General features: G+C 43.4%; 1 protein-coding gene and 1 long non-coding RNA gene across 3 annotated transcripts; one reads left to right on the forward strand and one right to left on the reverse strand.

The window, feature by feature from the left end:
- Nucleotides 1-12,089: 12,089 nt before the first annotated feature.
- On the reverse strand, nt 12,090-77,185 carry SPTLC3 (serine palmitoyltransferase long chain base subunit 3). Of its 2 annotated transcripts, none has more exons than XM_053380618.1 (12): nt 76,669-77,185; nt 47,096-47,287; nt 44,298-44,452; nt 42,192-42,340; nt 36,636-36,760; nt 35,734-35,827; nt 34,267-34,372; nt 30,744-30,963; nt 28,640-28,766; nt 17,455-17,590; nt 16,391-16,520; nt 12,090-14,090 (listed from the first exon to the last, which is right to left on the reverse strand). In XM_053380618.1, the coding sequence occupies exons 1-12, from the start codon at nt 76,909-76,911 to the stop codon at nt 13,977-13,979; spliced, it is 1,791 nt and encodes a 596-aa protein (XP_053236593.1). In that variant the 5' UTR covers nt 76,912-77,185; the 3' UTR covers nt 12,090-13,976. The 2 variants fall into 2 exon arrangements, with proteins under 2 accessions (XP_053236593.1, XP_053236592.1); XM_053380617.1 differs by lacking the exon at nt 76,669-77,185 and adding an exon at nt 55,494-56,223.
- Nucleotides 77,184-82,274, forward strand: LOC128410002 (uncharacterized). The gene is made up of 3 exons (XR_008329361.1): nt 77,184-77,671; nt 78,961-79,149; nt 80,591-82,274. It is a non-coding gene; the product is annotated as an uncharacterized LOC128410002 (long non-coding RNA).
- The last annotated feature ends 61,905 nt before the right edge of the window (nt 82,275-144,179 follow it).

Raw genomic sequence — 144,179 nt, forward strand, 5'->3', positions numbered from 1 at the left:
GGTCCATAAATTACCCTATAGCATATATCCAACACAAAAAACAGTGACAATTTGTTGTTGACAAAGGACAGCTGGACATATAAAGGGTCCCATTACCTTCAGTAGCTTAGGGCCTCATCAATCCTAAATCTGGCCCTGACCATGGGCAGTATGCAGGGTATTTGTTCTGTTACTGCAAGGATTTATTATTGTGCAGTAGAGGTTTGCCCCATTTCCTCTCCTTGTGCCCTCCCCAAATCTGCTCCAGAGGGCTGGGGGAACCCCAGAACAGATTTAGGGGGCCTGTATGGGGATGAGAGGCAGGGGGAGAGTTCTGTTGCACCATCGTAAATCCTTGCAGTAACAGATGCTTAGCCTTATATTGGATTCAATACAGTGAGAGAACTGGCACTGTTTAATTGCTGTGTATGTGAAACAACCCTTTAAATAGAACCCCCCAAGGTGCTACTTTCTGTGGAGAAATTACAAGTAACCAAAGTTGCTGCATAAATGTTTTTTTTAAATTATTATTATTTATTACAGTGAGTTGCTTCACCACAACATATAGCATGCAACAATAACGTTCAAGGCAAAGTGTATGTCTGCCAGCCTCTTGAAAATGGACTAAAATGCTTTCCTCTCAAGGAGCAGGTCCTGGCTGGGAGATTTTTGCAACAATAAAGCCTCTAATATTGTTTTAAAGTGCTTCATTTGTGCACCAGATGTTTGGAATGAAGAGATTCCGCTTCTTAAAATGAAGGAAAATGATGAAAGTGTTATAAGGAAAAAGAGAGCAATGGGTGTTAAGAGCATTCGAGGAAAGTGGTTTGGGAAGTTTTGAAGTGTGCAAAGTTCCAGTGTTGTTTTGTAAATATTTTCCTTTGCTTGTTTGAAGTCTTAACGATTTGTGGAATTCTTTCTGCCTAAAGATCAGAGGGTTTCGTAGTTGCATTGGTCCCACAGAATGAAAAACACACAGCAAGTGAGACGATACCTTTTATTAGACCAGTCTGGCTATTTCCTCCCATTCTGTTAAACTCCAGTCCTCTTTTGCTGCTTTTTGAGGACATGCATGGAGATAGTAAGTCTTGAGTTTATCTCACTAAGGTAGTAGATCTGTGCCTACATGATACCATGTTCAATTTCCAGTGGGGGCTCACGTAACTGAATGCCCAACCTTCCCCTGTTGTTGTTTAGTCGTTTAGTCGTGTCTGACTCTTTGTGACCCCATGGACCAGACCATCTCATCCTCTGTCGTCCCCTTCCCCTTGTGCCCTCCATCTTTCCCAGCATCAGGGTCTTTTCCAGGGAGTCTTCTCTTCTCATGAGGTGGCCAAAGTATTGGAGCCTCAGCTTCACGATCTGTCCTTCCAGTGAGCACTCAGGGCTGATTTCCTTCAGAATGGATAGGTTTGATCTTCTTGCAGTCCATGGGACTCTCAAGAGTCTCCTTCAGCAACATAATCCAAAAGCATCAATTCTTCGGCGATCAGCCTTCTTTATGGTCCAGCTCTCACTTCCATACATCACTACTGATACATCACAACCTTCCCCTACAGTAGTTCAATTGGTACAGCATCTTCTTTGCATGCAAAAGTTCCTAGGTTCATGGCTTCTCTAGGCGGGGCTAGTTGAGATCTTCCAACTCAAACCTTGCAGAACAGTCACTGTAGACCAGGTGTGGTCAACCTTTGGCCCATGAGATGGCCATTGGCCTTGCTTGCTGAATGGAAACTAGGCCTTGAATAGCCTATGGATCTGTAGGAGTGGCATCATGTAATCATTCCATGAGCATCCAAACCCCAGGGCTATGTCACTGCATTGTGGGCTAGGCATTCTTTTTACCCAGCGTTCAGCATCTTAGAAGCTATGGAGGTTAGTGGGGGAGATCAGTTTTCTTGACGTGTTGGGCAGAGGTGCATAGCTCTGTTTGACTTGCTGGCTCTAACCTGCAGCAAGGCCAAATCCACACAGCAAGGCTTTCGGGTTTCATTAGAGGCAAACACATGTTTAGTCCTCCTGGCTGAAGAACTCGATGGGGAAATGCCATGGCAACAGGTGCTTAGAAACCAGGAGGTGAGCAATACAATGTCCTAGACCACAAAAGCATGATCTTTATTACAAAATAAAAATGGCAAATTGGGTAGTGCTTGTCTACCCGCTGGGGCTTATAATCAAACATGTCTATGCAAAATGAAGTGATATGCCTATCATTCGTTTATGTTTTAATTTCCATTTACTCATAAGAGTTATATCCAGGCCTTCATCAAGAGACCTTGGAGCCGATAACGACATTCAAAATACATAAACCAAGGTATAAAAACAGGGCTGTTCAAGTCAATCTCGACAATTTCATAAAGATTTCAAGGTGATCCATCTCTCTGTATTTTACTGTACAGGTCTTAAAATAACCCAAAGGCTGGAGGGAAAGTCCAAAAGGTGCAAAATGTTGGTACCAACTAAACCTCAGGAGTGAGCTGTTCAAAAGGTGGAATGCTGCAGCTGAGGCAGCTTTCCTGTGAGCTACAAAACCAGGAATCTCACCTGCTGATGGTATTACTGATAAGGTCTCTGTGGATGATCACAAGGCCCAAGTGCATAGCTGTCAATGTTTCCCTTTTTTAAAGGGAAATCCCCTTATTCTGAATAGGATTCCTCGCAAGAACAGGGAAAAGTTGACAGCTATGCCCAAGTGTGACAGTATGAGGAGAGCTTCCCTTTTACGGCAAAGGCTTAAAAAGTCAAAGCAAAAATGTTGAATCGAACTAAGAAGTGCTTTTGACACCAGGCTTTCAAAATCACTTCCAGGATCCCTGATGAATGCCAAGTCCCTAGGTCTCTCAAAGACATCTGAAGTCAGTGGGAAAGGAGGTGAAAAAATATTTGTTTCTGGGTATGAGATGAAGTGCATCTTATTCTTTGCTGGTTCCCCACCCCCCGCCCCTGCCTTACTGACATGTCACCAAACTAGCTTCCACACACATAGCACAAGTCCAGTCTTTGAAAACTTATGCCGTAATGACTTGGTTAGTCTTTGAAGTGCTGCAAGACCCTTTGTCAGATATTCAGGAGATCATGTATACTTATAACAAACTCAGAGTGCCTTTTTGTTGTTGTTGTTGTTGTTTAGTCGTGTCCGACTCTTCGTGACCCTATGGACCAGAGCACGCCAGGCACTCCTGTCTTCCACTGCCTCCCGCAGTTTGGTCAAACTCATGCTGGTAGCTTCGAGAACACTATCCAACCATCTCGTCCTCTGTTGTCCCCTTCTCCTTGTGCCCTCCATCTTTCCCAACATCAGGGTCTTTTCCAGGGAGTCTTCTCTTCTCCTGAGGTGGACAAAGTATTGGAGCCTCAGCTTCAGGATCTGTCCTTCCAGTGAGCACTCAGGGCTGATTTCCTTAAGAATGGAGAGGTTTGATCTTCTTGCAGTCCATGGGACTCTCCTCCAGCACCATAATTCAAAAGCATCAATTCTTCGGCGATCAGCCTTCTTTATGGTCCAGCTCTCAGTTCCATACATCACTACTGGGAAACCATAGCTTTAAATTGCACCATCCATGCACCAGGGAGGTATCAGCAGGCTAGCAGGAGCCTCAAGTGGTGCAGAAGAATAAGAAAACATTAAAAGAAAATGGCAGAGGGGAGCTTTTCCCCCAAACAGCCAAAGGAGGACCAGGCATGCTTGGTAGGCATAGAATGCTGGCTGACTGGGTTTGTGAGGAAATGAAAACTAGGAAGGAGGGTGAATGGAATGGGCTATTCAGAGCAAGAGATCTCCATGCAGCAACATTTTGTTGCAGGTCCAACTTGTATACACATATTGTTCCTCCATACCATTCTCCAATTTTAGTTGGTGAATTAAATCACCAGTACTGAGTAGTACATTAATTTTTTTGTATGAAAATTCATCAATAACTTCTCCCTTTTCCTTCTCTAATTTGTACCCAAATCTTTCCACCATCCTCTTCATATTGACTTTTGATGAGTTCCTGTTTAAGAGTGCTTTTGACAACATGCAATCCTGCCAGGAACATACCAAAACACTCAGCTTGAACTGCTTAAATCGTTTTGTGGGCTGCCTTGGGATTATAGATGGCTCAAGAGGATGTTTGGTAACATATAAAGGGATTTCCCCTCCCTTTTGAATTCAGTGGTGGGTTTAAGAGTGGGAGAATATAAAATAGTGGAATGTTGAAAAGGTCTCTATTTGGCTGGATTTTTGAAGCTTAATGCCATTTAATAGGAAAGCACATGGAGGGTCATTCAGAAATATTTTAAAGCTTTATTGGAAACAGAACTCCTTCATCTGCTTGACCAAGTTTGACTGAAAACCCAGAGAACTCTTATAGCTAGCATGCCATACAATTGCCTGTCGTTTGATCCTTTTTTTATAAAACAGTCTCTGCAGGGACTTCCCCTAACACCCCAACATTTTGCACTACACATCTCTCATCCACTTGACCATGCTGGCTGCGGTAAAGAGTCCAAAAGGTTGGTAGGGCAACAAATTATTGCCTGTTTCACCCTTGAAAAGAACATTGGGCTGAAGGAGGAAGTTGGAAGACTGCCCTTCTTTCCCACTTCCTCTTCCATCTCTATACACTTTTTCAAGGCTCAGAACAGTTCTACTGTATATGACTTTTACACAGATCTCTTGGATAAATCAAAGTGTGTGCGTACACATGTTCAGACTTGCATGTGGCGGCAAAGAGGAGGCAGTACCCACAAAACTTGCTCAAAAATTCAAACATGCCCACGGGCTTAATAAGTTTGGTGACCCTTAACCTATGTGAAATCAAAAGGGCTTGCATGAAGGCCAGTTTGTGTCAATGTTAGACCCATCAGGTAGGTCTTTCCTCAGAAAAAATGGTCACAACCGACAGATCATGAAGGATAAGGTGCTGGCTGAAGAACGAAGCTCCAGGTATGGGATAACCCTAGTGTGATGGATTCTTAGAAGATTTTTGTCTTGCCAGTGAAGATTTGGGGTCTGCAATGTACCCATTCCCTGGATATTTAGCAGTCAGCAACACCCATCACATCTGGCGGTTCCTTCTCCTCTTATGATCATTTGATTTTCTTGTAGTCACATCCAAAAACTATTTATTTTCCACTCACAAGAGTGGGGCAAAGTGTAGCCATGAGCTGAGTGGAAAAAAAGTGTCATTTTGATAGGGTTTTGTGAACTTGGTTAATGGATGGCCTATAAAAATGTATAAATAAATAAATAAATAAATAAATAAATAAATATACCCTAAGCTATTGTTTGGAAAGAGTAAATGCCAAAAGATAAAGCATGGCTGAAGATTTTAAGTGGATTTAAAAAAAAAAAAAACACTTGAGAAAGATCAAGTGCAATACATTGGCTCTCAGATGCAGTTGTAACTTTGATTTTCAACGCGTTGGGATTAATTATTCAAGAAATCGAAAAGTTCCCACTTAGGAAAAGTGTTTGGAACCTTTGCAGTAGCATTTCAGCTCTGGCCAATTCTTTGACTATATAGATATATATATATAAAATGCCCTGCAAACAGACAATTGAATTGTGGAAGATTAAAATCTCACTTCTCAAGCAAGCCCCCTAATCATGTTACAATGAGAGGAGACTTGTCAGGGGGAAGAGGGGAGGGACAAACCAAAACCGGGTGGGATTTTATCCTAAATGAAAACTCTGTATCACAATTTGCGAGCTGGCTTGTTGGAGACTCATTCACATTGCCTTAAGAAGAAGATGCATTCATTGCAAATTATGACAATGTCACCTATCTAGAGCACAGTTTTTTGATTTTTAAAAAAATCTTTTTCCTAGAGGAAGCTCTGTCTGACCTCTGCGGAAGGTCAACAACTTAATTATCCTGCTCAAGACAAAGCTAGTCTGTGCACAGGAAACGAAAGCTAAGTAGAAGCACTTTGAAAAGAAAGACGTTTCCCTCTCTTGAAAGAAATGTAACTCGCACAATCCAATATTCTTTTCATCCCCAACAGACCTCCTGACTGGATGCTAACTGATGTGGATCCCACAATGAAAGGCGATGCAGAGTCCTTTCCTGCCTGGGGAACACAAGAACTGCAGCTGGGGGAGAAGCGCTTTGGGAGACAGACAGTCCCATAAAGGGCTTCCAACAAGAAAGCGCTCCGCTGGCAGAGCAGTCGCGGCGGTGTGTGCAAAACTAATTAAGAGGCCAAACGAGCTTGGCTGTTGTCATCTGCTTGTGTGAAAGGGACCGTGTCGTGAGGATAGCCTTGCGAAAATATGTGGAAAGGGAGCATTCCTTCATCTCCCCCATCACATCCCAGCAAAGGACATATCCATATGTGGAGGTACGGAAACAAGGACTGGCTTGGATTGCCAGGCTGCGGGGAAATGCACTCTGGACATGTTCAAAAGCAGCATTTCTCTTATTATTCCTTTATGTAAGATTGGGCAACAGCCCAACAGTTTGACACAGACGTTCTTTTTGGAGTGGAGTTACCCTTGTTCCTCCAGTCTGTTCTTCCCATTACTCACATGGTAGAAGTCACTGGTCCCTAAGTCTCCATTGTGGACCCCCAGACATCTGGTGTCAATGAAAATATTAATTTATAGGGAGCCAGAAGGGAAGGTTATCCAAGATCTTCAGAATGGGAAGTGGATTAGGAGAAAGTAGGGGCAATGTGTTTTGCAATGCCTGGCCTCCTTTAAAAACCCTTTAAAAAACTGAATGTTGCTTATAGAGTGTCTTTCTCTCTGAAAATCAATCTAAATCTGTGTCTACACACTTGCAAATTTGCATGTGCCCAAAGACTTTTAAAGGACCCACAGCAACACCCCTGGAAGAAGGTTCATTCTGGTTGGACCAGTTTTCCTAGTAAATCCACTCAAGTCAAACAGCAGTTTCTTATTTTCGCAACCAAAAGTCGCTTGGCCATACTTCCTTCCTGATTTGGCTTTTTTCCACTGGTGGAAATTTCTGGGCATGCTTGTCAGTGTCTGAAGCCAAGATGTGGACATCATAGCACTGACTAATAACACATCCAAGTTTTTGTAGGTTTTCTCCCCTGCCCCCTTTTGAAGAACACGGTTCTTTCCACTGTTTGTATCCATTATGCAACTTCAGCTGAACATGTGAGGACATAAACAGGGGCTACACCTGTCAGTCCTGACCCCATAATCTTGCACATCACCAACACCCTTCATTCCTGAAGTTTGCTCTTTCAGCAAAAAGGTCTGAAGGGAGATTCTAACCCTAAATGTATTTATTTATTTATTTGATTTATATACATCCCTTCAAAAGAGTCTCAGTATGTGCCTCTCCATCTTAGGAAGGTTCTAGAATTCAAAACGTCTCTCTCTAATTCCATATATTTCCCCCACAGCCTCCAGCCACGTGTGCTCATTTTCACCTATCGTATGCGTATGTCTTTCTTATTTTAGGAATTTATGCTCTGCCCTTCCAACAAGTTCCAAGGGCAGCTTACAAAAGAGGCATGATGACAGTAAATGCAAATTAAAATGTCAACAGTTTTCAAAAAGCAGCTTGGAAAAAGGTAATGAGATACACACACAATGCCGCAATAGAACCCTCAGTAGAAATAAAAAATAGTTCAATATAACAAGCTGGGGAAATTAAAAAACCCCCCATAATAACACTGAGCTGGAACGGAAATGACATTAAAGTAGATGCCTGATGAGTTTTTCTAGGGAGACTACTCTGCTGTTTGGGATGCGACCACCATGAATGCCCTGTTGCCAGGAGCTCCCTGTGGCAGACTATACTTTGAGCCAATATTGGTCAGGATTGTTGGGGAGAGCAGTGAGGAATGCTGGGAAAGTACCTTTTCCTTCACCTTTTACCTTTACCTGCTGACATGAGTTTAAGACCAGATCGTCAGGCTCTTTACTCAGCTTTGTTGCAATAAAACTGGAAGTGACAGTGATTGGCCATGATTGGCAGACACAAAGGATTACTGGGTTCAGACCTTTCCAAAGGCAAGTTCGTAATCTCTTGAAAGCAACTGGACTTAAATTTGTAAGTTGAGCCAGGTAACTGAAGCATTGCAATTATTTTAAAACAAGTTTCTGCTTCCCAAAGTGTGCACCCCACCATAAACTGGTACCTTCTTACTTTTTAAACCATTGTGCTTCAAGAACAGTTTTAGCCATTTAGGAAGGGTGTGTGTGTTTTATTTGTGGCTCTTTTAATTGGAGTGATTAACCAATGTAAAATGCTTTCGTGAATGTAAAAAGGTAAAGAACCCCTGACAGTTAAGTCCAGTCATGAACAACTCTGGGGTTGCGGAGCTCATTTCGCTTTACTGGCCAAGGGAGCCGACGTTTGTCTGCAGACAGTTTTTCCGGCTCATGTGGCCAGCATGAGTAAGCCGCTTCTGGCGAAACCAGAGCAGCGCACGGAAACGCCGTTTACCTTACTGCTGGAGCGGTACCTATTTATCTAGCTCCACCTGGTACGCAGGCTAAGACCCTACCTGCCCGCAGACTGTCTCACCAGAGTGGTGCATGCTCTAGTTATCTCCTGCTTGGACTACTGCAACGCGCTCTATGTGGGGCGACCTTTGAAGGTGACCCGGAAACTGCAATTAATCCAGAATGTGGCAGCTAGACTGGTGACTGGGAGTGGCCGCCGGGACCACATAACACCGGTTCTGAGAGATCTGCATTGGCTCCCAGTACGTTTCCGAGCACAATTCAAAGTGTTGGTGCTGACCTTTAAAGCCCTAAACGGCCTCAGTCCTGTATACCTGAAGGAGCGTCTCCACCCCCATCGTTCAGCCCGGACACTGAGATCCAGCGCCGAGGGCCTTCTGGCGGTTCCCTCATTGCGAGAAGTGAGGTTACAGGGAACCAGACAGAGGGCCTTCTCAGTAGTGGCGCCCACCCTGTGGAACACCCTCCCTTCAGATGTGAAGGAAATAAGCAGCTATCCTATCTTTAAAAAGCATCTGAAGGCAGCCCTGTTCAGGGAAGTTTTTAACATTTAACGCTGTATTGTTTTTAAGACTTGATTGGGAGCTGCCCAGAGTGGCTGGGGAAACTCAGCCAGATGGGCGGGGTATAAATAAATAAATAAATAAATAAATAAATTATTATTATTATTATTATCTACTATCTATTTTACTGTATCTTTGGTTTTTTATTTGTTTGTTACAAAAAGTGCATTGCATAAGCCTTTTTCCAATAAGCATTTCTGGGTCATGCAGCTTAGCCTGCAATTGTCTTAAAACTGTTATCTACCACCTGAATACAGTAGGACAGTTTCATTCCCAGCTGGTATGAATTGATGTAACTGGACAGAAATCAGAAGGTATTTGGCATCTTAACACTTGCAAAAGACCTGGCCAATCCTTCTGCAAAAATCCGTAAAGTAATCTTAGGGAATAAATGCTATTTGAGATCTATGTAACATTCATCATAAACCATCCAGAAAGCAACTGGACTTAAATTTGCCAGCAAGTTTGGAAAACTCAGCAGTGGCCAGAGGATTGGAGAAGATCAGCCTACATCCCAATCCCAAAGAAGGGCAGTGCCAAAGAATGCTCCAACTACCACACAATTGCACTCATTTCACACGCTAGCAAGGTTATGCTTAAAATTCTACAAGGAAGGCTCAAGCAGTATATGGACCGAGAACTCCCAGAAGTGCAAGCTGGATTTAGAAGAGGCAGAGGAACCAGAGACCAAATTGCAAACATGCGCTGGATTATGGAGAAAGCTAGAGAGTTCCAGAAAGACATCTACTTCTGCTTCATTGACTATGCCAAAGCCTTTGACTGTGTCGACCACAGCAAACTATGGCAAGTTCTTAAAGAAATGGGAGTGCCTGATCACCTCATCTGTCTCCTGAGAAATCTCTATGTGGGACAAGAAGCTACAGTTAGAACTGGATATGGAACAACTGATTGGTTCAAAATTGGGAAAGGAGTATGACAAGGCTGTATATTGTCTCCCTGTTTATTTAACTTACGTATATGCAGAATTCATCATGCGAAAGGCTGGGCTGGATGAATCCCTAGCCGGAATTAAGATTGCCGGAAGAAATATCAACAACCTCAGATATGCAGATGACACAACTTTGAAAACAGAAAGTGAGGAGGAATTAAAGAACCTTTTAATGAGGGTGAAAGAGGAGAGTGCAAAATATGGTCTGAAGCTCAACATCAAAAAAACGAAGATCATGGCCACTGGTCCCATCACCTCCTGGCAAATAGAAGGGGAAGAAATGGAGGCAGTGAGAGATTTTACTTTCTTGGGCTCCATGATCACTGCAGATGGTGACACCAGTCACAAAATTAAAAGACGCCTGCTTCTTGGGAGAAAAGCAATGACAAACCTAGACAGCATCTTAAAAAGCAGAGACATTACCTTGCAAACAAAGGTCCGTATAGTTAAAGCTATGGTTTACCCAGTAGTAATGTATGGAAGTAAGAGCTGGACCACAAAGAAGGCTGATCGCCGAAGAATTGATGCTTTTGAGTTATGGTGCTGGAGGAGACTCTTGAGAGTCCCCTGGACTGCAAGAAGATCAAACCTATCCATTCTTAAGGAAATCAGCCCTGAGTGCTCACCGGAAGGACAGATCGTGAAACTGAGGCTCCAGTACTTTGGCCACCTCATGAGAAGAGAATACTCCCTCGAAAAGATCCTGATGTTGGGAAAGATGGAGGGCACAAGGAGAAGGGGACGACAGAGGACGAGATGGTTGGATGGCGTTCTTGAAGCTACCAGCATGAGTTTGACCAAACTGCAGGAGGCAGTGGAAGACAGAAGTGCCTGGCGTGCTCTGGTCCATGGGGTCATGAAGAGTCGGACACGACTAAACAACAACAACAACAACAAGTTCTACATAGGGATTTGCTGCCCCTGTGGATTCTGCCGCCCGAGGCGGTTGCCTCAAGAGTAGGCAGGCCCTGCTTCCTTCAAGGTTCAATGGCTCCCAAAGTGTTTTTTGTTTTTTTTTAAAAAAGGCATGCCATTTTAACAATATAAAATCAGTCATTGTTTACTGCTGTTCCATTTCATGTAATTTGTTCCTCCCCAGGCTCTACAGCCCCTTCCTCAAGCATAGTATGCTGGAAATCAGAACTGCAACAAGACTTTAGTAAGAGAAAATATTCACTTCTTAAATAAAGTAAGTAGAGTTGTTCACAGCCCTTTTACAGACATTGCCTTACCAAAAGAAGGCAAAACTTTCAACTCACTGGCTAATGGCACAAACACACACCACAGTATTATTGAGACCTTCTCTGCTCTAAGCCCAGTCCTTACATATGGCTTACATTTCTGTATAGGTACAATGACAATCAGTAACATATGAAGTGCAAAGGTCGAATCATTCCTATGTCATAAACTCCAAAGTACTTTATAGGGTAAGGCCTTCTAGTCTCTTTTTGCTGATTATGCACTATAAGAAAATATTAACCTACCATACAGGATCCCCCCCCCCCCCAGATTACAAAACTAACCAAAACTGTGCATGGGAGATGTATGGGAGGAATAAAGAGGAATGCTTTGCCTGTGGACAGGGATGGTTTGGACTGGATACGATTTGGAAGATACCATTGAAACTATTATTCTATATGGATGTTATTAGCCACCAGCAGGGGATCTGTGATGCGGAATGGTAGCTTCGGTTCCAAAGACACTTATGTGTCTATTCCAATGAACAGACAAATGTGGGACCTGGATCCAGTGCTCTGCTACTAACAGGAATGCAGCTCTGCAGCAGAGGAAGCACACAGGATATGGTACCATTCCATACCATACTACCTAAACAATGCATCTGTTAAGGGAATGATGAAGGGGAGGAGATGGAGATGCGAGGAATTATTTTATTTGTAAGAGCAGAACTAGCAGCATCTTTAGAGAAAGCCCTTTCACCAGAGCATCAATCTGGCAGTGTGCCCCCGGGGGTATGAAGCCATATCTCCCCCCCCCCTTTAAAATGACCACTGAAACCAGGATGTTCTGTGGATCCTGTGAATTGTGGATCATGGTTTAAGATGCTTCCTCTATAACCCACCACCATTCTTCAATGGATGAATGCCCCTCCATGCAAATCTGTAAATGGAAATTAAAGTTATCTGAACAAGAAAGGAGTCAACTTCAAAAATTATAAAAACAAAAACATCCTTTAATCTTTATACAGTAGTTTTAGTATAATGCACAAACATGGCCCCTATAGTGTTTCTCAAGTTCATCTGCCAAAGTGAACAATCATACAACACTGTACAAATCACTCCCCTCCACAATATACTTCTGAAGCTGACATTTGATATTGTGGAATGCGTTGCGGTCCGTTCTTAACATTATAGCAGCATTGAATTTTATTAACTTGAACAACAAAAAGGGACCTCATAACTAATCAGCCTTGCTTCATCCTCAAAGCTGCTTTAACAAGCAGGGGAGTCATATACTGTAATTGCTATTCCACAATTTAATTGTTCTGTTCTTAAATCTAATTTTGCAGCTGTGGGTTAAGTGGATACCACAGCTTTCAAGAACATGAAAGCAAAGTACATCTGTGCAACAGAAAGCTAACCATCTCTTGATCGGATGTGTTTACAGTGCCATCAGATAGTCCAGAATGGTTTGCAGCTCCCTCAAAGCTACAGAAACAACTTTCAACCAGTTATTTTATTTTTATATAAAAAACTACATAAAACTACAAAGACCTTCCTTAACTGCTGAGACTGGAGAACTTCATTTCACATGCAGCCCAGTTGGAAGTGGATGATATCTTCCCATTAGTTCTGGCTTCATTCATTTGGTGCAATGCAAGTGGGACTATATCCACCTATTCTCCCATTATCCTTTCCAGATCATTGGTCATGTTCTAACACCAGTTAAAAACTGTAAACATGTAATAAAAAACACAGATCTGTAACTCTCACAGCAAAACCAAGAATGTTGACCAACTTATCTCCAACTGTGTTATACCTCATAGAAACAGCACTATAAAGAGGTTTCAGGAGTCTGAAACAGCAAGTTCCTGGTGCATCTTATTCTGTGAAACACACAACCAAAGTGTTCTTTACTCCCAAGTATGCTTATCAAGCCTGTAAGGCACTTCAAGAACAGAAAATAGGCTTCTGAATGTCAGTTATATTTTGTGCACCACAAGGGAAGGTATGTATGTGAAAGTATGCAAGAGTAACAGAAATGTTAGTTATGAAAATTGTGCATGAAAAACCTATAAACCTGCTTTCAGACCAAACAAGTAAAAAAAAGAAAGAAAGAAAGAAAAGAATTTCTACCATTAATTTTAAGTATTCAATGCATCAACAATGTAAGAATAAAAACAGACATTTTTGTGGCTTACCCTTTCTTGCCACGTTTGATGAAAAAACCTTAAAACTTTTTTTTTTTTTGCCAAAAAACCCAACTGGCAAACAGAAGTTGTAGCTTTCCCCTCCCCAAAAAACTTTTGGCAGTAACAGTTAATGTTAAGTAAGGCACTGAATGACCACTGTCTCCTACTAAGACACCTGTTAATCAACGAAACGTCTGCCTGTAATTTCCTCTGCCAAAATTCACATAAGTTGAAATGGAAGTATGCCGTTCTGCAAGTGAAAGCCAGTTTAACAAGTGAATTTTTTCCTTCAACCAACATACTACATTCCAATCCACTATTTTGAAAAGTTTATTGTAATCATAATTAAGAACTATGAAAAGCCTGCTCATAAAAAGGCTCAAAACAAAGGCTGCGCAGTTGCAATTGACTTAATGGGACAAAGTCTTTTGCATCAAATAATAATAATAATAATAATATTATTAATAATAATAATAATACTTGTATTTCTTGGTAGGGCTCTGTAGCAACCATATTTCAGTCTCTTGCACACAGATTCCAATCCGGTGAAACACACACAGTGCTTTTCTTGGTTCAATTAGCTGTGAAGCAAAAACTGTCCTTAGAAAAGAAGAAACACATTCCTATTGTTTAGGTTCCCTCCCCCCCTCTTGTAACATCGTAATGGTTTCTCCATGGGAGGGAAGCTTAATCTTCAAGTTCAAAGCATGTTTCATCATATAGTTCAGGACGAGATGACTTGGAGCGCTGGGAATATTTCAGCTGCAAAAAATCTCCCAGTTCATCTAGAGCATCAAGGACCTGTAAATACAATTGTACGATATCAGAAAGATATAAAACGCCGCTCACTTCTGCTTAGCATCAAGAACAAAGAGTCACACAAATATATGTTTTCACACTCAAACAAAAAAAGGAATTAAGACCACTGGTGAATCCAGGTGGAATCCATAGTGTTATTCCATATTCATAACACTATTACGAATGTAAAAGTCACAGACTCTACGTCTTGTATTACCTGGCGCCAACAATGAAGAAGTGAACATTGTTTCTGATGTTTTGTCCAAATAGTTAATCCAGTGTATACATTTCCACCAAATGCTTGTCAGAAGGAGGCAGGCTCTTTTATAGTTGAAGACCAACTGCTCTTTGCCACCTCCCAACTGAAGACAAATTTCCTCTCCCTGGTCATTTTAAAACATGAAGTCACTTGAACTCCAAATTTCATTTTCCTTTCCTGCTTCCATTGCTTTTCTAGTTTGTCATCATGACTGTTAGATTGCAAACCACCCTCCATTCTGGTGTGGCCCTGTCTATTTTATTTCTGGTCTGGATATATTTCAGTATAATTTTCCATTTTAGACTCCAGTTTTACAGTGGGTTTCATGCTAACTTTTTTTTTATCATTCCCCTGCTTGATGTGCATTTGTACAATGGCAATTGCCTGAACATATTTAAAGATGTTACCACCACCACCACTGAGTATATTTCAGTGGTGGTGGTGGTAACATCTTTAAATATGTGTGCTCTTTCTCCTCCACAAACAGCATTTAGTATTAGCAGAGTGGAAGTGTGAAGGTGAGATGATATTGCTATTAATTTTAAATTGAAATAGCATCTGCATAAGAACCAGATGGCTTTTGTTATCAAATAACTATGGGTTTTGTTTTTTTTACGAGAGGAAACAAGCCTGAAATGTCTCCAGCAACAGTAAAATTCTTAGTGCATTACTTATGTGGTCTTGTGGTGCATGACACTTGTTTATTTGCACTATTCTAGATTTGGGGTTATTATATATTACTATTATACAGAATATTATAATTATATATTATTATGCTTTCGTGTCTTACAAAAGTCATTGGGATTAAGGTAATGGGATGTCTTTCCATTTCAAGTATGGGTTGAAACAAATCAGGACATTCAACATATTGGTTTGTATGGTATTACAGCCCCTTCCTTCCTTCCTGATTGTTTTGTGTCAAACCATAACACCATATAGGAAAAAACTGGTTACAAGCAAACTTTCCTTTATGGATGCTGCAGATATTAGGTTATCAAAATACAGCTGCAATCAGCAAGCTTCACTCTCCTGTCTTAAAACCACATGGCCTTTACCTTGAGCAGGTATTGTAACTCTTTCCCACTGCTGTGTTAATTTGTCCAAAAATTAAATTAGGAAACTGTATAACTCCCCTTTATTTCTCAAGTCCACCAAATACCACAAGGGTGTGGTGCTTTGAGAAGCAAGCAGTATTCAAGAGGTGTGGCCGAACAGGAGAGTTCAACCAAGTATTTGAAGCCCATCATTCTATTTTGCACAGAACATGGGTTGCAGTGTTAGGACTCTAACACTGTCACAAGATCAAAGTCATACAAAATTAAAGCAAAACACAGATGCAATTTCTCACCCAGGTTTGCAACAGCATGGGGGATATAACTTGGCATACTGCTGTCTTACCATCCGGGTCAATTCTCTTGTTTGATTTCAGAATCAAAAGTCTAGATTTAGTTAGTGATCCTCTTGTGCCAACGTAGCCCTCAACCCGAAAATATGATTGCAACCAACATTTTGCTGCTTTTCCACTTTGTTCTATGAAACTCAAAAGTTTGCATACTTCTAAGTTGGCCCAGTAAAATATATTAATTTGCCTACATGTTTCTCACATAGACATAAGTACAGTCATACCTTGGGTTACAGACGCTTCAGGTTGCCTTTTTTTGGGTTATGGAGTGCCGAAACCCGGAAGTACCGGAACGGGTTACTTCTGGGTTTCGGCGATCACGCATGCGCAGAAGCGCTATATCGCGCTTTGCGCATGTGCAGAAGCACTGAATCGAAACCCAGATGCGCCGCTGCGGGTTGCGAACGTGCATCCCGCACGGATCACGTTCGCAACCTGAGCGTCCACTGTATTTACTTATTTTCAAAATCAAACCTTCTGCAATAATGTGAGGGCAATCAAGGAAGGCAAAGAGTTAATAATAATAATAATAATAATAATAATAATAATAATAATAATAATAGGAGAGGCAGTGTGAGGCTTCTTCTAGAACCTTCCCATTCAATGTCAAGTCGATATTGCAAGCAAGCTTGCTGTGCTTACCGCATCTAACATCTCCCGTGTATGAGCAGCTGACACACAAAACCGAGCTCTGGATTCTGCGATCGGAGTAGCTGGAAAGCCGACCACCACCACCCCGATATTTCTGGCTAGCATGCGCCTTGCAAAAGCCCTGGGTAAGAAAATGAGGCAAAACTGAAATTATTGCTGACACACTGCACAATGTTTAAATACAAAAGAAGTAAACACAAGACCCCATTGCAGAAGTGGAAGCTCATATTCAGTGCTTCTGCTGACAGGACTTTCGCTGAATCCTACCTTAAGCTGGTAGCAGTGATTTTGGCCAGAGTGGGGGGAGAATCCCCCCCCCAAACAACAAAACTGTTCCAGTGCTTCATTTTTCCATGGAAAACTTTCTACTTAATCAGTTCATTAGTAACAATGAATGGATGTGAATTGCAAATGCAGTATTAGGTAAGACTGGCAGTTTCAATTTTTTTTCTTTGTTGATTAAATACAAGAAAATTGAAACATGCTAAATTGGATCACTTTAGGGCTTGAAAAATTTTTCCAATACAGATTACTCTAATTTGCATGGGATTTCCCCCTCCCCCCAAAAAAACCCCCACATCACTGCTTGGGAGTAAGACCTACTGAAAAAACAGGACTTCCTCGTAAGCATGCATAGGACAGCACTGCTTGTCTTTTATACATGTCTGATAAAATTGAGAGGAGGGGGCTGCTTAAACCCAAGAGCCTCTTAAATTCAATTAAGCCCAGAAAAGTATTTTTTTTAAAAATAAACTAGTTAACAAGCACAATTTTTAAGTCTATTACACCATAGAGTGGAAGCATCCACCAGTTTGACACTCTTAAGTACTTATGGCCATACTTTTCCCTATAAACCCAGAGAACAGTTGTCAGTCAGAGTAGACAGCACTAGAAGGGAAGCTGCCATAGAAGGAAGCTGCCATATAAGACAAGTCAGAATATGTTCCCTAATGTAGAAATATAAAAAAGACATTTCTGAAATAAAATCTTTTGAGTTTACCAGCAAAATTCTGAAAACTTTGCATAGCTGCCTGGGGCAGAGGAGCTTAACTTACCCAATTTTGCCTGGTAAGTAAAGGAGCAAAGGGACAACAGGAGAATCTTCATTGCCATAAATAATGAAACCTAGTTTATGCAATCTTCGTCTGAAGTACCTTGTATTCTCTGCTAGCGCGCGGACTCTCTGAAGTCCTGGAATAAGAACCAGAAAACCAGTGAATGCAGGAACATCACACATCTGCTGCCTCAGGACCAAAACAAAGATCTAGAGCTTTAATGTTGCAGAGACTGATCAGCACGTAAAACAGCTAACTGAGATGGCTTCAGAAGCCAATACATCCTCAAACATACATTCAAACGTTAATGTGTCCCCAGCTGATTATTTCTGATACAGTGGTACCTTGGTTCTTGAATTTAATCTGTTCTGGGAGTCCATTTGACTCCCGGAACAGTTCAAAAACCAAGGCGTGGCTTCTGATTGGCTGCCAGAGCTTCCTGCACTCAATTGGAAGCCGCGGAAGCCGTGTTTGACGTTCGGCTTCTGAACAACGTTCGCAAACCGGAACACTCACATCTGGGTTTGCAGCGTTCGAGAGCCGATTTGTTCAGGAGCCAAGCCGTTCAACTACCAAGGTACCACTGTACATAATAGTATTATGAAGATAAAAGAGTACCCACAGGGCCAAATGAGACATGCATCCACATGGAGGAGGTTCTTACACCAGTGGTAAAAGGAGCACCACTAAACATTCCCCCAACCCACACATCTCAGGCCTTACCTCCCACTAGTCTATTGCTCAAGGCACTCTTCTTCATTCTGTACTTACTTCTGGTTTTGGTGTCAGAAGGGAATAAAAGTGCTTGGAGCAACAACTGGGGTGGGGAAGAGAGGGGCAAGGAGGTTCAGTACCCCCCCAATTTTTTTTAATACTGTTTTAAAACAGATGCCCCCCCCGAATATCTGAACAGGGAGGCTATGTGGATGATGCTTAGTTTGACCCATACACACTGTACTCCACTCTTTGCTTTCTAAGCAAAACACTCACAGCTTCTCAGTTACATTAACAAGGCATAAGTAAAGGTACCCCTGCCCGTACGGGCCAGTCTTGACAGACTCTAGGGTTGTGCGCTCATCTCACTCTATAGGCTGGGAGCCAGCGCTGTCCGCAGACACTTCCGGGTCACGTGGCCAGCGTGACGAAGCTACTCTGGCGAGCCAGAGCCGCACACGGAAACGCCGTTTACCTTCCCGCTAGTAAGCGGTCCCTATTTATCTACTTGCACCCGAGGGTGCTTTCGAACTGCTAGGTTGGCAGGCGCTGGGACCGAGCAACGGGAGCGCACCCCGCCGCGGGGATTCGAACCGCCGACCATACGATCGGCAAGTCCTAGGCGCTGAGGTTTTACTCACAGAGCCACCCGCGTCCCTATTAACAAGGCATAGCGGAGGTATTATGATGTCTGGGAGGAACAATAAGACACCATGATTGACTACAATACATCTGTTCTACCCTGCTTAGTATAATAAACAAACACAGTTATACAGTACAATGTTGTTCTCCCATGCAAACCCACCCGGACTCCATTCAATATGGGTTTAAAGAGAACAATATCCAGAACTGTTTTCTGGTGCAAGGACACACAAGTCCTCATTCCACTTGCCAAAAATTCCTCCTAAGTCAAGATAATGGGTTTGTATCTGGATCACAAACAACAATAAATCAGGTGATAATAGCCATGGGCTCATTATAATACTATTCTTTGGAGTGCTAGAGAGGAGTTTGAAGGCAAAGGGGAGATACATTTCACCCATTTCAGTATACAGTACTTTGCAATCTCCAAAGCCTTTGACCTTCTAGATGTTGTTGGACTCCAACTTCCATCATCCTTGACCATAGTTCATTTTGGTTGGAGCTAATGGGAATTGGAGTCCCGCATCTTCTGCAGCACTACAAGTTAACCACTTTTTAACTAAAAGTTAAAAACACAGTTCAGAATCTAGAACAAACTTAGAGCGGACAGAACAAAACAAAATTTAAACTGGTTGACCCAAAGCCATTTCTATATTTCACCGACTCAAGACTGTTACATCTTGTCTTTACTGATGATGCAATAACCTTGCGATCTCTTTAATCTCCCAATAGCCAAGGGAGTATTCGCTGGATTACTTCTAATGTTAGTTGGTAGGAGACAGACACAAAGCACATGTTTGCAAATCTTTGTACATCACAATGTAGCAGATCTTGTGGCGTCTCTGATCTTTTTAACAGCCTAACTGCTCCACCATATTTCTTTTTTAAGGAGGCCACCATCACAATTGTCATTACAGCATTTCACTCTTTCCAGAAATTCTATCTACGGCACATCCTGCTCCACCCCGCCGAGAATTATTATTATTTTACAATGTCTCTGGAGTTCTTTGTAATTAGCACTTCTCTTAGGCACCACTTCAAGCCGAACTATTTTGCATTTCCCTATATTCAAAAAAAATAAATCAGTAATTACCATAATCCTGAGATTCTTCCCTTCATCCCATTTGGTTTGAGAAATGAGGCATTTCAGTTCTTTGGAGTCCCAAAGAACACTATGTTGGCACACAGTTGGAACTTACAGGACTGCAAATAGATTTAACTCTTGGTGCTTATTTCTATCCTTTATGTTATGTTGACAATGTATCTCAAACAGATATATCCACACACACAGCTGTTAAGAAGAACCTCTTGTGCATGTAGCTGATGAAGCAATATGGTAGGGCAGAAGACTGTTTAAGGCCCCACTCAAAACATGAAACCCCGCTCAAAATATGAAGAGAGGGTCCTCATGCTGAAGTCTGCTCTCACAGATTGCCCCCGCTGGATCTCAGAGGACTGTCTCCTTCAGAGATGGCCGTACCATTAGGCAGAGTGAGGCAGCCACCTCAGAAGGCAGATGTTGGAAGGTGTGGGCAAACAGAGCAGTTTGCACAGTATGACCAGTATTCCTTAAGCAAATACTGTATGTTGCCCTCCAGTTTCCTGGTGCCAGTGTTAAGAAGCAACTGTCAATCCACAGAGCTTTGGGAGATGGAACACAGCAGTTGGGAAAGTGGACAGGCAACCTGTTTTGGGCTGACCCAGGTGTCCTTGCAGGATTTCTCTTCTGACCAGCTGTTTAGGAACTTTCCATATCATCAGTTTTGAAAGAACCACACAGGTGAATTTATTGGGTATGCTCTGTTATACCTGACATAGCTGACAAAGGATTTTGAAAAATTATTGGAAGGATTTCCAGGTGCTGGCTGTCCTATTTCTTCCACAGAAATAAAATACGATGTTTTCCTCAGATAGCACCTTAGTGATTAGTGTGATTGTCCTGAGAAATGTGATTGTGTGGAAATTACAGGAACTTAACTGTGACATCATGACAGACCAGCAGTTACATAAGCACCTCATTTGTGACACTCTAGATTTTAAAAAATACATCTAACCATTACTTTCTTCAGCGTCTGAGAACTAAGGCACCTTTAGCACACTTATCTAGTCATATCTTTCTTTTAAAAAGAGAGACAGCAAAGCTGCCTCCTTCTCTATCACCGTCTCATTTCTTAATTTTTTTAAAAAAATGAGCTATGTTTGATGGTATGCTCTCTGACAAATATGAGTGGGAAGTCAAAGCTATCAACACACATATTTATAGATACATATTATTTATTTAATTTCATTAAACTTATATACAGCTTGATTGTAAAAAGAACCTATATGAGAGGAAAGAGGGTGGTGAATAGCTCTGGACCTCTGTCCTCCTGTCCCCCAAATATGAAGAGAGAAGTACGGGTCTTCCTAAGACAGCAGATGAAAAAGCCTAATATACCGTATTTTTCGCTCTATAAGATGCATTTCCCCCTCCTAAAAAGTAAGGGGAAATGTGTGTGCGTCTTATGGAGTGAATGCAGGCGGGAGGCTCTGCTCAGCGCTCCCTTTAAAGAGCCGCGTGGAGCATGTGTGGGGCTCTTTGGGGCTTTTCCCTGAGGAAAAGCCCCCAAGAGCTCCTTGCCCAGGAGAGGCTGCGCGTGGCTAGCCCATAAGCCAGGACAAGCCATCCCCCTTAGCCATCACAGTTACACACTAGACCCATGTATCCTGCAGTACTATTATTATTATTGTTGTTGATGATGATCACCATCTGCCCTTCCCTCTCAGAAGTCAGTAGTCTTCCACTGAATTTGAAAGACAAAAAATTGCTATTCTTGACAAACAACAACAATCCTAAAACACACACAACGTGTTAGCAACAGTTCAAAATATACCATACTAGACTGAAGAATGCGAAGTGGCATGCAAGGTATTGTGTGGGGCTCTTGGTTCCAGAGGCCCTGAAAAGTGACAGAAATCTACCTTAACAAAATTTTAACAAGGGATTCTACAGAGGAAAAAAATTGAACAAAACTAGGAGTGGTGAATTGAACAAAACTAGGAGTGGTACAGGAGGCAGTACCAGAACAGTGACTGTCCTTCATAATAAAGGGTAATTTGGAGCTCATGGACTTCCCAAGTGAGAAATTTTCTTATACAAAAAAGATGCTTTGGAGATGACCTGTGCCCTGCTGAATGAATGGGAAGGGAACAAAAAGCCTAGTACAGTCTGTAAGTATCCTTTATACACAGATCTGCTCACACAGGCATTCTGGCTGTTATTCTTTGGGTTTGCCATTCAGTTTCCATTTGACAAATCCGTTGAGTTAGAGGGACGACAAATAGCTTAACCATCTCTCCAGTGGCACTAAAACAAAAACAGCTGTGCCAGAGTATCAAAAACACAAAAAAGCATCTTACTACAAAGCTTTCCAGTTGCTAATAAAAACAAGAGTCTGGGGGTACTTCCAAAAATATTTTTGGCACAACAGATTTTAAAAGAACTCGGAAGAAAATGAGGGAGGGGGGGCTTGAATAGCTTGCAGGAAATTTTTAGAGGCTTAATGCATTGTTTAGCATGATTAATATTAAACTGGGGACTATCCATTTTTAATGCACAGATTAAAAAAAAAGTTTTTTTCTGTAAAAAAAATAAATACCACCAGTTTTCTACCAGGATCCAAGAAAAGAAAAATTGTTAGTTCAAGCACAGATCCCTTTTCCTGGCTGTACAGTGGTACCTCGGGTTAAGTACTTAAATCGTTCCGGAGGTCCATACTTGACCTGAAACTGTTCTTATCCTGAAGCGCCACTTTAGCTAATGGGGCCTCCTGTTGCTGCCGGGCCGCTGGAGCACGATTTCTGTTCTCATCCAGAAGCAAAGTTCTTAACCTGAAGCACTATTTCTGGGTTAGCGGAGTCTGTAACCTGAAGCGTATGTAATCCGAGGTACCACTGTAATGGGAAAACCTCAAAAGCTGATTTGTGTACATGAACAGAACTCACAACCAGCCCATCATTTTGTCCCATGTGCTAGCTTACTTCCTATGTGCCAGAGTTTAGTAATGGGTTGCATTCTGACTTTTAAGATATAAAAATGTCCCATTACCCACATCTGCATGTCTTGGGCTGTATCAAACCTACTTTGAGTGGATGACAGAAAGGGTGTAAGCTGTTCTTTACCAAGCCTCAGCACTTTCCTGTCATTTCTGATGATGTGTTTTGTGGTCAGAGACCACACACTAGCATGACTGCCTCCCCAACCCTTGTGTACATGTTCTGCCAAGCTATTTTAACACACAAGGACAGATATTATGGTGATAGGTACTTTGGAGAAACCTCAGTGCTTGAACACAATTACAGACTCGCAGATTGATGTGGCTCCTCAACCATCAAATCAAGGTAACTTTCTAAAGGACAAAAATGGTTAAGACTGTTTTGTCTAAACCAAATTGTGAAAGTGTGACTTTCGGTAGTTAAGCAGGATGGCTTGTTTTAATTTCTTAGCTACAGAGTAACAAAGTTGTAGAGTCGGAAGGGACCCTGAGGGTCAATCTAGACCAACCCTCTACAATGTAGGAATCTCAACAAACAGGCTCCCATTCAACCTGAAATAATACCAGAGACTGCTTAGCTTTGCAAAGGTGCTAGCAGTTTTACTGCTGCAACACTAGGAGGAGATAGCTTTCTAAGGAATTTGTAGCACATGTAATTTAAGTCAGCACTCCAGATCAGGGTAGATGCCTTGGCAACTTTCATCCACTACAGATCTTTTGACCTTTCAACTCATTCTCATACTTTTTGCTGTTGCTGAAAAGCCTAAATAGATGCGCAAAAAAAAGCAGCATGGTGGTGGAGTGGATGACTGTTAAAATGAAAGATTCCCATTACTAAACACAATAATCCAGCCGCAGTAAGAGCCTTACACAGAGACTAGTAAAGGTAAAGGTAAAGGTAAAGGGACCCCTGACCATTAGGTCTAGTCGTGGCCGACTCTGGGGTTGCGGCCTCGCTTTATTGGCCGAGGGAGCCGGCGTGCAGCTTCTGGGTCATGTGGCCAGCATGACTAAGCCGCTTCTGGCAAACCAGAGCAGCGCACGGAAATGCCGTTCACCTTCCCGCCGGAGCGGTACCTATTTATCTACCTGCAGTTTGACATGCTTTCGAACTGCTAGGTTGGCAGGAGCAGGGATTGAGCAACGGGAGCTCACCCCGTCGCGGGGATTCGAACCGCCGACCTTCTGATTAGCAAGTCCTAGGCTCTGTGGTTTAACCCACAGTGCCACCCATGTCCCTCTTACACAGAGGCTAGATGGTGCTAAATTCTATGTTTAAGGTAAAGGTAAAGGGACCCCTGACCGTTAGGTCCAGTCGTGAATGACTCTGGGGTTGCAGCGCTCATCTCACTTTATTGGCCGAGGGAGCTGGCGTACAGCTTCCGGGTCATGTGGCCAGCATGAAATGCCGCTTACTACTGACCAAAGGTAGGGCAAGTATAATGATAGTCTGGAGAGGGGCACAGAGGGGATCAATGATTCCAGAGACCTACAATTACTGCCCCAGAATTGCGCTTAATTTTTATTTGAATATTTCTGAATATTGTAATATAGACTTAGCAATAATATAGCACTCTGGGTGGTTCTGAATAAGCTTTACAGCACCCATGGTATGTAGGTCAGCATAGGTCAGGGGTCTGCAACCCGCGGCTCCGGAGCCGCATGTGGCTCTTTTACACCTTTGTCGCGGCTCTGGGGCGGATACTAGCGAGGGGAGGAGGCGCATTGTCCGCCCCGACACTCCCCACTGTGGCAGGCGCTGTACTGGCTGTGACGTCACATGGGGGCGGTGCGTGCGTTAGTCACGCACCATCCCGATGTCACCTTCCCGTCCGCTGTCAGATCGGACATTAAGGTAAGAAACAATATATGCAGTGTTATATTTGTTTTAAATGTCGCAATGGTTTTGCGGCTCCCAGTTTTTTTTTCTTCGGAAACGGGTCCAAGTGGCTCTTTTTGTCTTAAAAGTTGCAGACCCCTGGCATAGGTAGATTTGCAATGGGGATTTCCTCATTGTTAGCACAGATTTTCACTAAAAATCTTAAGCATCTTTGTGGGACACAATTCTCACCCAGGTGGTGAAATCTGTGTTCGGGCATTATCCCTTTCGACTGTTGTTGTGTGTGCGCCTGTATGTGCACACATGATGGAAAGGTCCTCAATATTAAAAAAATAGGTAAAAGGTAAAAGGTACCCCTGCCCGTACGGGCCAGTCATGTCCGAATCTAGGGTTGTGCGCTCATCTCACTCTAGAGGCCGGGAGCCAGCGCTGTCCGCAGACACTTCTGGGTCACGTGGCCAGCGTGACAAGCTGCATCTGGCGAGCCAGCGCAGCACACGGAACGCCGTTTACCTTCCCGCTGGTAAGCGGTCCCTATTTATCTACTTGCACCTGGGGGTGCTTTCGAACTGCTAGGTTGGCAGGCGCTGGGACCGAACGACGGGAGCGCACCCCGCCATGGGGATTCGAACTGCCGACCATGTGATCGGCAAGTCCTAGGTGCTGAGGTTTTACCCACAGCGCCACCCGCGTCCCTTCATTAAAAAATAATGAAAAAATAATGTCCCTTTATTAAAAAATAAAGCACCTACAAAAGACTAGCTGGTCAGGGAGGAGGCGTCTGGCCTAGGCTTCTTACTCCTGAATATTCTTGTTTTCTATGTACAGAGAACCCTTTGTACATTAAACAATGTACAAAGAAAGATAGAAGGAAAAACGATTCAATAGAAATTTTAAAAAACTAGTACATTTAGCTAGGTAAATATCTAATATTCCAGGAAATTTGCCAAATTCATAAATCAAAATCTCACAATATTCCCAACAAATCATATGGATTTCTCTTTTCTTTGGCTTGTTACACCAATACATGATAAAAAGTCATATTTTTAGGAAAATGGTAATAACTCTATTTCCCCTCTCTGACTTGGATCATTTTGGCTAGTTTAACCATGGAAGCTAGAGCCCAAATGTTAGTGAACCAGCCACCCGGGGTTGGGAATTGGTTTTCCCGCCCAGTAAGCTAACTGATTATTTTGAAGCTTTAATGAATGATTATTTGTATTTAATCTTTGCCACTCTGTTGGTTGGGGTAAGAAGCAACCCAAGTGAGTTTGGCTCTTCCCTGTGTTCCATTCACAACAGCTTATGAACTTTACATAAAATCTGGAAGCAAAGGCACACAGCTCATCATTCCCTGTCTAAAAGTCTTCTCTTTCTGTAAACTGAAGGAAGACAAAGTCCAATAACTCATTCCATTGACACAGATGGAAGAAGCCCACTTTCCAGCTCATTTCTGAACCTACTAGATATTGCAGAATTCAGCACACTAAGAAGTTAAATCTTTCCCAGCCAGAGGCTTTGAAACAGCCTGCTGCATCCAGGTTTTGTTTTAGCACGCTAAAACAGAATAATTTGCAATGGACTAACAACAGAGGTTCTATTGATTTATAAAAAACAGGATCCTGCTCACATTGTTCCCTTTTCAAGGCTTCAAAGAGGAATTCTACTGAAACTCCAGCATGGACATGGAACTTTTGCAAAACAGGCTTCTCCATTCACTTATATGGAAGGGGCAATTCTATTCTAGTGAAGTGGGAAGTCATCTTTATTGCTTTCTGAGCAGATCAGAAAGAAGCTGCTGAATCAGCTTTAGGTGCGTAGGCTTAGATGAAGAGTTTTATCCTATTTCCTTATCTCAGATACTTATCAATTGCCTGCAGATTATCCTCAAAGGCCTTTAATGCTATTGAGCATGATGCCCTTTCAGATCATTTAGCTTTGGGGCTGGGTGGGAGGGAATGCCACAGCTGCCACCTTCCTGCTTAAAGGAGAAGCACAATTTCCTCACTCCTTTAAAAGGGTCCCTTGAAGCTCATTTGGATATACCGTAATTGTCCTAGCCTAGTCTTCTCTCCAATATACTAGTTTGTCATGTTTGTATCTCTTCCACCACTTCCACCCTTATGAGAAGTACCGGTAGTATATTCAAGACTGACGTTTTCTACCTTACTGAGAAATAGGCCTGTCACTATGCTACACCAGGTGCAAGTGCTAAAGAAGGCAGTTTTTAAACAATCACTCCTTAAAAATGCTTTTGACGCGATCCTTTTAAGAGGCAGGGATGGAAACAAAAGCACGCTCTATAGCTAACTCAGTTCAACTGAAAGTACAGTGGTACCTCTGGTTACATACTTAATTCGTTCCGGAGGTCCGTTCTTAACCTGAAACTGTTCTTAACCTGAAGCACCACTTTAGCTAATGGGGCCTCCTGCCGCTGCCACGCTGTTCTCATCCTGAAGCAAAGTTCTTAACCTGAAGCACTACTTCTGGGTTAGCAGAGTCTGTAACCTGAAGCATATGTAACCTGAAGCGTATGTAACCTGAGGTACCACTGTAGAAGCTTGTACCTTGAGTGGATGCCCAATGTGCTAGTGTGCATCAAAGCCACTGCAGTTAGTTTCCCCTTACTATACTCCTTGCAATGCAACAACCCTTGAACCTGCAGGTTCTGAGAACTTCTGTATCTGTGGATCTGTACTAGCTCAAAAAGGTAAGAAGAAAAAAAGTGCAGATGGAACCTTTTATGTTTCTTTCTTACAGCCAGAAAGAATACTATCATTTTGGGAAACTACAGTGCAATGTTGCCCTCCACTGGCAAGTATATTTGCAAAAAAGCAGTCCATAAATCGAATTTTACGTGTGTGCTCTTATTTATTGCTATAGATGAAGCATACCCTCTTTCACACCACTTTAGAAACTGTATAACAATTCTACACACTATGGCGTTAAAATGCTATAGAGACAAAGTACACCCATTCTGTGCTAGCATCTCATAGGCACTGTTCTTCAGTACTGGCCACTTGTGCCTGCTTCTCAGTATGCTGGTGTTGTGGTTGCTACTGGGAAGCTGATATGAATTATCTGGGCACCTCTTGATGCATTTATATGAAGCCCCACCAAACATGTCGGCCAAATTCAACCACATCAGAAAAAAACTTAATTTATTGTTGGCCCCAAACCACCTGGGCATCATTTCACATAAGCAGATAAGACCTTTGTCCCAACTGCCATTTTTTTCATCCAAGACAGGAAACAAACCCAAAATTCTGCAAGAATATTCCTTTTAACAGGGTTACTCATAAATATAACATTTAATTTTTAATCACTTGGACATTTGGGTCACTGCCACCCCATGGACTGCTGACCATGATTTGTTCTATGTTATATAGAAGTTTATGGGAAACAGTTCAGTGACTCTTTTATTCAGACTAACATTTCCACCATGTAAGGAGGTAATTATTATGCCTTACAAACAGCCCAACACAGTGAGACATGTTTTATGACGTGAGGAATAGGGTGTTGGACCTGTGTGCTTGTCTTCTTGCACACTGAAGTGTCAGCACTTCAGTTCTGATGAAATAAATCAGTTTCCCTTTACATCTAAAATGGGGAAATGTAACTCAGTGTCAGTTTAGGCTTACAACAAAGATCTTGAGACAGCAAGAGTGAAGAAGCACATGATCCCTGATGCTTGTTCCTGGCTTCATACACCTACCAAGTCAGAATCACTGCACCAATATTGGTCTAACAACATCCTCCAAGCAAAGTGTGATTGCAGGTGTATGAAGGCCAGGAATTAAGTCCCCCAAATGCTATGTTTTGCTCATACATTGACCACAAATGATCAGTTGCATTCATCCACAAGCATGCCTTTCTTAAGGTGAAATGCTGTTATCCCCCCTCCCATTTCAAACAACTATAAAAGGAAATCTTCTCAGTCACCACAATATCCTACCTTTTGTGGTTCCATCTATTCCCATGACACATTTCATGGCTCTTATGATTTGTTCCACTATTGGAGCAGCCATAGATGAAGCATATGCAGCACTATGGGAGTGAACCCGTAAGTAGTCTACTAGTTCCTGGAATAAAAACAGAATAAAGTTTTAGCGCAGACACCAAAACCTCCTTATGTCTGTTGGAACAGAAGTTTGCAGGTGGCAAGAGCAATCAGATCCAGAATTGGCTGCACACTCAACTGTAAGCCGAAATGCAAAACTTTTAGAAACATACCTCACTTTTGAACCAATGGCTAAATCAACTATTTGTTTCACTGATTACCTCAAGTACTCTTATAAAGGTAAAGGTACCCCTGCCCGTACGGGCCAGTCATGTTCGACTCTAGGGTTGTGCGCTCATCTCACTTAAGAGGCTGGGAGCCATCGCTGTCCAAAGACACTTCCGGGTCACGTGGCCAGCGTGACGAAGCTGTTCTGGCGAGCCAGCACCAGCGCAGCACATGGAAACGCTGTTTACCTTCCCGCTATAAAGTATTTATCTACTTGCACTTAGGGGTGCTTTCGAACTGCTAGGTGGGCAGGAGCTGGGACCGAAAGACGGGAGCTGACCCCGCCGCGGGGATTCGAACCGCCGACCATACGATCGCTAAGTCCTAGGCACTGAGGTTTTGCCCACAGCGCCAACCGCGTCCCCAAGTACTCTTATAGCAACTGTCAAAAGGGCATACTTTTAAAAAGTCAGTGCATGGCAAGAAGCATCATGCTTCCAAATTTCCCAGTAATGAGAGAACAGATAGACAGCAGAGGATGATATTTTAATGCACTATCTTTAGAGATAGTCCTTCCCATGGACTTGGACCCAGAAGAAATAAACTGCTATTCTATCTCTGTTTATGGGTTCAGTGTTTTGTTCTATTGCAATCCCTTAAAAGGAAGCACGGAGCTCTCTCATTCAGAAAAAGGTTATTCAGCCTAAACCCACAATATTTGAAGGGAAAAGTACATCAGGAAATTTATTTTTCAACAGTGTTTCAAATTAGTTTAATGCTAAATTAGTCCTGGCACAGTAGCAATGCCTAATTAAATGATCTGCAATTCAATACCTGAAACCTGGGTCTTTTTCAAAGGTGTGTCTGACTGAGCACACCTCTGGTCTCAGAGGTGAGGTTATTAGACAGTGCTAATAGGGATCTGATGCAAAGAGTAGCACAGAAGCCAATTTAAGCTGACTCAAGTGAAAAATCTGACTACAGTTTCCCCTGCAGACAAAAACAAAGCAAAACAAAACAGAGCATGCTCACAGTTTTACTTGTTTATACTCAAGCAACATAAGACTTGAAAGTTCACAACCCTAAGGAAACTATGCAGTCAATGTAAAATTCATTCATGTTTAGCTACAAGCCTTTGGCAGGACTTGAATATAAGCTGTATGCAACTGCACCTTTCCCCAATATTACCCAAGCAAAGAGCAATTTTTGCAGCAAGCACATGACTTCTGAAGACATGTAATGTGCCCAGTACAGAGAAATCATTAAAACTTTCTTAAGATCAAATAACAAAAGGAATTCAGAGGCATTCCAAAAAACCATTTGAGAACTCAGTTACCAGTGTGCAAATTGTTGCTGCATTTCCCCCTTACATCATCATATTCAATGACATTAATTAGAAAGTGCTTACTATGAACAACCTGCATGCAAATAGTGGGATGAAATATTGGCACAGTTATCAAATGCAGCAGAAACAATGTTTACTGTCAACAGGAGAATCCAAAGAGCTGTATATTTGTGACATGATATTCATTCAGAAATATGTGAACTCTGTAAAACCATGTAGAGAGGGACCTCAAAACTGGAATATTCTGTTCCGTGGATGCAGACGGAACCACATGAAGCCCTTCAAACCTAGGGCAAATATACACACAAGGGAGCAAAAACTCTTGCAAAAACATGAGCAGTGGCAGGATTTTCTAGGTACCAGAATAGGATATCTGCTTCCTGACTGCTATAGCAACCTAGGTCTTATTCCATTTTTGAAATGGTTAGCAATCACTGGCATTTGAGTTTTTACACACCTACAAATGCTGACAATTGATGCCAATACCTTTTTGCCTGCTATGTATCCCCCTGCTGCTCCAAAGCTTTTGGTGAATGTTCCCATCAGTACATCAACATCATTGGGATCCATTCCAAAGTATTCCACAACTCCTCTTCCTGTTGGGCCAACGGCACCTATGCTGTGAGCTTCGTCCAAGTAGACATAGGCTTTGTATTTTTTCTTCAAGGCAATTATCTCCGGCAAGCGTACAATGGAGCCTTCCATACTGTGGGAAACAAAAGAAAACAGCTGAGAAATGAGCACTTAATTGATTCAGCTGTAGCTATTGTTGCATAATATGGACATAATGCTATTGATTGCATCCAAGCAGCTCAAGCCACAGTGGAGAAAAACCTAAGTATACTCGTTTGTCCTCGCGAGCAGCTACCAGCAAGAGACAAAGAAGCACTAGAGTTCAACAAACCAAAAGTAGCTTAGCTGTGGACTCTTGTTTATTCCTTAGGTGTCAACAAAGGAGTGTCCCAAAAGGGAAGTGGAGACGGTGGTGTCTTTAGGATATATAGTTTATCTACACACATACAGGGTGGTCCAAAAGTAGATATACGTTTGAAAACAAACAAACAAAGAAAGAACCAATTATTTTTCTTTACCGATATTGTGAATGATGAGAACTTCTTGAGTCAAAGAACAAAGAAAGTGGATTCTAAAGCAGTATACCTACTTTTGGGCCACCCTGTATATAACCTGAGCCTGTGATGGAAAGGTTCACTGCGTCAACACCCCAAAAGGGTTTTGTTTCTCCCATAGCCACAGCCCTGGATTCAGCCGGAGATCCAGCATGGCGCTCTCTCTCTCTGCTTTTCCAGCCTGCTGTTTTTGCATCATATCACTCCCTAACCTCTCTACTCTAAACTCTGGCTTTATCTGTTGAGGGAGGGGGGTCTCCACTCATTTTTCATCTTGCACAGACTCCTTGATCCAGTCAAAAACAATTAAAATAATTAGTTAAAACATGTCAACATTACATATAGGCTGGTCTAAAACACGTTTTTAGTAGGAACTGAAAAGAGTACAGTGAAGACACCTTCCAGATGCCATTAAGCAGGAAGTGTGGGTGTACTCATGATTTCATTGCTCTATTATTTCCCATCCACCCTTCTACTTGCTAAATTCAGATAACATGATTGCTTTGATGAAGAGATCCAACACCTTGCAGAAATATTACAACACTGACCAGTTTGGTATGCAACACAACATTCAGACCAAGTGCAATTCATTATGCAAACAAAAGATCTCTAGAGATTTTCATCCATGACATGTTATGAAAAAGAAAAGCCTTCCAAAAATACCAAAAGCAATCTGTGTCTTTCTCACAGATATATATCCTTTATTGTTTTAAGAATCATGCTACATGATCCCTATTCATATGCATATTATTATTATTATTAATATACCATCTGTTATCCAAATGATAGTGTAGTGTGTTGGGATACTGCCAGGGAGACATGGGCAATCAGGCAGCCACGTCGTCTCCAGACGATCTCCGGTCTCCCGTTGGAACAGCATCAGTCAATTAGTGACATGAGCCTCAGACACATTCCAATACTCGTGCACACCCTTTCTGCAGAGTTTCCACAACGGAAGATTCACCCAGGAGAGCATATTTACAGCTTTATTCAACATCGATCAGAACAAAGGAAAAAACATGACTGCTTGCATCCGTGTCGAGGAAAACAGCCAGAAACAAAAGCTATATACAAAACGGAAACTCCCAGTGAGCAGGAAGTAAACAGGCATGTGACACACAACAGCCTGTTTCCTTTTTAAGGAGGAACGGAAATATCCTAACATAATGATGTAATAATGACACCAGGCACGCATTAGGCCAACAAAGGCTGAATGAATGAATGAATGAATGAACCATGCACACCTGGGGAGAGCATTCCACAGATGGGAAGCCACCACAGAACAGGCCTGTTCTTGTGTTGTCATCCTCCAAACCTCTTAGGGAGGGGGGACAAAGAGAAGGGCCTCAGATGACAAGCACAGGGTCCAGGTTGGATCGAATGGGGGAAGGCAGCCCTTAAGATCCTGAGCTGTATTGCCATAATCTGGAACCAGAATGCACGAGTAGGAAGAAAGGTGCCAGCTCAGCTCTCCCATGTCTGCAGTGGGGAGCCTTTCACGTTCATGGAGGTCTCTTGTGAGATGGGGGTTCTACACAATGCAAGGAGCCTATGGAATTAGAAGCTACAGACCCATTGTCTTCCAAATCATGGCAGGGAGTGAAAGAGAATGGGGACAAGGAGGCAGAGTCAGGGTTCTAGTCCTCATTTCCACATTCCGCTTCCAAATTACTTTTAACAGCTGAATAAGGCTTTGGAGTTATGGTGACCAGCCACTAACCAAAGAAAAAACAGAAGGTAATGACTCATTAAAGGTAAAGGGACCCCTGACCATTAGGTCTAGTTGTGGCCGACTCTGGGGTTGCGACGCTCATCTCGCTTTATTGGCCGAGGGAGCCGGCGTACAGGTTCTGGGTCATGTGGCCAGCACGACTAAGCCGCTTCTGGCAAACCAGAGCAGCGCACGGAAACGCCGTTTACCTTCCTGCCGGAGCGGTACCTATTTATCTACTTGCACTTTGACGTGCTTTTCAACTGCTACGTTGGCAGGAGCAGAGACCGAGCAACGGGAACTCACCCCGTTGCTGGGATTCAAACTGCCGACCTTCTGATTGGCAAGTCCTAGGCTCTGGGGTTTAACCCACCGCGCCACCCACGTCCCATCAAATTCTCTCTTTTTTTAAAACAAGCAATCCACAAAGCAAGCTGGGGCAGACTGCACTTGTGCAGCAGAATGTTGGTTGGGAAGAGGCTTCTTAAGTCTCCCTATCGTTCTGCCCAGACACTGAGGTCCAGCTCCGAGGGCCTTCTGGCGGTTCCCTCACTGCGAGAGGCCAAGTTACAGGGAACAAGGCAGAGGGCCTTCTCGGTAGTGGCGCCCGCCCTGTGGAACGCCCTCCCATCAGATGTCAAAGCGATAAACATCTACCTGACATTCAGAAGACATCTGAAGGCAGCCCTGTTCAGGGAAGTTTTTAATATGTGACATTTTAGTGTATCTGTCATCTTTGTTGGAAGCCGCCCAGAGTGGCTGGGAAAACCCAGCCAGATGGGTGGGGTACAAATAATAAATAATAATAATTTTTTATTATTATTATTATTATTATTATTATTATTATTATTATTATTATGTCTTCCTCCTTAAATTTTACAGATCAAAATTGCCCCCGCCCCCACAATTGATTTTTGGCCTGTAGGGAGAATATAAGCACCACGTTCCTTGTGCACCCAAACTGATAAAAAAGCTGCTTCGGGATACCAAATATGATCTGAAAAATGACGGTGGGAGGCAGAACCTTACACAGCTTCGTTGCTTACCATTCTTCCACTCAGATACAGTATTCTCTTGGCTGCTTGAACTGTTAAACAGTGGTCAGCATCACCTATGGTTTGTTGGAAGAAAACCAACTTGTGCTTGCATTGGATTTGCAATTTCTGCATACCTGTAAATGCCTTCCACAAGAATCAGAATCTTTTTCCAGGCTCTCCGACTTCGAGGTTGTCCATGTATTACTGCTTCCTTCAAAAGCTTTTCTAAGCTTTGTATATCTGGTTACAAAAACACAAGAAAGCAGTGCATCAGATATTTATTCATGTAATTTCTTTGCAGAACATTTATATCCCTCCTTCCAATAAGGAAGACCGTAATCCTGTCATGCTCTGGGGAACAAAAGTCTGTGCTTTTCAAAAATTGGAGACCAGCAGCGGATTCATCCTTTTAAATATTTGAACAATTTAATTGTTCAAGGACACATCTGAGTGACTTCTTTCCTGAACAAGAATGTCATCATTTAGAATACTGTTCATGGTGGGGTGTGTTTTTATGGGTGTCTTCTTGCAACACACAGTCAGCTCTCAATTTATGTGGGGGATAGTGAATAAAGCCAAAATTGGTTAAAACACTCTGCCTGCACCTCTGAATTCTCTCCCAAGCTGAGTGCAATGGCAGGTAAGACTGCTAATGTTTTCCCCCCAGACGCCCACCTTTAAAAAAAATAAATTCAGCCAAGCATGTACACATGAATTCGTACAAGTTAAGTTGTGAGTTGGTCTTACTACGTTTTACAAACTTCCAAGCTCTCTACTGCATAATAAGCCTGTTGCTTTACATGACCCTGAGAAGCAACCCCAGTCAACAACCAAAACACGTTGGATCCATTAGTGAGAGGTGCATTTTACCTTGAGTGAGCAGTGGGGTAGAAGATACTTTTAGTTTATAATACAACCATATTAAATTTTCAGTAAACCAACTATCTTAATGCTGATCTTTTATACTGAAGCTGGATTTTGTCTTCCCAACCATTCCATGTTTGATATAAAATGTTGAGATCAGTGCTTGCTCATAACACAAACACCCATGTATATTCTGCCAGATTGTGGTAGCATTCCATACATCTGATGGCAGGGATTCAAATCCACAAAAGCTTACACCATGCTAAAATTCATTATTCTTTAAAAAGGTGCCACAAGACTTTTTTTTTATCGCAACAGACTAATATGGGTAGTTTCTTTTTCCTAAACAATGTTAGCCAGGCACGTAATTTGCTATATAGTATATAGTGTGCTCATAAAAGTTTAACTGATGCACCAACTGAAGTATGGGCCATTTTTAGTTACTCATTTGTACAGTTTTTCTAATAACTTTGGAGCATGGGAATTGTTTCACAACAAAGAGAGTCAGTAAAGTTTCCTCCAAAAGTTTTGAATACCACAGATCAACCTGGGTAATTTAAGGGCTTTTGTGCAAAACAGCAAGCTGTGTTTCTTTTTAAATGGATGAGAAGTACAAACACCTTTTAACATGCTTTATCTCCAGTGAAATAGTGAAATAGTCTCATATGTCAATTGACAGAAGTTTCCTTGCGTGTACACAAGTCAGTTTACCCAACATACCCAGTATTAATACTTACTGTTGTGTCTGAAGACTCTAATTGTAGCACCTGAGAGCCTTGCACCGAGAACAAGTGAAGAATGGTTCAGTTCATCACTTAAAATAAGACTTCCCTGTGGAAGTAAATAACGAATCACAATATGTTATTTGGGCTTGGCAATTGTCATCAATGTCCAATTTTTTACTTTTATTGTAATGTTTATTGATTGAGAAATATTGTAAGAAGGGTCTTTAGTAGGTTCAAGGGAAGCCTGCTCTGAACATGAATCTTTATGGAAGCAACACTTTAATCTTCGGACCGTCGGGTGAATGAACTGAAACAGACAACTTTGGTTATGCCTTTTGTCTTTGTGGTCTAAGGTGTTTATTTTTCTTTTTGACAAATGGAACACAGAAACGTTTAGCCATCTTGTTCCAACCACTCATTCTTAAAAAGGGTGGGGGTTACTTTCTAAAAGGTTCTGAAATATTCAGGGTTACAATCTGCTGCTCAACTTGCCATAAATCACTATCACCACTAATGTTTCCTTCCTGAGCGAGTCATCCACCCCAAAATTATCTCTATCACTGTTAATCGCATTTGTTATTCATTTTGTAAAAAGTGTATTATAGCGAGTTAACAATATAAAAGACAGACAGGTAAAATAAACTAACAGTCAAATTAAAAACACCATACAGTAGAAAATTCCTAAAACGCCCACCCAACAATAAATTAAGAAGGATGGAGTCTACCTCAGCACACTGAAAGATGAGTAGCATAATAGCAGCTAACTTAACTATCAAAAGCCTGGATAAATTAAAATGTCTTAGCCTGGCACCTAAAACTGGCAAGGATGACTCAGGTACATTTTCCTGGGCATCACATTCCACAAGGTCCATAAGTTTCCTGTGATATGGACATTCCTAAAGTCGTTCACTCACCTTCCCAACCAATGCAGGGATGTTCATAGAATTTGTAGCAAAGCCCATACCAAATGCCATAGCCGCTTCAACGCCCAGGAATTCTGCCACCAGATTTTCTAACTCAACATGTTTGTCAAGGTTGCCTGTTGGAAACAATTAAAAATAGTTTTACAGATCACATTAGTACTTCCCAAGAAAATCAAAGCAGACAGTTTGCAAGAAGTGGATATACCCAGCAGATTACTCCGAATCTTACATGAGAATGGTTTTGAGCTTCTTATATCTTTCTGTTGTGTGGTTTTATTTCAACTGTTGCAGAGAGCTCTGATATGTTATTGTGATGTACCGGCATATAAATATTTCTAGAGAGAAATAAATGAATAAACGTACTGTCAGCGCTGCCCAAGGTCCCAGCTCACACAAGACCAACGCTGCTTCCTTCTTTAGTATAAAAGTCTTTATTGAAGTTCAGTTTCACTTCCACACGCGCAGCGTGCAACGCTACGTCTTTAACCTTAGACCGCCGAAGCTCCATCTGAATCTCCTCCCCCCTGACACCAGTTTAAGATTCTAGCCTTACTCCACCTCTTCCTCTGTTCCTTCCTTCTCTGGGTCCACCTGCTAGTCGGGGTCTCACCCTTCCTAGACTCCTCTGACGCTGAGTCCCCTGACTCTTCCCCCTCCCTCCTCCGGGCTTTAGGACCTGGCTCCCAATCTGGGTTTTCTGCTGTCCCGCGCTCCTGCACATTTGAACTTGGCGCGCGCGCGCAGCCTCCCACTTTCCTTCTGACCGTTACACTTGTGTCACTGCTCCCTCCTTCGGGGAGGCTAGCTGGACCTGACCTTCCCTCCGTTTCCCCACTTTCCGATGGGGGCGTGGTTATCCCTGACCCATCTTCTCTCCCCGCTGGAGGAGAGGCTGGTCCTGACTCATGTGACTCTTCCCCCCCACTGCGCTCTGGTGGGGGAGCTGGTCCTGATCCTCCGCTGCTCCCTTGGGAGTCCCCGCTGGCCCCTTGCTTCTGGTGCGTCTCCCCTGGGACCCACCTCGCCCTTACCTTAGGCGCCCCCTTCTGGGAATCTTCTGATTCGCTGGAGAAGCTCATGGAATCTCTCGGGTCACTGTCATATTCCCCTACGCTCCCCTCGGATTCCTCTCCTCCGCTCTCTATTTGCTCTCTCCCCTGTGCTTCTCCTCCTGAGCCTCTGACACACACGTAATGTTTTTATTTAAAAGATCCCATATGCTGACATATCCAAGTGTTCAATCTCAAGTGCGGTTTTCCCTTACTTAGGTGAAGTAGGAGCTGTAAAAGGCCAACAAAGCCAAAGATCTGATGATGGAGACGCACCAGCTCTGATTAACTAATCCATGGCTCCTTCCCCACTGCAAAAGTTCACTAAAAACATACAAAGGGACCAGAGGAGTCATGTGGCTCTGGGGGCGGGGCTAAATACATGCCCCTGCCCACAGCCCTACTCTACCCAGAAAGTCAGTAGATCTAACCATGTGCTGAGTGCAAATATCCACAAAAGGGTTTGGATGGTTTTAGGCCCTCCTCTTCCCACCTTCAGGAATCCCTCCTCAATTTTATTTATCTATTTATGGAAATTATTGGGAGTGGCTGGGAACTAACAGCAAAGACTTTTAGTTCATTCCTGTGGTTGATTTAGAAGGCATTGTGGATTTACCCTGAATGCCAGGCCTAATGTATCTACATAAAGCCTGTTGCAATACGTGGGGTGCTCCTCTTCCAGGTTTTTGAAAACCAGCCCCGTGCCCTTTGACAGGATACTCCATTTCATTCCCTTGCCTGGTTTTCAACTGGTTTCTCCCCTGCCCCCCCAACTGTCAGTCTGTATTCTAAACATGATTAGGCTTTGCTGGGCTGTTCCACCATGTCCAACACATACAAACACCCAAAAAATGCAAGTTTCTGAGATACCGCTGAGGTCACTCTCCTCTCACAATTTTAATCCTTCAGGTTTAAATATATTTTGATGATTTTTAGATTCTTGCACTGCTACTGGTTTCTGCTGTTGGTTTTATTCTGTGGCTGTCTTAACTGGTTTTTAGATTTTATGTTACGTTTATTGTTATGTTCTTGCATTTTATATTTTGAACCTCTGTTTTCTGAACTGTCTGGTGAGCTCTAGCTGCTAAGTGGCACAGCAGTATTGTAAAGTTAATTAAAAAAAAAAAATCTTCTCAACTGACAAAAGCCAAGGTATATGTGGGCTAACAGGTGTTTGCCAGCACCAAATATTGGTAATTATTGTTTGAATAAAAAGCAAACAAACAGTATTTCTACCTTTGTACTTTCATGAAATATAACACACACAGTTACTATGTTCAGTTGGATCCAGAGATCCCAGGTGCAAAGTTCTGCTCACAGGATGTGGTGTGTGTCAGTTTTTGCTGATTCCCCATTTCCCCTGTCTGACAATCTGCTCCAGAAGATTGAAGGACCCTCTGGAACAGCAAGCGGAAAATTCTGGGACTGCAGCCCATTTGCAGAAGTGCTACTCTAGATTCAGACCAATGAATTCTTAAAACAAGTAACACAAGTTTACTCTTAAGATTCCCGCCTCCCCACAATAGCTTCCAAATTTTTACAGATGACCACTATAAATTGGAAATTATGACATGGCTATTGGATTACTCTATGACAAATCATCAGATAATGGAACACTCCCGGCTGTTCAACTGAACTAACCAAATACAATTTCCTACAATTAGCAAGGTCACCTCCATGATGTTGCAAAAGCACCTTCGTCCATATTACGGGCAAAAACCAGTGTGACAGATATGTTTCAGGCTACATTAACATGCAGCTACATCTGCATGTCAATGGCTCTCAGAACATAATGAGAACTAATTCCTGATTCATCTTTGCATAAGTCAAACCTGACTGGCAAGGGTGTGCAAGACCAGCCCTTTGCTTTGCACATTTCTAATTAGAGTGGAACCTCTGTGGGTGGTAGGTGAGGTGTTCAAGAAAAACCATGAGGCACCTACCAGATCTTATCACCAGGAGGTTTGTGACAAGATACACAGGATGGGGATGAAATACCCAGTTCAGTTTCAACATGTTTCTAAGCCCAACTTTTAATGCAAAAAGGATAGAACTAACTCAATCTAGGCAGGGATTTACATGCTTAGGCTGGCAGGCACAAATATTGTTTGGAGAAACTCTGCCTCTTCCTTACTCCAAGCACAAAAATAAGGAACCCACTGTATAGGAAAATACACAAATAGAAAACACAGGGGTTCAGGCCAGCATACAAAGACACGATATATGGCAAGCAAAGTACCACGAATGTATTTCTCACAATGTACCCGCTATTACAAGGCATGCAGTACATGCAAGCAGTACTCCAGAATCGTCAAAATAAGTACAATATTACAATTAATGATATATTTTCATTATCTTTGATGCAAGGGAGTTATTGGGAGTGGTGGAGCAGCTGTAGCAAACAGGACTGGAGGCCGGTGATCCCAGTTTCGAAGAGAAACTCCTTCTTCAGCTGACAATATAGAAGAATATGGTAGCAACCCAAGCCAGACTATATGCAGTGGAACCTCGTTGTTGAACGTAATCCATTCCGGAAGACTGTTCAACTTCCAAAATGTTCAACAACCGAGGTGCAATTGCCGGCCGGCAAATTCGTTAAAAAAAATGGAGAAACGCGCCTAGGAAGCCGTTCGACTTCTGAGGCTCGTTCGAAAACTGAAGAATTCACTTCCGGGTTATCGGCGTTCAGCTTCCGAAGTGTTCGACAACCAAGGTTCCACTGTAGTGTAAACTATTCCAGGCCATGAGCAGGCTGACTCACCCTGTGAAGTTAATAAGGTCCCACATTGGGTACAAGTAGAGACAACTGCTGCTTGCTGGCTAGCAGAGCACAGAGGAAGCCCACCAGTAGACATTTATTAGTAGAGACTGAAACACTGAGGATTTCTTAAGGAGGTACTACAAGAAACAGCCCAAATCAAAAGATGTATTCAACCCATGCGGTGTGATTGTATTAAGAAGATGAATAAACTTAATTTCTTGTCTCAAGAGTACTTTCTTAGTATTGAGAAGGTGGTGCATGCTCTGGTTATCTCCAGCTTGGACTACTGAAATGTGCTCTATGTGGGGCTATCTTTGAAGGTGACCCGGAAACTACAACTAATCCAGAATGCAGCAGCTAGACTGGTGACTGGGAGTGGCTTCTGAGACCATGTAACACCAGTCCTGAAAGACCTACATTGGCTCCCAGTACGTTTTCTAGCACAATTCAAAGTGTTGGTGCTGACCTTTAAAGCCCTAAACGGCCTTGGCCCTGAAGTACAGCTCCAAGGGCCTTCTGGTGGTTCCCTCCCTGTGAGAAGTGAGGTTACAGGGAACCAGGCAGAGGGACTTCTCAGTAGTGGTACCCTCCCTGTGGAACACCCTCCCATCAGATGCCAAGGAAATAAACTTTCTGACTTTGAGAAGACATCTGAAGGCAGCCCTGTTTAGGGAAGTTTTGAATGTTTGATGTTTTATTGTGTTTTTAATATTCTGTTGGGAGCTGCCCAGAGTGGCTGGGGAAACCCAGCCAGATGGGCAGGGTATAAATATTATTATTATTAATTCTGATGTATGGGTCAGACTTCAGTCGCCAAATGGGAAAAAATTTTATGTCGGTGTCACTGTGCTTTTTCTTGAGATAATGTTCCAGGATAATGGTGCCCCTGCTAGTCTGTTTCGTGCCCGTTGCACTTTTATACCTCCAGTGAAGCATTTGCATATTATTCAAATACTCCTTAGAGATATTGAAAGACTTAAGCCTCAGCGTCACAGAAGGCATTATAACTGATCCAGAGCAGATAAACTAATCCTGGATACCGTTGCCCAATGTTGCGTGTGACTAATATAAAATACGTTATTATAATGGTTATGGGGTTGCTCGTGCGTAAGTTGCCGCCACTCCTGGCTAGGTGGCCTGGTTAAACCTTTCCTGACTGGACAGCCCCTCACTTCGTGGCTGTTCAGTCGCTGGCAGAATCCAACAGTGGGCGTTTCTTCAACCTTTTCCAACATAAAAGTTGTTTGACGCCCAGTCTCCTCCTAGCCTCCCTGCGCGGAAGCCTTCTGCGCAGGGTGGGTGTGGGTAGCGGAGGACCTGTGCTCTCCCCGCTGGTGTCCAGTGAAGAGTCTCTGAGCCTGCTCTCCGCTTCCCCCACTGGCCTCCCTCCATCCCTGGTGTCGCGCTGATTTTCTTCCCCAACAGGAGACCTGCTTCTCTCCCTACTTGGCCCCTCTCCAGCATCGTCGTGGAGCCCCTCCTCCTCCTCTCGTTCCGATGGCAGTTCCCTGACAGTTATGTTCTATACTGATCCTGTCAGCTGATATTATGAGAGAACAGAATGATTTTTTAAAGGAGCTTATAAGTACAATAAATTTGCATGACGGCTACTTTTAAAAATGGTTTTGTGGCTTGAAATGGAGCCAGAAATGTATTCTCAATAGGATTTTTAGCCATTTCCAAAAAAGGGCTTCCAACGCTAAAGATCGTGGTAGTAACTGAAAAACTGTTCCTTACCCATTTCCTGTCTGGTGCTACATACGCCTGTGCCGTATTTATGCAGCATAGTGCCCACAGTTTTCAAAGCGCTAGGATCAGTTTCTGCAAAGCCGAGGTAGTTATATGAACCCATGTTGATTACATTCTTTATTATCTTTCCAGTGAACCTACAGCCAAGGGGGAAAAAAACTTATTTCAATATTTAAATCACAATGTTGATGTAATAAAACATAAATGGCATTATTAAAACCTCCTGAATTGAAGATCTGAGTTAGGCCAACAGGAAAAAACTATATGATGGAAGTGACCCTATAAACCTTGCCCTTGTTTCCTTTTATTTAATAAATCTGGTCATTGGTAAAGCATATGTGCGAGTGGCAAACTCTGCACAAGGAACTACATTTCAGCCAACAAATGAAGTCCTTTTTCACCTGCATCAAACACACAAGCAGCTCCATGGGTGTTTTTCTCTCAGTCTATTTATTTGAATAATGTATTCTGGAAAGGATTTTGCAAAATTATATTTCCTTAAGCAGTGATAGTTCCTCAAATTTGAAAAGTAATCTATAAAAGTTACAATCTTTTTTCAAAAGCAATTCTTACTTCCCTTATTGTTGTTGTTATTTATTAGAATTATATGTTGCCCTTCGTCGTAAGATCTCAGGGTGGTTCACAAAACAAAATACAGGATAAAAACAAGTAAATAATTAAAACAAAACAGCAAACAACAACAACAAAAACCCCTCCCTTCCCACAGACACATTTAAAAGGTTGTAGAATATAAATCAGCCAAAGGCCTGTTTAAGAGGAACGTTTTTGCCTGTCACCTAAAAATATATAGGCGGACCTCTCTTGGGAGAATATTTCACAAATGGGGAGCCACTGCAGAAAAGGCCCGTTCTCATGTTGCCATCCTCCAGACCTCAAGTGGAGGAGGCACATGAAGAAGGGCCTCAGATGATGAACACAGAATCTGGGGCAGTTTATATGGGAAGAGACAGTCCTTGAGGTATTGCGGTCCTGAGCCATTTAAGGCTTTATAGGTGAAAAACAGCGCTTTGAATTGGGCCTGGAAGCTAATTGGCAGCCAGTGCAATTGGCCACCAGGATCAATACCCTTTGTACTCTGTTCCTTTCTCTGTTGCGATCAAAATAAAGAATTCGGATTAATTCCAGATTAACAACATGGATTTCCTATAGCATTTATGTTTGAAGTTTGTGGTAGCTCAGAGTTCAATCCTGATACTCTAATCTGGCTGGTATGGTGTTCAGCATATACATGATACATGCACTTGCTAATGAAATAGAAGCTCTCCCCCTCCAGCTTTTACATGTATCTGACTGTGCTCCCTGGAGAGTTCGGCGGGGTCAGCAGAAGGTTTGTTATTTGTTTTAAAACTCATGGTTTGTCCAGGAGATCTAATTGATTAGTCCTGGCTTGGACATCACAATTAGCAGCAGAACAAACGGGAAGCAGCAGCAAAATGATTGCAATCTTTTCTTTGGGAGCGTGTATGCTTACACTAAGGGCTTGTCCACTCTTCTGATTATCCCGTGCCTATAAAGAAAGGGTACAAGTGGTTTTCTGCTTGTCCCATGCTTTCTAGGCACAAGTCTGAGCAGTTTTGCCTTTGCCCTGCCGCTTTCCCCCTGAAAACCCACTCTTTAGTGCTAAATCGGAGCAAACAACAATCCGTGGAAAACTCAGTTGCAGTTTGTTCCAATTCAGAACTAAATGTCAGGTTTCCCCCAGACAAAAGTTGGGGGTCAAATGGAGGTGGGGATAAGCCCTGGGCCACGGTGTAATGTGCCAGCCAGGCTACCATCAAGGGCAGAAATGCAACCCTGCTTCAAGATGCAAGTTCTGTGCAAGTGAGTTAACACAGGAACAGGGCTTATGTTGAAACCATTAATAATTTTAGGTTTGAGTCACAATTCAAGCACACAATCTTTATAAAAAGACTTCCCAAACAGATCTGTCCAGACTCTACAATTCTGTGATTCTATGATTTCTGTGGTATCACAAAATAGGTAATTACAAAATTCCACTGATAGCTATGGAAAGAGAGTGAGAGACACATTTTTCTTCATCGATCATCACCTGTATTTACTAGCCTGACCCACCTAAATGTCCAGTTGTAATCATCTGAAACACGTTCCATCAGATCAAACTTTGGTCCAGGAACGCTGCAGATAGGGCGGTTCCAATTGTCTCTTATTCTCACGTAGAGGTTTCTTGTAAAAAAGTTTTCAAAATCTTGATAAAGTGGTACAAAATCCTAGGTTTTTTAAAGGGAAAAGAAGTGTGCAAAGTTACATCTCAAGGATATATGCATCATCTAAGGCTTTTTTATTATATATAAAAAAACAGCTGTACACATGACTGCATGTGGTCTGCTAGTTACAGTGTTAAGGTAAGATTAGGAAGTCTAGGTTGAAATCCCTACTCTGCCACAAAGCTTCCCAAATATTGTTGGGCCAGTTAGTCAGTCTCTTTGCCTAACCCACCCTACAGGGCTGCTGCACGGATAAAATGGGGATGGGGAAAACAATGATAAGAGAACAGTAGTTCTAAGTTCTTTAGATGAAAGGTGGGATTAAAAAAAAACAACCCTGCACAACTGATATTGTCCTCCAGTTATAGCATTCCATCCTGCTACAGAGTTAAAAATTTGACATCTCTGAAACATTCTAAGATCTACCTCCTTGGCCTTTGGGGTTGGAGATTAAAGATGGGCACATTTTAGTTGTTATATGGAGGGGTTTTAGGCCTGTCACCGACCCCCAAGTCTGCCACACTAGAGAAGGCTGTAAGTCTTAGTAAGATAAATATAGTGCGATCTAGACTGGCAAGAGGTAGACTTTCATTGGTGGTGTTCTGGTATGTATGTATGTATGTATGTATGTATGTATGCATGTATACCTCTATCAAAACAGGCAAGAATGAAAAGCACTTTGTAAAATTAAAAGGGGACTTAGCACACTAGCAGTGGCGCAATGGGTCAGTTTGTCTGGCTGTTAATCAGAAGGTTGGTGGTTTGAGACCACTCAGGGATGGCTGTGGGGAGGACTCCTCAATTGCAGGGGGCTGGACCAGATGGTCTTCATGGTCCCTTCTAATTCTACAATTCTGTGATTCTTGTGAGATTGTAACACCATACCTTAGGGACAGTCTACTTCTGTGTCTGCCAGCCAGCCAGCCAGCCAGCCATGTGGTACTTAAAAGGGAAGCTTTTGCACTGAAAAATAATCTATCTGTTAGATCAAATGGGTTGCCATTCCATCTACCTGACAAGTGATTTGAAGACTAATAAGCAAATTAACAATGAACTTCGAACCAGGCATTTGATGTTTGGTAAGAAGTCCGCTTCCTTGCATAATATACCTGCCCCCTGAAACCAAACTACTTCAACAATGCATTTCCCCCCTGTGCTGGAAGCATTCCCTGCCAGATCCACCAATTTGCAAAAGGAAAAACATAATGCTTCAGACAGTGATGCTAAGTTGCATTTTTCTTACATAAACAGAAGAAAATGCAACGTGCTCTGCCGTCTTTTAGAAGAGATCATCCTTACTATCTGTAACTGGAGGTGACAACACACAGTTTCTCAGGTTGAGGTAAGTGAGCGTAGGAAGGGTAAGAAGAGAAAAGAGCACATGCATAATAGGAATACACCCTATGCTTTTCAGACACATCTCCAGGACTGGTTCACACCTACATTTTCATCATGGTGAGAGGCGAGATTCTCGTAGAATGTGTCAACTATCCCTATCTCTTAAAAAGTTATTTGCTGAGAGATTCAGAACCTCTTGAAAACTGCATGTGAGACCATCCATCTGCAAGTCATGTAGCTATGAATATGCATTCATAGGGTGGCACTCAAAAGACAAGTCTGATCATTCATATTTATTTATGTCTATGTCTGAACAGCCTTTCCCCTAGAACTTGATATATGCAAATTAAGTCAATTTGCAGAATGGATACTGGGAAAAAGTTGCATATACCAGATCAGACTATTTGTCCAAGTCAGCAAGTATTATTTATTCTAACTGGAAGCAGCTCTCCAGGACCTTTGCCAGAGTTCTTTCCTATCACAGAGGAACATCATTGGTATCTGAAGAAGTATGCATGCACACGAAAGCTCATACCAATAACAAACTTAGTTGGTCCTTAAGGTGCTACTGGAATGATTTTTTTTATTTTGTTTTGACTATGGCAGACCAACACGGCTACCTACCTGTAAGAGGAACATCAGTAGCTGCTTTTACATAGACTCAGGACACTGGTTCATCCAACTCAGTACTGTCTGCGCTCACTTGGCAGAGGCCAAGGTATCGTTCCCCATCCCCCAGATTCCAAACACCTCTGAATGAACCTCACCAGAATTATCGACCAGTGCAAGAAAATATTTCACTTTGGTGCCACCTGATTCTTATGGAAACTTGCAAGCACACACCTGTATCCTTCATAAGATCCAATTTAAGGAAGATTTTATTTTAAAGAAAAAAGCATTATATTCACATCATATGTGCTAAATCTGAAATACTATTAAGGTTGTTGTTGTTTTGCAGGGGAGGGTGGAGAGCAGGCTGCACCCATTTATATCTTGCTCCACATTATTTAGTACACTAGTCAGATGACTTTGATATTTTAGATAGAAATTCCAAAATGAAAAAGGCAGGCATCTAAAACAGTACTGTCAGTAAGGGATCTCTCTCCAACTGTGGCCTGACACATGCAGACTTCTGCCACAGATGTGTCTTGAGACATCCTATGTCGGGGGATGGATGGAAAGCAGTATGGGAACCTGAGATCTGAAGGGCAAGTGACAGTCGAATCCTCCACCTACAACCCTGTTCTGGACATTCCCTTCCTGCTTGGGAAGGAACCAGAGCATTCACCAGTTTTTGATTCTATATACCTTTTGTTCTTCTCGCTCTACAGCAACAATAGTTTTTTGAAGTCCACAAGCTCTCAAGAAGTCTCGCAGGTAACCAAATGACGTCGCTACGACAAAACCCGCATACGTAAGGATAGACACATACATTGGTGCTTGTTCAAAGGACTCATTAAATGTTCGTTTGTAGATGCTTCCGTTTGAGACGCCATTTTCCTGAAAATGGAAATAAAGCAAGTTATAGCAATAATTATTTCACTTGGGCATAAAACTACAGCGTTCCTTAAACAAATCTTGCTCTAAACACAGTAATACATCAATTGTCTGAGTCTCAGCCACATCACTGGTTGTCCTATGTCTAACCATGCCTGCCCTCCATTTGAAATTAAGAGTCTTGGCTGGGATATTAGAAGATACTTAGATGGGACTGAGCGTGTTGGTATACTTCTTGAGTGAGCCATTTTTGCTATACCAAAAAACATGGGTGGAAATGCATGGAACAAAATTACTGCTTCCTAGAACCAACTTGATGCTTGCCTCTTCATTTGCGCTTGCGGTCTGAACCAGGAGGAACAATCTAGCAATCTGATTCTGTTGGTTTAAAATAGCATGTCTGTAGGAAAGAGCACACTGTTTTAAACATTTACTGACTCATCCTGGAGTGGGTTCCTTAGGAGTTGCTCCATCTCAGTGAAAACAAATATTCTAGTTCATGTGCCTTTATTTACTGTATGGAATCTGGTGAAACTTTACTCTATATTGCTCTCTCCCTCTCTGCCCCACTCTTCCTTTGCCTTCTATCAGCATTGTCTTTCCCCCCAAATACAAAGGGTCTATGAATATGCAAATATGTTAATCATGGATAGGCCAAAGTTCAGTGGTAGAACATCTGCTTAACACACAGAGGGGTCCCAGGTCTGATTCCCAGCATCTCAAAACAGTGCTGAGAAAGCCCTGCATCCAACTCTGAATAGCTACTGCCTGTTATATCAGAGAGGCAATGCTGAGGTCTCATCAAGACTTGTGTGCTTTCCAGGAACAAGTCCCATCGCTTTCCTCAACGAAAACCCACTGTTTACTGATGAATTGGAATAAATGCCAAACAAGTTTTCTGCAGATTGAGATTTGTACTGATTCAGCATTAAACACCAGGTTTTCCGAGGAAATTGACAGGATATATAAAAAAAGAACTGCCTGGACACTGATCTGGAAATCCCAATGCAAAAGGAAGTCTAGATGAGCCCGGAGTTGGATGCACCACTGGCCTGCCTCAGTATCAAATGTAAAGAGAAATTCAAGCACATTTTCATAATAATTAGCCAGGAAAACAGCTAGCATTACTATTTATGTTGATAGATATAATGTGAGAAAAAGCCTAATGGACACAGGAGAGCAGTATTGCCTTTAGCTAGCATTTACACTAAGGAGATAAGCGCAAAAGGGGAAGGGGTGGGAGATGAGGATTCTAAAGCTTTTGGAAATAATTATTAGCATGTTGTAATCTCAGAAATCAGATCTACCTTGAAGCATTATTATTGTACTGCTTCATGATTATAAATGAAGGCAGGATTTAATACATCAGCCCAAGGAAATGGTTCATTGACACTGGCATCCAATGACCAACGACAGCAGCTTGGGAACATTCTTCCTCTTCATATCAAACTGCAGAGCAGAGCTGTCACAGTATTCCAGTATTTGGAAACACATGCTTACAACCACCATTTGTACCTTGGGCAACAGCATTTGGTACTGAAATGACCAACTTCCATGAAAAACTCGCAATAGTAATGATAAATATTAATAAGTACTGCTTAATATTTATGCATTATTAGTGCAATTGACTACCAATAATCTAAAATTTATGTAAATTAATGCAGATAAATACACAAGTGCACTCTTTTCTGTTTTTTACAATAGGTTTTATTAATTTTCAGTGTATAAAAACAATTCCAAAGAATTCTCCCATCCCAATCTACCCCACTCCTTCCCTCAGGGTAAATCAGTCCATTAAGTTTTGGCAAAGTCCAGTTTGTGATTTGGGTGGATGCCATTCTTCAGGATTATCAATGGAATATTTTAAAAGAGGATGCCAAATTTCAATAACATCATCTGTGTCTCTTGTACTGTTCAGTGCTTGCAGTCTTTGTTTCCACCCCGATATAGCAACTGTCCACACATTCTGTTTCCAGTGAGATATTTGCAAATGTTCCAATCCTTTCCAGTTGGTATGTGCTACTAATATGTGTACTGCCAACAGAAGAAAAGTGGTTAATTCTTTGTTGCTTTTCTCTGAAATTGGTTAGCAGCCCCAAACTTGGGGTACATTCCACCTGTTGACCTGTCAGATAGCTTATTTCCATAAATGCACTTTGCCAGAAAGGCTATATATGTGGGGTGAGAGTGTTTTGTTGAGTGCACTCTGTTTTTGAGCAACATAGGTAATTTATAAATAATGCCATGTAGCTTAGGACAAAAACTAATTTATAGAAGAACTCCAATGAAAAGTAACAACTACAGGCGTGGCAGGAATCTTGCTTAACCAGGTAGATTACATATTCCCCCAAGCTGTATATTAGCACGAAGTTTGTAAGAACAAGGGGTCTCTTCAGGTGAACTTTAAGAGGCCTTTAGTGGTTGATCTTCAAGGTAAGTAATTGTGTTCAACATACATTAAAACGAGCTTGGTTTTGTGCTAATAATGAGACACAGAGATTTGGTATTTGGCTAGCTATTTTTAGACTTGCCCATTGGGCAAATGAGCCCATACACACCTAAACAAGTTTATGAAATTAACATGTATCTTCAATATTACACAAATCTTTCTGGAGTAAGCATTTTTCTAGTATTGTTTCAGTATTAAACTAAAATGATTTACGTGTGGTTTAAAACTTTCCACATGAAGCAATGGGCAAATTAATTGTGAGGGCTCTTGAGGTTTGTTCAGGAAGATCTAGATTCCTCCACATTTTTACAAATGGTTGCAGGTCACACACACCCATCTCCCTGAAGAGCAGCCAAGGGCCAAGACAAGATGAAATCACTGGCCAGTGTAGGATTCTTCTCTAGTTTTGTTCTCTTCCAAAGTTAACCAGAAACCCAAAAAATGCTTATGGAACAACCTTTCTCTCCCTTGTAAGAGAATTTGTATAACCCCAAGTCAGCAACTTGCCTTCCTCAAAAAATACAACAGGCCAGCAGCACCTTCAATTCAGTGAAGGAAACACTGGCAATTTATTAATTTGCTCTTGGTCTACTCTGTTCCAGTATCATTTAAAAATGAACCATTATTATACATGCACATGGAATTATTTGGCTGGATATGGTTGTATTAATCCCCTAATTAAGCACCTTCTTGCAAAAACTTGAGATTATCAGTAAACTAGTGGGCCCAGTATGCAACAAAATAGTCTTTGGTACAGGGCCTCCTGGTGGTCAGCTTTCAAGCTTGACTATATTTTAGGCATATTTAGGCCCCTTTATTTAAGTTCAAGGCTTTTGACTAGAAAAGGAGCTATAAACCTCTTTTTTCCTTTCCCTTTTTTTGCAACTTATAAGACTTGACCACATAGCTATAAAAGACAAATGGATGCTTTCAAACACAAGTTTCTATTCCTATTACATTTTGCAATTACGTTTCTCAATATTCCAGTCTGTAAAAGTATACTTTATTACTTGTTGACAGATGGCCGTGGCAAATGTAAACATGTCATACAAGTGTCTTATTTGGAAGAATAGATTAGCGCTTTTCACTGCTCTTGTTAGAACAGGTATCTGAAAAGTCATTTTGGATTTTGATGCAAAAGTGCCTGTTATGCAACACAATTTGTACCTATGTTTTATTACTCTGAAGTACGAATTTCTTTAGGGTGAAAAAAACCCAATGCAGGGGGATACCCCAAAACAACACAAGGAAGACTAAACATGGTCAGTAGTTTCAGAATATTGACCATCTATTGGGGAAGAAGGAAGGAAATAGAAAACTGAGGAAGCGAAGTAATAAGTGGTATAGAATACTGAGGAAAAGAGCAGAGATAGCCAGAAGGAATTCTGAATAGGAGCATTCCAAACACTACAACCATTTGTTGCTGGCCCAACTTGTCCACCAGAATTCAATTTCAAGAACAAACTAGACCAAGCACAAAATTAATAGTTTGTGCTATTAGTCCCACCTTCACTAGTCAAGTCTTGAGATACCCTGGGGATAAAACCTGGAATTTTTGAACTCAGAATCTGGCAACCCTAATCACAAATTGCACAAGCTTTGTCTAGTAAAAACCCCAGCTTTTACAGATTCAAAATCACCATGCACCCATCCACCTGGCATCCACTTTCATGTCATTGTCCTTCTCTATGAATTCCTACATCACAATGCTTTTCTCCTTTCACTTTCTTTCCAGGAAAGCACTTGTTAGATCATTAGGCCATACATGAAATTATTGAGAGCATAACAAAACAACTGCTTCAGATTATCTATCAAGGAGGGTTGAAACACTCTCTCTTGAAGGAGTACGCTAGGCTTGGCCCAAATACACCAATAGTCCTGGTGGTATCCTTTTTTCATACACTGTACATTGTTGGATGCTGCCCCCTTGTATACCAAAAAATAGACCCAGGGTATCCAGATATTGAAATCTTTCCAACGTTAGAGAAAAGTACTGCATTGCCGCCTGGTGTTTAGGAACAGCAAGATACCAGTTACTGACAATAAGATGGAATGGACTTTTAATTTAGCTTCACCATGACAAAAGGGAGACTCTGAATTTAGACAAGCTGATCTGCACAAAAATGTCTTCCCAACAATTCTTAAGCAAGAGCTAGGTTTGACAGCCTGCAACTTGGACCAGCGGGTCTTTTTCATTTAGCGCCATGAAAGTTGAGAACTAGATGCCCGAAAGAGATACCAGGAACAAGAAGAATAAAGAACATGAAGAAACAAGAACATTGCTGCATATATAAGTCTTGCGTATGTTATCCTTGTTGAACTCATGCGTTCGTGCTTCCCATCAGCACCTAGTTGGCCACTGTGAGAATGCTTTGGGCCAGCCCTGCATGCCAGGAGTTTCTGTGTTCAATTTAGCATTTGGAAACAATACCTGGTATCTAACAATACCTGGTATCTAAATAAAGTCTAAGGAGAAATGTACTGGATCAGGCTAATAACCCACCTGGTCCATCCTGTTTTCACTGCTCAAAGCTCAATGACAACACGGTGCACAAAAACGCGCTGGGCTGAACACTGGTGACAGGATAGTGTCCTTCACTGAATCTGAAGCAGCAGGCCAGAACAGGGCCCCAGAAAGGTTCAGGTGTTGCCCCAGCCCCACACAGAGGGAGTCACCTTACTTTGCCTTCAACTGGAAGTGCCAACATGTACTTTGCAATTGTCTGGTTTAGGTCATGAAAGATCGAACCCTCACCATCTATAAATAAATATCATGTTTTGATCCTAATCAGAAAGATTACAAGCGAAGAGCGGTTTAGTTTCCATTTCAAAATATATAAATACAATATCCCCTAGTCATAGAAATGTACCATATTAGCAAAGTTGTATCAAGGCTGGAATATACCTGAAGGAATATACCTAGTATACCTGAAGGAGCATCTTCACCCCCATGGTTCAGCCTGGACACTGAAGTCCAGCTCCAAGGACCTTCTGGCAGTTCCCTCGCTGTAAGAAGTGAAGCTACAGGGAACCAGGCAGAGGTCCTTCTCGGTAGTGGCACCCGCCCTGTGGTACGCCCTCCCATCAGATGCTAAGGAAATAAACAACTATCTGACTTTTAGAAGACACCTGAAGGCAGCCCTGTTTAGGGAGGTTTTAATGTTTGATGCTTTATCGTGCTTTTAATATTCTGCTGGGAGCTGCCCAGAGTGCCTGGGGAAACCCAGCCAGATAGGTGGGTTAGAAATAAATAAATAATAATAATTAAGTGGGCATTGATTATGACATGATCTCACTGGGTGAATGTCTCCTTTTTTTCAAGGGGACCTTCCATTTGTCTTACTTTTTGCCTATTGTACTCTACATCGTCCTCTCTGCTATCTTCATATTCAAATTCCTTATTATGCATTTTTTCCTTCCTTTGGAGGCCTCACCCTAGTACTGTGCTTTGAAGATTCTTCCATTATATAGAACACAAAAAATCATTGAACTGCCCTGAGGCACTTCCTTAATGTAACTGGGTTTACTAAGGTTACACAGGTATTACCAGTGTTTGCTGCAACAGGCACATTTCTCAACATACAGTTGCCATGCCAAGGGGAGTAACAGCGAAACATGATAAAGTACTGGGGTGGGGGAGTCCTCTCGGTGCTGGCAATACTAGCCATGAAAAGAGCGTCTCCCAAGAGGCTTGCCTAATGCCCTTTTGTTATCTTTTCAGTGCCAGGCAGATATCTTTCTTTAAAAACAGCCAACTTTAAAATAAAATTGTTCTATAAGATTCACTTTTGGTTTTATTTTATTGGGCTACCAATTGTATTTCTATCTGCCCAAAAATGGTGTTTTATGCTGCATTTTATTGCTCTTGTTGATGCTTTTAATTTCTGCCTTGTATTTAAATGTTGCATTTTATTCCCTGATGCCCAGGAACATGTGCTATTTTATTTATTTCATAAAGTTTATACACTGCTTGATTGTAAAATAAAGCTCCAAAACCTCAAAGCAGTTGACAAAGAGAATAAAACAACAAAAGTATCAGTAGAAACCAACTCTTTAAAACATCGAAAAAAAATTAGAACCAGCAATAAATTATAAACAGATTAAAGCAGGCATCTCCAACCTTCAGCCCTCCAGATGTTTTGGATTACAATTCCCATCACCCCTGACCACTGGTCCTGTTCGCTAGGGATCATGGGAGTTGTAGGCCAAAACATCTGGAGGGCAGCAGGTTGGGGATGCCTGGAGTAAAGCATACATCAACATGCTACATGTCTGGGTAAAGGTAAAGGGACCCCTGACCATTAGGTCCAGTCGTGGCCGACTCTGGGGTTGTGGCGCTCATCTCGCTTTATTGGCTGAGGGAGCCGGCGTACAGCTTCCGGGTCATGTGGCCAGCATGACTAAGCCGCTTCTGGCGAACCAGAGCAGAGCACGGAAACGTCGTTTACCTTCCCGCCGGAGAGGTACCTATTTATCTACTTGCACTTTGACGTGCTTTCGAACTGCTAGGTTGGCAGGAGCAGGGACCGAGCAACGGGAGCTCACCCCAGCACGGGGATTCGAACCACCAACCTTCTGATCAGCAAGTCCTAGGCTCTGTGGTTTAACCCACAGCGCCACCCACATCCCTACATGTCTGGGTAGGCTTGTCTAAATAAAAGCATTTCTAGAAGGCACCTGCCTGGTGTCAATAGGAAGGGAGTTCCGGAGAGTAGGGGCTGCCACAACTAAATATCAATTTCTTACAAATGTGCAACAGGTATTATGTGGCACCTTTAACGGGGCCAGTTCTACAGATCAAAGCTGTCAAAGTGGGCATATATGGGGTAAGGCAATCTGATAAAGAAACTGGCCCCAAGTTGTTAAGGGCTTTAAAAATACTAACACACTTGAACCTGGCCCAGTAGCAAATTGGCAACCAGTGCATATCTCTGAGCGCAGGTGTTATATGCTGACAAGGCCTCACTTTTGTCAGCAATCACACTGCAACAATCTGACTGAACGGCAGCTTCCGGATCAGGTGCCACATAAAGCACATTCCACTATTCCGTTCTTGAAATAACAAATGCATAAACTACTACGGTGAGACTTTGCTGGTCCAGGAATGGTTGTATTTGCCATACCAACTGCAGTTGGTAAAAGGCACTCCTAGCTACAGAAACTACCTGCACCTGCAGTGACAAGAGCACTTGCCAGACTGCAAACCTGCTCCTTCAAGGAGCAGTGCAGCCCTGCCCAGAGCAAGCAATTGACCAATTTTTTGGATGTGGGAACTGCTCACCCACAGTGCCTCTGTTCTGCCAGGATTTAAGCTCACCATGTTCTTCTTCATCCATATCACCACTGCGTCCAAGCAATGCCCCAGGGGCCGTGCAACCTTTCTCAATTAAGACGCTAAGGAGACATAGCATACTCATGGCAATGATCCCAATGATCCAGAGGTTTCATATAGATATTAGATAGCACTGGGGGTGGGGGGAGACAGTGCCCTGCAGCGTAACTTAGCTGTCAAGGCGCTGAAAGGCACTTTCCCCATACTACTCTCCAGATTTGGTGCCCCCAATGGCGCATTAAGAATGTGAGGAGAGCCTGGCCGGATCCGGCCCAAGGCCCACCTAGCCCAGCATCCTGTCCTCACAGGATGATGAAGCCTGCAAACAGGACGGCGTGCGATGGGAACATCATTCTGGGCACCACGGAAGCCTTTAACGTGGCACGTTGAGAAGGCCCCCGTTAAAACCCTTTGGGACCACGCGTTACCTCCGCGGATCCCTCCAAAGACAATGCTATTCCGCTCTGGCCGTTGGGTCGCCCCTCTCCCCCGTCTTGGGGCTGCTCCTTTTCGTTGCCTCTCCTCGGCGAGCTCGGCCCGCTCTTCTCTTTCAAAACGTTGATCACCAGCTCTGCCCCGTGCCGCCTGGGCGCCTCTTGGCGTTCTCCTCCCTGCCGCGAAGGCGTGTGCCCTCCTTCCATGTAGGCCATGATCTCCCTCCACGTCTCCCTGGGGAGATGGCCCATCCATTTTTCCAGTCCTCTCAACCCCATCGAGAAATGTGTTTTTTGAAGGAACTGGCGCCTTCGGGCTCTCTTCTGCACCTTCCCCAAGCCTTTCCTCCTTCACAGCCTTTCCTCCAAGCTCTTCCAGGATTCAAAGAAGCTCCTTCATTAGAAACAAAGGACCCTCACTAAAAATGGCTCATTTAAAGGAAAGGCGATGGCAAGAGGGGGGGAAGGCTCTTTTGAATCTTCTCACCCCTTCAGCCTTTTTTAAAAAATAATTTAGTTCTATACACAATATAAAGGGACGCTTAAGGCTCCCTTCATCTTCTGAGTGGTGTTAGAAGAACTGTCTCTTGGGAGGCGAGACGTCAAATTCACAGCACCCTTTTTTTTGGTGGGAAACCTACAAAAGCCTGTGCTAAACTCTGAGGAGTCCCTGAGGGGTAAATAGGAAGGCCCGCCTGTTCCCATAGTAACAGGCCTAGTGGCTTGTTGCGAACCGCCCTGAGCGCTACTATAGATGATGGGCCGTATGCAAATTTAATAAATAATAGTAATATTAAATAGTAGCTGCTAGTGGATACATTAACCCTTCAGAAAGACGGAACACTGCACTTACTTCAGATGAAATGTACGCTTGAAGTTTGCTCAGAAAAGATTCTACTAGCTTTGGCCCATCATGCAGCACTGTTCATTGTTAAATCAACCCTGATCACACATTTCCACAGAGAAATGCAGGAGTGTTGGTCAGGTGTACATATAGTGGTACCTCGGGTTAAGAACTTAATTTGTTCTGGAGGTCTGTTCTTAACCTGAAACTGTTCTTAACCTGAGGTACCACTTTAGCTAATGGGCCCTCCCGCTGCCACTGCACGATTTCTGTTCTCATCCTGAAGCAAAGTTCTTAACTCAAGGTACTATTTCTGGGTTAGCAGAGTCTGTAACCTGAAGTGTCTGTAACCCGAGGTACCACTGTACTTGGAAGGCGTTTTTAAATTGCTGGGCTATTAACATACATCCAATACGCCTATCTTTATATGATAATATATGCAGGCCTGATGTGAAACAGAGACATGTTTTAATTCAAAGACATATAAAAAACACACGATTAGAGACTTGCACACACATTTTTTTTAAAAAAGTTATGAACGCAGAGGCAATACATTCATGGACCAGCACTGTAGAGATAGTTTAGCCCATGCATGTTGACAAACTTTAAATAGACTTGGGTGGCGATTTCAGTTATACACATACTCGTATCTTTTATTTGTTTTCTGACTATGTTTAACATAATCCAGGTCTAGGGAAAGTCTTGAAATAAGTGTATGTGTGCATTAACTAGAAAAGGGACTGGAAAAAAGTTTGCATGCTATCTGGATATTCTGTATGGTCATGGAAAAGTGTTTTGCTGTCCTAGAAAGGTCCAAAGGATGATGTGTAGCAGAAAGTTTTCTACTATATGTGCTCCCACACAGGGCTTATCCACACTTCCTCTTAGTCCCGCTGCTTTTTTCTCAGTGAAAACTGCTCTTTAGCCCTCAATTGGAGCAAATGGCAATTCGTTAATTAAATCATGTTAGTAGTTCAGCTAGTTTTAGATATTGAGATGTTTAATCAACCATGTGGCATACTTGCATTACTCAATACGGTTGAAATCCATCATGTAAAAATGTCAAGTGACTGAAAATAATATTCTGAAATGCAACGTTTTTTCATGGAAAACCTACAACACTGATTGAAAGAGCACACGTTTCTCAGTATCCTGCTCTCACCTTTGAATGGGTCGGCAGAGTGTGATCAAACAGCATGTCTTATGAACAGGCTGCATTATGCATCTTGGCCCCATTCTACACAAACTTTAGAATGACATAAGGGTGATCATTTATTGTATTTGTTGGCAATGCCACCCTATTTATTTGCTATAGGATCCTAGAACTACACAGATTAGGGTTTAAGAAAAAAAAGCAAAGCAAAACAAAACAAAACAAAGCAGAGGCTCCTAAAAGGGTTCAAGACATACAAATGAACACAACACAGGAATACTGTTGTTGACAGAAAAAAAGCCATGGGAGAGAGACTGATGTAGTCACATAACGTGTAATCAGCTGACTAAAGACACAAATAGGACGTTAAACCGACATAAAACCAAATGAGGAAGCTAACCTATAGATGGTTACAGAAGCACAAGACAGATCTTTTTATTCTGTTTTTCCACAACCCAACCCACGAAACATTTAAAGTTCAATTGAACAAAACTAACAAAATAGATAAATAAAATCAGCACCAGCATCAATCTATATAATATTTTTTATAAGAAACAAAAACAAAAAAGACTTAACCTTTCTCCTGGAAGACATTCCTATTTCAAAAAGGAGTTTCAAAGGGAAGTTGCAAGTAAGGAAATGGTTCTGAGCATCTACAGAAAACCTCAAGCTGCCAGACCCCAACGCTGGGGGCGGTGGCGGTATACACATTAAGTGGTACTCCTTCAGACATTCTGACATCCAGTACCCAGATAATTTAAAGGCAAGTAAAGCTCAAAATAAAAGAGAAGGGCAGCACTCTGAAAACTCGAAGCCAAGTTTCAAAATAATGCTGAAAATAAAAAATGAGTCAGAAAATGCAATATACCCAACAATACAATATACGTTTTGGCATATCACCTCAATCAGGGCAAATGTATTTCTATGCCATTTAGTGGTACCACCCCATAACATGGAGCCTGTGCACCAATGCTGTTGAGTGTGCTGCTTGGATGTTGGGCCGTGAGGTGGAGCTGTCAGGGCACTTGCATTATGTTTTGTGCTTTCTATATGTCCCTAATAACATACTGAGCGCTACTTGTTAACGGGTGATGTAACTTTAACTCTGGATGTGCAATCAAGGAATTTTCACTGCTATTTCCTGCCTCCTCTCCCCTAACCAGCACAAGTTTCACTTACAAGCCCTGCTATATTCAGTAGGATTTTCAGAAGTGAATATGCACCACTTTGGAAACATGTTGGGAAGCAGTTTATAAATATCGGCTAGTAGCCATAAATTCAATGAGTAGAGATGTCTGTTATTTGCTTGGTATCTACAATTGGGTAGGCTTTCTGTGCTTCACATTTTTTGCTTCATCACAGGGTCAACACATTTTTGCTAACCACACTTGCCAACCAAAAATTCGTCATGGCCAGGATGGCTCCTCCTGCCCCCAGGTTTGTTCCTGATCTTGTACTTCAACTCTGAAACACAACAAGAGATGAAAGGAAGTTCTCCTGGTCTTTTCTTAGGCCCTAGGCTTGGGGCTAGAAAGGGGAGTGGGTCAGAAAAAAGCTCCCACCCCATAACATTTCAAAAGCTGTAGCAGGGTGGAGAACAGATGCTTTCTCTGCCTCTGCAGTCAAGGGAACTCCAACATGAGAATGCTTGGGTGCAGAGGTGAAGCAAATCCACACACCTCCACCTTAACTTGGAAGGGAGAACTAGAGAGACATCAGTTTCTTTTGCCCCTACATCCCTGGACACTCAAATCTAGGAGCAACTGAGAGACTCGGGGGCAAATCCACACACCTCTTCCTTTTCACTTGGAAATGGAAGGGGGAGGTGCACTGCCTTATTGTCTTGTCTCTGTGTCCAGTGGGCATTTCAGGTGTGGAGCACATGCCAGATCAAGTCAGCAAATGCCTTCCCTCCTCCATCTATCTCTGAAGCTTGAGATACGAGACAGACACTGTTATGGCTGTTAATAAACACAGAGCCAAGACCAATCCAGGCTTCAGTTGGATAGCTCAGTTGGTACAGCATGAGACTCTTAATCCCAGGGCCATAGGCTTGAGCTCCACATTGGGTAAAAGATTCCTGCATTCCCTCGTGGCATCTTCCAACTCTATGATCACAGAAATGAAGATGGAGTAGGGTTCATCTCCTTTCTGGCTCTAGGTTTGGAAGAAGCCTTTGCTACATCTTGATGGCCAAAGACTAACTCCCCTTTTCTCCATGGCCAGGGTGGGTTTATAGAAACTTGGTCAGTAAGCAGAATGCTGCAAGCAGTGGGTGCTCATAAAGAAGTCCAAGGCAGTATTATGGTGAAACCTGACACCAGGCTAGTAGAAAGTACTGGTTGTCTAACCAAATAACCCAAGTTATATAGTCTCCTGAGCAGATACCAGTTTAATAGCCTTGCCACTGCATTCCGCAGCACTGAGTTTCCAAACACTTTCCCCACAGAGTGCACTAAAGGAGTCTCCAACCTTGAGGTTACCAGAGCATATAAACTATGTACATGCATTGTAATAAATGAGCAAATGCCACAGATGCCATCTGCAAATTAACTAGTATGGCTGGTAATGTTGTAATGCATTGTGTTGCAAGATGAACATACACAAAACCCTTTCATCCTCGTATGTTTTATTAGTGGGTAATGAAGCGCATTCAAATCCTGTCTGGTCACAAGGGCGGTATAGGCCTTTGACAAGAATACCATGCACTAGCTTTTAGGTTATTGTTGTCATAAGTTTGAAATCCCAAAGCTGGTGCTTGTGGTCATTATGTCACCTTCACCCACCCACCAAGGCTCATCACCCATTTTTTATATTTACTTAATTCATATTATTATTTTTGCTGGGGAGATGGGTTGCCTACTTTTTTGTCTATTTTTTTTTTGGTGTGTCTGTGTGTTACCTTTTTTGGGGGGGGGTTGTTTCTGAGCATCACCAGTTGTTGTTGGTTTTCTGTGATAAAATGTGCATTTTGTAGTGCTCACCAGAGTTACTTGAATTTCAAAAGGTTCCCCTGGGCCTAAAAGTGCCAGGGAACTTTGCTTTACATAGGTGGTAATTATTTTAAAATTTTAAAATAAATGAGGCATGCAATTCCACCAAATTAAGAAGCACTCACAATACAGAACAAGCAAATAAATAAATAAAATCTTCTAACATTGAGATGGCACCGGCACAACACATCACATGTTCCAAGTGTGATCTTGCAACTATTGTTAGGTAGGTAACCTGCTATTCTTTGATAAATACAGCGAAATTATCACAAATCCTCAAAGTTGACAAGGCAGGGCTGTCCCCAGCTCTCACTGTTTGCTTTAACTGTGCAACCACTAGCCATATGCTTGAGGGAACTATAGCAGTCAAGATTGGAGCTTTATACTGATTTGGGGCTCTGCGCTCATGACATGCTAATTTTTGCAACTAGTCCCATGCAGTCGGCAGTGGTCCTGAAGAAAGAGTTACGGAAATTTTCACTGGTCTCTACCTTGAAGGTGAACTTCTTATTAAAGCCTCCTTTGGGGCCCGAGTCAAAAGTCAGGGTGGGACATACAGGGAGACGAGCAGTGGAATGTTCTGCAGGCCATGAACCCATACAAGTCTTTGTCAAGTCAAACTCAAGACCTCTCTCTAACGTTTGTACGTGGCTGGTACCTTACTCCACAACAGCCTTCCTTTGTGTATCCAGGTGCATCTTCACGGTGTTGGAGAGGCTGCCATGTAGTGGGTATGTATAAACACATGTGGCAGGACTGCTCAAAGATGGCTGTACAGTGGTGCCCCGCAAGACGAATGCCTCGCAAGACGGAAAACCCGCTAGACGAAAGCGTTTTCCGTTTTGGAGGTGCTTCGCAAAACGAATTTCCTATGGGCTTGCTTTGCAAGACGAAAATGTCTTGCGAGTTCCTGCGGGGTTTTTTTCCTCCCCCCCTTTTTCCCAAGCCGCTAAGCCGCTTATCAGCTGATCCGCTAAGCCGCTTAACAGCTGATCTGCTAAGCCGCTTATCAGCTGATCCACTAAGCCGCTAATAGCGCTAATCCGCTACGCCGCTAATGGGCTTGCTTCGCAAGACGAAAAAACCGCAAGACAAGAGACTCGCGGAACGGATTCTTTTCGTCTTGCGAGGCACCACTGTATTTTGGAATGTGTTCACTGAGATCTCTTGGATAACTTAAATAAACTATTATTTCTGCACGAAAAGCTAAGAGGCTTGGGGTTTTCCCCACATGCCCCAATAGCTGTAGGTTATGAGAAAGCTAGAGCAATAATCCACCAACGGATTTGGGATGTGGAACTGCAATGTCACATGAGTGAGATGAATAAACACCCAGCAATAACAGACAATGGGAGAGAGGGTTCACCTCAGCAAAATATCTGTCAAAATTACAAATACCTAAATACAGGCAGTCGTTTAGCCTCGCTAGATTCAACGTGCTGCCATCTGCCTTACTGCAGGGCAGATTCAAGGGTAAACCATACGTGGAACGAGTCTGCTCCTGTGTCTTGATGAAGGTAGAAACTGTCTCTCATGCCTTGTTACGCTGTCGTTTCTATGGGGATATACGCTCGGCATTTATCACCCGTGCTATACAAAAATCTCCAAATGGGTTCAAACTTCAATGTCTAAAATCCCTGGTAGAGGACAAGGTTCTAGAGATCACGCCAAAGGTGACCAAATTCTGTGCGACTGCCATAAAACTTGGGGAGCAAGCTGTGCTACCATAATGACTAAGACCTTAAATGAAAATTTTAGGTTATATTTTAGTGATTAAGATTTAACTTACATATTTTTAACTGCTGCTATATCTGTATTGCCCCTGTTATACCCAATTGCAAATTCAAATGTATCCCTATCGTGTTTTATGACTTCCCTGATATTGAATGTGAGCTGCAACTGGTCTGTGACCGAAATTAATAAATTCTATTCTATTCTAACTATTATTCCATCTTTCTACCTGGCAGTTTTGAATCTTTTTATGGAAACATAACAGGATTTGAAAAGTAAAGAACTTATTTCTCATTGTTTAACAACAGCCAAATCCTGGAAGACCTTTAGCCTTAATAATTTGAATTGCTGGTAATCTAGGGTTTGACAAACTGCTCTTCTTAAAAAGATATCTCATAAACTAAAAGTATTTGAAGGGTAGAAGTCAAATGACCTATCTATCTATCTATCTATCTATCTACACACACATACACGGCATGATTCTGTTTGTTATATGAATATTGAGTACCTTGTACCATGTTCAGAAACAAAGAATACAACTGCACAAACCTATATTGAGAATGTGATATGAGTTGTCACAAGCTTATTGAAGTACTACCTAGTATTGTTCAGTTCAGTGGATTTCAGTACAAAAAACATTAGGCGAAGGTGGGGAATATGACAAGGTAAGGGACAAACTGACAATACCATCTAATAAAAAATACAGCTGACAAATTATGCAAGCCACCCTTACCAGTTGCTCTACAAGTTTTATGGTTACCGAGCATAAAGAATTCCTGTTCCACTTAATTCAACTGGTGATCCTGTGTACCATGGAAACTGAATATGAAGAAGCAAAGTAGGCCATAAAAGAGACATGTAGTCAGATACATTAAGAAGTTTTCAATCGTCACAAGTGTAAAACTGCCTTGTGTGCATTTCACTAGACATATTTTAAGTGGAGGTAATCCCTTGAAGATGTGACATTGCAGTGCTCCATGTTTTGGGATAAAGCCCTACTGCCATCCAGTTTTGTCATACCTGCGAAAGGCAGTAAGCACCTAGAAAAACCCATTGTTTTAAGACGGTATTCTCCCTTTTGCTTCTCGTGAAAGGTCCCATGTCTTGGGGTTCAAAACTGCCTGGTTCCTTCAAAGCTCACAACACCCACACCAACTTACGGAAAAGTCAGCGGTGAAAGGGTGTTGCAACTCACATTTGTGTCAGTAAAAGCATGGACACAGATTCCTGATAGTACATCTAGTGCAGCAGGAAGTGTTTAAGAGATAGAGATAAAAATCTAACCGACTCATTCAAGTTTAATGACGAAGCTGGCTTGGCACACTAGGTACTGTAGTATACAAGTCTTTTGATACAAGCAGTCCCTAAACTCTAATTAAGTAAGAATTAATTAAGAAACTAATTAATTAGTAATTAATAATTTAAGAACACAAGGTGTACTCTTTATAAACTAATATAAAAAAAATCACAGGCAGAGGCTTACCCATGATGCAAAAAGAAGAAAAGATGCCTGAATCATGGGAAAATAGAGGCAATTTAGCTACTAATACAGTGGTACCTCGGGTTACAGATGCTTTAGGTTACAGACTCCTCTAACCCAAAAATAGTACCTTGGGTTAAGAACTTTGCTTCAGGATGAGAACAGAAATCGCGCGGCAGCAGCGGGAGGCCCCATTAGCTAAAGTGGTACCTCAGGTTAAGAACAGTTTCAGGTTAAGAACGGACTTCCAGAACGAATTAAGTTCTTAACCCGAGGTACCACTGTATTTAAATAATGTTACAGAAATTCTTATGGTGACCTGGTAGAATAGCCATGGGAAGAGAGAAGCCATATTCAAGCTGGTCCCAGGCAGGCCAATGGAAGGGGTCTCACTTCCTCCATAGCTGTCAACGTTTCCCTTTTCTTAAGGGAAATTCCCTTATTCTGAATAGGATTCCTCGCAAGAAAAGGGAAAAGTTGACAGCTATGACTTCCTCCCCTCTCCCACAACCCTTATTGTCATACAAATATCACTCCAATGAGAATGGTATAGGTGCAATCTGCTCAGAGCAAAAGGCCAAGCTAATTGTTAATAATGTAGTAACAGAAGAATTTAAAATTGAGAAAGGTACACAACAAGGATGCCCAATCTCCCCATTGCTTTTTGTATCTGTTCTGGAGGTCCTGTTAAATATAATAAGAAGGGATCAATTGGTTAAAGGTATTCAGGTGGGAGCAAAACAGTATAAATTGAAAGCATATGCAGATGATTTGGTATTGACACTGCAGGAACAAGAGTCCAGTACAAAAAGAGTACTGGAATTAATTCAAGAGTTTGGAATAGTAGCTGGTTTTAAACTAAATAAAATGAAAACTAAGGTGTTGGAGAAAAATTTAACAGACAGTGAGAAAGAGAAATTCCAGAGAGAGACAGGATTAACTTTGGTTAAGAAAGTGAAATATCTAGGGGTGAATTTGACAGCAAAGAATGTTAACCTATACAAAGACAATTATGAAAAATGTTGGTCGGAGGTGAAAAGGGATTTAGAGGTTTGGTCGAACTTGAAATTGTCATTGCTGGGCCGAATTGCTGTTATAAAGATGAATGTATTGCCTAGAATGCTATTTCTGTTTCAAGCATTGCAGATTATAGATAAGATGGAGTGTTTCAAGAAGTGGCAGAAAGATATTTCAAGATTTGTCTGGCAGGGCAAGAAACCCCGAATAAAATTTAAGATTTTAACTGATGCTAAAGAAAGGGGTGGGTTTGCCCTGCCGGACTTTAAATTGTACTATGAATCAGCTGCGTTTTGCTGGCTGAGGGAATGGCTACTTCTTGAAAATACGGATGTTTTGGATTTGGAAGGTTTTAATAATGCATTCGGATGGGATGGCATGCATATCTGTGGTATGATAAGGTCAAAGTACACAGAGCATTCAAGAATCATATTGTTAGAAAATCCCTCTTCAATGTCTGGATAAGATATAAGGACTTACTGGAAAACAAAACCCCAAGGTGGCTGTCTCCAACGGAAGCAAAAGCTTTGAAAAAACTCAATATGGAGGCCAATTGGCCGAAGTATTGGGAAATTTTAGAACACGAAGGAGGTAAGTTGAAATTACAGAGTTTTGAAAAGTTAAAGAGCAAGGTGCGTGATTGGCTCCATTATTATCAAATAATGGAGGTTTATAATTTGGATAAAAAAATTGGTTTTCAGATGGAAAAATCAAAATTGGAAACACAGCTATTAGATTCCAAAAGTAAAAATTTGTCAAAAATGTATAACTTGCTGTTGAAATGGAATACTCAAGATGAGACGGTGAAATCAGCTATGATTAAGTGGGCTCAGGATGTTGGACATCATATTATGGCGGCTGACTGGGAACAGTTATGGACCACTGGTATTAAATTTATGGCATGCAATGCCTTAAGAGAGAACATTATGAAAATGGTTTACAGATGGTACGTGACACCAGTCAAGCTAGCAAAAATTTACCACTTGTCTGATAATAAATGTTGGAAATGTAAAGAGGCTGAAGGTACATTCTTTCACCTTTGGTGGACATGCCCAAAGATCAAGGCCTTTTGGGAAATGATCTATAATGAAATTAAAAGGGTATTTAAGTATACCCTTCTGAAAAAACCAGAGGCCTTTCTCTTGGGCATGGTCGGCCAATTGGTGCCAAAGAAGGATAGAACTTTCTTTATGTATGCTATGACAGCAGCAAGAATACTTATTGCAAAACATTGGAAGACACAAGATTTACCCACCCGGGAAGATTGGCAGATGAAGGTGATTGACTACATGGAAATGGCAGAAATGACCAGCAGAATTCGAGACCAGGGAGAAGAGAAGGTGGAAGAAGATTGGAAGAAATTTAAAGACTATTTACAGAAATACGGCAAAATTAAAGAAGTTTAGAAAGAGACTGGTATTAAACAATTTGACTTTTGCAAAAGCTGTTTTTAAGATTTTGTGTAATATATTATTATGAAAAAGCAGGTAATGTTAAATCAGAAGGATTTGCTAAAATAACAAATTAAAATAGAATGCAAAAAGGGAGGCGAGAGGAAGTCAAAGGAACAAGTTAATGAAAGGACATTTTGGAAAGTTTAATTTTATGTGCTGTTTTTTTTTCTTTTACGTGTTTGATTGTTCATCTTTCTTTTTTGTTTCATATTTTTTCTTTTTTGTATTTGTGTAGTGTGTAGTGGTTTTTGTTGTTATTGTTATTGTTATCGTTGAGTTTATTGTTAAAACCTCAATAAATATAAATTAAAAAAAAAAATCACTCCAAACTCTAGTGCTTCGCCTTCTCATCTTCAATAGGCAGTGATTGACTATTCACTTATCTACTTGTTTCTAATATTTTTGATGGCGCGGTGTCTCTTCTCTTGAGCCATTTGAATACTTAGATACAGAAGCAAACGCTCTCAATGGACTTTATGACAAAGCCCTGCTATATAAAGGGGAAAGGCAAATATACAGACCTTCTGCAGCTCACAGTGAGCAAAGCAAGACAGATTATAACAACCCTCTCCGTTTTTTAAAATTAGGTTTCTATGCTGCCTTTTCTTCCAAGGATCTCAAAGTGGTGTACATGGTTTTTCTTCTCCCTGTTTCACCCCCACGACAGCCCTGTGAGGCAGGTTAGGCTAAGAGATGATGACTGGCCCAAGGTCACCCAGTGAGCTTCATGGCTGAGTGGGGGTTCAAACCCTGCTCTCTCAGGTCAGAGCCCATCACTCTAACCATTACGCCACAGAAATGGAAGGGAGCGGCTGATGCTGCACTGTTACTAACCTGCCTCTGTGCCTGACACGCAGCCCAAACTCAGAATGCCATAGGGCACGGTGGCAAGCCAATGTGCCTCTGCCACCTGGGTTTGCCTCTGTCCTTCACAACCCAAAAAAAGGTTGTTACCATGACCTTTTACTCCATAGGCCTCATGCTACATCTCTGAGATGTAACAGGAGGCTTTTTTTGTGGGGTGTGGATCTGCTCCTCTCTCAGGCTCTATAGCTGGTGTTATGTACTGAGTTGAATAGGATCCAAACTGCAGCAGTCTGATTGGTCCTAGAACAATAGGATCCAAAAGGCAGCAGTCTGATTGGTCCTAGAACAATAGGATTCAGAATGCAGCAGTCTGATTGGTCCTAGAACAATGCAGCAGTATGATTGGTTGGCAGGAACTACCCAATCATGCTCCAGATAGAAGTGAATCCACAACCTGATTGGCTTACAGTAGAATTCCGGAATTAGCCAATCATGTGCAGCCCATTGTATAAATAATGTATATAAAGCAGGTACTTTGAGGGGACTTTCATTCATTCCTCCTCACCACTATGAGCTGAATAAAGAGCATGAAATCACTTTGTGACTCTGAGTATATTTCAGCTGGGAAAGTGGATGGTGGGATCAGAGAAAAAGCTCTCATCCCATAATACTTCTAAGCCGGAGAGGGTGCAGAGAAACAGATGCTTTCTCTGCCTCTGCACTCAAAGGGCACTCCAGCGTAGGGAAGCTTGAGCTCAGGGGCACAGCAAGGCGGATTTAATAACACTACTGCGGTCTTGACTATGCTACCACTCAGTGGATTTGTAACTGGCTGACTGACCGAACCCAAAGGGTGCTCATCAATGGTTCCTCTTCATCCTGGAGAAGAGTGAGTAGTGGGGTGCCACAGGGTTCTGTCTTGGGCCTGGTCTTATTCAACATCTTTATCAACGACTTGGATGATGGACTCAAGGGCATCCTGATCAAATTTGCAGATGACACCAAACTGGGAGTGGTGGCTAACACCCCAGAGGGCAGGATCACACTTCAAAACGACCTTGACAGATTAGAGAACTGGGCCAAAACAAACAAGATGAATTTTAACAGGGAGAAATGTAAAGTATTGCACTTGGGCAAAAAAAATGAGAGGCACAAATACAAGATGGGTGACACTTGGCTTGAGAGCAGTACATGTGAAAAGGATCTAGGAGTCTTGGTTGACCACAAACTTGACATGAGCCAACAGTGTGACGCGGCAGCTAAAAAAGCCAATGCAATTCTGGGCTGCATCAATAGGAGTATAGCATCTAGATCAAGGGAAGTAATAGTGCCACTGTATTCTGCTCTGGTCAGACCTCACCTGGAGTACTGTGTCCAGTTCTGGGCACCACAGTTCAAGAAGGACACTGACAAACTGGAACGTGTCCAGAGGAGGGCAACCAAAATGGTCAAAGGCCTGGAAACGATGCCTTATGAGGAACAGCTAAGGGAGCTGGGCATGTTTAGCCTAGAGAAGAGGAGGTTAAGGGGTGATATGATAGCCATGTTCAAATATATAAAAGGATGTCACATAGAGGAGGGAGAAAGGTTGTTTTCTGCTGCTCCAGAGAAGCGGACACGGAGCAATGGATTCAAACTACAAGAAAGAAGATTCCACCTAAACATTAGGAAGAACTTCCTGACAGTAAGAGCTGTTCGACAGTGGAATTTGCTGCCAAGGAGTGTGGTGGAGTCTCCTTCTTTGGAGGTCTTTAAGCAGAGGCTTGACAACCATATGTCAGGAGTGCTCTGATGGTGTTTCCTGCTTGGCAGGGGGTTGGACTCGATGGCCCTTGTGGTCTCTTCCAACTCTATGATTCTATGATTCTATGACTGTTACCCACGAGTTCCCAAGAAAGCATGCAACACATGCTGAGCCCCGATGGTGGTGCCAGGAGCAGTGTTCAAAATTCGCCAGGTGCATTTTGCACTTGGCTATTGGCCACTTGCGACCAAATTAAGGTGCCTGGGCACCAGGATGATGCCTCACATCTCTACCATCTGGAGTGCATGCCTGGGGATCCTTGGATCTTGACTGTTTTCACACACTAATTCCACATCCTGTAGAATTCTATCTGTTATATTTTACCGAAACGAATTTCAGAAACCAAAAAGTCATATTGAAATACAGTCATACCTTGGTTCTCGAACGTAATCTGTTCCGGAAGTCCGTTTGACTTCCAAAACATTCGAAAACCAAGGCACAGCTTCCGTTTGGCTGCAGGAGCTTCCTGCATTGAAGCAGAAGCAGTGTTGGACGTCCGGCTTCCAAAAAATGTTCAAAAACCGAAACACTTTTGGGTTTTTGGCATTCACGAGCCAAAACATATGAGTACCAAGGCGTTCAAGAACTAAGGTACGACTGTATAAGGCTTTCGAGTCATCTGGCCCCAAAATAGCCACTAGGCATTCCATTTTGGTGACTGTAACCCTGGTTTAAGGAGCCATTTGGCACCTACCGGTAGCTTATATATCTGAGTTTCTAACACTGGGTCAAGGGAGAAAGTAGCAGCCTGTAGCTCAGTGAATGTGTGCTGGCGCCCTATGGCATTTGCCAGAGAGAAGTGACGGTGGTGGTGAACTTGGCAAATGGATTCATGTGTCCCTGCGTAAAGCCATCGAGGGAGCAGACAATGACAATTAGATTATGAAATCTAATTTCTCTGAGAGGCAGAGTATACCTGCACGAGAAGGCAGACCACCAAGAAGCCAATCAGGAAAAAAAAAAGGAAAAACAGGATGCATGGAGAAAAACAGTAGGCTCTGGCTCATTCCGTTAATCCATTTCAGTTTCCAGACACAGTCTGCTCCCCACAGGTAAGCACAGAGAACATCAATTAAAAACTATCACATGCATTTTAAACTCACCTTGTTACAACATTAAGATAATCCTTAACAAGAAGAGCCATAAACAGAGAGTTGGAAGGACTGGCTGTACATAAGGCAATTGCTGGGCCTCTTCATATCTTACGAAGGCTATCTGCCCTCTGGGCAGTGATCACGTTACACTTTTATTTTTGCACATAGCTCTTGCGAAAAGAAAACCAAGTGGTTGCGAAGGTTTCTTCAAACCTTCTTCCCCGCAGTTTGCGGAGTCATAAAAATTGGTTGTATAACTGTAGATGCCCTATATAAATAGCTAGTCCCTCCTTCTGCTTTGCCAAGCCCTCATGACAAAATGATCTCTTGTGGGGGCAGGTTCCACCTGTAATTGCATTAGGCAAAAAGGGAGACAAAGACACCTGTCGTATTTAAACAAGCCACCATCTGAACTGAACATGTCCATTGTTGCATGTGCACCAAAGGCAAAAAAAACAGCAACTAAAAATAATGGGAGGAGAAAAGGAGTACGGTGGGCCTGCCATGTGTGCAAGGGTTCGGCTCTGGGGGTTTCTGCACAAAGGCAACATTGCACAAGACAGGAACCCCAAAAACTGCCCTCCCCATGAGGCTGTTTACTGGGGTCTGGGAAAGTGGTGTGAGAGCTCTGGGACACTGTCAGAGCTCTTTACTCCCTTCCCAAAGCCTGGCAAGTGAGGGAAACCTGCTGGTCTCAAACAATATTTATGAAATCAAAATATGGCAACTCTTGTCTGCAAGAATGTCTTCTTCAGCAGGGGATCTCCAGGTCTCTTTCAACCAAGGTCCTAGCAGCACTTAATCCAGTGGTTCTCAAAGGGTGTGGCACTTTGAGGATTGCAAGTGTGGAAGGAAGATTCAAGGACAATCAATATTATATTTGGGGAATGATTCATGTCCTTACATAGCTGCACTTCCTGGGTGTCCCATGATCATATGATAAGCTCAGTTGTGTTCTACATTAAGAATCAAGCACTGCGAAGCACTGTTTATTTTTGATTTCCAGTGTCTTTCCTATCAATAAAAACTTTGGTGTGGCGCAAGCCTATTTTTATTCTGAAAGTATGGTTCAGAGGGAAAAAAGCTTGAGAACCAATGACTTAATCCAACAAAAACAAGTGCGACCTGCAACAAAAAGTTGCAGTGTACCACCCAGACATGGAACATGCCTGTGCTGTTCTATAAAGCATCAGATAGCAGGTAATGCTGGAGCTCTGTTTAGGACTCTGAAGTTGGACTAGAATCAATACTGGACTAGGTGGAACAATTTAACCTTAAGGCAGCTTCCTACTTTCCTATAGAACCAGCTGGTTTACAGTGGAACTGTCCACTCCAAACCACTGACAATTTGAAAGCTACATAAGTAAGTGATGTGTGCGTATTCTCCAGTGTGGGCAAAGGAGCAGAGGGGGGTGATGGGTGTCCTTTGGCTCTTTCCTCTTGAAACACCTGTGTCTACAGCAACCTTTTAGAAACACACACTCCTCACAGCCCACATTCCCCAAACCCTAATCCTCTCCTGGGGTGTATGGGGTTTTAGGGTAGGGTTAGTACCTCTGGTGGGAGGGGGGACCACACATCATGCTTCTTCTGGAGTAATTTGCCCACCTTTGGTCCCCATCCTGCATTCAGCTCTCACCTGTGGATCCTAGAAGCAGCCAGCATTTGACAGTGGCCACATCACAGGAAACAACTTCAACTGGCTGGCTAAACCATGTGAGGGTAGACGATAGGCCTCAAACCATCATTTAGTTAGGGACTTCCCCTGCATGAGTAGACGGGCCCCAGTGGATTGAGCACATGAGACCAATTATAGGTCCAATTGTCAAGAAGGTAGTTTCTGCAGTGCTGTAGAGGGAAGTGGGTGGCAGATGGGGCTCGTTGACCTGGGAAGATAACCCATTTTGGAGAAAGAAAACTCTGATCCTAAACCTCTGCTGCTTTGCGGCTATACAGTGGTACCTTGGGTTAAGAACTTAATTCGTTCTGGAGGTCCGTTCTTAACCTGAAACTGTTCTTAACCCAAGGTACCACTTTAGCTAATGGGCCTCCTGCTGCCGCTGCGCGATTTCTGTTCTCATCCTGAAGCAAAGTTCTTAACCCGAGGTACTATTTCTGGGTTAGCGGAGTCTGTAACCTGAAGCCATAGCTGTCAACTTTTCCCTTTTCTTGCGAGGAATTCTATTTGGAATAAGGGAATGTCCCTTTAAAAAAGGGAAACGTTGACAGCTATGCCTGAAGCATCTGTAACCTGACGTACCACTGTACACATTTGTGAGAAAGGCTTTTGGAGCAAATCCTGAATAATAGTATCTATCCGCTGCCTTGCGGGACATCTTTGGGAGAAGAAAAGGCTAAGGAGTAAACTCTATGCAGATCCAGAGTAGAATCCCTAAGACTGTTGGATGGTGCCATGTACGCCTAATTCTGGCAACTCCTGCAGCCAAGCTGGTGCCAAACATATTGCTCTGCTTCCCTCTGGACCACATCAGTGAGTCTGAGAGAGGAGTCTTGTTGTCTAGGCAGCCCAGGACCTCCATATACACTGCCCAGGCTTGCACCCCAGAAAGGTCACTTCGGTGCTGCTAACGCAGCAAAAGCAACGTGGGAGGCAGCCGGAACGAATTATAAGCTCTATCTGATTGGCATAAGGTACGAGTGCTATAGGTTGCTTTTGGCAGTGGGAGAGCTCATCATGTCTCAGCTTAAGCCAGGCAGCCTTAATGTTGACACGCCGCTATCTACCTGAAAAACTGCACGAGGCAATAAAGAAAGAAAAGAAACAACATACAGATGGCCATCATTGATTGTGAGTCGAAAATGTTCAACTCTTTCATCAACGCTTTACAGGAGATCAGACTTTCTTTGAATGGCAGCCTGTGAGAGGAGAGCTATACCTTTTTCTGGCAAGGAAGGCATCCTGAAGTACCACATATTCATGGCATATGATTAGCTGTAAGGAACTTCCTTCTGTCTGCAACAGAACTGCCAACTGAGGGTTCAGAATGCTTGCTTTCCATTCATCTCTCAATCACTTCCAGTCCAGTTAACATCTTGAGCATTTATGCTCCCAGTATGTGCTCTGACATACAGTCCAAAGACCTATTACACGAGGAACTAGACCAGGCTGGTCGCGCCTATTCCTGCTAGGAGTTTTCAGTGGCAGAGTTGAGGGCGATCATCACATATGAGACAACTCTGTAGGCCACTTTGGTATTGACAGCATGAACGAGAACAAAGGCTGTTTGAACTGTGCTGCTTTCACAGTCTTTGCATCACAAGCATGCTCTCCTCTATCAAGGCAAAACAGTGACTGTCCTGGAGACATCCCAGGTCACACCGTGGGCTGGACTTGTCACCAGGTGATTGGCACTGTTACATGGAACTACCATGATGCAGACTGTGACATGGATCATTCCCCAGTGATGAGTAAGATCCTTCTCCAGCCACAGAAGACCCATAGCCCAAAGCGAGGCCTCGAATCAACACTACCCATCAGTCATATCTGAACCTTGTGAACGCTTCTCTGATTCCGTCAAACAAGCACTATCGAACTGCCCCAGAGAGAGCGTTGAAGCAAGGTGGAACGACATCAAAGAGGCATCCTACAACACAGCCATGTCCTTTTTTGGCAAAAGAGAGCAGCAGATCCTTGACTGGTTTGAGGCTGGCATTCCAGTTGATGTGACTGCTGCATCACTTAAAATGGTCTTGGTTCAGTGTCTCAGAGCAAACAATGGGCAAAACCGTTGAGGACAGACTTTCAGTCTAGCCCAATACTATAAAAATGTCAGTTCAGTGCTATAAGGAATGCACCGTTACAACCTTCATCAAACCACCTGTGCTTTAACAACACATTTTCCTTTACGCAACGCTCTAGCAAGTGTCACTCAGACTTGAAGCATACACACAGAATTCTGATGGGAAGGGAGAATTTCATTGCGATTTGTAATCACCGCATACTGTACATCTAAAGCTCATGGCTTTTCAAAAATAATCCTGGGAACAACTGTTTACCCTTCTTCAAGCTACAATTCCCAGAACCCTTAACAAACTACAGTTCCCATGATTCTTTGGGGGAAAGCCATGTGCTTTAAAGGTATGGTCTGCAGGTGACCCTGCTCTCATCTGAAACCAAGCTTCGTAACAGGAAATGGGGACTACACAGACTCCAGAAACAATTGAGTCAAAAATTTGTTATCCTAAAGGCTCACAGAATAGCAAAGGGGCAAAGAAGAGTTCAGAAGGTGTTCTAGGCTTATCAGGAGGTAGATGAAGAGTTGTGCCACACATTACTAGTAAAAGGTTACAGGGAATATCCAAAGTTGTTTTTGCTACAACAGACGGAAACTTAAAGACCAACACATTGTGACATAAGCTTGAATGAACTACAGTCCACGTTGTCAAAAGCATGAAGTGTTATCCTGAGTTTCAGATAACACGCACGCACACCAAAGATGGGGAACCCAAAAACACCAACTCCTATCCTCATTGGTCACTGGCCATACTGGCTGGGGTTCATGAGAGTTCTAGTTTGGCAATATCTGGAGGACCACAGATTACTCACCCGCAATATACACAACTGGGGCAGGAGCAGCAAGCAATGAGGACAGAAGGAAATGAAATGCAGAAAGGTATAGGCAGTGATGATTATATTATACTGGAAATATCCAGTAACATCCCAACAAACTTCCATTAAGCCAAAAAAATAGCCAGGGGTGTATGTTAAATTTGATTGGCTGCCTGTATCTCCCTTAAGGCAGATCAATAGATTTGCTGAAGGATTTCTTTCCTTGCATAGAGTCCTCTCCCATTGTTCTGCTGTTGGCTGAGCCCAGTATCAAAATCCTGAACCTCTCAGACTGAATGGAAGTCACCCAGAACATCCCTCCACATAAGTTGCACAAGTATTCTTCCCTCCCATCTTCACACTAAGGTTTTATGCCAAGCAAGCAGGAGACACCCATAGACACTCCTTGGACAAGGCATTGGGTGCGTCTACTTAATAAGCATAGCCGTGTATGCAGTTCACAGTAGGAAGAGACTCTAGATAGGAAGTTTGTGTTTGGAAAGCCTCCAAGTTTGGAAAGCAATCCAATCAACAGCTGTTCTACCACCATGGTATTTTGCTTCTTCACAAGTAAGAAACAAGATACTATTCAACAAGCAACACTAGCGTATGAACCAACACCTTTTTTTTTACTTCACTGAACAAAACCACAGCACTTGAAGTCTCATATACAATCTATTTCTTACCTCTTGAAGCTTTGACTTATTATAAAGAAACTCGGTTTTCACCTTAGGCTCTCCAGATTTTGAACTGCAACTCCCATCATCCCTGACCATAGAGCAGTCTGGCTGGAGAGGCTGGGAGTTGTAGCCCAACAGCATCACAAGGGCTACATGTTCCCCACCTCCTGCCTTGGAGGAAAAAATGGCTGTAGTTCAGTGTTAAGAGCAAGTTTTTGCATGGAAAGGGCACGGAGTTCCCATCCAATTCCAGGTGGGAAAGACGTGTGTCTGAAGCTCTAAAGAGGTACTAACCATCATTGCAGCAGTAGTCTTCAGCCTTTTCAGATCCTGGGCCCACTGTTAACCCAAACATGCGTTTGGAGACCACACACACACAAATATGCACACACCATTTATTTGTATGGCAGTATGTCGCTGCCACGCATTAGTGACTCCAAACACACTGGTTGAAGACCAATCACTAAGCTTGATGCAGGGGCAAGTTCGGCCCTGTGCGATGTCAAAATTCGGCACACATGCCCCCAGCCTTCCATTTTGTTCAATTTGCTACGTCATAGTTGTGACGCCCCCTAGGCTCGGCCCCCAGTGTGGTGGAACCGGTCACACTGCTTTAAATCCGCCTCTGCTAGGTGGACCAGCGGTCAGACATGGGAAACTTCCCCATGTCCCACTTTCATCTTTACCACAACCACACAAGCATTGTGTTGTTTTTTCCTTCTTATATGGGGAAGAGCCCTCCCTCCCTCCAACCCACCCACACCTGCTTCTCAAACTTCAGCAAAGACCTGTTTTGCAAGCTGACACCCGGCAACCTGTTAGAAAACTTTGGAGGTGTGAGAGCTGAATCAGAGGAAGATAAAGCAAAGAAGGCAACTCAACGAGACATCAAATGAGGACAGTATAGTTGAACAAGAACCCTGACCTGGAGTCCAGCTGTGAAACAAACACTGGGACAAATACGTATCACATACAAGTTGCCCCTCATTTTTGCATGCAGCAATCAAAACATTAAGACCATCCTGCATTCATATGCTGGGGGCAGGAGAAGAGATGTTTCAGTTTTTTTGTTTTTTAATCAAAAGCAGTGTTTCAAACTACTAATAATCGTAGATTTGTAGAGTTGGAAGGGACCTCCAGAGTCATCTGCACTGCAGGAGTCTTTCGCCCAATGTGGGGGTCCGAACCCACAACTGAATCTCAGTCTCATGCGCTACCCCCATATGAGCTTCTAGGAGAATAACCATATATTTAAAACAGTATAACAGCTATATGCCATGCCAAAAACTAATCAGAAAGAGGAGGGCAGGGAAGGGGAGATGGGCCTAAAACAGATGCAAATCAAGCCTTTCTGACCTGAAGATGCTGGGGCGTTAGAAAAGATGAGTTGACCCCATTCCCATGTACAGTGTATTATTTTTTTTGGGGGGGGGGGGAGACAGCTAAATCGCCCCACTACACATAAGTAGAACGCTTAAAGGTATATGGCTTAGTTTGGTTAGCCAAGGGTTCCAGAGTTGGGACCGGAAATGCAAAGCTCACCTTGGTCTCCTTAACCACCCCGTTTTTCTTGCGAACCTCCCGTTTGGATAAGCTGTGCCCGTTCTGGCGGCAGTGCAGGTGTCCATTGGAGAGCGCGTTAGGGTTAGCCATTTGCTTGGCAGGAGAGCCGGCCGCCGAGCCGTGCGGAGGGTCCCGGGCGCTTTCGAAGTCGAGCAAGCCGGAGCGGGGATGAGCAGCAGGCGAAAGTTTCCGACGAGAGGGACCTGCAGCGCAAGAAGGCATCCAACTGGTCTGGCTGGCTTTTCGAGGAGATAGCTATCGCTTCAGCGAAGTCGCAGCGACCGAGAGGCAAGCGGTGGTGGTGCTTGTTACCTCGGATAGCGCGGGGCCGGAGCGGAGCGGAGCAGTTGCTGTTCCCGAAATCAGGGAGCAAGACGCAAATCCCATGCTGGGTCCTCCAGGGCACCTGAGTTGCGTGACTCAGTTGGAGTCGCCAAGATCGTACCAACGATTCAGAAAAGGAGGAGAAGGAGAAGAAAGAGAAGGAAAGGGGGTGGAGAAGAAGGCGGGAACGCTCCAAAGGCACACGCCCTGCTCCGCGTTGAGCAAAGCGCAACCTGTGCGCGCCTTTTGATCGCGCACCAGGAGGGCGTGCAAGACCCGAGTTTACTTATTTATTTTTTTAAAAGCAGGGGAGCACATCGATTGTTTCTCTCTCTCTTTTTTTTATCTGCGCGATCAGGATTATGCCGCTTCAGCGTCAGGTTTACGCGTTTGGAAACCAGCCCTTTATTTTGGGAAGAGACACCAAGGAGGTCACATCCAAAGGTGACACCCGAAATCCTTGGTTCCCCCCCACCTCTCTTGGCCCCTAATCTGCACAGTTGAGTTTCTTCGCTTTTCTGTCCCCCCACCAAAAGAGAGAGAGAGAAAGAAAGAGGGAAAAGGAGAAACCTACTTCGATAAGTTTATTTGCAAGAAGTAAACACCTCAAAAGCTTCCACTGAGCACCGCGCCCCCTTTTAAAGCCTAGGAATAGTAGGTCAGTTTCGGGTCATGGCAGAGCTGCTAAACAATAGGCTTAGCTCGATTTCGATGTACCGGTAATTCGGATGGCGGGGAGCGAAGTTGGGTTCGAGTTGCTTGCAAAGAGCCCGTTGTGCCTTTTTTTTTTTAACCAGGCTTGAACTCTCCAGGCGGCATTTCAGGCTTCCCTCGTAGGCCCAAGTTTGGCCTGGTGTGCCTAACTGCCTCACCTAACCTTAACTTACCTCACAGGGTTGTTGTGAAGATAAAATGTGTGTGTGTGTGTGTATGGAGGGGAACCATTTGCACCACCTTGAGCTCCCTGGAAGATAAAGGTGGCTGTAAATGCAATAAATAAGTACAAATAAACAGTGAGCAAATGCTGTTGAGGAGTGAGGCCTTTTCCTCACCCCTAAGCTGTCAATAGGCAACATTTTTATTTATTTCTTTGAAGCAAGCTATATCCCAGGGACATCATTTCCCTATGTTTCTTCAATGCTACCAGCCTGGCAATGGGGTGTTGCTGGGTCGAGATTCTGTCAAGCGCAATTTCAACCTCACCAGCACCTTAGGGAAAGCCTTCACAGAATGAAATTCCCCACTTCTGAGGAAAAGAACAGTTGCCCCAAGCTTTGGTATGTTAATTCAGCACTTAACGGTTATACGAACATTCTTACTCATTGGAACAAATGAGATGTGTGCCACGATCCTATACATGTGTCTCATATCCTTCCTGCTGATCCTAGTGGGATTTACCCTTAAGCTTAAGTATGCAAAGTTAAGTGCAGGGTTGCATCCTGTGTTTTCAGGAGAATGCCTTCTTGGTACTGGCACCCTCCCTGTGGAACGCCCTCCCTTCAGATGTCAAGGAGATAAAGAACTACATAACTTTCAGAAGACATCTGAAGGCAGCCCTGTATCAGGAAGTTTTAAATGTTTGATATTTTACTATGTTTTATGCATGCTATAAGCTGCCAAGAGTGGCTGGGGAAACGCAGCCAGATGGGCAGAGTATAAATATTATTATTATTATTCATGGGACAGACATATACTAAACTTGTATCCATCTAAATGAATTAACATAGAGAATAAATATAACAGAAGTCTGGATTTTTAATGGTTCCTCAGAAGTCCAAGGTCTTCAACAACGGAGACACAGTTTAATTATTGGAAACTCATGCACTTCCCAGTTGTTTTGTACTACGTAAAGGGACGATTTATCTGGGTCCCCACTCAAAATGTTTCAAGTTTTTCCTCTTGATTTTTGTTACTCTTCTTTCTGATTTCTATTATTATTTCTCATAGATCATCTTAAAAATCAACTATGAATACTAAGAAAATAATTATGCCTGGAGTTGCCATATTCAGAGAGATGTTACATGCCTTTGGAAATTCCTAATGGCTCCTGAAAATGCCGTTGTCGTTGTCATCATTGGCTGACAAAGGTTGCCTCCAGAAATGTAGGAGGAATTAAAGTGTGTACCAGAAATTGAGGTTTGCACAATTAAAGTATATTAAAGTGTTTTGGCATACTACCACAACAAAGACACTAAAAAACCTCCAAACTTTGTGGTAAGGAAAGTGACATAAATGTACTGAAAAGGTTTTGATGAGCAAATGAGTAACATATAAACACTATTCAAGCAAATTGGGATGAATGCTCATAATAACACAACCTCCACATAAATCAGAACAAATGCTCAATAAATACTAGACATAATCTAACCTCTATGTAAACTTGTGCAAGTAAACCAGGATGAATGCTCAACAGTGGAGGAATGCAACCATGCAGTTTGCCTGTGTTACTTCACTGGGTACATAGTGTCTTAAGGTTCACACATCTGCAGTGCCTACGTACATTAGGAAAGTAATATTTACATTAGAAATTAAATGCCTCATGTCTTTCTGTTGCTATGCTTCCGTTGCTATTATTAGGAAAGAAATGTCAAAAGTAAGTGCATTTCGAAAGTCAGGGTTGGGCAGATGTGAAGACATAAGATTCCAAGGTATATTACCTTTTTTCCTGAAGGTATTTAACAATGCAGATGACAAAAGCAAGAAGGCTCTGTGGAATGGGAATATTCATGGTCTTTTCCTGTAGCACAGTCACGCTTAATATCTGCTATTACAAATTAGGTGCCTAGAAACTTCTGGTGAGCACATAGAACACTCCTACCTAATCACTACCTTTTTTTGACGCGGGTTGCTTTGTTGCTAGTTTCCTAACCATGCTATATCGCATCCAGGCTAATGGGATGCTGATGACAGGGATTCTTCCTACGCACTATTGTATTTATTAGTTTATACTTTCAGATATTCACTTCCCAAATTAACTATGCCCAAGTTCCTATGAATTCCATGATCTTATTCCTAGAAAATTTTCTGGAAGTCTTTTCTCCAGAAGGTACGCAGTTGTGCAATTTTAATTTAATCCAACTGAATAGATTTTAATCCCCCTTTTCAAGAAAGTATCCTCACAAAGCACAATGTGTGAATGAAACAACACATAGCAACAATATAAAAATGACATAGTTTAAAACTTTAAAGCATTCAAGAAGAGCATGAGACACTTACTCCCAGGGACGTGGGTTCAAGCCCCACACTGGGCAAAAAGATCCCTGCATTGCAGAGGGTTGGACTAGAAGACCCTTGTGGTCCTTTCCAACTCTACAATTCTATGATTCTAATACTCATAAAATAGCCATAAAAGCATTCTGCTCTGTTCAGTCATAGAACAATACTGCTGAATAAAAGCAGATTCACCACCTCCACAGCCCAATTAAAATCATTCCACAAAAGTGGCAGAGAACAAGTGCATCTTCACATCAAAACTTCATTAGGAATTGGATGAGGGCCACCAGTGTAAAAGTCCTTTCCAAGATCCCTGCAAACCTGATAGTTCTCATAGGCTGGTATACAAATTGTATTTCCACAGACATAAAGTGATCCAGTTATAACCATAAACAGGAAAAGACGGGCCAATACCAACATCTGACACTGGCTAACTGGAGGAAACAGACAAAAGCCACCACTCAATGGCTGCTTTGGGTAATTGTAGGTTACCTCTGTGTTTACTTATGTATTTACATTGATTTGTTGGTGGAGCACTACGAGGACCTATGCCGTGGGTCAATATTTTTGTGGTCCTGGAATTCACCAAATCTGTGATTTTTACTGTGCAGTTTACCAATGTAAGTTTTAATTTGACAGTGGTTTTTTGTTTGTTTTTTTGTAAAATCATGCAGATTCAAAAGGATATATTTTAATTCTATTGGATCTGATATTCACACGGATCCCATGGAAAAGCAATTTGTGCCTGTGCTGTCTCTCTTTCTGTCTTAGGGGTGTGGAGAGTTTGCTAGGCGGGGAGAGAAGCAACCAGAGTAGGTGGTGCCCAAAGCATTCCCCCCACCCAATCCAGTTGTGCTCCTGGACCAAAAAGGTTGGCCAAGTGAAATATTTCCTTCTGAACTGGAGGATTGCAGACCCTTCCGCAGAAGTTACTAGTGGGTAGATATACATAAAAAACTTTAAACATGGTGGCTGTTAATGTGGAGATCCAGTCAAGCCTATGACAAATTATGTCCCATGCACTAACATTCAATGGATCCTTCAACCAAGGTTCAGATTTGCTCCGCCATGACCCAGTGGAACAGGGAAGAAAACTTAACCAGTAGAATCACAGACTCGGCACTGAAACTAATCACTCGGAGCAAAAGTCAGTGTGGATGAACCCTAAACCTCTCCTGAACTTCGCTGTCAGATAAAAGTGGGAGTTAGGGCAATCTCATACACAGAAGTGAAATGAATGTTTATCATGTATGCATTTAGCAACCAAGTCAGATTCGTTTTCGTATGCACGTTTATATGTGATAGCGTTATTATATTGTATTATTTTAATGGAAGCTGTGTTGGGAATCCTGCTGGATCCATAGGTGAGACAAACATCAAATAAATATGTTAATAAGAAACGCCTCTTTGTTGTGCATCAATGCAGGTTTCCCCAAACACCTTTTCTTGGTTCAAATTAGACACACACTCCACCCCACCTAAAAACATGCAGACAGAGACACATACCATAGTTTCAGTCATCCCTCTCCCTCTCTTTCTAATTAAAAAAATTAAAAAACCAGGCAGACATCCTACTTGCAAAAAGTTCTTTGCCTCCCAGCACCCCACTCTCCTGTTTTTGGATAGTCAGTCAGAGGTCAGGGGCAAGACTATGTTTTTTGGCAGTGGTGGTTTTTCTGCGTTCTCTCATCCCTGTTAGCTGTACGGCAGGCTGTGTTAAGGAATCTCAGTTCAACCTTTTGCAGTGATGGCACTGCCCTTATATTGGTAGTCGTGGAAAATCAAGGCTGCCTGGGCCTCCATTACTGTAATGGGTTTAGAGTGGTGAATGCATCAAACATTGCAGCTTAATTTCTGGACACTCATGTCAAGCCCTCCTGTATGTGCCCTGGCACAGAATTTCGGAACCACAAGCGCAAATGTCACATTTTTAGGGGTTGAAAGAAACATGTGTGAATAGCACATGTTAAAAATGTAATGTGAAACTCTTATTACAGTCCAGGTATAGGGTGATAATTATATTTTCTAATACCAATGGAGACAGGGAGAGACAAAGCTCCACATGTTCTGATCTTTCTGTTTTGAGCTTCAGGTAGTAAAATGGAGCTGTCTTTGACCCCAAATGATGAAACTAGCGGTGGAAAATGTTTACCTTCTGCTTGGGATTAATGGGAAGGCTTCCTCGTGCTACCACTTTCCCCCCAGTTAATATGCCTGGTATAACAATAAGCTCACTCTGTACCCTTAGGTGAAATTTAAAAAAAACCTGCTGGATTAGACCATCTAGTCTAGCATCTTTACAGTGATCTATGGGAAGTTAATTCTCAGCTTTACTTACCCAACAGTATTGTTGCCATAGAGGAGGATAAGCATGTAAATTTATTAGCCTGTTGTTGGGCAATTTATATAGAAATCTGAATGAATAATGTTGCAAGGCACTGTGACGAATATGAATCAATCACATATCCATGAAATGTAAGCTCAAAAGCAGCCATAAGGCCGGAGGAGGAAGCAAGGCAAGAGTCAGCAAGTGGAAGTCCTGCTTCTCTTCTTCCCCACTGAGGCCTACCTTCACAGTCTGCTTTTACCTCAAGTATTCTTACGGCTGAAACAGACTGCCTTTCAAGCCTTGGTGCTGGCTGTGAACAGCAAAGCGGCAGTGGTTTTCAAACTTTCTGCTCTGAGAAAAACCCTTTCAGCATCAGTTTTGTCTGCTGAAAACAATCCTTGCCACAGATTACCAGTGCTGCCCTGAAATGGCTAACACAGAATACTGTTTATTTATTTGATTTCTATACATAGCTGTCAACCTTCCCTTTCTTTGCAGGAAATTCCCTTATTCCAGCACCGTTTCCTGCTGCTATCCCGGATTGTTAGATATCCCGTAGACTGTCCCCTTATTTTCGAGGCTGCTGATCCCTTATTTTCAAATCTGAGACAGCTATGTTTCTATACCACCCCTTCATCCATAGATCTCAGAGTAGTTCATAACATAAAAATGCAAAATAAAAACAATAACGCAGAATGTCTAATAAAAACCAATGAACTGCATTTGAAACATTAACTATTTATGTATTATATATGTATTTATTGGCCTCCAACTACATGGGCAAAACCAATGGCCTTGTTCTTTCCCTCCAGTGTTTGTGTGATGCTCTATGGGAATAGATTTGATGAAGAAAATCAATGCACAACCAGGCCTGCCCATGGGGCTGTGGACCTTTAAATAGTACTGAAGCTCTATGGAATGAACCCAAAGAGAAGGCCACAATGAGCGTTCATGTTATGTTTAAAAGAAACTTGCGTTGTAGAGGATTCTGGGTCATGTCCTAGTGTGGACACCTAGTTTTGGTAGGATGTTGGTGTGGCCTGTTACAGTTCTTTTTCTCTCCCCACCCTACCCCCAATTAGTTTCTGGTATGCCACGTAGTCAACTAAGTTATGCATGTTTCAAATATAATAATAATAATAATAATAATAATAATAATAATAATAATAATAATAAATTTATTTATATCCCGCCCTCCCCAGCCAAAACCGGGCTCAGAGCGGCTAACAACAGTAAAATGATAAAACATTCTAAAATCATTTCATTATAAAATTAATTCCAATCAAATTAATGGCAACCATTGGGCTAGAAGTTCTATGAGGATTGCCAAAGGAGGGAGTCAGGCTGTGCCGTGGCCAAAGGCCTGGTGGAACAGCTCTGTCTTGCAGGCCCTGCGGAAAGATGTCAAGTCCTGCAGAGCCCTAGTCTCTTGTGACAGAGCGTTCCACCAGATCGGAGCCACAGCTGAAAAAGCCCTGGCTCTAGTTGAGGCCAGCCTAACCTCTCTGTGGCCTGGGACCTTCAAGATGTTTTTGTTTGAAGACCATAAGTTCCTCTGTGGGACATACCAGGAGAGGTGGTCCCATAGGTACGAGGGTCCTAGGCCGTATAGGGCTTTGAAGGTTAAAACCAGCAAATTAAAATATAATTTGTCTAGAAGGCTCCCTGTTAGCATTGCTCATATAGCAGCTTGAATCTCTGCTTTCCCTTTCCCTTTTCAAACCTGCCTCCCACACCTCAACCCCCACAGCCTGTTTGAACTCCCTGTTTCCCCATCACCCATGGCGACTGTGAGTGCCTTAACACTTGGGAAGATCAGTGTCAGTGGATGCAAGCTGTCTCTTTTGTATATACATACTGGGGGCGGTATGCACAAAACCTAAAAGCACCAATGTTAAATACAGCCACTACAGCAATCCACAATACAGTCAGATCAGAATATAAGTCTGCCGGATCAGGCCCATGGCCCATCTTGTCCGGCATCCTGTTCCCTCCCAGAGGCCTGTAGGAAACCTGCAAGCAGGATTCGAGCACAACCACTCTCTCCACTTGTTTCCAGCAAGTGACATTCAGAAGTGTTACTGCCTCTGATTGCGGAGGCAGAGCATAGCTGTCATGGCCAGTTGCCATCACCAGCCTTCTTTTAAAGCTACCGTATTTTTCGCTCTATAAGACGCACCCGACCATAAGACGCACTTAGTTTTAGAGGAGTACAAGAAAAGAAAATATTCTCTCCCTCTCTGCGCAGCGCCTCTCCAGCGAAGCGAAGTCAGAACATCAAGAGGGATCGTTGTGCAGTGAAAGCAGCGATCCCTCTTGCTATCCTGGCTTCTGTGATAGCCATGCCAAGCCTCTTCAGGGCAGGGGGAGTGTTCCTCCCATTGCCCTGAAGAGGCTTCGCGCGGCTATCCTAGAAGTCAGAACAGCAAGAGGGATCACTGCTTTCGTGATCCCTCTTGCTATTCTGGCTTCTGGGATAGCTGCGCAGCCTTCATTCGCTCCATAAGATGCACACACATTTCCCCTTACTTTTTAGGAGGGATAAAGTGCATCTTATAGAGCGAAAAATACGGTATTTCTCTCCATCAATCCTCTCTTAAAGCCAACCAGGTTGGTGGTCATCACTGCCTCCTGTGGGAGTTAAGTCCATAGTTTAACTGTGCACTGAATGGCAAAGTGTTTTCTTTTATCTTCCAACATTCAGCTTCAGTGGAGGTCCACAAATTCTAGTGTTTTTAAGAGGAGGTAGCGGGGGGCGGCGGCGGACTTTTCTTTCTCCAATTTCTCCATGCAATGCATACTTTTATAACTTCTATCGTGTCACCTCTCACTCATCTTTTCTCTAAACTACAAAGTCCCAAACACAGCAGGAAGCACGGAAAAGCCTAAGTGTTAAAAACCAGCAAATGTCTAATCAGGGTTTCCCAAACTTGGGTCTCCAGCTGTTTTTTGGACTACAACTCCCATCATCCTGACCACTGGTCCTGCCAACTAGGCATGATGGGAGTTGTAGTCCAAAAAACTAGCTGGAGACCCAAGTTTGGGAAACCCTGGTCTAGGTGTATTCTTACTAAACGGCATGGGGTTATCCGAAATGCAAAATGGAAAGCCCATGCCTTGGGAGCTGCTAGCTAGATGATGCCACAAAGTGCCTTCATGCCCTAACAAAGGGCTCATCCACACTTTTGCTTGTCTTGCCGCTTCCCCTGCCCCAGAAAACCCACGGGGGGGGGGGAGAATCAATTATTATTTTCAGCAGGTTTTCCTGGGAAAAGTTGTGGGACAAACAAAAAGCTGCTCACACCCATGACTAGAAAGCACCACGAGACAAGCGGAAAACAGTTCGGGAGCACGTGTTCCTCCTCCTCCATTTATTTATTTTAAACTATATAGCTGTCCTGGAATTTCCCAAGAAGCATTTTTAGGAAGGGCTGTAGCTGCATGCACCTGTTTCTCATGCAAAACATCCCAGGCTCAACAGCAGCGCATCTAGGTAGCGATGGGAGAGACTTCTGCCTGAAATTCTGGAGAGTGGCTGCCAGTCAGTGTGGACTGTATGAGATGGGTCTAAAAAACATTAAAAAAAACAGAACCCACCACCACTTACCACCATTTTAAAAGTAACAGTATGGATTTAGAATGCAATTTCACTCTTCTAGTGCCTGGCCCAATAAAAAAGCAAGGGAGAGATGGACATATAGGAAGTAAACCCCTTAGTTACATACTTAGGATCCGGACACCCCTAAGACTTCTGGGAACTGTAGTTTGTTAAGGATGCTGGGAATGGAAGTTCAGTGAGGGATAAACTACAGTTCTTAGGGTGTGTGTTTAAAAATACGGTGTGTACCTAGCGGCGTAGGGTGGGTTGTCAGCACCCGGGGCAAGGCAAGTAATTTGCGCCCCCTAACCCGGGGCAAGGCAAGTAATTTGCGCCCCCTAACCCCTAACCTGCCGCCGCTGCCAGCTTCTTCTTGCTGCTGCCTGGGCTGGGGTATTTACGGTAAGGTAGCCACGGCGGTGGGTCCGTGTCAGGTGATCTGAGGCAAGTTGCCGCTGGCGCTGCCGCCCAAACGACGCCGCTTGCCCGGAGGAGGAGGAGGGCAGAGAGGCGAGGAAAATGCAACAAGGCCCAGCAGCTGCAGCAGCAGCGGGCTGTGAGGAGGGGCTGCCTGGCGTGCCCTCCGCGGCCCTGACGCGCGGGGACCGCGGCGAGCGCTGAGAGCCGCTGCCTGCTGGACGCGCGCACAGCTCGTCGGTTCCGCGAGACATGGGGCTCTGCTACAGCCTGCGCCCGAGGCTCTTTGGCGACTCCGGAGGTGGCGAGCGCGCCCCCCCCCAGATGTTGCGGCCGGCCCCCCCTGCACCCCCCACGCTACGCCACTGTGTGTACCCAAGCACCAAGCTTGCACTGTTACTTGTTATTCAACTGTTCTTACTACCTATCCACTTTACAGCCCTCTTTGGTATTTCACAATTCTTTTCCTTCTATTTTTTCACAGTATGCTGAGGTACATTAGGTCCAAGTAGGCAAGGACTTGCTCAGCAAAAGCTGGCTTGCACCTCAGTTCCACCAGCTTTGTTTTCCCGGTGGGCTTTCTGTGCTGTTCACAGATATTTTCCAGTCAGGAAAGCTTGAACGGTTGGCAACTGTTAAAAAGGACAAGGACTTTGCCAGAGGTTGGGGGGGGGAGGGAGTTGGCAGCCTTATCTGAGACTGGAATGAGCTAGGCTGGAATCCACAGTGACATTCCTTCAGAAATGGATCCGGGAAAACAAAACGAAAACTTCAGGTCTGCCTGGTGAAGCACAGCATATATAAGTGTATCTCAGAATTGCATCACACACGCACTGCGATGAGTTTTAGCAGAAACTCTCGTTTGTCACCTTCGTGCTTACCTAACCTGATAATACGCACTCTTGCAGGGAGTCACACTTGTTTGTTCAGAGCCAGCCCCTTCCTTCTGGGCCAGAAAAAGTATGTCGACGTATCCCATTCCTTGCGTATTGAGACACTGCTGGTGTGGTGGAGCAAAAGCATATACTTGACATTCCTGCCAGGCTTGTTTCATTAAGAGAAAGCACCTGCAGGTTTTACATGAGAGGTAAGATCTCTGCTGAGTTCTGTGTGGGGTCACGCACATTGTTTACTTTGGACAAGTTGCAAGGAGAGCATTTGACTTCCTGACTTGTCACTTCTGTACCCTTCCTAGGTCCAGAGTTCCTCCACTTACCGTAGCAGCGCTGAACTAACCACAACTGTGTCCAGTGTGAACCGTATATTCAGACCTCCAAGTGCCTCTGTTTTCCAGGGACAGTCCCGGATTTACAGAAGCCATCCTAGTTTCTGATTTGATCCCAGAATGGCCCACTTTTCCTTAGGTAAAGGTAAAGGGACCCCTGACCATTAGGTCCAGTCGTGACCGACTCTGGGGTTGTGGCGCTCATCTCGCTTTATTGGCCGAGGGAGCCGGCGTACAGCTTCCGGGTCATGTGGCCAGCATGACTAAGCTGCTTCTGGCAAATCAGAGCAGCACACAGAAACGCCGTTTACCTTCCCGCCGGAGCGGTACCTATTTATCTACTTGCACTTTGACGCACTTTCGAACTCCTAGGTTGGCAGGAGCAGGGACCGAGCAACGGGAGCTCACCCCATTGCGGGGATTCGAACCGCCAACCTTTTGATCGGCAAGTCCTAGGCTCTGTGGTTTAACCCACAGCGCCATCCGCATCCCTCCACTTTTCCTTAGGACGTCCCTAAGGAAATAGAATCATAGAATTTTGGAAGGGATCTCAAGTGTTATCTAGTCCAACCCCCTGCAATGCAGGAATTTCAGCTAAAGCAGTGGCATGCAATGGGGGGTGGCGGCGGTATGCCCCGGGTTCCATGCCTGCGGGGGTGACAAGAAGTCACCCCACAGGGGCTTGTGGTGGTGTGAGCAGCCGTTGCGCCGCCATAGCCGCCTTTGGAGGATCCTCCATTCGTGGCTGCAGCCGTGAGCAGATGATCCCGGCGCCGGCAGCAAACCGCTAAGTACAGCGCATGTGCAGCGTCGCACGCATGCGCTGTATAGTGGTTTGCTGCTGGCGCCGCTCCAGCACCGTACGGATGGTGACAGGGATCTTCTGTTTGTGGCTGCAGCCGTGAAGGGAGGATCCTCCATTCGCCGCTGTAGGGGCATCGGAGGGATCCCGGCACTGTCCGTATAGTGCTGGAGCGGCACCAGTGGCAAACTGCTATACAGCACATGTGTGGCGCCGCTACATACAGCACATGCATCCTACATCGTTACACCCGCCCCAGGTGTCACGATGCCTCCCTTTGTCCCTGAGCTAAAGCATCCAACCTCTCTTTAAAAACCTCCAAGGAAGGAGAGTCCATCATCTCTCGAGGGAGTCTGTTCCACTGCTGAACAGCTCTTACTGTCTGAAAGTTTTTCTGAATGTTTAGTCGGAATCTTATTTCTTGCAACTTGAAGCCTTTGGTTTGAGTCCTACTCTCCAGAGCAGGAGAAAACAAGCATCTTCCCTCCTCCATGTGACAGCCCTTAAGATATTTGAAGATGGCTATCATATCTCCTCTCTTGTCTCCTCTTTTCCAGGCTAAACATACTCAGCTCCTTCAACCGCTCCTCATAAGGCTTCGTTTTCAGACCCTTGATCATCTTGGCTGCCCTCCTCTGCACACATTCCAGCTTGTCAACATCCTTCTTAAATTGTGGTGCCCAGAATTGGACACAGTATTCCAAGTGTGGTCTGACTAAGGCAGAATAGAGTGGTACTATCATTTCCCTATATTTGTGCATCTGGTTCTTCCTGCCTAAGTGCAAAACCATACATTTGTCCCTGCTGAAATTCATTTTTTTAGCTTGCGCCCAGTTCTCCAATCTGTTAAGGTCATTTTGAACTTTGATTCTGTCTTTTGTGGCATTAGCTACCCCTGCCAGTTTGCTGTCATCTGCAAATTTGATAAGCATCCCCTCAATTCCTTCATCCAAGTCATTTATAAAGATGTTGAACAACAACAGGCCCAGGACAGAACCTTGTGGCACCCCACTTGCCCCATTTTCCCAGGATGATGAGGAACCATTAATGAGTACTCTTTGGGGTTGGTCAGTCAACCAGCTACAAATCCACCTAACAGTTACCCCATTCACCCCACATTTTACCAGCTTCTTCACAAGAATATCATGGGGGACTTTATTAAAAGCCTTACTGAAATCAAGATACACTATGTCCACAGCATTTTCCTGATCCACCAAGTTTGCAGTTACATCAGAAAAAGAAATCAGATTGGTCTGGCATGACTTATTCTTGCGAAACCCATGCTGAGTCTTAGTAATCACACCATCCTTTTCTAAATGCTCACAGACCGACTGTGGAATTATCTGTTCTAGTACCTTCCCTGGTATCGATGTCAAGCTCACTGGTCGGGGCTTCCTTTCCCCCCTTTTTGAAGATGGGGACAACATTTGGCCGCCTCCAGTCTGTTTCATTTAATCCAGGCCATGTCAGCATGACTCAGTGCTGAAAATGTGCAATAATAATAATACCTGCCCATGTGCATCACACCAGAGTAATCATAATCAGCTTCTTATACCTGAGACTGGGGAGAATATCTTCCAGATTTGGGAAAGGATGTGGAGCCAGTCAATGCGGCAATGTGGCAAGGAGCTCAACTTTTTTGTTTAAAATATTCCTGACTAGCTCACGAACCAGCAAGCAAGCAATAATAGCAGCAACATTTCTCTCACCAGTCTACGTTCAAGATATTCTGAATTTATGCTAGGGGATGGCACTTGTTGGAAGCAGATCCACACACCTTTACTGGAAATTCTCTGGAGTTGCACATGGTTCAGCTCCAATTGCCCTGCCCCAACCAGAAGCTAAGTGAATGCAGGGAAATGGTTGGCATACAGTTGGCACCCCCCCGCTTTGTTTGTTCATTTTCCCTATTTGTGTCTTTCCCAGCTTTTTCCCAGCAGGTCTTCCCATTTCTAGCCATAGAAATGAAACAGACTGGAGGCAGCCAAATGTTGTCCCCATCTTCAAAAAGGGGGGACAGGAAGACCCGACCAGTGAGCTTGACATCGATACCAGGGAAGGTTTCTGAGTTAGGACTGGCTAAGTGGTGCAGAGAGATGGTTGGCAGAAATGCATTCACAAGCCTCTGCAACTTCACGGAAGTATAAAATTTACACTGAGCCAACTCCTAGGGGCTGAGGTCCCTTCGGCCCGCCCCATAAAATATTTGAGGAGGCTGTCCCCCCCAAAGTTGATGGGCATTGCCATTCAAATGATGTGTGAGCCACTGCATCATGTGGTCAGTTATGGGGGGCACGGCTTACCTGCCCCCAATATTTTATTCAAGTTGGCACCCTTGGTGTGTAGCCTTGAGATATTTGGGGTAGGAAAAGGGATGTTTTAAAAATTACTTGGTATTCCCATTAAGAGGGATCTGCCGTAGTAGAATCATAGAATCATAGAGTTGGAAGAGACCACAAGGGCCATCGAGTCCAACCCCCTGCCAAGCAGGAAACACCATCAGAGCACTCCTGACATATGGTTGTCAAGCCTCTGCTTAAAGACCTCCAAAGAAGGAGACTCCACCACACTCCTTGGCAGCAAATTCCACTGTCGAACAGCTCTTACTGTCAGGAAGTTCTTCCTAATGTTTAGGTGGAATCTTCTTTCTTGTAGTTTGGATCCATTGCTCCGTGTCCGCTTCTCTGGAGCAGCAGAAAACAACCTTTCTCCCTCCTCTATGTGACATCCTTTTATATATTTGAACATGGCTATCATATCACCCCTTAGCCTCCTCTTCTCCAGGCTAAACATGCCCAGCTCCTTTAGCCGTTCCTCATAAGGCATCGTTTCCAGGCCTTTGACCATTTGGGTTGCCCTCCTCTGGACACGTTCCAGTTTGTCAGTGTCCTTCTTGAACTGTGGTGCCCAGAACTGGACTCCAGGTGAGGTCTGACCAGAGCAGAATACAGTGGCACTATTACTTCCTTGATCTAGAAGCTATACTCCTATTGATGCAGCCCAGAATTGCATTGGCTTTTTTAGCTGCCGCGTCACACTGTTGGCTCATGTCTAGTTTGTGGTCAACCAAGACTCCTAGATCCTTTTCACATGTAGTGCTCTCTAGTGGAAGAGCCTGCACTGGTTGCAATATCCAGCTATTGTTTTTGGAAGGCCAGTTAGTTTGGTCTAATTAAATTGAAGCTCTGATAAACATACTAATTTCACAATATCACACTGATGCAGTTTACTAACCAACAGTAAAGATTAGCTAAAAATTATTGCCTTGTATTCAATGCAATGTTAAGGTGAATGTTCTTCCTTATGCACCTCCTAAATCCTCTGGATAAGATTTGAGGACGGCACAGGAAGAGGAGGGAATCGCCTTGCACTAGTGATAATCCTTGCACTAGTGCAAAAAAAATTAGTCGAATAACACCCATGAACAAAATCCAGACATTTAAAGATGATTTTCATATTAAACGAACTTTTTCCTTTTATTAAGTCAAAGATACCTGCCAGGGATTAATATAACTAACATTCACTGTTTATAATGGTTTTATTACCCACGTAATTACACGTGGGTAATTCTGATTTTGTGATGACTAAACAAACCCGCAAACGAACTGTCAAAAGTGTGAGGCTCATGCTGTTATAATGATTTTAAGCCGCACAGCATTGACAGCAACTGGTCTTGTGCTCCACCCCCAAGACCTTGCACCCAGTGTTGGGACATCGCTTGCACCATCCTAATTGCTCTCCTGGTACTTAGCTTTTTCGTTTTTGGGAGGAAAGGCCCATAGATCAGTGGTGGAGCATCTGCCTCGCAAGCAGAAGATCTCAGGTTCAATTCCTGACATCTCTAGGTTGGGTTGGGAGAAACTCTCGCCCGCCACTCTTGAGAGCTTCTGCCAGTCAGTTCAGACAATACTGAGATAGATGGACCCATCAGAATTCAGTATAAGGCCGCTTCCTCTGCTCCCATGCTATTTATTACTCATGATACAGGACTGGTGGACATTCCTGCTCATTGCAGCAGCCGCAAAAGCCCAGGGAAATGACGCTGATTTTTATCACAGAGGGAGAGCCTGTTCTAGGCCACATATCCAGCAAGGTGTGTCATAACTGTTGCGCTGAGCACCGCAGTGCCTAGACTGGAGAGAAACTGCTGCAGAGAAAATGGTGTTTCGCTTTTCTTTGGCCAGGCACAGGAAGGATCGTAAAAGGCTATTTGCTTTAGATAAGCTGGGAAATGCCAATAGCCCATTGCCATTCCATGTACCTGCAGACTTTTTATTAGTTTTGTGGGCTGCGGTTTGATGACTTGAAGATGGTTTGTTGAAAAACTGTGAAGCAAGCTCAGGCTTGAATGTTTACACTCCTTGCACAAGTTTCCACGCTGCTACTTTAGTTCACCAGTCCCTGACTGTGTGGGATTTCTCTGTTTTCCTACCTGTCTCAAAAGGTGACTTAGGTTACCCTACAGCTCTCTTCACTACACCTGTTGCCTTTGGCTTAGCTACAACCTTTATCAAAGAAATGACGTCTCAACCATTATTTAAAATTACTGGCGTCTACATTTCCACCGCTACAAGTTTTATTCCTTTTTTAAAAAAGAGAGAGAGATCGTGGGAAATCATGCATCATTCTGCAATATGAATTTATGCTGCAGTAAATGCATGTTTGTTTTTCAAATGTTGTGCATTTTGTGTAATTCCCACCTTAAAGCTGCATTTCCCAAGTACTGTGGTACCTTAGTTCCCAAACGCCTCCGTTGGCGTACGTTTTGGTTCCTGAATGCCGAAAACCCGGAAGTAAATGTTTCTGCTTTCGAACTTTTTTTGGAACCCGAACGTGCGACGCAGCTTCCACTAAGTGCAAGAAGGTCTTGCAACCAATGGGAAGCTGCACCTCGGTTTTTGAACATTTTGGAAGCTGAACGAGCTTCCAGAACGGATTCCGTCTGAGAACCGATGTACCAGTGTATACAATTTTATTAATAAATAAATAAATAAATAAATAAATAAATAAATAAATAAATAATAAATCAATCTTTTTTTAAAAAAAGCCTGCGCATACTCTCCCAAGATCTCACAGCACCCAAATATCTGAAAACAAAACCTCAGAGGAAAAATGAATACAGTATTTTCAGGCCTTCGATGTTCTATGAAGAAAGTAAAACCTTCCCAACAGAAATGTATCTAATGTTAACTTTTCTTTCAGATATCTCACCTCTTCCCCCAAATATACCCTTCACACTAATGGAATGTGGAACCTTTCCCAGTCCCACTATCCTTGCGTTCCAACGCCACTCTATTTGAGCCAGGGATACATAGCAAAGCTGTGGGATACATCCAGCATAGCACAAAGTCAGGGTCCTCTCATCACAAGGATTTCTGCATGCGCAATGGGACTCCCCCCATTCTCCTCCCAGCTCCCTAACCGTTCTAGGGGTTTTGCCAACCCTCCAGAGCAGGGGTAGGCCAAGTAAGGCCCGGGGGCTGGATCCGGCTCAATCGCCTTCTAAATCTGGCCCGCGAACGGTCCAGGAATCAGCGTGTTTTTACATGAGTAGAATGTGTGCTTTTATTTAAAATGCATCTCTGGGTTATTTGTGGGCCATAGGAATTTGTTCATTTCCCCCCCAAAATATAGTCCGGCCCCCCACAAGGTCTGAGGGACAGTGGACCGGCCCCCTGCTGAAAATGTTTACTGACCCCTGCTCCAGAGACTATCTCATGGGGGGGGGCTTGTCCCATTCTGCACATGGAAATTCTTGCATTGATGGGAGCCTCAACCCAATCCTATATACATGTTTACTGAGAAGCCCTGTGAATAATTGGGACTTACTCCCAGGTAAGCATTCATAAAAGCTGAAGCCATTAAACAGAACTCTATGCATGTTTACTTGGAAGTAAGTGTCCCTGTGGAGGGTTATTCCCAGTGTGCGTAGGCCGTAGGACTGTAACACAACAGCTCACGCCTGTGCATATTTGCTCAGTTACTCCCAGGTAAGTGTGTTAAAGTTTACCACCTTAGTTACTAATCTGAGTTGGGGCATGAAGAGAGAGTAGTGGTTTAAATATTAACTCTCTGTTGGCGTGGTAGTCTTAATTCCTCCCCAAGCTTTTGTTTCCTTAGCTGGTTTGCAAATATTTTGTGTCTCAAGCTTTCATCGAAATGGCATATTCTCTTCCACTAAACTTGTTACGCCAAAGGAGGATAGAACCGCTGCCTGTGACTCCTCTTGCAAGGCCATTTCCTGTGACACATTGGTTGCGCTGCACATTCCTTTATGCTCATGTCACTCTAAGCAACTTTGGGCATTGTGGATTAGTGACACAGTTGATAATTGCCCTGGACCAATATTTATTCTCTCATTAGCATGTTTAATAATATGCTTATGGGGTGATATGGAAAATTCATTTGTCGAAAGGTTACAAGAGGCCAACTGTGTCCAGGCCCAGCCCTTCTTGGGAAGATACCTTAGCTTGGCAGTAGTAAGTAGCTGTCAACTTACAGATTTGAAAATAAGGGACCAGAAGCCTTGAAAATAAGGGATCAGCAGCCAAAATAAGGGATTTTCAGAGCAGAGGTATGTTCAACTTCTGAGCCCCTCCGAGCCAAAGGCAGAAAGCCCAGCCAGCAGCCAAATGAAGCCTCAAGCAGTGGTTCCCACAACACAGCAACCCGGCAAAGGGGATGCAGCAAGGAAAACCACGTCACCTCTCCACTGGGAAGCGCTGAGCAAAAGTGAGTCCCTAGGCAACATGGCCGATTTGTTTGGCACAAGGCATGCAAGCTCCATCCCCCAGTCGTTCTTAGACTCCTTATTGGGTGAGCAACGCAGCCAAGCAACACAGTTGGAGCCTCCCTCCTCCCTGGCCGGCAGGGAGGGAGGGAGAGGAGCTGCTTCCCTTGAAACCTGGGAAATTTAAGGGACATCATCAATAAGGGACAACAGCGGGACCCAGTGCTGGGATAAGAGACTTTCTTGCCAAATAAGGGACGGTTGACAGCTATGCATCAGCCTCATGTGGAGAAAATTCAGGTTCAGTCCCTGGTGTCCTGAGGTGTGGCTGGGAGAGGCCTCAGTCTGAAACCCCAATACATAGCTAGATCATAGTATTGTAGAGTTGGAAAGGACCACAAGGGTCATTTAGTCCAACCCATAGCAGTGCAGGAATCTTTGGCGCAATGTGGGGCTCAAACCCACAACCCTGAGATTAAGAGTCTTATGCTCTACTCAGTTATCCAAGCTAACTAATGCTTGACCTAATGCTTTGACTTAGAGCTCGTCCACGCTTCCGCTTGTCCAGGAAAACGCGCTATTTGCTGTTGAATCGGAGCAAACATCTGGGTTTTCTGCAGATTCATGTTTGCTCTGATGCAGCAGCAAAGAGTTGGTTTTCCTGGGCAAAGCAGTGGGACAAGCGGAAAACCTCTCTGACCCGTGCTTTCTATGCGTGGGACAAGAGGCAGCTTCCTGGTCTCCAGGTTCCTCTGCTTCTTAGTGTTGATCAACGAAAAGCACAGGATTACAAACTGCATGACTATTTGGCTCCTGTGTGTGCACTAGCTGAGTGATTTCCGGTGAATTGATTTGTACAATTACTGATTTGTACCCATCAACACTTCAGGAAAAATGGGAGACGCATGTTTGTCTTTTAAATAATGGGTCCACCAGATAACAGGCAGCAATCCAAATGACTGAGTCATTTCTTCGTGTTCTAAAACAATGCTCCACTGAATAATTTTTGAAATATTAATTCCCAAATCTACATTTTCCTGTAGCCCATAATGTGTATTTATTTGCACATTTATTTAAAGTGTACACTAGACATACAGCTTCCTAGCGTGTTTTACTCGGCCTTTGTCAATTATGCTCAGTCCACAATGAAAAAGAAAGGGGGCAATTAAAATATGAGAATTCTTTTTAAATCTCTTTCTCCGCCCCCACTGATGCTTCCTTGCCCACTCCAGGCAAGGAGACCTGTCTCTGCCCCGGTTTGCACATCATGCTAAGCCAAACCACGACTTAGGGCAAACGGGCAGGCTTCCAGAGAGGAGTTTGCAATTGCTTTGTCCTCCCAAGTCTGCTTCTGCGATGCACTAAACCAAGGTTTGCTTAATTATGCCTGTTGTCTGAACCCAGGCTCATGGCTAAGAGCTCTCCAGTTTAACTTTGATGCAGCTCAGCTCAGTGGCAAAAAAGGACTAAGGACTGCTCCTCTGGCCTGTGGCCCTTTGATTATTCCGAAGCATAGTTTTTTAAATTATGTTATTTATCATTTTCAATATTACAACAAATTCACAAAATTCCCTTTCCCCCCTTCCATGGTTTAGTGTTGTTTTATCTTTTATTGCTATGTATTCTAGTAACTCCATATTTAATCTTTCCAATTTATAACTCATTTACCATTTCCCCCTGCAATTATTCTAATCCTTCTAACGTTTTTAGCTTTTGCAATAAATTTTCAAATACAGATTTCCCCCGTTCTTTCTTAAACACTTCTTCCTGATCTCGAAGTCTGATTGTTAAGTTAGTCATCTCGGCATATTCCAATAATTTAGTCTGCCAGTCCTCCATTGTAGGGGCTAGATCTTCCTTCCATTTCTGGGAATATACCATCCAGGCCGCTGTAGTTTCATACATAAATAAGTTTATCTGTTCTATAGCTATATCTGTAAACAATATTCCTAAAAGAAAGGCTTCTGGGTTTTTTCCCCTTAAAAGTTTGTTTAAACATTTTTTCCATTTCATTATAAATCATCTCCCAGAAGTCTTAAGCTACTTTGCACGTCCACCACATATGGTAAAAAAAAGGACCTTCCTGTTCTTTAGATTTCTAACAAATATCCATTTCTGACTTATACATCTTCGCCAGCTAGATACCACCTATAGAAAATTTTCATATAGTTTTCCTTTAAAATATAGCACAAAGCATAGAGTTGTAAGCACAGAAGATAGTCGGGAGAACAGCAACAGGAGGACTGACAACGGGAGGGTGGAGGTGCTGAATTCATGGAGTTGTAGAGTTGGAAGGGACCCCATGGGTCATCTAGTCCAACCTCCTACAATGCAGGAATCTCAACTAAAGCATCCATGACAGATGGCCATCTAACTTCTGCTTAAAAACCTCCAAGGAAGGAGAGCCCACCAACTTCCGAGGGAGTCCATTCCACTGTTGCCATCAGAAAGTTTGTCCTGCTAGGATGTTGTCAGCTGCACAGCCACATCTCTAGGCTTGTCTACTTATTCACTAACACAGGCCGTCAACCAGTATGCAGGATGAAGAAATAAGTGCTATAACTTTTGTATGTGCAGGAATGTAACAGGAGCAATAGGAGGATATGCTGATTCACTTCCTCACCCTTTCCTCCTCCTCATTTTGCTGGGCTTTTCATGGTAACTGGAGTTCTGCTTTAAGTGTTTTAAATGCAAGGAGAACAAAGTGAGGCAGGAACTCTGCCCTCTCATGTAGAAGGATGGCAATGAGCATGCCAAAAATCATCTACTGCCCTAGGAAAAAGTGCATTACCTTACAATGTATATTTTTAACTGTTGATTCTATTAATATTTCGATTTGTTAAAAATGTATTTAACTTCAAATTTTATTGACAGTTTTAAGGTACATTGGTACCTCGGGTTACATACGCTTCAGGTTACATATGCTTCAGGTTACAGACTCCACTAACCCAGAAATATTACCTTGGGTTCAGAACTTTGCTTCAGGATGAGAACAGAAATTGTGCAGCGGCAGCAGGAGGCCTCATTAGCTAAAGTGGTGCTTCAGGTTAAGAACAATTTCAGGTTAAGAGCGGACCTCCGGAACGAATTAAGTACTTAACCTGAGGTACCACTGTATAGTTTATGTTTTTTGTAAACTGCTTCAAGATTTTATTTGAAATTAAGTGGTATGCACATTTTGTAAATAAATAAATCTCTGCTGTAAATAGGGGTGTCTCCAGACTGTCAGTATTTTGTAATTCGAGTGCACACTGGAACCTTCAACCGCCAACCTTCTGATTGGCAAGCCCAAGAGGCTCAGTGGTTTAGACCACAGCGCCACCAGGAAGGAACTCTTGCACATGCTCATAAACATGCAACCCACGACAACAGAATTTTGAAATGCAATGGCAGTAAGCAACACATCTTACATGCTGTCCAGGAACTCTTGAATCTGGGGAGTAGCTCGGCCTACTATGAAGTGCAGTGATTGACAACCGCAGTTTTAAAGTGACAACATCAGTCTGGAGGTCAGTGTTTTTCTAGAAAAAGTGGTGCTGGGACTCACCATGAACACCTCCTTTGTGCTCTTATAACGGCGATGGCGCCCACCTGAGAGGGGCTGGAACTGAGTTCCGGCTGAAAAAAATCCCTGCGAAGGTTAATGCAAAAGCTTGACATAGCAAACAAACAAACAATTCAGCACAAAGCATTGTTTTGGGGACTGCAGCACAGTTTTCATACACTTTTTGGAACCCTTCCGCTTCAAATGATTGCAAAATTCTGCCTCCTCCAGAAACGCTAAACAAACTTTAGTACCGTATGAGGAAAGCCCACAAAATATCTATGCTGTCAGCTGCCTCAGGTCCTGGTCTCTAGAATCTTTGGAGTTTCTTGATCAGGAAAATGCCTTTAAAAAAACACCAAAAAAGAAAAGAAAAAAACCTTGGAGAAAGATCACAATTGAACCACAGTTAAAAAACACTTGTCTATGTCGATTATTTCAGCTTTCTAACAATTGAAATACCGGTACATGGGAGTGTAACTTGGGTTGGATGAGATGAATCATACTAATGGAGAGCGTCTGTGGAGCTTGAAAAGAAGCTGGTGTTTCCCATCATTAGCGGGCAATTGTGATGGTTTTAGTGCTGTTCAGTTTCAAAACACAACACTTAGGTTTTTGTCTTTTTCAATCGAGAAAGTGAGATCATCCCTAGTCTCCTGATCACGTGACTGTGACCTTCACATCTGGTATGTCAACACACAGACACGCCTTCTTGTCTTTCATCTCTGCTTCCAGTGCCTTTCTTTTTAAACGATATGTTTTATGCCGTTTTACATTTGACATGTTAAGTTGGTGTCCTGTGCGTTCCTTAGAGAAATCATTTTCTGAGCTCTGGTGAAGGAACTATTAATCCCAGTGTGCAAATACCTCTTTGGGGAAGCAGATAATCTTTTGATATCCAGGGGGTCTATTTTTTTCTTCTTTTTCTTTTAGCCAAAGTAAATATGGAAATGGAAAGGAACAGGAGAGGATAGCGCTTATAGGACAAAAATATAATGTAAAAGAGGTCCAGGGAGAAGGGACGAAAGAAACTAAGTTTTAGTAGGGTGTGGTGAACATGATACATGTTGCGTGTGAAAGGAGATTGGGAAAAGAAAGTGCAAGAGATAGATATATAGAAAGAAAGACATATGGAAACAGGAAGGGAAAATATAAAAGAAAAAGCCTCCAGTTAGTGCCCCTGGGCTGGCAAATTCTGCCTAAAATCAGGAGTCACGTTTTACCTCCAGAGCAAATGTCTGTACTTAGCTTGAGGAATGCTGAGCTACAGAACTCCTTGCTGGAAAATGCTGTGGCAAAGAATTTAGCAGAGATGGGGTAGATATCAGTAGAAAGTGATATTAATTGCTGGTTATTATTAATATTATTAAAATCTGCAAGCTGCTCTTTATCCGTAGATCTCAGGGTGGTTCACAACATAAAAATACAAGATAAAAACACAAAATATATAATAAAAACAGGAACAACCCCCCCAAACCAATACCCCCCCTCCCTACCTCCATCTGCCACCATTTTGTGACTGACTCTGCCCCTGTGCCGCCATTTTGTGACTGGTGGGCCTCAGCAATTTTCAGCTGTCTCAGGTGGGCATTGTGGGAAGAAAGCTTGAGAGCAACAGCCTCATGCAATGAGAGAAAGAGAGTGTGTGAGGCTGAGTATAGTAGCTCAGCCCTACCCCCCCACCCTAATTATTAGTAGTTTGATTTTTATCAAAGGTTATTTATATCTGCAGAGCTGACTTGGCTTTGCACGTCTCTGCACCTTTTCAAAGTCAGATATTTCAACACGATGACAAAGACAACATAGATCAGTGCAATTAGAAAGCTAGCTCAACAGGGGAAAGAACCTTTCTCCCTGATAGGTTACTTGCAGAAAAGAAAGATAAAAATGCAGAGCCTCATTAAAAAATGGCGCTCCCACCCCACCTCAAGATAGGGTGGTCAGGTAAAAATCAGAAAATAATAATCACATAACTGGGAAAAGGAACACCGGTAGGAAAAACATAGAGGAACTCTAGGTATTTGAAGAAGGATTTACTACAGGCATGATTCTGAATAATAAGGGGCACTATAAATATATGAATGCACACAGACAGAATGGGATAGGGAAATATGATACAATATAAAAATGATCAAATTAGTTATTGTGAAAAATAGATTTACAAAACTTTTATACATAAATATCGATATATAGGAGTGGCTTTCAACTAAACAAATTTGCCAGCAGAATGACCTCTGCTTGTGCAACAGGGCATTTTCACTCTCCCCTCCCCTCCTGTGCATCCATTGCCATCCTCAAATATGCTCCGGAGGGTTGGGGGAAACCCCAGAACAGATTTAGGGGTGGAGGTGGGGAGGAAGAGGGGGGTAGGTCCTGCGGTGCAAATGAAAGTTGCTTTCTTCCTCCAAAGTGCTACTTATTGCCATGTTGAATGTAAACCTATATCTGTGTCTCTAGAATGTCAAGAACAAGACTTTTATCTAACAAACCAAATTATAAACAGAATATCTAAAAATGCAAAATTGATTGATATCATAAAAGATTAATAATAGTAACCGATAGGGCTCAAGATGTAGTCTCAGAAGTGTTAATATTTTTTTTATAATGTAATATCTAAAATTTAGATAGCAAATTTCCATATGCCTGTGAAACCATTTAATATAGCAATTTGCATGACAGTACGCGGGTGGCGCTGTGATCTAAACCACAGAGCCTAGGGCTTGCCGATCGGAAGGTCAGCGGTTCGAATCCCTGTGACTGGGTGAGCTCCCGTTGCTCAGTCCCAGCTCCTGCCAACCTAGCAGTTTGAAAGCATGCCAAAATAGTGCAAGTAGATTAATAGGTATTGCTCTGGTGGGAAGGTAAACGGCGTTTCCGTGCGCTGCTCTGGTTTCACCAGAAGTGGCTTAGTCATGCTGGCCACATGACCCGGAAAAACTGTCTGCGGACAAACGCCGGCTCCCTCAGCCTGTAAAGCGAGATGAGCACCGCAACCCCAGAGTCGTTCGCAACTGGACTTAACTGTCAGGGGTCCCTTTACCTTTTTACTACTAATACTACTAATTAAAAAGGGACGCGGCACTGTGGGTTAAACCACAGAGCCTAGGGCTTGCCGATCAGAAGGTCGGTGGTTTGAATCCCCGCGACGGGGTGAGCTCCCATAGCTCGGTCCCTGCTCCTGCCAACCTAGCAGTTCGAAAGCATGTAGTGCAAGTAGATAAATAGGTACCGCTCTGGTGGGAAGGTAAACGGCGTTTCCATGTGCTGCTCTGGTTCGCCAGAAGTGGCTTAGTCATGCTGGCCACATGACCTGGAAAATGTATGCTGGCTCCCTCGGCCAGTAAAGCGAGATGAGGGCCGCAACCCCAGAGTCGTCCGCAACTGGTCCTAATGGTCAGGGGTCCCTTTACCTTTACCTTTACCTTTACTACTAATTAAAAGTGCAGGCACCCTGTCCAGTTTCGTGTTTGTCAACACAGCCTCATTATTCTATCATTTCATCCTGTTTCATGAGCAGATTCAGCCTCAGCTTAACTCCTTGCACACTGTGCAAACGCCATGCAGCATTCATCAGGATTTGTGCAAGCTACAGGTCTGCTGTCAACCTGTTCTTTGGCTTACGTAAAAAAGGGGCACCATTTTAGGCCCTAAAGATATTCTAGCCAGCGAGGCCAGAGGTTAGGGATCATGGGAGTCGATGCTTCAACAACATCTGGAGGAGAGTCACAGTTAAATTCGGTAGCAGAAAGTGTTTGCCTGATGGCTTCCTCGGCGCCATAAAAATTGTGTCGCACTAAGAGAAACAAGCAGCAATATATCTCTAGGCAGAAGTCTGGGTGAGCCAAGAGCCAGAAGCCAGGAGTTGCAATAGGGGATCAGAGTGGGAAGATAAAGTCAGGAGTTGGGGCCACAGAGTAAGTCAGAAGCAGCAGAGAAACCAGGAGGTAGGACTTGAGTCAAAGGCAGAAAGAAGTCAGGACCAAAGAGCAACCAGGCAATATAAGAGCATGCCAAAGCTTGGCAAGGCTGTGTTACTCAGGTAAGGCTCAACTGGAAGAAAAAGCCCTCTTCTGCTCTTTTGGAATGATCCAGGAGCCAGCCTGGGCGGGCAGTCCCAGCACCTGAGCGTATCTCACTGCTGCACCTTCCCGTTTGGTGGCTTAGCAATATGGAACAGCTGCAGCCAGAACCAAAGACTTGTGTTCCAGGAGCTGTAGACACCCAGGCAGGGGCCGCAGTAAACAATTTTTTCATTCTAAATTTGACCAGAAGAATGAGGAAGGTCCTTGAGGTTTGCAGATAGCAGTCAAGCAGCCTTGAAGAGATGTAAGTCCTGGTCACTGCTTTGGGGGAGAATGATCGTTTTTCAGGACATGAACTGCTTGGTGCTTATCAGACCCTCCTCTGCTCAAATGCCCTGTCTGTAAAGCAGGGGTCAGCAAACTTTTTCAGCAAGGGGCTGGTCCACTGTCCCTCATACCTTGTGGGGGGCCGGACTATATTTTGGGGGGAAAATGATGCAAGTGCACCATGAGTCCCGGTGGCTGCTTACCTGTGTCTTGCGAGTGCCAGGGTCTGGCGGTGGAGGGACAATGAGCAGCGCATGAAAGGGCTCCAGAGAGGAGCTGCTTAAAATGGCGGCCGCTCAAGCGCTGCTGCTGCTGGCACCAACAAAGCCCAGCCCCCTTCCTCCTCTAGGCAGGGCAGGGAGAAGCCAGGAGGAGGGAGGGAGGAGGCGCCACTGCTGCTGTGTGAGGGAGAGAGAGAGAAGGAAAGAACGCACGCACTGGCGATCCACGTGGTGATTCCTGGACCATCCGTGGGCCAGATCCAGAAGGCCATTGGGCCTGATCCAGCCTGCGGACCTTAATTTGCCGACCCATGCTGTAAAGGAACAGACAGTAGAAGTGACACCATAAATCTGCAGTGGTCTGTCCTTGCAGAGGAACCTCCCTGTGAAGTGCTGCTTGGGGATTTCCTACAGCTTGGGGATTTGAGAAATGCAAGAAATATGCTGCCTTGCACATAGGCCCCACTTTTCTGGGTGGTGAGAAGTTCTTGGGCAACTTTTCACCCAGGTTGTGGGGTTGATTGTCTTGTGAAGAGAGAAAAACTGGAAGCATGTCATCGTCTACATTATCATGATATATGTAAATATTGTTGCATTCCACCCCAATCTCTGTGAGGTGCCAGATCCCTAAGGTCTGTGTCTCCTTTTGGAATGAGGCACAGTGGAGACTATGGTGTCTGTATGATATATTGTTTATTTACTCATACTGTATTTACAACCTGAGCCTACAATGGAAAGGTTCACTGCATCAACACCCCAAAAGGGTCTTGTTTCTTGCACAGCCACAGCCTTGGATTCAAACAGAAATCAAACATTGCTCTTGTCTCTCTCGGTTCTCAAATTGCTGCTTTGCTTCTGGCTCACATCATGGCCACTCTCTGCTCTCAACTCTGGCTTTGTCTTTCTAACTACCAGGAGTTGAGAGAGGACCTCCCACCCATTTGCTGTCTCCTTTATTCTTCTTAATGTCCCAACACCCAGGCTATCACCTCACCTGGCTATTCCAAGAATTAGAAGCCTTATTTAAATTTTAACACTTGCTGGATACAGGGATTAGAAGAGTCTCGGCATACTGCCATGACACCCCCAAAATCATAACAATATATATATATATATATATATATATATATATATATATATATATATATATAGGAAACTGGCAAGAAACCAGGCAAAACACCTGTATTTAAAGTACCACCACTTCTCCCTCAAAGCAAACGGGACAAACCCCTCCAAGTTAGCAGCAAAGCTCCAGCTGCTGCCTTCTTTTTTGGCCCCTTTCCAAATCTCAAGTGTTTCTTTGCAAGGTATTTGGAGTGTGTGAAAGTGATGAATGCAACACTTCTTTAAAATAATCCTCTGCAATCATCACAAACCACGGCACGCCTTCAGGTAGTAGCTCCGAAGAAACATAAACCGACCACCAGTGTTCGTAACAAGGAATCAAATTATATCAAACATGGGCATCCCTTCACTTGACCCAACGCAATAAAATTTCTGGCACAATGTTGTCTGGCTGAAAGCATATCCAGAAAATGTACCAAATCATACCTTAAGCGTCTCACTATGGTAATTAGTGGCAAATGTTAAATTAACCTCTTGTGCAACAGGCACTTATCCTACAGCAGTAATGCTTCACCATTGCATTAATGTGTTTCTCTAAAAGTGAAGAAAGATGTAATTTTCAACCAGAGCAATTCTGTACTCATGTTTATGCCAGGCACACAGTCAAAAGATCCATCATCCTGTACAAGAAGGGGGGGGGATAATACAACTACCACACCTGACCAGTCGAGTATTGAATCATGTGCCCCAGGGATCACCTGAACCCTTATATTCCAGCTGGATCACTGACATCATCTACAGGAACATTCTTGAGCGTTCCTCAAGTTGGTGAGGCTCATTTGACAACAACGATGAGAAACTCAGCCTTTGGTGTCATTGGCCTAGTGGTTTGGATCGCTCTCCCTGCGCTTCCCCTGACTCGGCATGTATGGAATGAACCTCAGTTGTGCAACTGCATGACTCAAGCGCTATAGGGTTAGCCCCACTCATGCAAATGAATGGAGTAACATGGCTGGAGGGAGCAAGCTGTGCTTGGGCTTCAGCTTGCCAAGCTGGTTGGTTGAGTCTCGCCAGCACCCACGCCCATGACACCCAACACCTGAGGAGATATGCAAAAGACAAAACGATTTGGCAAAACCAAATTAATTGAGAAACTAAACTGTTTATTTCCTGGTCTCAAAGCATAGCACATCTCTTAGTCAAATGATGGCAAAACTAGACACAGTGATGTTTGTTTATTCACATGCCTGTGCATTCATGTATAAAATGGGGTGGAGGAGTGTCTGGAGGTCAGGGTGGTGGGGGGCTTCAAAGCCAGCCCACCCATCAGATGGGGTGGAGCAGCCACCTCAGGCAGGTTTGGCGCTCGTCTTCCCTGCCACTGGGGTGGAGAAGACAAGTACCAAGGCCTTGCAGAACACTACCTGAGTTTTGGAAGGGGCGCTGTGGCAGAAGTGGTGGGGCAGGCGGTGCAAGGGTAGGAGGCAGCACATTCTCATTTTGCTTCGGGTGGCAAAACGAAACAGGCCGCCCTGACTGGCTCGGTGTCCTGGTGCTGCCAGGCAAGGAAGGTCCCGAGGAAGGAATTTACTTTTTATTGTCAAAAGCACACTTACAAGTTAGGGAAAGGCATGCCCTTCAGTCCCATGTCTCTCAGCTACTTCCTGGGTGTGCATCTGATGAGGCAGTGGCCGCAACAGAAAGTCCCTGGCCCTGACCTTGGCTTATGTGTCTAGCCCATCTGAGCTGCTCACAAGCAGGTGAAGACTGCATCTGCATGTAACCTGGTTCTGCTCCTCCCACTTCAATTCTCACCTGGTCCTGGGAGAAAATGAAGCAGGAGAGGTGGAGACAGGAGAAGGTGTGGAAGCCCTTGTCTCTACACCAGCCTGACCTCTCTCTCCCTCCTCCTGCACCTTCACTCTCCAATCCTGCACCTTCTCTGGCCTCTGCCTCTTGTCTCCCAGGTTACAGGCTCCCCCAGGTCACCGATCCCTTTTTCCAAGTCAGTCTCCAACCCGCCTTCTTCCAGTGCCCATCCAGAACTCATTCATCAGAATCCAGAACCCAGCCACCGCTCCTCAGTGTCCAGCCATTCTCTGATACTCAGACATGAAGCTCATTGGGTCACCTCAGGCCCAGTTGCTATCTCTTAGCAACAGCATTGCCATTGCCGTCATAGGACCGGGGCATTGGCTAAAGGTATCACAGCTCTGGGGAAGAACCTGCCATATCTCCTGGTGCGGTGGTTTTGGGCTTAGTCCTGTTTTGGACTCACGGCTGTCCGTGGAGGCGCAGGTCAATTATGTGTCCAGGGCAGCTGTCTTATCAGCTCCATCTGGTAGGCAGGCTGAGACCCTACCTGCCTGCACTGTCTCGCCAGAGTGGTGCATGCTCTGGTTATCTCCCGCTTGGACTATTGCAATGCGCTCTACGTGGGGCTACCTTTGAAGGTGACCTGGAAACTACAACTAATCCAGAATATGGCAGCTAGACTGGTGACTGGGAGCAGCCACCAAGACCATATAACACCGGTCCTTAAATACCTACATTGGTTCCCTGTACGTTTCTGAGCACAATTCAAAGTGTTGGTGCTGACCTTTGAAGCCCTAAACGGCCTTGGCCCAGTATTCCTGAAGGAGCGTCTCCACCATCATCATCCAGCGCCGAGGGCCTTCTGGCGGTTCCCTCACTGCGAGAAGTGAGTTTACTGGGAACCAGGCAGAGGGCCTTCTCGGTAGTGACGCCCGCCCTGTGGAACGCCCTCCCACCAGATGTCAAGGAAATAAACAACTATCTGACTTTTAGAAGACATCTGAAGGCAACCCTGTTTAGCGAAGTTTTTATGCTGTATTATATTTTTAATATTCGGTTGGGAGCCGCCCAGAGTGCCTGGGGAATTCCGACCAGATGGGCGGGATATAACTTGTTATTGTTAAAGCCCTGACCTTTCGGTGCTGTCTCCTTTATTCTCTTTGCTTGGAGTGGAGCAGAAAGGAACCATATGGGGAAGCTGTGCCCCAAATTGCACCGCTCCGTCTCTGGCCCCATTCCTTCATGCTTACAGGCTAGATGACGTGCGTGTTGCACTGACAGTTGTCATCAGCAGGAAGCCCATCGGGGACAGTTGGCATTATTAGGTATAACTACTGCTGGACGCCCTGTATTTTAGATTCCACAGCTTTATAGGAAAACACATAGTTATTTTTTATTCATTTTGGAGTACTTATATACCCTGCAGATATAAGTCAGGTTGCAGTAAATTTAAAGAACAATAAAAATGTAACAAAGGACTGCAAATGTCTGTATTGTCTCATGTGGTTGTGTGACACACAAACATCTGTCTGCATCTGTATCAGATTTGAATTTTTTTATATAGATGAAATCATTTTGGCAGTGGAATGGTCTCCCGCAGGAAGTCATGGACTCTCCTTCCTTGGAGGTTTTACAAGCTGCGTCATTTTTCATGGAGAAAGACTTTTCCTTGCTCCAGATTCTAGAAGGATGTAGCATTTGAGGGTCTCCCCCCTATGTGAAAGTAGTACTTGCTGTTCCTCACATTGATTGAATGAGCAGGACTTTGCCATCCATTGCTGTTCTCTCCCTTTCAGCTGTCTGGTGGCATCTCTGCCACCTGCGATGGTGAAGCAACTCAACAGGAGGCAGGAAGGGATGATTTCAAGGCTAAGGAATAAACCCTACACAAATCCAGAGTGGAGTCCCTAAGACGGTTAGATGATGCCTTGTGTGCCTCCTCCTGGCAACTCCTGCAGCCCAGCTGGTGCCAGACATACTGCTTTCCTTTCCTTTGAACCACATCAGCGAGGCCGAGATGGGGGGTCTGGTTGCCCAGGACCTCCAGACACACTGCCCAGGCTTGCACCCCAGAGAGGTCACTTCCTGGGAGGCAGCAGTTATGAGTTCACAGTCACTGTAGCCAGAGCAGGCATTGTGATTCTCCAGTGGTTTGGCTTCATTCCTGGAGGTGCACTCCATTGTCTCTCAAGACAGATGCCAACAGCTTCTAGTTATGGCTATGAAAGATCACATTCATAACTTTATCTTCCTTTGGATAAATAAGAGACCCAGACTACCTCATCTTTCCATACAAGCTGATTATAATAAACACAAGAATCTTATGAAGACAACTGTCATGATAAGTCAATAAAAAATTGAGGATTGACCTTTCCCCTTGTTACTGATGATGCCCAATGACTGTAGCAGGAATGTCCTAGAGGACTGACCTTGTTCCACCCTACCCTACAATTGCAGCTGAAACTTCCTGTGGCAACCATCCCATCACAACTTTGGTAATCAGGACTGGATGCCTGATGCACAGTCATGGTTCTTCCTGAGGATGACTTATATTAATAGGTAACACAGTATTCTTCAGTCCAAAATCCTGGCTGCATACTTCACAGAGACAGGTGGAAGCACAGGTGATTAAAATTCATTACATCTTACCATCAAGTGGCGAAGTCACATTATTCCATTAGCCAAGATTTAAAATATTTCCCATAGCCTTTAAACCACAAGGACCCCAAAGTTTCAAATGATAACAAAAACCAACTGTCTGTCAGTGGTTTTCAACCAGTGTGCCATGACACCTTGGGGTGCCTTGAATGATGGTCAGGGGTGACGTGGGCAACACTGGCCTCTGTCCCCCTTTCATTCCCTCCCTCCCTCCCTCCAATGCCCTTGCGTCTCTACCTCCCAAAGGCTCTGCAGGCTAGGGGTGACATAACTGGGTTCCTGAGCCCCACAGGGGTGCCGTAAAAAGAATGTGGTTGGTCAAAGGAGCCATGGACCCAAAAAGGTTGAAATCCTCTGGTCTAAATAACAAGGATTTGTTGGGACTTCTTAAAAAGTGTCTGTTTTTAAAAAGTTTACAAGAAAAAAACGCACATTAATTCAGTGTTACTGGGTTGATGCTGACCTCTTCTGGTGAACATAATGCAAATGCCCAGTTTCGCTTTATTTTTACCTGCCAAGGAAACTTGCGTGTTTTGCCTAAGGAGATAGACATGGTAACAGCTGGAGTTTATATTTTCAAGAATGAGGAATCCGCTGTTTTTATGCTTCTTAATCCTTGCAGTCCTGGGTGCAACCTGAAACTTGCAAATAATCTCACTGGAGCCTCATTTAATTGTCTGCCACCTCCTCCCACATTCCATCCAGAGTCTGCATTTAGTCTGTGACCAAAGACAAGACGCCTTGGCTTCAGCACCAGCCAACTCCCTCTCCCCCTTCCCTGACTTGCTTTGTATACCATCTAGCTTGATGAAGAGTTATGGAGCACTCTAAAGCTCGCATTCTCTATTTTGTGGACATTTTGTTTGGCCCAGTGAAGATATGGATTTTGCCCCCCCCCCTTATGGTTAATATGGTTACCTTTGCTTCTTATATAATGGATATCACTGTTTTATACCAGTACAGACACAGAGAATCATACGTTCATACAGTAAAACACATCAGCCTGGATTCAGTTAACGAAAGCAAGTGCAAGAACTTCTGCTAGTGAAATGGGGCTTCCCCCTCACCTGTGTACCCCTAAATTGGCTAAGGTGTGTGTGTGTGTGGGGGGGGGAACTCCCAGAACAGCACATGGGGAGGAGAGGGGAGATAATTCCATCTCTCCATCTCGCAAGCTGAAATGGCTGCACTCATGATCTCCAAAACGCTAAACTGGATTCGTCCCATATGGAATACCTATCAGTTCTGCTGTGTTACGGAAAAATCTAGGTGTGAGGCTGCTCAGCCACCCAGCTCGTCGGGCAGAGCCCGCGGGTCCCTGCGGAATAAAGAAGGAGTCCAGCCACCAACCAGAGCAAATTGCTGAGGATCCAAGTTTATTGCGCAACAGGTTCAAAGGGAGATTGAACCCTGAGGATGGGGTGACAAGGACTTTTAAAACTTCCCCACCATACCCCAGAATACAGTTCGTACAGCATCATTGCTACATCATTGCTACATCACTGACATCTCACAGAGGGGAGGGTTACACATGATTAGCATAGACAGATGTGTTAGGGCAACACACAAGTATAAGATTAGCATAGACAAATATGTCTTAAGTACCCACCACCCAAAAGTACAATAGAACTTCCTTTGCATGTCTGGAGCCTGAGGCAAGTCAGGTGATGAGATTTGGCTTCCCTTGGCTAACAATGAGCCCAGCAATTGTCACCTCTGGGAACTTCCTAGAGTCCCTTTTCAAGGGGAAAATAGCTTTGGAATGGAGGAAATTGGCAAAGGAGTTGATTTTATTTTATTTTTAAAGCTAGGTAACTTCCCTGAGCTGTCAAGTTGAAAGTATACATTCAGGCATACTATTTGTAACATTTAACAACTTTTAAAATGTCCCCCCCACCCCCAATTTCTGTAACAGTTGGCTGAAACTGCGTTCAGGCACCAGGCTCCCTTAAAAAAAGAAATTGTCCGGGAATTGTGTGGCATTTGGAGCGAAAAATACGGTATTTTTGTTGCCTCTCAGTCGTATTTCTGTTTGAAGGATATTGCGTTGCTTTATTATATTGTGTTTTTATGAATTGACACTGCACCAGACTCTACTGGATGTGGGGTGGCCTGGCATTTTTTAAAAAAAGTAAATAAAAATAAACAAAACGGCTTAATCCACTGAAAGCTATAAAAAGCTAATATTAAGAAGAGCAACGCTGGTTGCTGAGCAAGGCTGAGCACGTCCCCCTGTTGAATGGCTTGCCAGAGGTCTTTGGTAAGAGCAGGTATCTGAGGGGAGTCAAACAGAGAGAGGGAGACAGTTATTATTATTACCATTATTATATTCATTTATATCCCACCTTTCCCCCCTAAAAGGGACTCAAGGCATCTTATAGCTAAAACAGAAACAGCTGAAAGCATATAAAACAGTTACAGAGCAAGTTAGAGAGTTACCCATTAGGGAGTTATTGTGTTATTTACAATTTATTATATTTATCTATGTATAGAAATATTTATATACCACAATTCATAAACAATAATAAAGTACTTTACAACCATTGTATGCAAAACCATAACGATAAAAACCACGTTGAAAAGCTAAAATCAGAAATCAGCTATTATGGAAAGATGTATTCTGATGTGTTAAGGAAAATTCTGGGTTGAGAGAATACTCAACAGCCCACCTCGTCAGGGTACAAGTCCTCCACAGGTCCATGTGGTCAGTAAAAGAAGGAAATTCCAGCCAAGTAATTTGGAGCAAAACAGCAGTCAGTAGACTTAGATCCTTTATTGTTGCGCAACAGGTTCAACAGCAGTAAGAACCCAGAGCATGGGGCGAATTGACTTTTAAAACTTCCCACAATATCCCAAAATACAGTTCGTCCAGTATCATTGATACATCATCTTTACATCACTGGCATGTCACAAAAGGGAAGGGGTAGACAGGGGTTACACTAGTTTAACCTTGGCAGACATGTCCAGACAAGTCCTTAGTACAAGATTAGCATAAGCAGACATGCCAGCACAAGACCCAGGTATAAGATTAGCATAGCAAACACCTCTGAAGTCCCACCACCCAAAGTACATTAGAACTTCCTTTCCATGTCTGGACCCCTAGGCAAGTGGTGGTGGGATTAGGCTTTCCTTGGCCAAGAATCAGTTCAGCAATGGTCACCTCTGGGCACTTCCTGGAGTCCTTTTTTCAAGGGCAAAATAGCGTTGGAATGGAGGAAACTGGCAAAGGAGTTGATTTTATGTTTTTCAAAGCTAGGTAACTTCTCTGAGCTGTCAAGTCGAAAGGATACATTCAGGCATAATATTTGTAACATTTAAGGACTTTAAAGATGTGCCCCCCCCTGTAATTTCCGTAACAGCTGGAAAAGAAATGTTTTCAGCATATCTGCAAGCATTGTGTTTACCCAAGATATAAAAGCAGACTCTCCAAGTGCCACTATTTCCCAGGAACAGCCCCAGAATTACGAAAGCCACCCCAGCTTCCGATTTGATCCCCTGCCAGCGCTGCTGCTTCTGAGGTTAGGGAGGAGGATGAGCTGGCGGTTGTCCTCAGTGGCAGCAGCAGTGGCGGCAGTGCTGGATTTATTTATAGGCTACTTAATTGAGAAGGGGATTGTAACAAAAACACTGGGGCCTAATTTGAATAGTAGGGTGCCTGGTATCTGGTGGCCAGACCAAAGTACTTGTCAGGAGAGCTGTGAGATTCAGGTGAGGGTCAGATGCCTTGACACTCCCAGCAGGTATATAACAGGAAGACCCGGCCTACCCAGGCCGCATCCAAACTGCCAGGGTCGCAGAAGTCAGTTCCCGCGCAGCGAGGCGTCCGCAGCACGCAGGGACTGACCGAGCAGGTGGCAGGGTCCGCAGGCCGGATTTATGAGCCTGGGGGGCCGCATCCAGCCCCCGGACCTTAGTTTGCCGACCCCTGCTCTAGCCCTAGGTTAGTGAGGCAGAAGGAAGTTCCCTCATTGGGTTTTCCATTCATTTAATTATTTTGTTTTGCTCACATGTACATACTGATATTCTCCACCCCTTTACCACTGACCCCACCCCCAGGGATGCAGGCTCCACCCTTAGTTCCCTTCGGACTCCACTGCTGACCCTCCTAGGAAGTGATGCTTGCCTTTTCCTTGGCCTGTTCCTTGGTTCTTCCCAAAGGAATGTCTTTCAGGAATCGGCTGGCTGCCAGACAGCAGCGAAGGGGCAAAGCTGGAGACTAGCTGGCCTTCCCTCGGCAATGGCATGCCAAGACTGAAGAAGTTAAGAATAAAAGAATCATTATTCTTTGGGTTTTCAGGCTAGCAGGAATATGGACCTGGATTGCTTGAATTTCCTGGCTAGAATTGTCTTCACTTTTGGCCAGCAGCCCCAGTGCTGCAGATTATCTGGGAGCTGATCTGCAGAGGCTGAATTTCAAGCCTGACATTAGCTAAATCCAATTTTAATTAGAAATAAGTATTCCGCTGAATGCGGAAGAACTTTGGGCCAGGGCCAGGAAATGGTACAAAGTGATTCCTATTGAGCCATGCACTGTGGATCTTAGTAAGTGCACATCCAAAATGTGTTGCCTGCCCTCCCCATTGCATTCTGTGTTTCTATTTCCTCTGGATCTCTAACCCTTACAAGCATATCAGAAAGACCAGTGAACAATGCTGAGTGCAATTCAGCTTTTCAAAAAACAACAACACCCCACTGACTTCTATGCTTTTTATATATATATAAATTTTTATTAGTTTTTTAGCATATCATTTTCAACAGTAATTAAACATACTTTTACATCTCATTCAATTTTTTTTTTACTTCCATCAATCCTGTCTGAAGATTTTCCAGTCTAATCTCTTAGTATGCATTTCTTATCTTCCCTATTACATTTCAAACTCATAACCAATATCTCTATCTTTTTCTACTTTGTAACACTTCGTATATTTCTCCTTACAAAACTTCTTGTAGTCCTACTAGCGTAATTTGTTGAGTACAGTTGCTCTTCAAATAATTCATATACTTCTTCCAATTTTCTGTAAATCTCTGGTCCCGCAGGTTTCAAATTCTTCCTGTCATTTTGTCCAAATCTGCATAGTCCATTAATTTTGTCTGCCGTTCTTCTTTCATCAGAATTTCTTCCTGTTTCTGTTTCTGGGCTAACTATACTCTTGCCGCAGTTGTTGCATATAAAAACAATTTAACATCTTGCCTAGTAATGTCCTGACCTATAATACCAAGTAAAAATGCTTCTGGTTTTTTTAAAAAATGTATATTTCAACATCTTTTTCATCTCATTATATATCATTTCCCAGAAGTTCTTTACTTTTTTACATTCCCACCACATATGATAAAATGTTCCTTCTTTTTCTTTACATTTACAACATTTATTATTTGTCTTATACATCTATACATCATTTTCATCATATTCTCTTTCAAAGCATTACAGGCTGTAAATTTTATCCTTTCATTCCACAACCTTTCCCATTCTTCAAGCTGTATATTATATCCAAAATCTTTTGCCTAATGTATCATTACCGATTTCACTTCCTCATCTTTCAAATGCCATTCCAACAGTATTTTATACATTTTGGACATTATTTTACATTCATTGTTTAATATTTCTATTTCAAATTTTGATTTTTTATCATCAAATCCTTTTTCCTTTAAATACTCTTTATACATTTCATTGACTTGGCGGTAGTGCAACCAGTCTTTTACATATTCTTTAACCTCCTCTGACTTCTATGCTAGCCTATTAGCAATTTAAGCTTTGCCTGAATGCCGCTGGCCTATGTCAGGTGGGCATCAACGAAAGTGACCTACCAGTATCAGTAGAATGTTTTAACTTGAGACATCTCTGAAATAATTTAAGACTCAAAGAACTTCACTGGGCTTAAGAGAGAGCTTCTGAAGGGCCCTTTAATGTTTTCTACTTTGTTTTCTCTTTAATAGCCTTGTGGGCTCAGGTGTCTGATATTCAGGTTCATTTCCCTCCCTCCAGGACAACCTGGGCTGGACTAGTTTTCTTAAGATTGTAGGGCTTGGCGCAGGGTCTGTGTTGTTATTGTTGTTGCTGATGATGATAAAATAAAAATATTAAATCATCTGCCTAAAGTTACCTAGGCACTTTACAAAAGATAAAGCATTAGGCATTTTTTACAATCAGTTTCACCATCATTATAGAAGTACTATTATTTATTAGTTACCTTTTTACAAACCTATTGTTATAGATTTGGGGAGGACAATTTTGATGATGGGTCCCTTTCAGGCTGGTGATTATGTATCCTGTAAGGTTTAGAATCTAGTAGAAGAAGCTGCTGGTTGTAGGATAGCAATGAAGGGGTTTCTGTATAGAAGCCAAGTGGAATTGCATGCCAGTTATGAGACTGCATATCTATCAATGTTCTCTTGTATGGACAGAGGAGAGGAAAGCAGGGAGGATCAAAGTGACTGCTTTATGGCTCAAGGACAATCCCCATTCACATTTCTTGGCGCAGCTACACAATGCTGCCGCCCCGGCTCTCATCACAACAATCAGACACACTCTGGCTTTGTTTTCTACCGTATAATAAATATTGGGGGGAACAATGGGGTTCTTTATCTCCCTTCTGCAGTGCCCTTAAACTTTCCTGATGAGCACCACCTGGTGGCTTGTTTGCCATTTCCATCTACCGCTGGTTAAAGATGTCTGGGATGCCTCGTAAAAAAGCTACTGCTTTCAAGAGCAAGTTGTGATGCTTCCTGCAATCCAGGGCTTTCAGCTGTGAGGTCGAGGGAAAGGAAACTTCCTATCCCTCAAATAGCATAATGAGAATTTTGCAGGATGGATCTACAGCTAGACATCTAGATGTGCACCTGTATAAGATGTGGGTGGCACAGAATCAACAGGTGAAACTCTGCGGCGGTTGAATTTCAGCCTGCCATTCTGCTGCTAAATAATTACAAACATTCTGCAGGGAGGGGGTTGGGTAATATTAGTTGCCATTGGGAATTCAGCCGGTGATTTCAGGGCTGCCAGGAACAGTATCCCTCAGGCTGAAAGTCACTAATGTGGGAGAGAGACACACCTCACCAGGGAGGGCATTCCACAAATGGGGAGCCACCACTTAGGAGGCCCTGTTATTGGTCAGCACTAACTGGGCAGCTCAGTGACAGCACCATGCTGGTTGTAGGATGGCTGAAATCTGGGAAGGCACTTTTTAAGGTACTTAGGTCCCTGAGCCATTTAGAACTTTGTGTGCTAGAACTAAAACCTTGAATTGGGCCCAGTAGCTCACTGGCAGTCTGTTCAGCACTTTCAGGACCAGGGACACATGGCCATCTCCTTTGCCAGCAGCACTCACTGCCACCCAAACCCTGAGCACCCTCCCATAACCATGTATGACCCTTCAGGCAAAAAAAGGTTTCCCACCTCTGGTATAGAGGATCTATAGAACTAGAAAGCAATGGACCATTTTATTTTACTTTTTGAGAAATGAGGCATCTGCCTGGTACCTTAGGTAAAGGTAAAGGGACCCCTGGCCATTAGGTCCAGTTGCGAACGACTCTGGGGTTATGGCGCTCATCTTGCTTTATTGGCCGAGGGAGCCGGCAAACAGCTTCCGGGTCATGTGGCCAGCATGACTAAGCCGCTTCTGGTGAACCAGAGCAGCACACGGAAACACCGTTTACCTTCCCGCCGGAGTGGTACCTATTTATCTACTTGCACTTTGACGTGCTTTCAAACTGCTAGGTTGGCAGGAGAAGGGACCAAGCAACGGGAGCTCACCCCATCGCGGGGATTCGAACCGCCGACCTTCTGATCGGCAAGCTCTAGGCTCTGTAGTTTAACACACAGTGCCACCCAGTCCACCTCTGGAATAGAGGATCTATAGAACTAGAAAGCATTGGACCATTTTATATTATTTTTTGAGAAATGAGGCATCTGCCTGGTACCTTAATGCATGCTTATTAGTATTTTTATAAGAGGCTCTCACCACAGTCTGCCTTGCAGAAGAGGCAAAAGGCAGATCTGCACTACCAACACACATTGCTTTTGAATCAGCATGTTTGTTGTGGCTTCCCAGAAATCATTTGCAAATTGTAGTTTGATGAGGGAGCTGAGAATAATCTCTCAAAGGTGATCCCCAATCCTCTTACCATGAACAAGTAGTAATTAGAAGTAATGCCCATGTGTTGCATTAATGCGTGAGCAGAACCTTTTGCGAAGCACACCACTCAAATTTATGCATACCAGCTCACCCTGTTTCCTGAAATCTGCACACCCAGGAGAACAAATGTTGGCAGGAGGGAGGCATTTGCATGTGCAGGTCCCCACTCCCATGTTCACCCAACCCTTCTGAACAGGACCAGTTTAAGTTAGTAGTATACACAGGGACCTCTTTGCCCAAGTGATTCAGCTGTCAGGGATACAAGGTTCACCCCTTGCTGTCACTTTTGATGGGTAGGTAGAAGCTGTCTGCGGACAAATGCCAGCTCCCTCGGCCTCAGTCAGGGGTACCTTTTACCTTTACCTTCAGCTTGGGATTCCCAGAAGTGGGTTATTCCATCTGTACTTGTGTATAAGGCTTGGAATATTGGAGGGGACAGGGGACCCACCATAAATCAAATGTCCAACATTTATGGACTGGTAGAGAAGGAAGAACCAATGGAAACGTCATTATTTTGCACCACAGAGAGTGGTTAACTCTCCCTCCCTCTCTGCTTTGCGTCACAGCAGCCAAAACAGATTGTAAAAGAATTGATGATAGGTGTTAAATATTCGGAAAAAGTCAGAAGCCCAAGGCAGTATAAATTCCTCAACTAAGTTTATTCAACATTTGTCAGTGACAACAGCTCACTCATAGGAACACAAGAACCAAACTGACTAGACAACACAATAATAAGCCCGAGCAATGGACTAACCGTTGACAGTTGAAAGTGCATGCACTTACTTGCCATTAGAATGTTTGTCTACCAACTCTTATATGATTGGTTAGAACGCGCCTTGTAACATAACAATAGGGTACAATGATGTTGTGAGAGGCAAAAGCTAACAATGTGCTTAGTAGGAGCAGGCCAGCCTGCAGTGAAAACATTTCCTCAGATGCTGTCTCTAAATGCCATTTAAAACATATGCAGCTTTCCACAGTCAGACACTGAGTCATCTGGGGTGGAGCTGAAACCAATATTTGTTCCACAGCTAAGTGCTTCACATATATTATTGGTTTCCTTATCATGTTGTTTCTTTGATTGTGGTATCCGCTTAAGCCGCTGCAAAGGACCATCGAATTGAAACAAATGGATGGCTATTTCTATACATGGACGTCAGACCGAAGAGGTGAAATTAATTTGCTCCTTCAAAATCCTTGTCTAAATTCTCCTTGGCCTAACCATAAGGCGTGGTCACCCATTATAAGTGGAGAGCATGTTCTGCAATACAGCTAACATTCCCACGTGGAAATAATGTGTGCAGCAGCTTTTAAGCATGCCTACATGCAGCAAAATAAAAACTTGTGAATTGGGCACACAATGGTGTCCCATTTTTTCCTTATGCAGTGGTACCTCGGGTTAAGAACTTAATTCATTCCGGAGGTCTGTTCTTAACCTGAAACTGTTCTTAACCTGAAGCACCACTTTAGCTAATGGGGCCTCCCGCTGCCGCCGTGCGATTTCTCTTCTCATCCTGAAGCAAAGTTCTTAACCCGAGGTACTATTTCTGGGTTAGCTGAGTCTGTAACCCGAAGTGTCTGTAACCTGAAGCATATGTAACCCGAGGTACCACTGTATGCATCTAGGAATAATGCCACAATCGCGATCCCAGAGGCAGAATGCCATTTGCTGGAAACTATAGATGGGACGCGGGTGGCACTGTGGGTTAAACCACAGAGCCTAGGACTTGCCGATCAGAACGTTGGCAGTTCGAATCCCCGCGATGGGGTGAGCTCCTGTTGCTCGGTCCCTGTTCCTGCCCACCTAGCAGTTCGAAAGCACGTCAAAGTGTAAGTAGATAAATAGGTACCGCTCCGGCGGGAAGGTAAATGGTGTTTCCGTGCGCTACTCTGGTTTGCCAGATGCGGCTTAGTCATGCTGGCCACATGACCCGGAAGCTGTACGCCGGCTCCCTTGGCCAATAAAGTGAGATGAGCGCCGCAACCCCAGAGTCGGTCACGACTGGACCTAATGGTCAGGGGTCCCTTTACCTTTACCTATAGATGGGGCAAATGCTGTTGCATTCAGATCTTGCTTGTGGGCTTCCTATGGGCATCTTTTTCAGCAGGGCTTTAATCCTCTCCTGCGTGAAGCATCCCTTTAGTAGGCTTACCAGCCTACTAAAGAGTCAATGGCATCTTTCTGCTATGTAGCATGTACCATACTGCAAACACTAAAGGCTGTATCTGTACTATTTTGTTTTTTTTAAGGGACTGGACATGCATGCACCTGATATCCAGCTGGGTCTCAGAGGACCTACTTTGCCAGGTTCTCAGTCCCTTCTTTTAACGTGATGATGGATGGAAGTGGAATCCAGTACAGGCTGGACCATGCAGACAGCATGGGATTTACTCCCTAGAATTTTTTTAAAGAACAGGTTGCAGTCTTTCAGCTTAGTACTAAAGCACTGAGTTGGGAAGAAACAATCATGCAGCTGTGTTAAATAACAATGCCATAGCTTGTTGGTGGTTGATTAATTGATTGGAGCTCAGTGATCCAAGGCATAACACCTTAATTTTGTTGGCATTCCTACCTGGACGCAATCTTGAACATCATTCCCAAATTGGAGGTGCAGCTACACTGAATTTCTTTTACTTTCCTTTTTTATTGCAGTTTGCCTGTAGCATGCTACAAAAGATATAGTTGCAGATGAAGGGCAGGGCCAACTTTTTACCAGGAAATACAGAACTAGCTAGTCCACACACTCATATATCAGCCATGGAAGCAAAAGCAAAAGTGGCCTTTGGTATACATGCAATGCAGTCCTGTGCATGTCTACTCAGAAGTCAGACCTGTCGAGTTTAACGAGACAGTTCCAGGAATTGTTTATAGGCTTGTAGTTTCAGTGACTCTGAAAGGCAGATTTCTGCTTGTTCCATTAGATGGCTCTGTTGCATTTCTTTCTACCAGCTGTCACGCTCCCCACTTTGAAATACAGCTGTTAACTTTGATCTGCAATCAGTTTCTAAATATAGTTGCAAAAGCAAGCACAGAGTTTTCACAACAGCCGTTCCAGACAGAATGCCATTTGTTGAAATATGACATTATCATTTTATTATTAACCATAGCATGACTGTATCATTGGTTACGGTGCTTAGGCTACAGCTCATTTTGCAGCTTAGCTTTTTCTTGGCTGCTGATATTGTTGTTGTTTTCACTTAATTGCAATTAAAGATGGCTTGGAATTGTCCGGCAAAATAAAAGGCATGACCCCCATCAGTTGGAAATACCTAAGGCTTCTATTAATGATTATTGCATACTTAACTGTTGAGGAGACATTTGGTGGTAATTGGTGATTCCAAATTAAGAGGAACAGAGGCAACTGTGTGCTCTCCTGATAGTTTTCCACGGGAAGTGTATTGTCTCCTTAGTGAGTGTACCCAGGATATGATCAAATGCTTGCCAAGACTCCTCCAGACCACTGTCCACAAGCCTTTCCTACTGTTCCACAAATGATACTGCCAAACCCAGTTTCTAAACGTATTTCAAGAGACGATGAAGGTGACAGACCTTGGCACTCATGTGGTGTTTTCATCACTGCTTCCAATTGAAAGTCATGGCCTAGGAAGAGAGGCAAGAAAGTTGGAAGTTAGTGACTGACCGTATTGTCATCAGAAAAAGTTTGGATTCTTCGATCATGGTCAGTGATGAAGGATGTCTGGTGAGAGATGGGTGTCGCCTCATGAGGACATGGAAAATTGTGTTTGGCAGGAGTTTCACGAAGTCCTACAAGGGAGAGCAGTGGGATCCTGGAAGACAACATCATATCATGTGTGGGGACAGCAATCTGTGTGAAACTGAGATGTAGACCTGGGTATGTACTAATATGCAATTAAAAACAGGAAGAGTGCAATGGTTTACAATGTCCCTATGCAAATACAGTGGTACCTTGATTTTCGAATGTCTCCATTGATGAACTTTTCGGTTTTCGAATGCCGTAAACCTGGAAGTACCGTATTTTTCGCTCTATAACACGCACCTGACCATAACACGCACATCGTTTTTAGAGGAGTAAAACAAGGGGGAAAAATTCTGAATGAAACAGTGGATGTATCATTTTTGTGCCTCATGCTGTGGCCACAGACATGTGATCTGATGGTGAGCTTGGGGTAGCCCAATGCAAAAATCCTGAGGATCCATGTGGATCCATGCTTTGTAACCACATTTTTGCTCCACTGCAGCCCCAGGCAACAGTGGGTGCGTGATTTGTTTGGTGCAGGCTGCAGCCATGGACATGCTATGTGATCTGATGGTGAATTTGGGGTGACCCAATGCAAAGATCCTGAGGATCCATGTGGATCCATGCTTTGTAACCACGTTTTTGCACCACTGCAGCCCCAGGCAACAGTGGGTGTGTGATTTGTTTGGTGCAGGCTGCAGCCATGGACATGCTATGTGATCTGTTGGTGAATTTGGGGTGACCCAATGCAAAGATCCTGAGGATCCATGTGGATCCATGCTTTGTAACCACGTTTTTGCACCACTGCAGCCCCAGGCAACAGTGGGTGTGTGATTTGTTTGGTGCAGGCTGCAGCCATGGACATGTAATGTGATCTGATGGTGAATTTGGGGTGACCCAATGCAAAGATCCTGGATCCATGCTTTGTAACCACGTTTTTGCACCAGTGTGCAGAGAAGCAGCTGGCTAAGAATGCAGGAGAGGGGTATAACGGGAGGGAGGAAAGGAAGGCAAAAGTCCCCCCCCCACACCCAAGCCAGCCCCCCCTCTCTCCCACCTCCATGTTTTCCCTAAAATGCTTCCCTGGACGCAGCACTACCGGAGGACGGAGATCCTTTCCTTTCCCCTCTGCTTGCCTGGAGGGAAGGGGTTGCCTGGAGGGGAGGGGATTTGCCTGCTCTTTGTTCCGTTTGAGCAAACAGCAACCGAAACAGAAGAGAGTGGGCAGTAAGACCCTGAGGCAGAATGCAGGAAAGCAACAGCTTCCTCTCTCACGGAGCTCCCTCCTCCCTTCTCCCTGACGCGTGCGATTGGATTTTTGTCTGATTTTTCCTCTGCGCTTGGGAGGGTCGGCTCCAGGGACCCCCCACATTCGCTCAATAACACGCACAGACATTTCCCCTTACTTTTTAGGAGAAAAAATCTGCGTGTTATAGAGAGAAAAGTACGGTAAATGCTTCGGTTTTCAAACACTTTTCGGAAGTTGAACATGCCATGCGGCTTCCGTATTGAGTTTACCGCATTGAGGCTTCTGTATTGAGTTTTTTGTTTTCGAATGTTTCAGAACTCAAACGGTCTTCCGGAACGGATTACGTTCGAAAACCGAGGTACCACTGTGTATGGATTATGGAAAATAAGCATAATGGATTATGGGAAATCAGAACAATGGATTATGTATGGGAAATAAGCACAATGAATTTACAATATTAAAGGAAGGCCAATATGATTTAATGGAATTACCAAAACCTGGTGGGGCGAAGTTCATGATTGGAATATAGGAGCTGAAGGTTTTAACTTACTCAAAAGCAAGAGGCGAAGCGGGAAGGGAGGAGGAGCTACATTATAAGTAAAGGATGCATACACTTGAGAAATCTCTCAATCTGAACATGGAAGGTTGGTTGATATAATAATAATAATGAAAGGAGTGGGAAATAATTGTGATGTCCTTGTGGGATTCTTGCTATGGGCTCCCCAACACTGCTTAAGAATAACGGGGTCTGCCCACTTCTACCTGTATCCTACTTGGTCAACATTTTGAAATTAGAACCAACCCTTTTGCTCTCCCCTCTGACTCATTCCGAACCAGCTGCAATTCAAGCAAAAAGTGGTCTAATGCTCTTCCCAGGTGCGCAACAGAAGCTTTGATAGAATCATCATCAAGTACAAAAGCAGCTGACTAGTCCTCTGTAGGCACCAAAGCACAGGCAGATGGGACTGAGAAGTTGAGATACATAAGAAATGGACTCTGTCATAGCCTGTATCACTGTAAGGGGAGGGATTAACAAGCTACTTGCCTTTATGGTGGACTGTGTCCTTGAAGCCTATCATAAGGAGGGGGTGATTTGCCAAGACTTCTGTTACTAGTCATACTGGAGAGGAAGAACTTAAAGATTTCCTCCTCTTTTACCTCACCTGTTACAAGACAAGGTGCCTGAGGTGTGTTAAGTGTTGGGAGAATTGGGATGAAGGCTTATTCTTGAACCCAGATGGGAATCCCATGGAGTATTGACCCCCAGCCTGCCTGTTGCTAATTCTCATACATTTTCTGAATTCTGGTGTTTTAACCATTAGTCATAAATAGGAATGGGGGAGAAATCTGATTCTGTTGACGTATAATGACAAAGATGAGAACCGAAACTCAGTTGTCTTTTGAAATTTGCACCTCCCCGAATTCTGCAGTTCTCCAGCCAAGTAATATATTTAAAAATGCATATACTGGGATGAAGTGGGCATAAAACTTTGTATATCAATGAAAATGACATGGATATTAGGGGGAATTGCTTTACAAAAAATGTGCAAACTAGGGGAAATTCATAATATTACAATGCTGATGAATTTTTTATAAGGACTTCTTTTAAAAAATAGCTAACTGATGCAGAAATGTTGGGAAATTAATTTAGGGTTGGAGAAATGAGAAACTGAGAGAAACCAAAATTGACAGATTTGCCCATCCTTAGTCATAATCAACAGATGGGCGAAGCGTACAGAACTTGATAGCCGCTGCTTGATGGCCAATCAAGCACAATTAACAAGAGATTCTCATGCAGGACTTATAGCGAATGATTCACAAGTAGCCTTTAATCCCTTTGAAAATATCAAGAGCTATCCAAAAATAGAAATTGAGGCCAAAGTTAATGAACAATTTATTCACGAAGGAAATAATTTGAACAACAGACGTCCCCAAGAGGCCAATAAGAAGTTCACTTGTGATGGATTAAGTTAACCTTTTACAATGAAATACAAATTAGGTTGTGTTTTTTAAAAGCTCCACTGTAGGTGGTCCAAAGGAGATGAGCCCTTGTCCTGAGAGCCTTGTGCAAAATGGGGTCATGGCAGGTAGGAAGTGGTGCTTCTGTCTTCTGTATTTTTCCAATACTGGCTGGTATGTGATTGCAATCTTACAGACTTTAAAGGGGACTCTTCCATCTTTGGCCACCTCATGAGAAGAGAAGACTCCCTGGAAAAGACTCTGATGCTGGGAAAGATTGAGGGCACAAGGAGAAGGGAACGACAGAGGACGAGATGGTTGGACAGTGTTCTCGAAGTTACCAGCATGAGTTTGACCAAAATGTGGGAGGCAGTGGAAGACAGGAGTGCTTGGCGTGCTCTGGTCCATGGGGTCACGAAGAGTCGGACACGACTAATCAACTAAACAACATTCCATCTTGCATTTATGATGGAGAGGCAAGAAGAATGTTTCATCCTCTCTACAGGGGTGGAAGAAGGGGGTGTGGTGGGGGTTGACCGCCCCAGGTGTCTTCGCTGGGGGGGGGGACATTTGGCACGCCGCCCCCCCCGCGACTCTCAAGCCTACCCCGAGCCGTTGGGGGAGCTGCGCCACTTTCCTGATGGCATTCCCCCCTTCCCCCTTTGTTTCGACAGCTGGGGAAGGCTTGGGAGTTGCGGGCGGGTGGTGCACCGAATGTCCACCATCAGTAGCTCGTTCCACCCCCAACTGCAGGGCACACGTGCCGCTCCGTGCACCCGAGTGGCTATCCCACCCCTGCTAGGGCACCCTCTGTGCCCCTGGGGAATGCGCCCGCCCTGGGCAGCACGGGCATAGGCTCTGCTGCTGCCTCTCTGACATGGGGAACAAATTGATCTATAATTGAAATATAATACTGAGCTATCCAGTCTTGTCCATTCGACTACTTTCCTATTGAGCAACAAATGGTGTAACTGGCAAGCAGCTGCTGAATCAGACCCTAACGGTCATTCTGGTTTCAGAGCAGTTAGTGTGGTCTGGATCTTAATCAACAGACCCAGAATAAAGATCATATCAATATGCTTTGCTGGTGATACTTTTTACCCTTCTTTGTGACCAGAACAGTTGGCAGTTACACATCACTACTAGGACTGTGGCAACGTTTTGCGGTGATTATTTTCAGCTGATTGGTAGAGCTGGCCCTTCATGTGATATTATGCAGCCAATATGCTTTCTTGCAGGAAATGATGTAATATTCTGTGTTGGTCGCACACACACACAACAATTTCATATCCAGCTCAGCCTTAATGGACACATAATACATTCACAAAACATTCACAACCACCATGAGCAGCTCAAAATTCAAAACATTCAAAACAAACAAACAAAATTCAAAACAAAACATTCACAACCACCATGAGCAGCTCAAAATTATACTTAGATTATAGGTCATTTCCCCTGATTCAACTAAAATACTGCAGACCATTTACAGGCATATTTTCATAAGAAGCATGTGAATATAAAATACACTTTTACCAGGGCTACATTTTTCTTGTATTTCTCTTATATTTGTATAGTTGGAAAGAGTTATGAGAACCTGCTTAAGGAAACCGCTAATGGGCCAAGACTTGGTATTCCATATTGTAGCCCAGGGTGAATGATATTTATGTGTAAAGTATGAATCTCAGAATAATGGGATTCAGAAATGAACTGCTGACATACTTTTAGCTGAAGCAAGCTGGCTTCCCCACCATCCTTTACTTACATTTGAAATTCTCCGAATCAGGGTCTTGAATACTGATGTTTCCCCCCTTTATTTTCTCCTCACATGGGCTGAAATGGTTCCCTAGATTTATGCTGGAGTCTTTTTCTGCTAATCATCTGATAAGCTGGCAGTGGCTCTGGGTCTCCGGGCAACATAAGGAATGCTTCTTAACTCTTTTCAACGACCCATCTCTGGTACAAGACCATTTGCTGCCCTCCCAGGAAATTGGCTATTATGACACACTTAGGAATAACTGCAAATCCAGAGCACCCCCTTGGCTGGCCTGTCCATCATCTTCAAAGTCATCTTGCCAATGGCTGATGGTTCATGAGGGAGAAAGGAAGATTGTTGACGCCAGAGGTTGTGCTGAGTTTAGGGATATGAAGATTTATTATATTGTGGCACCAAAGGTGCTTGAAAGGCCTAGAAGCTAGTAAAGCAGGACCCATATTTAATTACATATAATAAAATAGCACACCTTAACCCAAACCTCTTGGTAGTTCCACTGCTCTCAGAAGTTTCCAAGAGAGGGCATTCTCCATTGCAGCCCCTAAGTTGTGGAATTCCTTGCTTACCAGTGGTGTAACAAGGGGGGCAGTTTGCCCCGGGTGCCATGTCTGGAGGGGTGACAAGAAGGCACCCCATGGGGTGCTTCCCCCATCGCCCCCGGGTGTGGCGGCACAAGCAGCCATTGCACTGCCACATCCACATGTGGAGGATCCCCCGTTCGCGGCTGCAGCCGTGAGCAGATTATTCCGCCACCGTTCGTACGGCACTGCGGCGGTGCCGGCGGCAAACCGCTACGTACAACGCATGTGCGCTGTCACATGCATATGCTGTACATAGCGACGCCGCACATGCGCCCTATGTAGTGACGCCACACATGCATTGTACGTAGTGACACCACACATGTGTCATACGTAGCGGCGCAACATGTGCACAGTTGGCGGTTGGTTAGCCTTCATTCGCCACTGTTCTCCACAGAGCTGCATTGGGCACCTTCATTCTGCTGCTTTTGTCAGATGCTGAAGATGTATCTCACCTTTAAGATATGTTTTTAGCACCCACTCTAGCTGTGATTACGGGACACGGGTGGTGTTGTGGGTTAAACCACAGAGCCTAGGACTTGCCGATCAAAAGGTCGGCGGTTCGAATCCCCGCAATGGGGTGAGCTCCCGTTGTTCGGTCCCTGCTCCTGCCAACCTAGCAGTTCAAAAGCACGTTAAAGTTCAAGTAGATAAATATGTACTGCTCTGGCGGGAAGGTAAACGGCGTTTCTGTGCGCTGCTTTGGTTTGCCAGAAGCGGCTTAGTCATGATGGCCACATGATCCGGAAGCTGTATGCTGGCTCCCTCGGCCAATAAAGCGAGATGAGCGCCGCTACCCCAGAGTCGGTCATGACTGGACCTAATGGTCAGGGGTCCCTTCGCCTTTGCTAGCTGTGATTGTAATTTGTTTTAAACTGTTTTCAATGTTGCTGTATCACTCCCTGGGACCTTCTGGTGAAGGGCAGCTAATAATAATAATAATAATAATAATAATAATAATAATAATAATAAAATAAAATAAAATAGCTGTGCCGCCAGCCATATGGTTGGTATTATCACTAAGTCAGATCCATTTTTCTAACTTTTAACATGCAAAAGTAGTATTACATGGTCTCCAGTTTTCAAAGGGTTGAGAACTTTGTGGATGCCATCAGATTTAGTTTCCTTTGAGTGAAAGAGCACCTTCCTAATACTTGCTTTATTTGCAAATGCAGAGGCAGATTACACAGTGGAGGAAAACAGAGCTCGTAGCAGATCCCAATGAGCAACTGTGTTGGCCTTCCAAAGCCACACCTCCATTTTAGGTCCCTCCAACTAGGAATTCTCAGTGTCTCCCTCTTTCCTGTTTCCCTTTTTCTGCACCTTGGAATGTGCAAGTATAAGAGAAAATGGGCCTTTGTGGGACAGGAGCTGACAAGACCCTGGTACAAGGTGTATTTTGTTCTTGAGAATCAGTTAACATTACAGATATCACATATAAGGCAGTCCCTGTTCAATGTCAAAACAGTTAAAATGTCCTTATAGTCATTCATATACACTGAATGCCCTTTTAAATAAAAATCAAAGTAGCATGTTGAGAGCACTTAAATAAATGTTAAAAAATGAATCTAACAACCCAAAATAACAAATAAAATGCTCTGAAATAGAAGTATGTTTATACATTTTTTTAGTCCTACAGAAGCCCCCATAATAATAACAACACACTTAAGCTATTGAAACAATGGCTGTATTTGGGCATAATACTAAACCATGGTTTACTGCTATATTAAAAAAAGCATAGTCTCCTCCTGGATTGGAGACCTCCCCCACCTCTTTTGTTCTCTGGTGCAACAACAAGGAAATCTCCATTTTCATTTTTTACTAACCACGGTTTAAGATGGAATTTGAAACCTGAGCAGTGGTTAATCTTACCCATTGTAAGTGAAATCAAACCAGCTTTATAAAACACGATTTGAAGCTGGCTTCCTTCCAGTGACTATAGTCATGATTTAACAGTTTGTCCTGGTTTGGACAACATAGCAAGCAGCAGTTTATCTAAACCAGAAGCGAAAGCTTTCAACTTCTCCTTGTGACTAAATGGCAAGGGGAACTGGATGAGCCCAGAGGGTCCCACTCTTAACACTAAACTATGGCTTAGGACTGTATCTGAACTAGCCCAATGTTCTAGCCAATACCCTGTAATCACACAAGATGTATATAAAAGATTTGCTGTGCTAGAAGTCACCTCTAAAAAGAGGTTGCTGTTTATCTCTGCCTCTCTCTTTATGCAAGTGCCAATTCTGTTGGCACTTAAGACATGCTGACAAAGAAAGTTTATTCACTGGGCAACAATACTATCCATTGTCATTGATTCAATGAGATGGCAGTCATTTCAAGGGCAGCTTTATCCTACACATGATTCAGAGAATCTGGATTGTCAAAGTGGAACTAAGGGCTTAGAGCAGCTAACGTTGCTTTCAGCTTGAGGCTCTCTTTTTCCTTGTCCTTGAAAATTTGCCTCATAGCTAAATTCTGCTTATAGGTGGAGAATCTCTTTCCTCGTGGTGAAGGTCAAGCAGATAACCATCTTCTAAGAAGTCAAAAGTTGTTGTTTTTTTAAAAAAACATTTTTTATTAAGAATTTCAACACAATAATTTTAACAAAAGTACATCATCCACATTATTTCTCCCCCATTTCCCCCTCCCCCGAACATAAACCCACCCTTCCGTCCCCACCCCATGGACTTCCCTCAGCTCCTATCTCTGCTTTCTCAACATATATTTTTTATTTGCATGTTATAGAGTTGTAAAGATCCTCAATTTATCTGTCTATATATTACCAATAAAGATTTTGTGAATGTTTATTCAAAACCTGCCAAAGAGTCCAGTTTCTATTGTTGTTTCTTCAAATATTTCGTAAAAGGTTCCCATTCATCTTTAAAGTCAAAGTTATCCTTGTCACATCGTTTGTGTGTCAATTTTGCCAATTCCGCATAATCCACCAATTTTTCTTGCCACAGTTCTTTCGTCAGGGTTTCTTCATTCTTCCATCCTTGTGCTAGTAAGACTCTTGCCGCCGTTGCCGCATACATAAAAATGTTTTTAATTTTCTTTGGCAGGAGAAGTGAAAAGTTAAACTTGTGTGTGTGTGTGCATGTGTGTATGTGTGTGTGTGTGTGTGTGTGTGTGTGTATATATATATATTCCAAAACATGATCACTTAGTGCCAATTCACACAACACATTTCTCCATCTCCATGTGGAAGTTAGGTGGAGAAAGCTAATGTGTGAACTGGTAGACCTGTGTGAACTGCTGTAGATTAAGGCTTGCAAAGTGAACAGTAGTTTTGTGCAGTGAGTAGGGTGTTAGCTGCTGTTTCTGTTGTGGCTGTTTCTGTGCCCACAACTCATCACGTTAAGAGGTCAACAATCACATGACTGAGGCCCGTGGTGTTGTCACTTCCCGTTGCTCCAAAAGTGGGAGTTAGTGACCTTGGAATGGCATGTTAGTGACACTATCTTTCAGACATCAGGAGGGTGAGAAGAGCCACATTGCAGTGGCTTCTGTGTCCTTACAGATAACAGCCACGGTCTGCTGGCAGATGCATTGCATTTATTCATATAGGCGCATACTTGGGGGCCAGGGTACATGAGCCAGGGTAGCTCATGTTGATTATTTGGACCAGCTGTAATTTGAGACAATGCCAGGACAAAAATGCAAGTCTATAGAACAACTGGGACAAAAATAGGGTTTCCACGACTTGGGGTTTAGCCTGAAGTTTCAGTGTTTCAGCCTCATAATTTTTGGGAGGAGAACTAGAGAAAGGGCCCAGAACACTATTTTTTTTTTTGGCTTGAAAACTTTCACTACTATCAGGGAGTGCCTGGTGCTGCCTGGAAATTTGTAGGGAAAACATCTGTGATTTGAAAATGGATAGTGTAATTTGTGAGTTTGGACCTATCATTCCAAAAATCAGACAAAATCGTGTTTTGGTCTGCCATCTTGATTCAAAATGGTGCCTGGAATCCAAACATCGGCGAAGATTTCCACCCTTACCCCGGGAACCCTCATGACAAAAATGTTGACAATATTTCAAGAAGCATCTGAACTCTTAGAAAGCAGACAGAAAGATGGATGGATGGGCAGACTGACAGGTAAATCACCTTCCAAAATATATAGCAGATTAGCTCTGTTACCAGGTTCATCAGCTCCACTGTCCTTTAAGTTTCTTACTTCTCCAGCTAGGGGAGCGAGGGGCCACTATGGAAGCTCAGTTCCTCAAGTTTCTTCTCTCCTCCCTTCTGGGCAAGATGGTCCCAATTATCTCAGGGTAATTATCAATCATGCAAGGAGGTTGGGTAAATTTCTCTTTAGGAAAGCAAATCTTCCATTTATGGTTCTTGTGTGGTGAATCCTTCCAATGTAGTGGTTGGTGTAAATGATCCATTCAGTCCTTTATAAATCTGCGATTCTCCAGCTGCAATTTTAGCTTAAATCTCACAAGTGGCACTTCTGAGGATTAATCTATTTTCTTGCTTGACCTTCGTTGACTAAATTAAATGTAAGTATACATCATGAAAATCTGAAGGTTACGGAAGAGCTTGGTTTGCTTTGGGGGGATTCTAGATTGTTAGTGTTTTTGTGCCTTCCCACGCCCCCCTCCCCCAACAAAAAGGTTTTAAAAGTCTGGAAAAAGAGAGAAGATAAAACTAAATTAGATATCTATTAAAAATGAATTAGTCGTGACAGAAAATCAAATTAAGTCATAGATAATCAATCTAATTGTAAGGCTCTCTGGTGAACATTACTGCTTAATTTTTCTTGTGTTTGATGAAGGCGCCAATTAATTAAAAATATTTATACAAGGTAAAATCTTGACATAAGTACTTGGAGTGCTCCTTCTGAAAAGAACCTGCACCCATTAATCAGCCAATCTAGCAAAAGATGACCTGACTTTACAATGAAGGCAAGTTGTTGGTTCAATAAATCTTATTTAGAGCTCTCTCTCATTAAACATCCTTCAAAGCTGGTGCTAAAAATGAAAGTGTGAACTTTCTGGAGGATGATGGAATGCTTCACCATCACCCACAACTGCAGCAAACGAAAAGAGGACCATTCACCACCCCTGTTTTCCTGTTTTCCTTTGTTCTAAACTTCCCTTAAACTGCTGAACAACCCAGTATCCTAACCTGATGACAAAAAAGAAAGAAAGAAAAAGAAAGCAAACAAGAGAAGCATACCCAGCAAATGGATAAATGCCCTAATGTCCAAAGGACTTATAGCCATGTCTGCTGCCACAAATTGTGTCAAGTTGCTTCTGGGATTATTGACATATCTATGGCAGATTTACAAGAGATTGAAGTGATCCATTAGCTATATAGCCCTCCTGACAGGCCATAGGCAGCAACAGGGGTTGGATTTTTAATGGCCAGGGGTTATCGCCACTCCTTCAACACACCGTCAAAGTCTGGCTCTTTGGTTCCTAGGTTTTACAGCCTCCCAAGGTTTCTCCACTGTGAAAGGTTGTGCAGACACATCAGCAGAAACTTGTGTCCTAAGATGAAAATTAGTTAGGTCCTCTGATATATTTTTTTACTATCTGTGTAAAGGTAAAGGTAAAGGGACCCCTGACCATTAAGTCCAGTCGTGGCCGACTCTGGGGTTGCGGCACTCATCTCGTTTTATTGGCCAAGGGAGCCAGCGTACAGCTTCCGGATCATGTGGCCATCATGACTAAGCCGCTTCTGGCGAACCAGAGCAGCGCACGGAAATGCCGTTTACCTTCCCACCAGAGTGGTACCTATTTATCTACTTGCACTTTGACATGCTTTCGAACTGCTAGGTTGGCAGGAGCAAGGACTGAGGAACGGGAGCTCACCCCGTCGCGGGGATTCGAACCGCCGGCCTTCTGATCAGCAAGTCCTAGGCTCTGTGGTTTAACCCACAGCGCCACCTGTGTCCCTTTACTATCTGTCTAGAAGAATATAAATAATTGGCAGTCATTTGTGTTTCATGGTCTATGTGGGGCTCCCTTTGAAAACAGCTGTATGAACCAGGCAGCAAAAAGGTAAAGGTAAGGTTAAAGGACCCCTGGATGGTTAAGTCCAGTCAAAGGCGACTATGGTGTGCGGTGCACACCTCACTTTTCAGGCTGAGGGAGTTGGTGTTAGTCCAGACAACTTTCCGGGTCATGTGGCCAGCATGACTAAACCGCTTCTGGCCATGCCAGAAACCAGAGTGCACAGAAACGTTGTTTACCTTCCCGCCTCAGCGGTACCTATTTATTGACTTGCACTGGCGTGCTTTCGAACTGCTAGGTTGGCAGGTGCTGGGACAGAGCAACGGGAGCTCATTCCGTTGCGGGGATTTGAACCGCCAACCATCTGATCGGCAAGCCCAAGAGGCTCAGAGGTTCAGACCACAGCGCCACCCACGTCACCAGGCAGCAGGCAGCAGGGGCAATTCCAGAAGAAGACTGTCCTGAGGGACTGCAACTAATCTAAGCCCAGCTTTGCCTACACAGTTAGGTGAGGCAGCATCATGAGGGACGGTAGATCAAAGGCAGGGATTGGGGACTAGTGCTGCAAGACTTTTTAAACAATTGGCCCTTGGCCTTTGAGGGCAGTGGAAAGCACCTGGGCTGTGTTTGAGGCAGCAGAATGTTTCGAGGGGCAGGGAATGGACACTAAGTGATCCTGATATACACGGATTGTGGGGAAAAAAAGTAATTTAGGCAAGGGATAGCACGCCATGAGAACAAAGAGTTAGCTGTACCACGAGACAGTGTTCTGGCAATGTCATGCAGCAGATTTGGAAACTGTCAAAGAGAGGCAAATTGTTAGTTATTAAATGTGATTTCTCTGTTTTTGTACTTCCAGACACCAAAATGCCCTTGAAAATTCAGGCTCTAGAAGCAGGTCCTTTGGAGGTTTGGTGCTGTAATTCATTATTCCCACTTTATTTTATGAGGTGTCAGTTTGGTTGTTTGGGATGCTTCAAAGCTGGGCATTTTATGCTGGTTTTGAATAAGCAGCTTACTACTTGGAACAGGCCTTTGAGTCTGGTTTTGATAGTTTGAAGGGGGAGGTTTGGTGCAGTACCGCATCATTCTCACTCAGCCTGACATTGTGTGCCAGTTTTGTTGTGATGCCTCACAACTCGTTGAGAATAAATTCTGGCTTGGAATGAGTTGATAAAGGTGTTGATGCATTGTTCTCATTTTTTAAAACATTGTTTTCGGATTTTCCTTATTTGTTTGTCTCTTTGTACAACAGTTCAAATTCTAAATTCAAATTCTGCTATGTCTTACTCATTTTCACATTTTGCATTATTCCTGCTTATTTTTCATTGGTGAGAATACCTTATTGGCCCAAATATAAGCCACACCCACAAATAAGCTGCACCTTCATGGGGAATAAAGAAAAAAAGACAATACCCAAATATAAGCCGCCCCCTTAAAATTCCGCAGGCACTCACACCCGTAAATGGCAAATGTGGAAGAAAATCCTACAGCGATATCGTAAAAACCCGTTTTTGTAAGGTCGCAAATTTAAGCCGCACTTTAACTTTTCACTGTCGGAATTTGGAAGAAAAGTGCGGCTTATATTTGGGCCAATATGGTATACTGATTAATGGAGAATATTTGATATCCTGCCATTTTTCCTTCATAGAACTCAATGAAGTATTCCCAGTAGTGCTTAGCTTTGGAAAGGTGGCTGCAAAATGTGCCCTCCAACCATACCCGTAAGAGTTTCATTGAAGGGAAAATTCTGCCAAGTGCAATTTCTCCAATGCGCCCCCTCACTATGGTAGGAAAAGCCACACCTGGATTGGGCCTAAATAGATTAACTGTAGGTGTGGTTAGAGTTTTGAATTTTGCAGACTTACGGGCTACGCTGCCAAAGCTAGAGGGCAGGGGGAGGAGAGAGAAAGTGATGCAAACTCTGGGTTGGGCGAGTCAACGGAGAACGGGCCTCAGCAGCAACATTTTAGTTTAGTTTAGTTGTTTTATCATGGTCAATGACCAGTATTAGGATAAAATCACCAATTACAAAATTTAAGCTAAAATAAATAAATTTACATATACATAAAAAGCAGTTCTAATTGGTCATTTATCTATTAGAAGGGAACCCTTCTGATCTAGGAATGACCATCCGTCGATATACTACTCCTGTTGCTTTCATTCCATGGCGTCAGCAGCATTGGCTGGATCTACATTGATCTTTAGAACAATATTAGATATAATGTTCTATAATGTTTAACACACATTTTCCCTTGCTGCTCTGCAGCGCCTTCTAGTGTCACATTTTAATAAAGCATTATTAACGTTATAAACCTTGAGTGTAGATCTTCCCATTGTCTCCTGAAAAGCAGAGTCCTGTGGCACCTTAAAGACTAACGGGCCGATTATGGCCTGAGTTCTTGTGAACACTGCAGCAGACAAAGTGGGCTTGAGTCCACAGAAGCTTATGCCTGGAAAAAAACCTTAAGTCTTTAAGGAGCTGCAAGACACTTTATTGCTGCTCCTCTGAAAAGTTTGAAATGGAAAGGTATTTGAGTGAAGGAGAGAGGTGGACTCTACCTACCTACCTTCCCTCCCTCCCTCCCTCCCTCCCTCCTTCCTTCCTTCCTTCCTTCCTTCCTTCCTTCCTTCCTTCTGACGGCAGCCTATAGATGTAAGAACCTCAGGCCCTGAGTCTACTAGAGAGATGGGAGCCTGTGGCTCTTCAGAGGTTGTTGGAATCTATAACTCCTGCCAGCCCTAGACAGCATGTTCAATTGTAAGATATGTTGGAAACTGGAGTCCAACAACATTTGCGGTACCACATGCTTGCCCTCCCTGGCCAATTACCATTGAACTGCCCCTTTAAAGTGTTGGTGCCTAGTTTGAAATGAAAGGCAAGATCTGAATTTTCCAATTCAAATATTGCTATCTTAATTTAGACTTAATGTGAGAATTAAAGAGATTTTAACAAGGACCGCCTTATATACCAGAGTGGATTTTGAGACTTACATTTGCCCTATCCCTAGTTCAGATATTCCAGGCAACTGTTTTAGTACTGAGAGGGGAAGGTAGGCATCTTTTCCCACAAAGGAAGAAAAGGAGGTCAATAGAAAACATTTCATTAAACCTGTCTGTAGCTTGATGTGAAATGGACTGGATCTCAGAAGAGAGCTTAATTTTAAAACTATGCCACTTGCCTCAAAACCATCATCTTTGTGCTATATCATAGGGGCCGTTTCAATTGCTGTTATCAGTTAAACAAATCTACAGTTGTGTTTTGCGACCTAAATACTGCCTATTTATATCTGCAGGATAGGAAAGCGGCGTTTGGGGAAATGACAGATAGGTTCAGCTTGTCATGAAAGGATGTATGTTGCTTAGCGCAACGTGATGGATCTTGTAAGAGCGTGGAATGCAAAGTAACAGTGAGATTAATTGGGCAAACAGGAAGAGGATAAAAGGGAAGAGCAAGTTTTGAAAAAGCTGGTACAATGTCAATATCTTGCCTGGGTCAGCCATGTAGCCTTTGCAAAGATCCCAACAAAGGAGTAAACCACCAACGCTAACATATGAAATGTTGGTCTTCCTTCCAGTCATTTAGTGATAATTACTGTTGGCATAGCGGGACGCGGGTGGCGCTGTGGGTTAAATCACAGAGCCTAGGACTTGCTGATCAGAAGGTCGGCGGTTCGAATCCCCGCGACGGGGTGAGCTCCCGTTCCTCGGTCCCTGCTCCTGCCAACCTAGCAGTTTGAAAGCACACCAGTGCAAGTAGATAAATAGGTACCGCTCTGGCGGGAAGGTAAATGGCGTTTCCGTGTGCTGCTCTGGTTCGCCAGAAGCGGCTTAGTCATGCTGGCCACATGACCCGGAAGGCCAGTAAAGTGAGATGAGCGCCGCAACCCCAGAGTCGTCCGCGACTGGACCTAATGGTCAGGGGTCCCTTTACCTTACTGTTGGCACATAGACAATGGCCTTAGAATCTAGTTCGCTCTGTTTTTATGTTATAAGGTGTTTTCTGAGTCCTCCTCTCCTTTCACACTCTTTTGTGTACACACAAATGCCAGAATTCAGCTACTACAGGAGGGGCAGGGGGTGGCCACGCAGAGAGACCAGAATTTTGAGCCTCTCTGTGTTGGAGACGCCCAGTTATAGCCTCCAGGGCATGTGCAAAACCCTGCAAGGAGGTTCTTGTCCTGGGCCCCCTGTGCACCAGGGGAGGTGCTGTTGTTGCTGTTGCAGTTTTCGGGGCTAATCCCCTAGCCATAATAATAATAATAATAATAATAATAATAATAATAATAATAATAAATTTATTTATTTATACCCCGCCACTCTGGGCAGCTTCCAACAAAGTATTAAAATACAGTGGTACAACAAATGTTTGTGTTGAACCCGTAGCTGCCTTGGACCCCCTGCCACACGCCCAGAGGATGCATTCTGGCTGCACTGAAGGTGGAAGACCGGCCAGCCCTGCTGCGGCTGCACCGAACCACAGCCCACCGATCACCCTCATGCAACAAAACTGTAGGCCTTAGAGCATGATGATTCTGATCAAAGTGGATTTGGGGACAGGTTGTATCCAAAAAGCCGCAGGGTTTCCACCGGCCATTTTGCAAGCGTTGTTCTTGACTTGTTTACTTGTGGGGAAGTTTGCCAAGGAACTTCTTTTAAAAAATAGTGACATTTGAACAATCTGTTGTGGCATATTGTAAAACAGTGTAATCTGCGCTGCTATAGTTACAAGATTTCATGATTTCATTTCGCAAATTCTAAAGACAGAGCTCATGATTTTCCATGAAATACTTTGTTCAGGCCAAAAATATTCTATAGCTCCCATGAGCAGACATCCCACCCCCCGCCCCCGATCACAAAGGCATGCTATTTGGAAAGCAATTAAAAGTTAATAGATTGTGCAAATAGAATATAAACTATCACAATGTCTTTAAACTCAGTGTGCCCTGAAATCTGCAGCAATGTATGCAGTGTGGGTTGCTAGAACTACATGCTGGCAGTAGCATCTGGATATCTCAGATTTGGTATGGGAAAAAGCTGCACATCGGTCTGTGTGCAGCACATTTAACATGCCAAAGGCAGGGAGGTGGCGATACTACACAGGGGACGCCAGCTGGACAGCAGAGAAAAAGATGGAGGCAATTATATAAAGATATGGAAGTGTCCCATGTTGACACAGGCCACTAAGCCTTTTAGCCCAAGGTTTCCTTTCCCAAGAAGCTCAGCATGTGCCCTGCTGCCACAGTACTATGGTCCTTTCCAAAGAAGAATGGCAGATGGAAACTTAGGACTATTTGGTTCTGATCAGAAGCAGAGTATTGAGGCCAACTCCTTGCCCTCTAGTAACTCATGAGCTGTAGTAAAATTGGAAAATATTCAGAGTTGGTAGAAACGCGCCCTCTCGCCTCCAGGAACATTAAATTCCAAAACCTCAGAAGCCTGTTCCACAGTGACTCAGAGCAGGCTTTCAATGTGGCTGCCCCTGTTTTGCGGGATACCGTTCCTGTTGAGATATGACAACAGGTAGCCCACTCAAGTTACAAGAAAGGAGATTCCGACTAAACATTTGGAAAAACTCTGACAGCAGGAGCTGTTCAGCAGTCGAACAGACTCCAACAAGAGGTGGTGGACTCTCCTTCCTCGGAGGTTTTTAAACAGAGGTTGGATGCCCATCTGTCATGGATGCTTTAGCTGAGATCCCTGAATTGCAAGGGGTTGGACTAGATGACCCTCGGGTCCCTTCCAACTCTATGATTCTATGATCTGCACTTTTCGGATACAGTTGAAGTAATTTTTATTCCAACAAGCTTTCCCCAGCAGGATGAATAGGTCTCTGTCGGTCCATTTTGTGTTGTTTTTGTTTTGTTTTGTTTTGTTTTAAATATATCTTCTGTCTTTGATGCTGTTTTGCATTTTAACTGTTCTTCGCTATTTTTATTGCACAATGCACTGAGACGGTTGTGTAGAAAGGGATTAGTAACATAGCAACAACAACAATAGTAATAAATAACCTATCTGTAGAATCATACTTATATATATATAAAACAATGAAAGTATGGTATATGGTGTACGATAGAGAACTGATGCCCTAACTTAGTCAACAAGGGAGAATGTATTTTAAACAAAAGGGTAGAAACTAGTTTGCTAATTAAAATAATAGGGGAGCAACTAGTTAACCAAACGCTTTCCCCCATTCTGGCATATGGCATACCGTGCACAAATAGCCTGTAAAATTCACAGCTCTAAGAAGTTGTACAGAATAATATCTGTTTTAAAAGAAGGATTGCTTCATCACTAGTAATGAGCCAAGATGGTCAGGGAACACAATCTCATTCTTCGAGTTCCCTTTACTGTTAGACTGTTAGACTCTTGAAGTGAACAAAGGGATGAACCATTCCTTAATGGATGTCTTTCTTGAGCACTCTTGCATCTGATATGGTGGCTGAACCATTGTTCTGGGACAAGTTGCTTTGTCTTCAGTCCAGCTATAAAAAGAGCAAGTTCACCTTTAACTTAAAGCAGTTGTAATCTAAATTTGAGCATGCAGTAAATGGTGAATGGAGACAGTCAGTACTTTTCCCCCCCTCCTCCAGAGAGCTGAAAATGATACGATGGAGAAATCTTTGCAGGTAAGTGTATGTACTCCCCTGACTACCATCTCTGACTGCAGATTTCTGAAATGTTTTTGAAAATTGCAAAGACTGTTTGACCTGAAGCTGTGTGCAATGGCTTCTTGAAAATCTATGTTGGCATCCAGCTGTCTTGAGAGACAATGGAGTGCACCCCTGGGGGGTGAAGGCAAACCACTGCCTTTGCAGCACCGAAGTAACCTTCCCGGAGCAGTATTTATGAAGTCTGGACAGTCTTTATGAAGATCCTGGGCTACCCAGACAACAAGACCCCCTTCTTGGCCTTGCTGATGTGGTCCAAAGGAAAGCAGAGCAATGCGTTTGGAACGAATTTGGCTGCAGAAGTTGCTAGAATGAGGCATACAGTATACCTGAAGGAGCGTCTCCACCCCCATCATTCTGCCCGGACACTGAGGTCCAGCGCCAAGGGCCTTCTGGTGGTTCCCTCACTGCGAGAAGCAAAGCTACAGGGAACAAGGCAGAGGGCCTTCTTGGTAGTGGCGCCCGCCCTGTGGAACGCCTCCCATCAGATGTCAAAGAGATAAACAACTACCTGACATTTAGAAGACATCTGAAGGCAGTCCCGTTCAGAGAAGTTTTTAATGGGTGACATTTTAATGTATTTTTAATCTTTGTTGGAAGCTGCCCAGAGTGACTGGGGAAACCCAGCCAGATGTGTGGGGTACAAATAAATAATAATGATAATAATGATGATGATGATAATAATAATAATAATAATAATAATAATAATAATAATAATAACAACAACAACAACAAGGCGCAAGCCAACCATCTTAGAGACTCCAATCCAGATCGGTGTAGGGTTTACTCCTTAGCCTTTTCTTCTCCCAAAGATATGCAAAGCTGTAAAGGTTAGGACCAGAGTTTTCCTTCTGCTAGATGAGCTACCTTCCCAGGTTGACAAGCCCCATGTGCCACTCACTTCCCTCTACAGCATGTGCAGAAAGCATCTTCTTGACTGTTGGAGCCACTATTGGTCTAATATGCTCAAGCCACCAGAGCTTGTCTTCGGATGCAGGAGAAGTCCCTAATTCACAGAAGGTTTGAGACCCATCAGCTACCCTCACCTTAAAGCTACCCTCACCTCATCATAAACCTTAAAGAAAGCCCTGTTCTTGAGTTTGTTTAAAATCTAAAACAGCTTATCTTGTATTCCTTTCTTTGAATTTGTGCCATCTAGATTTTTTTAAAACCTTTGTGTAAAGGCAATACTAGAACTTTCACAGCTGTGTCCTCAACTGTTTATTACTGTGCTTGGCTTTCTTTAAGTTGGGCTGTGTCTAAAACTTGCCATTTAGGTCTTCAAACCATTTTTGTAAACTTAGGATTAGAAACTGTACCTTTGAGTCTCAATCCTTTATTACTGCGCTTTGCTTCACCTAGGTTGAGCTAGGATTATAATACTTCAGAATTTTTGGGAGTTTTAACTCCCCCTTTTTGAATTTTGGTCATTTAAAGTTTATGATTTTTCTATTTCCTTCTGAGGAAACTGAATAGTTCAGTGAAACGAGGTTTGTAGCCGGCATCCCGTTAAGGCTTTGTACAATTCTAGGTTTTTCTAATTTTTTCCCTTAAATTTTTTGACTTTTATTATTTAGTTTATTTCTATAAGATAATATTTCTAGTCGATTATTTCTCATTTCTGGGATTTTCACGGTATTTCATTTGTTCTGTGTAATTTCTTGGTTCCGTGACTGTCTTTTTTCTACTACTACCCTCACCTGGTTTAGCAGGCCAGTCAAAGCTGTTCCTGGGATGTGGTCACTGTCACATGCTGACAGCTTCTAGGAGCCACAGGTGAGTGTTGAGTGCAGGTTGTGGGGAACCAAAGATGGCCAAACTATCCCAGATGGAGCTCAACACGTCTCCCCACCAGAGCTACTACCCCTCGCCCAACACCCCATACACACTACTAATCTATACTCCTATTCTAATATTGTATATTAAAATATAGTATTGGGGGAGGGAGGCCATAGCTCAGTTTAGAGCATCTGCTTTGCATTCAGAAGATTCCAGGTCAATTCCTGGCATATCCAGCTAGGGATGGGAGAGAGATTCTTGCCTGAAATTCTAGAGAGCTGCTGCCAGTCAGTGTAGGCAATAATAATAATTGTTATGTACTGAAGTTCTCACCCTGGGCCAGCAGGGGGATACTGTAGATAGTTATGCAAATGAAGGATCGAAAGTGACGTTCAGTGGTTGGATAGTTTTAGAAAGTTGCTACAGTAACGTTGTACTGGAGCTCTATATAAGCAGGCTGACTGAGTTCTTCAGTTCAGTTCTGTTCTGGCCTCTGAATAAATAAGAGCTGTTTGAAGAATCGCTGTGTCGTCTGATATGTTCACCCACAACTTAATAATAATAATAATAATAATAATAATAATAATAATAATAATAATAATTTATACCCTGCCCATCTGACTGGGCCTCCCCAGCCACCCTGGGTGGCTCCCAACAGAGTGATAAAAACACGATAAAACATCAAACATTAAAAACTTCAGATGTCTTCTAAAAGTCAGGTAGTTGTTTATTTCCTTGATCTCTGACGGGAGGGCGTTCTACAGGGTGGGCACCACTACCGAGAAGGCTCCATGGACTCCATAAATGTCAGTGTCCCATGCTGAGGCCAGACAAATTTGGGGGCCTACATTCCTCTAGGAGAAGGAGAAGTTATATCTCTCTCTTTAATTTAAGCGGAAGCATATGATACAATAGCATGCACAACAGAATAGGAAAATACATAATGCAGTCTAGACAAATATATTTTCAGCCTTTCCCTTCTACAAAGGTTTGTTCCAGTAGTCCATGAAACAATTCCTCCTCTAATATATTTGAGATGGCCTCTCCTAACTTCCCTTCTCCAAACTATTTCTATCAGTTTGATTGATTTCAATAACCATTCCCAGATGGCTGGTACATTTCTGGCCCAGGTAATTTTTGCAGCCGTTCTTAAGATAGAGACGAGCTGCCGTCATATTTTATCCACCTCACCCCATTAATCGTTTCAGATTAATTCTGAAATTAATCAGAACCAGAACTGTAGTAGTTGTTGTTTAGTCGTTTAGTCGTGTCCGACTCTTCGTGACCCCATGGACCAGAGCATGCCAGGCACTTCTGTCTTCTACTGCCTCCCGCAGTTTGGTCAAACTCATGCTGGTAGCTTTGAGAACACTGTCCAACCATCTCGTCCTCTGTTGTCCCCTTCTCCTTGTGCCCTCCATCTTTCCCAACATCAGGGCCTTTTCCAGGGAGTCTTCTCATGAGGTGGCCGAAGTATTGGAGCCTCAGCTTCATTATCTGCCCTTCCAGTGAGCACTCAGGGCTGATTTCCTTCAGAATGGATAAGTTTGATCTTCTTGCAGTCCACGGGACTCTCAAGAGTCTCCTCCAGCACCATAATTCAAAAGCATCAATTCTTTGGCGATCAGCCTTCTTTATGGTCCAGCTCTCACTTCCATGCATCACTACTGGGAAAACCACTGTAGTTACAAACTGTAACAAACTGCACTGTAGTTACAAACCCAATTATATCTGAGATGCATTTCAAAAACGTTCTCCGGTGGTTTGTTACAGCTGAGCATTCCCATCACATGTGGAGTAAGTGCACCATTGGCCTGACTTCCTTGCTCCAATCAAGATCCCCCTGGTTGACTTCAACGTTTTGATGTTTCTGCAAGAAAGGACATAATATCAAACCATGACTTTCTACAAGTTCTTTAACTGAGATATAATCGCCCCATGAAGACTTCACGTGGGAAGGCTATACGCATGCGTGAAGCAGTGCCAATGCTGGTAAGGTTGAGAGAGCATTCACAATGGATTTATGAAAAGAAATGCTTAGCCAGGCAACACCACAAAGTGGCGCATTAATGTGTGTGCGCACATCTGATCACCACAGGAGAAGTGTTCAGAAGGCATAGCATACTGAATGAGGACAGGGCAAAGGAACTCAAAGCAGTCGGGGGCAAAGATGCTGTGGAGTAATGAAGCAGAACAATGGAAGCGAAGCACGCAAGCCTATCGTCGTTTTAAGGAGGCAGCTGGGTGGATCAAGAAGATGATAGATGACAAAATTGGGGAGATGGGGGGGGGTCATCAGGCTGATGGAAAGAAACAAACATTTGTGGAGGGAGGAGAGCTGCAATTGTAACTTGAGAGAGAGAAGAAACAGCACCACAGTGAGGCAGGTAGCAAGGGCTCAGTGAACTCGGTGTATCATTGTGTAGGGGAAAGGCGTGTTGGTAATTGTGGGTTGCATTAAGGATAGGGGTTGTAAGGGTCGCAGCCTTAATGCCAGGCTAGATCCCTACAACGAGTAAAAGCCTGCACAAATCATGTCTCTGAACTCATGGAAAGCATCTAAACGAAGGAGAAAATCTTCTCTGATGTGCGTAAGATTAATGAGACATTTGGCAAAGTGTCATGGAAATTTGACTGCTCCCAAATGTCATCATGCATCACAACTTTGCAGCCATTCTTGTGACACCTTGAACTTTCCAGAAGCCTCTTTGAGAAAGATAGAGGAGTGGAGGGCGGGGGAGATCAGGAAACGCGAAGAGTAGATGTCAAGGTTTTTTAGGGACACGCGTGGCACTTGTGAGATGAAGTCTGAGGAAACATCTCTGTGCAGGAGAGGGAAAAGAATGTATTTCTGCATTTATGCAGAGCTGGCACACTGTAGCTTGAGTTGTATAAGCTGATCTCTAAAAAGAGTCTGAAACCTAGTGGTGGATGGTTTTGCCTTGTGACAGAAGTCTTAGATGACCTTTCGAAATCCATGAATCTCTCATGTCAGGTAGGCTAAAATCCGGCAAAAAGGGTACAATGTGAGGAAAGGTGAATGGTAAAAGGGGAGTTGAGAGATTCACAGATGATACATTGGCAACATTTTCCTCCCAGCTTATCTGATTTCTCCCAGAAGGGTACATCCAGATTAAAGGTGGATGTGTGTGTGTTGGGGGGGGAGTGAGACATGGACTGCCATTTTGGTGACAATCATGTCATGGGGATGCTGTGAAAAAAATTGCATGCCTGAGGAGCACCCATCCCAAAATAAACATCAGCCTGGAAGCACCTGAAGTCCCATTAGTCCTGTATCTAAACCAATCTGAACAAGATATCCATACTGTGTCATTGAGGAGATTGTTAATGAATTTATGTTATCCAAGGGTGATTTAGCTGAT

The sequence above is a fragment of the Podarcis raffonei genome, chromosome 3 (genome assembly GCF_027172205.1).
Source record: "Podarcis raffonei isolate rPodRaf1 chromosome 3, rPodRaf1.pri, whole genome shotgun sequence".
NCBI lineage: Eukaryota > Metazoa > Chordata > Lepidosauria > Squamata > Lacertidae > Podarcis > Podarcis raffonei.

Coding starts and splice junctions, on each gene's coding strand:
- SPTLC3 (XM_053380617.1), bottom strand. CDS start 55,778: ATGGGGTTGAGAGGACTGGAAAAATGGATGGGCCATCTCCCCAGGGAG. Junction 42,341..44,297: donor GATTACAACTGGACATTTAG/GTGGGTCAGGCT, acceptor CCTTGGCTGTAG/GTTCACTGGAAAGATAATAA. Junction 34,373..35,733: donor TAGAGTCTTCAGACACAACA/GTAAGTATTAAT, acceptor TTTTGTAACCAG/ATATACAAAGCTTAGAAAAG.